The sequence below is a fragment of the Phascolarctos cinereus genome, unplaced genomic scaffold (genome assembly GCF_003287225.1).
Source record: "Phascolarctos cinereus isolate Bilbo 61053 unplaced genomic scaffold, phaCin_HiC Scaffold_5;HRSCAF=322, whole genome shotgun sequence".
In the NCBI taxonomy this organism is placed as follows: domain Eukaryota; kingdom Metazoa; phylum Chordata; class Mammalia; order Diprotodontia; family Phascolarctidae; genus Phascolarctos; species Phascolarctos cinereus.
The window spans coordinates 479,506,674-479,628,569 of record NW_027555958.1 but is presented as its reverse complement, the minus strand read 5'-3'; the positions used below and the strand labels follow the sequence as shown (position 1 = coordinate 479,628,569).

General features: G+C 47.6%; 2 protein-coding genes and 1 long non-coding RNA gene across 6 annotated transcripts in view; 2 read left to right on the top strand and 1 right to left on the bottom strand.

Annotated features, from left to right (window-relative positions):
- Positions 1 to 1,563: 1,563 nt before the first annotated feature.
- On the bottom strand, positions 1,564 to 21,364 carry LOC144457879 (uncharacterized). The gene is made up of 5 exons (XR_013487474.1): positions 21,288 to 21,364; positions 13,710 to 13,793; positions 6,204 to 6,396; positions 2,039 to 5,301; positions 1,564 to 1,880 (listed from the first exon to the last, which is right to left on the bottom strand). It is a non-coding gene; the product is annotated as an uncharacterized LOC144457879 (long non-coding RNA).
- A 277-nt stretch (positions 21,365 to 21,641) lies between these two features.
- Positions 21,642 to 74,410, top strand: USP33 (ubiquitin specific peptidase 33). Its single transcript, XM_078155807.1, is given in 26 exon segments — positions 21,642 to 21,870; positions 36,477 to 36,609; positions 39,003 to 39,056; positions 40,222 to 40,284; positions 43,104 to 43,259; positions 45,359 to 45,458; positions 48,721 to 48,790; positions 50,858 to 50,971; positions 56,296 to 56,374; positions 56,780 to 56,798; positions 57,503 to 57,615; positions 57,617 to 57,941; positions 58,973 to 59,098; positions 59,843 to 59,958; positions 62,667 to 62,839; positions 62,945 to 63,039; positions 63,783 to 63,816; positions 64,215 to 64,260; positions 64,468 to 64,648; positions 66,215 to 66,341; positions 68,083 to 68,255; positions 68,427 to 68,505; positions 69,255 to 69,363; positions 70,840 to 70,942; positions 72,337 to 72,405; positions 73,278 to 74,410. Coding segments are annotated over 25 exon segments (2,778 nt in total). The 5' UTR covers positions 21,642 to 21,870; positions 36,477 to 36,513; the 3' UTR covers positions 73,436 to 74,410.
- Positions 74,411 to 105,772: 31,362 nt separating this feature from the next.
- The window catches only part of ZZZ3 (zinc finger ZZ-type containing 3), a 99,159-nt gene continuing 83,035 nt past the window's right edge, over positions 105,773 to 121,896 (top strand). For 2 of the 4 annotated variants that reach the window (XM_020968528.2, XM_020968526.2), the window contains exon 1: positions 105,773 to 105,900. The gene's annotated coding sequence lies outside the window, so the exon portion shown is untranslated. Of the gene's footprint in view, positions 105,901 to 106,188; positions 106,578 to 107,124; positions 107,345 to 121,896 lie in introns of all 4 variants that reach the window. The other 2 variants (XM_078156724.1, XM_078156723.1) reach the window with 2 other exon arrangements.

The following is a 121,896-nucleotide window of genomic DNA, read 5'->3' as shown; positions in this document are numbered from 1 at the left end:
GCTCCGACTTCTGGGAATGAGGCAATGGCATTGCCAGGACAACTGGAGCTGCAAGCACCAAGTGTCAGCAGCAGCCCACTGGCCAGTGTGGCTGCACCAGAGAGGGCCTGGAAGAGGGCCGTGCCTAAGAAAATGAGAAAGATGAGCTTGAAAAGCCCAACATGGTATGAAAAATAAAACCTCATCCTATGGGAACAAGGAAGCCATTGAGGTGTATCGGATAGGGTCAGACCTGTTCCACTGGGCAGGTGCCATAGATACAGGTACCAGAACCAAAGCTGTCCTTGCCCTCCTGCACCTACATGTGGACCAGAGACAGAGCTGGAAGAGATCTTTTCAGGACCTCAAGTCCATTTTCCTGATGAGGAAACTGAGGGCCAGAGAGATGAATGGGTAAGACAGCTGAGAAGTGCTAGAACCAGGATAGGAGGCCTGGTCTTCTAATTCCACATCTAACATGGTGACCACTGCATCCCAGAGACTCTAATTTAGCATGGTCTATCTCAGAGTCTTTTGTGTCAATGACTTTTACCCCCTACTAGGTTCTGGTTGGGGGATGACGAGGGGACAAGACAGGGGACAAGGAGGGCCACAGCGTTCACTGCCTTGGGCCAAGCTGGCTGGACAACCCACCAACCTCATGACTGGACAAAGCCAGTCAGAAAAGAGATGGGGGGAAAGAGTTGCTGTGAGACACCCCCCCACACACACACTTTTCTGCTGCCTAGGGAGCCAAAACTCAGGGGAAACAAATCCAGTTTTGTAAGTCAGCACAGATGCCAAAGCAATCTTGGTCTGCCCATGGGAGCAGCTGAACCACCTTATCAGCCATCCATCAGCAAATTCTCCAAATTCCCACATTCCAGTGAAATGGAGAAGACCACAGCAAATAATGAGTAAGCTAATGCACCCAGGAGTTCAGGATGGGAAACCTCAAGAAACACCTCAGGCAGACGGACAGAAACTGGGGGTTCTGTCCCCATTGTTGATGCAATCCCTTCTGCCATATCTCACCCCTACACACCCCTTCTCTGCCCCCTTTGGCCACCATAGCCCAATGGGAAGAACACTGTTTAATGGGGCTAAAGCGCTGAGGCCAGCCTGATGTGGTTCTCACACGCGAGCCCATCTGCCTGCCCAGTGGCTAACCAAGTCATCGGCTTGCTGTGGGGCAGGGAGAGGTGGGAGGAGAGGCACCAGAGGTCTTGTGGGGTTAACACGCAGAGCAAAGATGGGAAGGCAGCAGAGGGGAAAGCTGGGCCTTGCCAGGTTCCCTGCTTTCTGTTCTTGCCCCTGGCTTTGCTGGCACGCCAATCAGGAAAAGTTTCTTCCTCCCAGCCCCCCATAGCTCCTGTCCAGTTTCCAATAGGTAGGCCCCCTAAAATGGGTTTGGGGAACACAGAATGACAGACAGGAATTTAACACAGATTAAAAGGAATTTCCTACCCAAGCAGGTAATTGGTTTGGGCTTGGTCTATCATGTTAGCACTGGGAGAAAAGTCATGAATAGAGTTACTCCTTTTTTTTTTTAACTTTTTTTTATTAATTTATTTTGATTTATCGATAATCACTTCCGTATGCTTTTGAGTTTAAAATTTTCTCCCCCTTCCTCCCCACCACCCTTGCCAAGACAGCGCATAATCTGTTATAGGCTCTACATATACATTCCTATTAAACATGTTTTCACATTAGTGATGTTGTAAGTAAAAATTAGAAGCAATAAGAGGAACCACCAGAAAGAGGAAACAAAATTGACAGAAGAGAAAAAAAATAGCAAATAGTATGCTTCGATCTGCGTTCAAATTCCATAGTTCTTTCTTTGGATGTGGATAGTATTTTCCATCATGAGGCCTTTGGAGATGTCTTAGATCCTTGTATTTCTGGGAAGGATTAAGTTTATCAATATTAGTCATCATTTTTTTTTCAGTTTTTTAACATTTTTATTTACAGTTTTGAGTTCCACATTTCATCCTTCCCTCCCCCCCCCACCACAGCCAAGACATTAAGCAATCAGATATAGGTTATACATTAGACTTACTTGCATTGACCTTTGTTGGTGACAATTAGCACACAGCTATTCACTAAAGGAATTTTAACTGTCTGTTCCCCAGGTCAAGCTTATGAGCCCCTGCACCTCCAGCAAACAGTGGCCAAGAGGAACAGAGGGCCCTGGGGAGGTCTGATACCTGCAGGTGGTAGCGGGGAGTGGTTCAGTGACCAAGCGATAAGCAGAGTAGAAATAGAATGCCCAGCAGAGATGATGCAGCCCTGAGAGTGGCGCAATTAAGCAATCAATTAAGAAACATTTATTTATTAAGCATCTACAGTGTGCCAGGCACTGTGCTAAGCACTGGGGACATGAAGAGGCACTAGATAGCCCCTGCCCTCAAGGAGCTGACAGTCTTGTGGGGCAGACAACATGGAAGCAAACACACAAAGCAAGCTACATACAGGACAGACAGGAAGGAGATACTTAGCAGAGGGAAGGCACTCGAATGAAAAGGGTTGGGGAAGGCTGCCAGGAAAAGATGGGATTTTAGGTACAGTGACATCCAGGGTCACCCTGGTCACACATATTCTCATGTCAGCATTTTCTCTGCATTCACATGCTGTCCTATGCTCATGGTCTGGTGACCTGGGGGAAATTATCCCACGTGTACGTGGAATCTTTTCTTGTCACATCATATGTTATACTCTTTGGTTAGAAGGTGGTACCACATGTGGAAAGAGCCCTGACTCTGAAGTCAGGGAACCTGGGTTCAAATCCCACTTCTGGGACCTATGTCACTTAACCTCCTCAGCTGTAAAATGAAAGGAGTAGATGAGATGTCTTCTGAGGTTCCTTCCACCTCCAAGATCCCAATGTAAAATGTTTTATTCTGAGCTGATGGGCGCACTCTTCAGCTTGTAAAATCAACACCATCCATGGCAGTACAACCATTATTATCCCCATTTTACATAAGTCTCATTTCTCTTTTGAACCACTCAGGAACAGCACATGTGGTTTCATGTTCGCCTTCAGTTCCATAGGTCCTCTGTGTTGGATCACTTTCTTTCATTTTGCAGCATTTATTCATCAGTGCCTGAACTTGTTTACTAGGTTTGGAGGCCACATTTCCTTCTGTTATTAATGTTTTTCCTGTTGATTTACCTGCTCATATTCAAGGTCTTTGAGCTTTCTTCTTCCTGAGATCTTATTTCCCCTTCTTTTCCTTATCATTCACTTTCTGACTCCCTCTCCTCTGAGAATGGTTTCCATGGGAGTTGTATCTCAAAGGGTCTCAGGCTCCTGCTGCACCCTCTCTGAGGTGACAAACCTTAAAAGTGAGGCTCTGAGGGAGTCAAATAGGAGAGGCTTCTGTCAAGCCCAGGTACAGAAGCACACCAGCTGAATGAAGAGAGTTCTGAAGTAACACCCAGACGAGTCAATAGTTGAAAGTGGTGGGAAGCCAAAGCTGCTGCTCAAGGAGTGAGGCTGGGGGAAGGACAAACAGCAATGTATGTCTCCAGTGCTTGGCACAGCTCCCAGCAAACAGAAAGCTTTTCATAAATGCTTGCTGCTTTGCCTTGACTCTTGCTCTGCCACTGGACTTTGATGATTTTGGAAGAAAGAACAAGGCTGATGACTCTGCCTCACTTAAATCCAATTCACACATGAGTCAAGACCTCATCCCCAATGCCATCGGTCCTCTTTGAACCAAGGCCGACAGCACTTGGACTATGATCCCAAGCTCCCAATTGGTCCCTTTGCCTCTAGACTTTTTCCTCTCCAGTCCAGCCTCCATATTAGGGCCAAAATAACTTTTATAGGACAAAGATCCTATTACTCCACTGCTCAGAGAATCTGGAGTAGCTCCTCATAGCCCACAGAATAAAAGACAAACTGCTTAGCCCCACATTTCAGGCCTTCCCGCTTTGGCTCCCAACTATGTCCCCAACCCTATTTCATACTATTCCCCTTGGCCTGCCATCTCCTGCTTTTGTTCACACCTTGCCCAGAACACAACCTCCTTAGCTCCAGACCTTAGAATTCTTGTTCAGGTGCTGCCTTCTCTGCAAAGTCTTCCCTGATTTCTTCTCATTGTCTGTTCACAGAATGAAGGTTTGGAGATGGAAGGGACCTTGGAGGCCATATCTGACAGATAAGGAAACTGAGGCCTGAAGAGCAGACATCTCCTTCCCAGCATCACTGGAGTCAGTACAAAACCAGAGTTGGGTCTTTCCCCTGTTCCACACAGGGTTCTCACCCAACTGTTTTCCTTGAATTGCATTGATTTCTGTGTGTGCTGTATCTCCCAGCAGAATGTAAGAAAGAGGGATTCTCTCCATTTTGTCTCTGTCTCCCTACCATCTAGCACAGTCAGTGCCTTATGCATTCTGGGCACCTAAAAAGAGCTGATGGAAAGGACTGGACTGGAATCCTTGGCCATCCTTTCCCATGTTGCCACACATCCTCTCATGCCCCACCCCCACCCCCTCTGCAGCCAGGAAGAGGATTCTGCAGGATCCTCCCGCAGGCCCGCAGCCTCTTCAGATGGGGTGGAGCGCACCACCACCCATTGTCACCTCCATGATTTTCAACTCTGAACTTCCTCCTGTCCTTTTGTCTGTCTGTCTCTGCCTCAAGCCTCCTTACCTCTTCTTCGGTCCTTTATGACCGGAACTGTCCCATCCCTTTGCTCTCCCAGCCTCTGCCTAGAACCAGAGAAGAGGTGCAGTGAATATAGGCTCTTGGGCATGGAGTCAGGAGGACCTGAACTCAAACCCTGATGCATGCGTGACCCTGGGCAAGTCACTTAACCGTTGTTTGTCTCAGTATTCTCATCCGGAAAATGGGGATAATAATTCCACCTACTTCCCGGGGTGGTTGTGGGGATCAAATGAGATAATAATTGTAAGGCACTTCACACAGTGCCCAGCACACAGCAGGCACTTAATAAATGCTCGTTGACCTTGGATATGGTTCAAGGTGACTTGAGCTCATCCACAGCAGCCAGGTACTCCCTTTGGTTATCGGCTCCCTATTGCCTGCTTGTTTTGTCCCGTCAGCCGCAAGATCATTCCTTTTGGCAGAGAAAGGAGAAACACGAATGAGCCCGCGGTGATTGCTGCCTCACTGCTGAGCCTTGTGGATACCCTTCTCTGCCCCGTGGGTTTGGGTCCTCCGTGGCTTTTCTCACTGGCTCGCTATTTGGAGGGGAGAGCGCCAAGCTCCTGCAGCCTGACGCCAGCCTTTGCACAACTCTCTCTTCAGCGTGCGTCTCCTAACTTGGAAGGTTGGAAAGTGGCAGGTGTCGGGCTCTGCAGAAATGCATGAAAACAGATAAAACTTATCAGGGTTTACTCTAAATTAGTGATGGGAAGGAGGGAGTGCTTGCACTTTCATCCCTTCTCTGGGTCAAGCCTAATCACAGTTACGCATTTTTATACTTTTGTGGCTAATCAATAATGATTTATTAGCATAATACCCCGGCGTGCTTCAGAGATTCCCACCCCAGGTTTCCCATTTTCTGCTACACTCCCAGCCCCACCCCTGCAGTTGGCTTCTCCCGAAGTGCTCTCATTTCCCACGCAGGTAGCCGCTGCAGTGATCAGATGTTTACATCTCCCAAGGTTTCATTCTTACAGCCATCGTACGCGGCTGTCGCTCTCCAGGGCAGAGGAAATATGCAATTTCACCTAGTTTATTCGCAGCTTTCAAAGTGGGCCAACGAACCGGAGAGTCCCCGAGACCCTTCCAGCAGGGTCACGAGGGCATCGTTTTCAGTTATACGGCTGTTTTATTTTGATATTACCACGTTTACAGATTATTCCTGTTTCAAGAGAAGTCTCTTGTCACCGGGTAAAACAGTTAAGGGACAGTAAGGAAGCCGCGGCCGTGCCTGATAATGCATGCCACATCCCTCAGCCATGGTACCCCATTTACTATTTTTCCAATGAACAGAAATCAATCTTCTCTCCCTCACATCACCCACTCCCTTGAAAAAAAGGAAAAGAAAAACAAATTTCTTGTAACAAATATGCATAGTCAAGTAAAACAAATTCCCCCAATGACCGTATGCAAAATTGTGCACATATCTCATTCCACCCCACCACCCCACCCTGTCTCCTCTCCCAAAATGGAGGGCATATTTGCTATCCATTGTATACCCAATCGGGATAGCATCATCTGGAACCACGAATGGTCATTGTATGGATCGTACCTGTTACATCTTTCAGTTCTTGGTGTAAGCCCTGGGGTAGGGACTCTCTCTTGATTGCTGGTCATCAGTGCTCTTCTCCCTCCTCACTTGGGGGGTGAAAGAGCTTCAGTCTAATCAGTCTTGGGGTTTGCAGCGAATCCTAGTTTTCAGTTTCTAGAGAGAAGATGGACAAATCCTGCTCCTCCTCAGGTAGCTGAAGGAAAAGAGAAGAGCTAGCTATCTCCATCATGGCCCTATCCCCAGTTGCCACAGTGGAGACTTTGGAGAGCTTCCCCTTGGGCCAGATCTGGGACTCTCTCAGTTGAGCTGAGTTATCTCACTCCCAATGGGAGAAGAGCTCCTTCACTCTGTATTGTCTGATACACTTTCTCTTAGTTATACTTTCTCTGATTTTTGTTTTTCTATCAACTTAAATAAATGGGTTTTCCTTGAAAATTGCTATATATGTTTATTGTGGAACTGGTATTTGAAGGGAAATGGGTCAAGCTTTGGATATAGAGCTTGGGATCCTCCTTCTCCTCAAATATGAAATAGCCTTCAGAAATTAGCTTGAACCTGAAACTCATCCCATAGACCAATAACACTGACAGCATCAGATAGAATTCTAGGCCAGAGCTCTCTTTGTTTGGTCAGAGCGGCCAGGCTTCTGCCCCCCAACCTCCTGCTCCTCCTCTTTTTATTTTTTTAATATAAATTTATTTATTTTTAGTTTTCAACATCTACTTACACAAGATTTTGAATTCCAAATTTTCACCCCATCTTGCCCCTCCCCCCACCCCAAGATGGCATGCATTCTGAATACCCCTTCCCCTAGTCTGCCCTCCCTTCTATCTCTTCCCTCCCCTGGTCTTATCCCCTTCCCTTTCTATTTTCCTGTAAGGCAGGATAGATTTCTGTACCTCATTTCCTGTATTTCTTATTTCCCAGGTGCATGTGGAAACATTTTTTTTAAACATGTGTTTTTAAAACTTTGGATTCCAAATTTTCTCCCTTCTTCCCACCCCACCCACCCTGTTGTGAAAAACTAACTCTATTTCCCTTAATCCTATCCTGCCCTCCCATTTATTCTATTCTTTCTTTTGACCCCGTCCCTCCTCACAAGTACTTCCTTCTGATTACCTTTCCCAATCTGCCCTTCTCTCTATCATCCCCCTGCTCTCTTATCCCCTTCCTCCCCTATTTTCCTTCAGGGTAAGACAGATTTCCATACCCAATTAAGTGTGTATGTTATTCCCTCCTTAAGCCAAATCCTATGAGAATAAGATTCCCTCATTTCCTCTCACCTTGCCCTGTTTCCCCTCCACTGTAAGAACCTTTTCTTGTCTGTTTTGTGCAAGATAATGTACTCCATTCTACCTCTCCCTTTCTCCTTCTCCTAGTATAATCCTCTCTCACTCCTTAATTTTATTCTCCAGATATCACCCCTTCATCTTCAACTCACCCTGTGCCCTCTACCTACCTACCTACCTATCTATCTATCTATCTATCTATCTATCTATCTATCTATCTATCTATTTATACATACATATAATTTTTTCCCCTCCCACTACCCTAATACTGACAAAGGTCTCATGAGTTATAAATATCATCTTTCCATGCAGGAATGTAAACAGTTCAGTCTTAATAAATCTCTTAGGATTTTCCTTTCCTGTTTACCTCTTCATGTTCCACTTGAGTCTTGTATTTGAAAGTCAAATTTTCTATTCAACTCTGGTCTTTTCATCAAGAATGCTTGAAAGTCCTCTATTTCACTGAATAACAATTTTTTCCCTTGAAGGATTATACTCAGTTTTGCTGGGTAGGTGATTCTTGGTTGTAATCCTATCTCCTTTGCCCTCTGGAATATTATATTCCATGCCCTGTGGTCCTTTAATGTAGAAGCTGCCAAATCGTGTTATCCTGATTGTGTTTCCACAGTACTTGAACTGTTTCCTTCTGGCAGCTGGTAATATTTTCTCCTTGACCTGGGAACTCTGGAATTTGGCTACAATATTCCAGGAGTTTTCCTTTGGGGATCTCTTTCAGGAGGAGATCAGTGGATTCTTTCAATTTCTATTTTGCCCTCTGGTTCTAACATAGCAGGGCAGTTTTCCTTGATAATTTCTTGAAAGATGATGTCTAGGCTCTTTTTTTGATCATGGCTTTCAGATAGTCCAATAATTTTTAAATTCTCTCTCCTGGATCTATTTTCCAAGTCAGTTGTTTTTCCAATGAGATATTTCACATAGTTTTCTAATTGTTCATTCTTTTGGATTTGTTTTATAGTGTCTTGATTTCTCATAAAGTAGCTATCTTCCAATTGCTCTATTCTAATTTTTAAGGAAGTATTTTCTTCAGTAATCTTTTGGACTTCCTTTTCCATTTGGCCAATTTTGCTTTTTAGGGCATTCTTCTCCTCACTGGCTTTTTGGACCTCTTTTGTCATTTGGGTTAGGCTATCTTTTATGGTGTTATTTTCTTCAGTATTTTTTTGGGTCTCCTTTAGCAAGCTGTTGACTTGTTTTTCATGATTTTCTTGCATCACTTTCATTTCTCTTCCCAGTTTTTTCTCTACTTCTCTTACTTGCTTCTCAAAATTCCTTTTGGGCTCTTCCAAGGCCTGGACTGATTCATATTTTTCTTGGAGGCTTTGGATGTGGGAGCTTTGACTTTGTTGTCTTCTTCTGGTTGTATGTTTTGATCTTCTTTGTCACCAAAGTAAGATAATATAGTCTGACTCTTTTTGCACTGCTTGCTCATGATCCCGGCCAATTACTTGAGTTTTAAACTCTTTGTTAAGGTAAAAGTCTGCTTCCAAGGTGGAGAATGTACTGTCCCAAGCTTCAGGGGTTTGTATAGCTGCTTTCAGAGATACGTCTAGGGACCTGTAAATTTTCAGTTCTTCCAAGGTGGTATGATAAGGGTCGAGGTGTTTACTCTTTCTTCCTCACCCCAGGACCTCCACCCAGAACTGTGACCCAGATCCAACCATGGGCAAAGCAAGAGATTCCTGCCTCAGCACTGGCAAAGAGATCCCTGCTTTACCCCTCTGATCAGCTGCTTGATTCCCCCTCAGTCAGTGGGCCAGAAGCTCAAGACACAGCCACCCGCTGGCACCCACACTCTGTGCTCTTTGCTCTGGAACTGGCTCTGAGCTAGCTCTTCTCTCACTGCAAAAACAGACTTTTCCCACTGACCTTCTAAGTTGGAACCACACTCCTCTCCCCGCCCAGCGCAATATGCCTTTCTGATCAACCATTCAGGCTATCTTGGGCTGGAAATTTGTTTTACTCTGTCTTTTTGTGGGTTCTGCTGCTTTAGAATTTGTTTAGAGCCATTTTTTTATGGGTATTTGGAGGGGTTAGGGGGAGAGCTCAAGCAAGTCACTGCTTTCACTCTGCCATCTTGGCTCTGCCCCCTCCTGTTCCTCCTCTGGGCAGGAAATTGAGTCTCCCTGGAAAGAAGGGGCTCAAGATGTGTCCTGCCAGCTTTCTGAGCCCCACCCTTGCACTCCCATGCTGCATGTGGGCCATAGCCCCCACTCCATGGGGTTCTCACCCCATTTGTTTTTATGAGCTGTTGGGAGCATATAAAGTGTTGTCTTGGCTCTGCTCCCTTCATCAGTCATCAGTTTGTAAAAGTCCTCAGACACATTTGTTTTTATACTATTGATGTTGTAATATAAATGGTGCTCCTGGTTCTGCTTGCTGTGTTCTGCCTTAGTTTATCAAAGGCTCTCTATCTCTCTGTCTGCATTGCTCATAGCACTCCCAGTTCTCCATCACAGTCACAGACCGTGACTTACTTAGCCCTCTATCAATTGTTGGGCATCCTCTGAGTTCCCTCCTTTTTTTGTTATCACCCACATAAACAAAAGCCCTGTAGGGTCCTCAACAATTGTTAAGAGTGTGAAGGGGTGGTGAGGATAAAAAGGCTGAGAAGCTATCTCAGAAAGATTAAAATGAGAAGGCTGTTTGGCCAGCTCCCTGGCCAGGGGGGCCACCTGGCCTGACCTGAGTTAGAATCTACTATTCACCCCCCCACAGGAAATTTCTCTGGGCCCCTTCCTTCTCTAGAGTCCCTTGCCAGTGATAATCACCCACTTTATGCGCACCAAATAACTAATGCAGTGTAAGGGGATGGGGGTGGGAGGGTTGGGGGAGTCAATCAATCAGTTGCCCCCACCCCACCTAGCCATGATACCTGTATCTGGTGGGAAGGTTGCATTGGGTCAATCCAGCCAGAAGGTGTGAACAAAGCCTAAACACCCCTATCAGATCAATCAATCAACCAATCTATCTAAGGCATTTCAATTAGGTATAAGGGAAGTCTGTTCAGATAGCTAAGGAACTTAGTCACACCCTATGGGTGTTCTATAAAAGCAATGGGCTACTCTCAGAGCAGGAGTCTGAATATCTGCCAGCTTGGAGGAAGCCCCCATCCCTGAGAAAGAATATCCAGAGGGGGCATAAAAGGGCCAGTAGTGGCTTCGGCCTCTTCTATCCCCCCTCAACCGGAGGAGAATCCAATCACTCAGATGAGCAGAAGGTAGCTTCATTGTTGTTGTTGGCATCCTAACAATGGAAAGTGACTGGGTCTGCATTAGGAGCTAGAAGCAAAGTAGACCCACTGAGGATAGGCAGACAAACAGCTACCCCAGGCCTACTGGGAAGCTCACAAGCACCTCCCTACCACCACGAAGGGGAGAAAAGACTTCCAGCAACCAGAAGCCACAAATGACCTCTTGGCCACATGTGGGCTCCTTCCCTAGACTCTGTGGGGAAGTCTGTCTCTCCTTCCCCGCCTCTTTCTGTTTCTCTGTCTCTGTCTTGCTCCCTGTCTCTGTCCCTTCCCCCTCCCCTTTCTCTGTTTCTCTCTCTCTCTCTGTTTCTTCTGTCTATCTCTCTCACTCCTTCTGTCTCTCTCCCTTCCCCCCCTTTGTGTTTCTCTGTCTCTGTCTTGCTCCCTGTCTCTGTCCCTTCCCTCTCTCCTTTCTCTCTGCTTCTCTCTCTGTCTCTCCTGCATCTCTGTCTCTCTCTGTCTCTGTCTCCCTGTCTCTTTCTCTGTCTCTCTCTCTCTCTCTGTCTCTCCCTCACTTGCTCTCTGTCTCTCTCCCTTCACCCACCTTTCTCTCTCTTCATCCCTTTTCTCCCCCTCCCACATTCAGTTCTCTTTCTGACTCCCTCTTTAAAAAATAATCCCCAGCTTCACTGCTAATTAGACTGTGCTCAGGTTGACTTCATTCATTTCATAATGATTGCGCACTCTATCACCAGCACACCCAGGGGCTAACTTTCCTTCAAACCAACACGGATGAACACCAGCCTCAAAGGAACATATTGACCCCCTGGGGGGAGAATTAAGGATTTGACAGCTGCAAAAACACTGCATTTCTGCCATGAAGCTTTCTGTTTTCCCCTTGGGAATTCAACAGTCAGGAGGCTCTGCCGATTAAATACTGTACAATCTTGGCAATATTGTTCAGATGTGTATTTTCTTTTTTACTTGGATTTTTTGATTTATCATAATCAAAATGTTATGATTGTGTTGAAATCTATGCTAATTAATTATATTTCATTATAATTTTATTTTATTATAACATTATAAAATCTTGTGAAGTTTTTACAAATTTACTGAACAAATATTCCAAACTGATAGATTTTCTTAGCCCACTATACTTCTAAGCACAATATACTTGTTTTGTTTATCTCTCTCAATGCTACAGACCTCTCCTGCCCACCTCCTGTTTCCTCAGGTGAGAGAGGTCTCACCCACACCTTTTGTTGGCTCTGCCACTCCAAAATTTGATTTGAAGAGTTATTTTAGAGTTGTTTGGAGTGGAACGTTGGGAGTTCAGCTGGATTGCTGCCTTTAATCTGCCATCTTGGCCAGCACTAGTGATTGTAGACCACTTTAAGGATTGCAGAGTGCTTTACAAATATTATCTCATTTGATGCTCACAACTGCCTTGGGATGGAGCTGCCATCATTATCCCCATTCTACAGCTGAGGAAATGGAGGCAGATAGAGGTGAAGGGACTTGCCTGAGGCTGGATTTAACCTTGGGGTTTCTTGCCTCCCAGTCCCCAGTACTCTGTTGCGCCATGATACAGCTTAGTCAAAGTTTACTATTTAGAGCTAGGCACCTCTTTTGTCCTGACAGAAAATGTTTCCTATATATATAGCATATTCTAGGGTTATAATTTTTAATCCATCCTGCAACCCATTTTATATTTATGGAGGAATGTTGTCCATTTACATTTAACATTTAAATGGTTGGATGGGACTTTGACCAGACCTGGGATTTCATCTATATAGCAAAACTCCCTCTGCCGATGCATATTAATGTATATTTGCAACCACTCTGCAATTTATAGTCTTGGAGAGTTTTCTAAGAGTGATTACAGATTCAGTGACTCACTCAGGGTCACACAGCCATCATGCACCAGAGGCAGCACTTTAACCCAGGTCTTCCTCATCCATACCTTCCTATCCACTACACCAAGCTGCCTCTGTCATTCATTTTGTTGGAAGGGAAACTAAAGTCTTTTATATTATGAAATACGTAAATAACTTGATGTTTACCCAGTTTTCCATTAATACCACCACTCTCCCTGCTCTTTCTGGCTTTTGGGGGTCCACTGCTCATACAAAAGCTGACTGAAATTCTCCAGGTTATATGGCAAGAAGAGTTTATCCCCCAGGATTTCAAGGATGCCTCCATTGTCCATCTCTATAAATGTAAAGGAAATAGGTGTCTTGTGACAATCACAGGGGGAGTCTTTTTCTTAATCATCATTGGCAAGATTCTTTCTTCATCCGGAAGATGGTCATCTGTGGCTTCAGAAAGGGCCTACGAATGGTCAATATGGCGTTTGCTGCCCAACAACTCCAGGAGAAATGCCAGGAGCAGAACAGAGGTCTATACACAACACTCGTTGATCTGACCAAGGGCTTCAATACTGTCAGTCATGAGGGCTTGTGGAAGATCGGGGCAAGATTAGGTGGCCTGAAGAAGTTCACCAGCATTGTACATCAGTTCCATGACAGCATGCTTGCCTGGGTTCTGGATAATGGACAATGTTCTTGTTCTTTCCCAGTCACCAATGGAGTGAAGCAGGGTTGTTTGCTTGCTCCCATGCTTTTTAGTGTGATGTTTTCAGTAATATTGTCAGACACTTTCAAGGAGGACAAAAACAGCATCAAGGTCAGCTACTAACTGACTGTAAATTATTTAATTTGAAAAGGCTACAAGCAAAGACTAAAGTGGAAGAAGAGTTGGAGTGGTGACTTTTTGTTTGCAGATGATTGTGCATTCAGCACAGCCTCTGAAGCTGATGTGCAACACAATATGGATTGCTCTTTGCTGCCTGTGCCTAATTATTAATAACAATTAACACCAAGAAAACATCTCCACTACCCAGTATCACACCATCCATACGTGGAACCATTGGTTACAGCAAATGGAGGATTTGAAATTGAATTGAATTGAATTGAGAAATTGAATGCTGTAGATAAGTTCACTTACCTTGGCAGCATACTTTCCGTGGATGTACACAGAGATGATGAAGTTGATACATGCATTGCTTGAGCTAGCTCAGTGTTTGGGAGGCTCAGAAGGAAAGTGTGAGAGAGAAGAGGTATTAGACTGACTACCAAACTGAGAACCATTGTGCTGACCTCATTGTTGTATACCTGTGAAACCTGGACAGTCTACCAGCTTCATGCCAGGAAACTAAATCACTTCCATTTGAATTGTCTTAGGAAGATTCTGAAGCTCACCTGGCAGGATAAGATGCCAGACACTGAGGTCCCTTCTTGAGCTGAACTGCCAAGCATTCAAACTCTACGGCAGAGGGCACAACTCCAATGGGTTGGCCACATTGTTTGAATGCCAAATGTACACTTGTCTAAAAGACGATTTTGTGGAGACCTCACACAGGGCAAGCGCTCACATTGTGGTCAGAAGAAGTGATACAAGGACACTCTCAAGGTCTCTCTGAAGAACCTTGGAATTGATTGTGAGACATGGGAGACTCTGGCACAAGACCACAGGACTGCCCAGCACAGAGTGCCCTCATCAGAGAAGGTGCTGTGCTCCATGACCAAAGCAGCATTTCAGTAGCTCAAAAGAAACACCAGATGTGCACATTTAGAGATATCTATCTCCACTCCAAATGTTCACGTGGACTATTTGTGCCCAACCTGGGGTAGAGCCTTCCAAGCTCCTATTGGTCTAATCAGACACATGGGACACACTGTACCTTGACCCCAACATAGTGATGTCACTGTGGTCCTCTTTGCAAAGGAAAGACAACAACTTACCAGCCGGCCAACTCTCCTCCCTGTCTCCACGTTTTGTTTTGTTTTTTTGTGTGAAGCCATTGGGATTAAGCGACTTGCCTAGGGTTGCACAGCTATTAAGTACCAAGTGTCAGAGGCCAGCTTGGAACTCAGGTCCTCCTGACTCCAGGGCCAGTGGTCTCTCCACTGTGCCACCAGCTGCCCCCTGCCCCCTACCTTTTATTAAGAAAGCACTTTAAAATTATCCTCTCCCGAAGCCTTGGGAATAATCTGAAAGACAACCCTCCTCCCTCTCCCTCAGCCATCAATTCCATGACCAAAGAAAGGCCAGGACCCCCTGACTGATATAAGAACAGCCCCTCTTTCCCGGTGCCCAGAAGGTGTTAGGATAAGGGCCAAAGCAAAGGATGCCTCTTTGATGACTTCAGTTAATGGATTACTTGAGTTGCTTCAGTTAATTTCACCTTTGGCCAGCTGGCAAGGAGAAACCTTGGAGGGAGTGGTCAAAGAGGGGATGAATGGTTTAAAGAAAAGAATTCTCTCATGGTATTATCCTATGGGATGAAGCCCCTTGTTAACTGACCTGCTACCTAAACTCTGGGCCCTTGCTCAGTTCTGACTGTAGAATGTTCCTCCTTCAAAAATCCCTGCCGAAGTTACTCCCAGCTTTGGGCAATCTACAAAGAAGTTATCCCCACCCAAACCTGAGTAGAGCACAATGGCTTCCCCACCTGAGTGTGGTCAAAACTAGATTGTTAAGAAAGTTAGGACTGAATCTCAAGCAGCTGTGGCAGCTTCCAGACTTCTCAACCCATGAACTCCAAAGACAACTGAGAAGGTCAGTGGGAAAAGTCTGTTTCTACGGTGCTGAGAGAGGAGTGTGGGGTCTCAGATCCAGTTCCCGGAGATCAAGGCCTGGGGGCAGCAGCTGCCTCCTGAGTTTCCAGCACACAGACTGAGGGGGAATCTAGTGGCTGATCAGAGGGAGATTGCAGGGATCTCTTTGCCAGTGCTAAGGCAGGAATCTCTTGCTTTGCCCGTGCTTGGATCTGGGTCACAGTTATGGGTGGCAGTCCTGGGGCAAGAAGGAGCGCTGGTGAGGTGGAGCTTATAGTGGTTGTGAAGAGGAAACCCTTGTCACAGTTCCAGGACAGAAAGGAGTGCTTGTGGTCGCTAATAGACTAGAACACAGGCCAAGAAAAGAATAAACACCTCACCCCTTATCATACCACCCTGGAAGAACTGAAAATTTTCAGGTCCCTACAAATATCTCTGAAAACAGCTGTACAAACCCCTGAAGCTTGGGACAGTACACTCTACACATTGGAAGCAGACTCTTGCCTTAACAAAGAGTTTAAAACTCAAGTAATTGGCCGGGATCATGAGCAAGCAGTGCAAAAAGGGTCAGACTATATTATCTTACTTTGGTGACAAAGAAGATCAAAACATACAACCAGAAGAAGACAACAAAGTCAAAGCTTCTCCATCCCAGAAAAATATGAATCAGTCCAGGCCTTGGAAGAGCCCAAAAGGGATTTTGAGATGCAAGTAAAAGAAGTAGAGGAAAAACTGGGAAGAGAAATGAGAGTCATGCAAGAAAATCATGAAAAACAAGTCAACAGCTTGCTAAAGGAGACCCAAAAAAATACTGAAGAAAATAACACCTTAAAAAAATAGCCTAACCCAAATGACAAAAGAGGTCCAAAAAGCCAGTGAGGAGAAGAATGCCCTAAAAAGCAAAATTGGCCAAATGGAAAAGGAAGTCCAAAAGATTACTGAAGAAAATACTTCCTTAAAAATTAGAATAGAGCAATTGGAAGATAGCGACTTTATGAGAAATCAAGACACTATAAAACAAATCCAAAAGAATGAAAAAAAATAGAAGAGAATGTGAAATATCTCATTGGAAAAACAACTGACCTGGAAAATAGATCCAGGAGAGAGAATTTAAAAATTATTGGACTATCTGAAAGCCATGATCAAAAAAAGAGCCTAGACATCATCTTTCAAGAAATTATCAAGGAAAACTGCCCTGATATTTAGAACCAGAGGGCAAAATAGAAATTGAAAGAATCCACAGATCTCCTCCTGAAAGAGATCCCCAAAGGAAAACTCCTAGGAATATTGTAGCCAAATTCCAGAGTTCCCAGGTCAAGGAGAAAATATTACAAGCTGCCAGAAAGAAACAATTCAAGTATTGTGGAAACACAATCAGGATAACACAAGATTTAGCAGCTTCTACATTAAAGGACCACAGGGCATGGAATATAATATTCCAGAGGGCAAAGGAGATAGGATTACAACCAAGAATCACCTACCCAGCAAAACTGAGTATAATCCTTCAGGGGAAAAAATGGTCATTCAGTGAAATAGAGGACTTTCAAGCATTCTTGATGAAAAGACCAGAGCTGAATAGAAAATTTGACTTTCAAATACAAGACTCAAGTGGAACATGAAGAGGTAAACAGGAAAGAGAAATCATAAGAGACTTATTAAGGTTGAACTGTTTACATTCCTGCATGGAAAGATGATATTTATAACTCATGAGACCTTTGTCAGTATTAGGGTAGTTGGAGGGAAAAAATTATATGTATGTAGATAGATAGATAGATAGATAGATAGATAGATAGATAGATAGATAGATAGATGGATGGATGGATAGAGGTTGAAGTTTAACTGGTGATATCTGGAGAATAAAATTAAGGGATGAGAGAGGATTATACTAGGAGAAGAAGAAAGGGAGAGGTAGAATGGGGTAAATTATCTCACAAAAAAAAACAAAAAGAAAAGGCTCTTACAGTGGAGGGGAAACAGGGGAAGGTGAGAGAGAATGAGTGAATCTTATTCTCATAGGATTTGGCTTAAGGAGGGAATAACATACACATTCAATTGGGTATGGAAATCTGTCTTACCTACAGGAAAATAGGGGGAAGGGACAAGAGAGCAGGGGATGATAGAGAGGAGGCAGATTGGGAAAGGGGTAATCAGAAGCAAATACTTCTGAGGAGGGACAGGGTCAAAAGAAAGAACAGAATAAATGGGAAGGTAGGATAGGATTAAGGGAAATAGAGTTAGTTTTTTACAACATGTCTACTATGGAAGTGTTTTGCATAACTGCACATGTACAACCTATATTGAGTTGCTTGCCTTTTCAATGAGGGTGGGTGGTGAAGAGAGGAAGGGAGAAAATTTGGAACCCAAAGTTTTAAAAACACATGTTTAAAAAAAATGTTTTCACATGCAACTGGGAAATAAGAAATACAGGAAATGGGGTACAGAAGTCTTTCCTGCCTTACAGGAAAATAGAAGGGGAAGGGGATAAGAGAAGGGCGGGGAGAGATATAAGAGAGGGCAGACTAGGGGAAGGGGTATTCAGAATGCATGCCATCTTGGGGTGGGGGGAAGGATGAGATGAGGAGAAAATTTGGAACTCAAAATCTTGTGGAAGTAAATGTTGAAAACTAAAAAGAAATAAATTTATATTAAAAAAAATTTTAAAAGAAAAGAAGAAAAAAAAAAAAGGAAAAATCCCTGCCATCAGGACTTCAAAACAGAAGAGTGATGTGTGCTTGGGGGTGAAAGGACTCCGGCAGTGGGGATGTTTCACTCTCAAAGCAGATCAGTGCTTGCAGTCAGGCTATTTGGGAAGCAACAGAAGTGGTTTCGGCAGTCTTTTGCCTAAACTCACAGTCCAGGAGAATTCTTCAGCGGTGTTTGATTGCTCTGATTGTATTGAATTGTGTCTTCATTTATTTATTTTATTTTACAAGGCCTATTATTATGATTCTTCCCCCCTTCCCCCAGCCCAGGTTCTAGAAGACATGCTCTGTAGGTGGGCATACCAGAGCAGGACACTCACTCTTCAGTCCCATCCACCTAGCTCAAAGAGGTTTCTCTTGCTGCATTTTTGTTTCTTAACAAATGAAGATTCGTCAGCAATATTTTTCAACAGGTAAAGCGTTTTCCCCCAAGTTTGTTTTTTTAGAAGTATGCAGATATGAGTTTTTGCAGGTCATCTTCAACGGCTACAGAACGTTCATTTTTCAATGTGTTACTAACAACGGTAACTTTGGACTCTCCTCGGCTAGGGTCTCCAGACACCTTCCACATCAAGGGTGAGGTTCATTTTTATTGATGGCCTCCATTGATCCCACCTCAAATAGCTTTGATCATTGCCAATTTTTTTTGGTGGACTCATGAGATTAGATAGATCAGGATTGTTTTTCACTGTTGTGCAGCTGATAAAAGAGCTCTTAGCAGGAGTAGAAGAAATGTCAACTCTGCCATTGTCTTTCTGTGAAGGGAACTGGCCTCTCTGGCCTGAGCTGGCTGGAAGCCAGCAGGGCATGGCTGGCCAAGGAGTCCAGTCCTTACAAGTGCATGTGGAGTGCTCAGCTCATGCTGTTCCCATGAAGAATGTGTGGTACACCTAGGGGGGGCCAACCAGAGCCCCTCAGGTTGGCTTCGGCTGCAGCGCAGTCCAAGGGCCCCAGGTGGACTTCATGCTCCTCTCCACCTGGTGGACAGACAATGGCCAAGGTTGAGTCCTGGGCCCTACCCAGCCTCGTGGCCCTGGAAAGCAGACTTGGTGCGTGCTCATTCCTCCTAGGTGAAGAAGACATTACCTGAGCCAGTGAAGGTCCAGGAGTAGAGTCTACGCTGGGGGAGGCAGGTTTGAGGCCCTGACCAGGTTGCTGAGGCCAGAGAAGTGAACACTGGGGACCAATGCAGCGAAGCAACCCCATCATCAATGAACCAGCTCTTCTTGGGATTTGGGACAGTGCGCCCCCTTGAGGTACTGGGGAAACCTGCAACATCCCTTCTTGGGGATCCTTTTGTCAAAGCTAATTGAAGTTAATTGGTTAAATGGACCCCAGGAGCTCATCTCCTGCATGCAATCCCAGTGAATGGGGGCTCCAGCCAACAGATTTAGAACAGAAATACCCCAAGCTTTGGGGTCCTCCTAGGACCCTGAGGGTGAATGTCACAGGCCTAGAAGGCCTGGGAGGCCTCCCTGCATCAGACTTATCTGCAAGGAATCTTGATGATCCCCCAGAAGTCCCTTTTATGAGAGCTCGGTTTTGCTACCAGCTGCGAAATGGTATCTGGAAGGCGTGAGAAGAGAACTTCAGGACACAGCTCAGCACTAGATTTTTTCCCCTCTTTCTTTCTTTTTAATAGTATTTTGTTTTCTTCCAACACGCAAAAACAAGTTTTAACAGTCATTTAAAAAATTTTTTGAGCTCCAAATTTTCTCCTTTCCTCCCTCTTACCCCCTCTCTGAGCGGGTGAGCAGTTTGATATAGGTTGTACATGTGCAATCATGCAAAATGTATTTCCATTTAGTAATATTTCCATTAGTCATTAGAAAACAGAGCAAAGAAAAAACTCAATTAAAAATGACGTGAAAAATAGTCAGCTTCTGTCTGCTTTCAGACTCCAGTTCTTTCTCCGGAGGGCTGAGCTAAGTCAGTCACAGTTGATCTTCACACCATGTTGCCGCTAAAGTGTACAATGCTGTCCTGCTTCTGCTCACTTCACTTTGCATCTTCATGTCTTTCCAGGTTTTTCTGAATTCATCCCAGCAGTACGTATTTTTAAAAGTAAGTTTTCATTGCTACTTTCTCTTTCTTCCTCCCTTCCTCTCCCCACGACACAGGACAAACAGTATTTTGGGAGAGGAAAGGCCAGCAGAGCTCCACCCAGGCAGAGTCTTCTGGTCGCTGCAATTTTGTTCGATCACTTTGGGTTTTTCGGTGCAGATTGCTCTTTGCACGCACATCGTTGTAGCCTCGGACTGCCCCGATTGCCGACTTCGCTGGGCATCAGTCCCCGCACCGACACCTTTCCACGCTCCTCCTCTGTCCATGGCCCCTGGCAGTACTCACTGAAGCACATTCATGGGTCCAGGGCGAGGCCTTTCCCAACTGATGGGCCTTGACTTTGGTCCTAATCCCGAGCCCCACAAAAAGTCCGGCAGCCCATTATTCTCCCTGGGATGAGGATCTATCCAGGGGAATAAGTGCCCATTTGCACAGGGGCGGGGGGACGTGTCTAGGGTTTGTCCTTGCTCTTGGGAGCCAAGGAAACGTTCCTCGGGAAGAGCTCATGGAAGCGCCCCCCAAGACTCACCCCCAACCCGAAGGCACACCCCAAAGTCTGCATCTGCTAGGGTCATCGTTCTTCCAAGGGGAGGCCACAGCAGGGATGGGACACCCCATGTACTGAGGTGATGGACCCTGAGCTGTCCAGCGTCTCCAGCCCCCACCTCAGGACCCAAGGGACTGAGGGCTTGGCACACAGCAGGCGCCTAATAAAAGCCCGTGGACCCAAGGGTGGCCAGGAGCTGACAGGCGCTCCTGAAAGGGTCGAGGCCAAAGCAAAAGGGGGGTGTCCCTGACTGTCTCCCCCCTTGGGGTGGCGAGCGGGCAATCATGGGGACCCAAAGAAAGGGCCAGACTGTCCCGGGCCTCAAAGAACAGAGAAAACGCGCTAACAGAGGAGAACCCACATTAGGAGGAGGCACTAGACACAAGGGAGGTAGCTGAAACTCCGTGCCCCGCCCCCTTCCGAGGCCCTTCCCCTTGGAACTCGGCCCCTGCCGGCCGGGGTGAGGGCCCCTTCTGTCCTCCCCCTCAGGGCATGCGCGCCTGCCCGGTGAGGCTGGACTCTTTCCTTCTTCTGATCCCCCCTCCCTCCCTCCCTCCCTCCTTCCCTCCCGCCGTGTGCACCTGCCCCGGGCGGGGCTCGCTCCCTTCCCCCGTTCCCTTTTCTCCCTTCGGGACTGTGCGCGTTTGCTCACCAGCCTGGGGGCGTGGCTTTCTCCTCTCTCTCCCCCCCTATCCCCCCCAGGGCTGTGCGCCTGCTCGGGGGCGGGGCTCATTCCCTTCTTCCCTCCCCCCTCCTCCCCTCGGGCCTGTGTGCGCCTGCCCACCAGCTCGGGGGCGTGGCTTTCTCCCCTCTCCCCTCCCCCTCCTCCCTCGGAGGCCGTGTGCGCCTGCCCACCAGCCCGGGGGCGGGACTCGCTCCTCTTCCCCTCCCTCCACCCTCCACCCCTCCTTTCTCTTCTTTCCTCCCTCCGCCCCCTCCCCTTCTCCCCGCCCCTCCACTCCCCGCCCCGCCCTTCCCGGCTGGGCCCGCGGCCCCGGAAGGAGGCAGGCGCGGCGGCGGCGGCGGCTGCGGCGAGACGCAACACAACAAGTCGAGACGTGGGCCCCGCCGTGGGCCGTGGGCCGCAGCCGGCGCTGGAGGCGGGGCCTCGGCGGCGGCGGCGGCGGGTCGGAGCGCAGGGGGCCGGGGCCGGGGGTAGGACCAACGCTCGCTGCCGCGGCGCGGATCCCGAGCGGCTGTGACCGTGACCGTGGCCGTGACCGAGACCAGGAGCGGTGAGCAAGACGGGGGGAAGGGCGGGGGCGCCGGCTGGCACCTGCGTGCGGAGGGAGGAGATGACAGCCGCCGCCAGGGCCGCAGACCGGCCTTCCCTCGCTGCTGCCCTGCGCGAGCGCTTAGCCGGTGCCGGCTGTGCGTCCTTGGGGCCGGTGTCTGCAGGGGCAGGCGTCTGGCGGCCCCTCTCTCTCCTTAGCATGCGTGGCCCGAGGGGCGGGGGGAGTGGAGCCAGAGGGTGGGCGCTCCGGCCTTCCCCGAGGTGCGGATGGGAGGCGAGCTCGCACCTGTGCTTGTAGCCTCAAGGTAGGCAGGCGTTCTTCGCCTCCGAGTCACGTTTTGAGAGGCCGATGTATGGGGGTGGAGATGAAATGGAAAGCCAATGACAAGGAAGAGGTGACGCCCTCCTCCCCCCACATCTGCCCGGGGACCCCCGGTTACGACCCCCTGCTCTAGGCGAAGCTCATCCCGGGGTTCCCCAGCTGCCAGCGCCTCCCTCAGCCTTCCTGGGCCTTGCTAGGAGGGGCAGCAGGCACTGTCCGTGGCCTCCAAGCGCTTTCGCTGCACCTGCCGGAGCACGAGGTGGGGAGGGTGGGCTTACTGGCCCCCACTAGGAGCCCGGGTATGAGTACCAAGGGCATGAATAGCGCTGTCACTGCGGAGGAATGTCGGGCCGAGCTCCGAAGGGAATTTGTTTTCTTCCAGGAGGGTGATGGGGCCGTTGCGGCTTACCCAGCAGGGAAGGGAGTGAGGGTCTGATCTCTGCTGGAGAATCCCTGTGACAGCCGGGGAGAAGCAGGGGCTCCAGGAAGGAGGAGGCGAAGGATTCCTCAGTTGTTGGGGCCGGCCTTGGAGGCCAGCTGTGCTCCTGGAGACTGGACAGGCCACAGTGCCGGTGACAGAGTAGAGGGAAGTCAGAGGGTCCAGGCACGAGCCTTAGGTAGGCTGAGAAGGGTCTGCACACAGGTGGGAGGGAGGGGAGAAGGGCAGGTTTCCATCAGGAATGTCCCCCTGGCTTCCAGGCATTGGGGGGGGGCCTCAAGTGCTCACCAGCTGGGCTGGGGGCCAGGCATAGCTGCTCTGAGGCACCTGATAAAGCATTTAGGATGGCTGTGCTGTGCCATCAGGCCACAGATAGAACGGAAGCTGGAGCGTGCCCTTCAAGAGCTATGTGTCTAGTGGGAAAGGTCTCCTGTCCTTCGGGGGCTTCAGCCAAGCCATTGGTCAGGCCTTTTCTTTCACAAGGAAAATGAGAGTGCCTGCCTCCGGACATTGTTAGCTGCTCAGGGCCCTGAATGCCAGGCAGAAACGTGAACCAGGCCCTTAGGTGTCTGTGTGAAAAGCAGGCTTGCCACACTTGGAGGATGGCATGGGGGTGCTAAAGAGGGCCTGCACCCGCCTGGTCTCAGTGGGCTCAGAGAGGAGGGAAGAAGATTGGTAACATCCAGGACAGCTTGGGCCAGGGAGACGCAGAGCTGGGAGTTTGAGTCATGCGTGAGATTTCCGAGGGGCGGGCTGAGGAGCCAGAGCAGGAGTGGGGGGTATGGCCGCCCGCCCCCAGAAGGAAGGGGCTGTCAGCTCGGGACAGTGCTGCTGGGGGGGGGGGGAAGAGGCCCTTGGCTTCAGTGGTTTGTAGGTCCTAGCTGACCTTTCAGAGCTTGGTTGGGGAGGGGTGGGGGTCTATGCGTTAATCATAGACAGCTTTTCCTAGAAGGGGAGGAAGGAGCTGGAGGGTTAACAAGTCATTCTGCTTTCTTTGCTTGATTTCTCGAGCGTGGGTAGGTGCCCTCCGCAGAGCCAGGATATACTATGATGATGATAATAATAATTATATGTGACTGAGTTTGTCATTGGGAAGGGACAAGCTGTGTGTCACAGGTTCCCATCACCTGATAGCCCTGTGGTCATTCATGCGTTGGGATTCTGGGCTGGGTATCAGTGCACCCCCCTCGTCCCCAAGATGGTCCCAGTGCAAGAGAGTGGGAGCCAGTTTACTTTGATGGCTGTAGACAGTACATGCTTAATGAGTGGGGCTCCCTGGAGCCTCATGGGGTGGTTTCTGCTCATTTTATCAATCTCACGTCAGTGGAGGCTGTCTGGGTACCGTCTCTGAACTAGAGACCTTGGTCAATACTGCAACACGGCCAGTCTGGCAGAAGTGATGACTCGGGCCTGGCCTGGCTTTAAGTTGGTCCTGCTGAAAACTGCTGTGGCCAGTGTGGCCGGTCTTAGGTCCAGAAACCGGCACTGCATGCAAGTCATCCTTCCCTGGACAGTCTTTGGCTATCCCAGTTTACAGAAAGGGATTGCTCTGTTGCTTATCTTCTTTAAAGGACTTGGAGGTATTCAGAATGGAGTCCCTCTGGGAGTCCTCCTTTTTAGAACTGGTTTTGGGCAGAGAAGCAGCCTGTGGAGAGGAGAAAAAGCCCAACAGAAAGGGTTGGTTGCTGGGCTAGGGTCCCAGAGGTGCTCGGACAAAAGGAGACATCGCCCATCCCCCCTCAGAAGGCACCAACATTCATTTGGATGGGGAGACATGGGATCCAGCTAAGATAGATACTGAGTAGATGAAAGGGGCAGGGAGGCCCTGGCAGCCCGGTCCTGGGGGACCAGGAAAGAAGGTGGGGCTGAGGGGGAGAAGGGTAACATATCCAGGGGAGACAGAGGATTTCAGGTGAGTGCTGCAGCATCCACCTTCAATGGGTGAGGAAGCAGGCTCTGCCAGGCCGGGTTTGACTGTAGGTCTCTTCAGGGTAAAACCCAGGCTCTTTCCTTCCCTGCCCAGATGGCAGAATTGAGAGAAGTCTCCTCCAGTGGCTTCAGGCCCGAGGGGGACAGGAGGCCAAGTCCTCTGTACTGCAGGTGGAGTTTGGGCTTGGCACTGGAGGAATGATAGAAGTAGATAAGTTTGTATCAGGACAATTGCCTGAATATCTTGGAAGTGATGATCAAATCTAGGGAGCCTGGTGAGGAAGATCCAGTCAGTTGACTTCAGTTGAAAAAGCATTAAGGCCACTCTCAGGCCTTGTCCTCAGAAGTGGCAATAAACACAAAGACAAAAATCAGCCATCCTTGCCTTCAGGGAACTTAGGTCCTGGTTGGGAGAAAAAGCATTGATCTAGAAAATCAAACATAAACTATATAAAGAATAATTTCCTGGGAGGAGGGCACAGGTGGAATATGAAGAACAATTTTGTGGTTAGTTTTTTAAAATTATTTTTATTTATTTTGTCAAATATTTCCCAAATTAGATGTAAAAAATTTTTAAACAATCATTTAAAGAAAATTTGAGTCTCAAATTCTGTGTCCCACCCCTCCTTCCTCCCTGAGAAGGCAAGCAATTTTATTTTGATTATATACTGAGCTCATGCAAGACATTTCCATAGTAGCCATGTTGCAAAAGAAAACGTGAGCACGTGCCCACACGCCCCCCCCCCCCACAAGAAAATAAAGTAAAAAAAAAAGTCCTTTTCAGGACACAGTCAGAGTCCATAGGTTCTTTCCTGGAGGAGGAGAGCATTTTCATCTTGGGTCCTTTGGAACTGTCTGGGGTCGTTGTCATCACAGCAGCCAAGTCTTTCACAATTGAGGAATGTTGCTGTGTTGCTGTTCGTGTGCACAATCTTCTGGTTCTGCTCGCTTCAATTTGCATGTGTTCATATAAGTCTTCCCAGGTTTTTCTGAAGCCATGAAGGACAGTTTTGTTAAATTGGATGGCTTTTCTTGAACAGTTTTTTATTTTTAAGTTTAATAAGAGATCATTTCCATATACAAAGGATAGAAAAAGGGGGGTCGAAAAGGAAGAATGAGAAAGAGTGGAACAGAGAAGGGGAGGAAGTGGGGGGGATGGTCATGGAGGGAACCTCTGTCCTGGTAGCCTGGAGCATGGGGTCTTTGTGATGGCCATGGTCAGATGGATCGAATTATCCATTTCCAGAAAGTCAGGCAGTGGAGGTTGGGGGAGCAGCTGGAAAGGCAGATGGCTGGGGAGGATCCTGGGGCCTGGCTGGTGGTAACCAAGTGAAGCGAGACACAGTCTCTCGTCCTCTGCTCCCCTCTGGGCTCATACCAGTTGTGGAAAAGCAATTTAGACAAATGTTTCCATGAACCTGAGTTTTCCATGTAATGTAAGGGATTATTAGCCGCATTGTTCTGGATTCTGGAAGAGCCAGGGCCAAGCCTCCTGTCTGCTGTGTGCTTCCCGGAGGGCCTCTGGGTGGTTCTCTCCTAATTAAATCACAGGTCTGAGGCCGTAATTCTCCCCCTAACAAACAACTCAGACTCTTTAGGTGATTTTTTTAATAAGTGTGTTGCAGCATTTTATAGCCGATGGAATTACATCTCTCTACAGAGGATTTGGCTCAGTGAAAGAATGAACAAAGTAAGAGGGGCTTGGGACAGCAGCGAGGGGGCGCCATGGTGCTTCGAGTCGGGAAGACTCATCTTGGGGGGTTCAAATGTGGCCCCAGACACTTGCTACCTGGGTGAGCCTGAGCAAGTCACTTCACCCTGTTTGCCTCGGTTTCCTCATCTGTAAAGTGGGGACAATAATAGCACCTACTTTCCAGGGTTGTTGTGAAGATCAAATCTTTGCAAACACAAGTGATAGCCAATGTTGTCGTTGTTATCACTGCTTTTAGAGTCTAGACAGGTCCGTGTTTGCTTCTGCACGGCTAAGGTGCCCCAGAGATCAGCTTTCGTGTTGTCGCTTCCTACTCGAAGGGCTGGCCTGGGCAAAAACTGAGACCACATGGAGTCCTCGAGTTGGAAGGCGAAACCCCAGAGGAGCTGAATTCCCTGGATGACAAGGGGTTGCCCAGCCTCTCCTGGGATACCATTTCACTGCCTTACCGGAATGAAAACAACAATAAAAAACGCGTGGAGGCAGGTGTAAAATCTTACATCAGACACCTGGTGTTTGGCAGAGTACAAATAAGGTTCAGTAAGGAAAAGCCATTCTTTTGCTTTGTGTCCAAAAGGAAACCGTGCTGGCTGTTGGCTGGTTGCTAGTGAGCCCTCCGCAGTCTGCCCTCCCCAGTTCTTCCCCAGCTCCCTGCTCCTTCCCTAGGATGGGGATCCCAGGCAGGTGCTCCCCAGACTGCCCTTGTTCCATACTGTGTAAAGACATGCCCAGTTGGCAGCTCTTGGAAGTCCCCAGTTGGGCTTTTCTCCACCTCTCTTCTCTCTGTGGCCACCATGTTGCTTTCCTCAGAGATTGTACCAATTTCCATCTCTGCCCGTGTTGCCTCAATGGTTGTAAGCGACCTTTGCCAGGTTAGTGGGTGGCAGGCTAGTGGTCAGATTTGTTTTAATTTGCATTTCCCTAATTAGTAGAGAATTCGAACAGTTCCTAGGTGGGATTACCTAGTAATTTAGTGAAACTCTTCCCAGTGTGCACTCTCTTCAAGAAGATAAGAATCTGCTAATTTTTATCAAATTCTTCTCCCATGATTTAAAGGTTTACTCCCTTTGAGCTCACAGATTAGTAGCACTTTGGGGACTGTGTCACCTGTGCAGGGCACCATTTCACAAAGATTCCTTGGTAAAATTGCCTTTTCTGCTTATTGCATGTGCCCTGGGCCCAGTGCAGTGCCAAGCACGGAGCGGGTGCTTTATTATCAAGAGCTTGCTGGTTGGCTGGTGGCTGCGTGGGCCTGTGGCTGAGAGCCCCTTGTCAGTGGGCAGGCTCACCTGTCTCTTGGCTTGATCAGGCAGACAGCCTTCTTTGGTGACTGGTGGCTTTGAGGACCAATCAGGCACTGCGTTTTTTTTGTTCCTCTGAAAATGCGAGTTTTCCTTCCTTCCCTGGGGGTTCTGTGCCTCGTGCCACTGCCCAGGTGGATCCCACTGAGTTTCAGGGTTTATTTTGCTCTGGTCTTTGATGCTTCTTCCCTAAGGAGAAGCAGTAGAGGCAGAAAGGGGAGGCTCCGAGCATTGGGGCCAACCTAAGCCACCCAACTGGTTGCAGAGAGACTCTGCTTTCTTGTATGAGGTCTGCTCCTGGGGTCACAGTTCAGTGGCAGTGTCCACAATGCTCATTTCTGTGCGTGGCTCACTCCATTTCTCTCCCAGTAACCTTTTCACGTCATCTGGACCCAGGATTGCCTAGTTTGGGGGGCTCGGACTTGGAGATCTCAGGCCTGCCCCTTTCCAGTCACCTGGGGGTGGTGGGGATCCTCTTGAAAGGCTGGCTGGGGGAAAAGAGCCCCAGGTTTGGGGGGAGGGCTGGCCATTTTAGGCCTGAAGATGGGGAAAACTAGCTAATGATTAGAACCTTCCGAAAATACCCTTCCACTTTTCAGAATCCTCAGTGGTTCCCTTTTGTCAGTAGGGGAAAGTAAACACGCCTCTGCTTGGCATGTCTGCCCTCTTTTCTGGTCTGCTTTCACATGCATTTTAAAGTTGCAGCCAGAGTTCTGGCCTGTTCACTGTTCCCCAGGGCATAATAATGAGAGCTACCACGGCCACATTAATAACATTATACGGTGCTTAAAGGATAGCAAAGCACCTTACATATTCATTTCCTCATTTCATCCTTACCACAGTACTGTGAGGTGGGGGCTACGTCATCCTCATTTGATAGATAGGAAAACTGAGGCAGACCTAGCGAGGTTAGCCAGCTAGTTAGTGTCTGAGGCTGGATTTGAACTTGGATCTTCCTGCCTCCAGGCCCAGCACTCAGTAGCCTTATGACCCTTCAGCTCCTTCCTTTGCATGGACTGCCCTCCGTGCCTGGCATGCTCTCCTCTTCACCTTCGCCCTTGGGATCTTCAGGCCTTTGCCTCAGTGACCCCTCTTAGGGGAGGCCTTCCCTGATTACCCCCCCACACACACTCTCTGGGTTCTCTCTGCCCACTCTGGGCCTTGGCATTTACGTATTGGTAGGCGTACTTCCTGAAGACTGTGTGCGCGTCTTGTATGTCTTGAGATGGGCTCGGGGTCCTTTGACCCATCTTCTTGGGGAAGGTGGAGACTGCTCTGGTGACAGATTGTGGGAGTGTGTTTTTCCCCATCTTTGCTCTCAGACCAGACTTGGTAGCCTGGTGCTCTCCTGCAGGAGGCAGCCTGAGCTCTGTCTCCTCACCCCTCTCCTTTCAGGGGCATCTTTCTCGATCACCCTTAGGGACTACAAGCTTTGTTTGGGTCACCTAAGGCGAGGCCGGTGGGATGCCTCCACTGTCCGCAGTCAGCACAAATTTATTAAGCCCTTCCTCTGTGCCAAGGAACAGCTCCTGCCCTCAGGAAAGCAAGGGGAAGAATAGAGAAGTCCTTTGATTTCCTGGATACCAGGAGCCCCCATGGTGGGGCTCTGTGACTGAGAGTCAAAGAAAATGGCCTGAAACCTTTCATAAACACACAGACGCATCTGCACGCCATCCACTTTTCACCTGGCTGCTCTGCTTGCCATCCAGGATGCTCATTACTGGGAAAACCTCTTTGTAAAATGCTGCCTGGACGCCCCCTCCTCACCCTGCCCTGCTGCCCTGACTGGGGGATGGCACTTAGCTCACACATCTCCTCATCTGGGCCCCCTAAGCCCCTGCCTTTCTACCCCCTTTTGTGTGTTGTTTTCCACCATCTGATTGTAAGCTCTTTGAGGGCAGGAACTGGCTCTTCTTTTTATTGGTTCCCCAGCACTTAGCAGGTGCCTAGGTTTACTCTTGACTTCTGTATCAAGGAAGTGAATGCTGTAAATTTGGCCTGTGCTGGGCTCCTTGGCTTGTGATTGGTTCCATCCCCGGTGAGGGGAGGGAAGCCGTGAATTTTCATCTTTTACTCTAACTCTATAACAGGTATCGGAGACCCTGTCATCATGGGCTCTGAGGTGTCCAGAATTCTCCTGGGCTCTGTTGTACAAGGGCAGATTTGAAGCAGGGTTAGCCTCGCTCAAGGTGAGCCTGACTGAAAAAGACAGCTTTTGCTTTCCAAAGGCTCACAGTTGGCGCCACTCCAGGATTCGGTTGTTGAGATGTGCAGAGCGGCACTGGAGGAAGGGAGGCTAACCTTGTCTTGAAGGAGCTGTGCGGGAGTCTCGTCAGTGTGGCTCACACTGGCGATTTGATCATTCCCAAGCCTTGTGCTTGAAGTCCAACACGTTGGGCCGAAATCCATCATCCTTTCAAAGTTAAGCTTGTGTTCACGAACTCAGGTTTTCTAAACAATTGTCACCCTGATGTCCCTGTAATATTCCTGCTTCCTCATTGTCCCGTAACCAGGAATGGGGCTTCTCTGCAGGCACTTGGGCTTCCAGGAAGGAGAAAAGTTTCTCCTTCAGAGATGTTACACTCGGTCCCTGTAATTAACTTCACAAGTCCAGGAATGGCAGATGCTGTCGGTACTCCCTGGGAGTCAGCAGGGTGAGAAGGTAGCCTTCCAGAGCCGAGGACATGGTGATAGACCAGCTGTCTATCCTCTGCTTTGGTCAGGCCACATGAGGTCAGTTCTGGGTGCCTCACCCAGGGGAGGTCTTAGAAATCCCCCTGATTCTCAGAGCCCAGCCTGAGCAAGTTCTTGCCCTCCGTGGTGCTGCCCCCTCGAAATGACCCTTTATATATTTTGTATGAAAATTGTTGATGGGCCTGCTTCTGCCTCCCCGCCTCATAGGCAGTTATTTGAGGCCCAAGACCACTTGGTTTTGGTTTTTGTACCCTCAGTGCCTGGTGGCATAGAGTAGATGCTTTGTAAATGCCTACTGAGCTCAGAAGAGGGCAGCCCCTGGCATGGGCAAGAGCCTTGAGTGCCAGGCACAGTCAGTAGAAGGAACTTGGAGGTTGACCCTGCCCAGAGTCTGAATGACCTTCATTGTGGAATAGAGAATGGATTTGTTTTGTTTGTCCTGAGAACCTTGGGTGTTTTCAGGGGCTCCAGAACTTGGATAGAGAAATTATGACTTTATTTTCACCACCCTAACTGAAATTTAGTATTTTCTTTAATTGTGCATTTTGAAAAGTTATGTTTTTGAGGTGTCAGTAACCGTTTATTAAGCACTTGCTGTGTGCCAGGCACTCTGCTATGTACCGAAGATGCAAAAAGAAGCAAAAGCAGCCCTGCTGTCCACAAGCTCTCAGTCTTAACAGGGAAGGGTCTGTCAGCCTGCCTGGGAGGCCCCAGGAGACAGTAAAGTCTAAGACCCCCTGCCTGAGGAGGCAGGATGGGACCTGTGGTCTCAGCTGTCAAGCTTCAGGTTTTGTGTCAGCAGAGACATGCTGACCCCCAGAGCTGGCATGTGCTGGGTTGCAGCCCCCCCCCTCCCCCCGAGATCGAATGACCACTCAGTGAGCATATGCTGGAGGGGAGGATTCCTTTCGGGTATGGCCGGTTCCCCCCCAACCTGGGATCCCATGATCCTGTGACCTCAGCCAGGCCTATTAACATTTATACTATAGTACCTCTGAGGAGAAAGGGATTATGGGAAAGAGCCTGCCTGGGAACACAGCCAGAGGGAGGTCGAATGGTGGTTTGTGTATTGTGGGACCTGATAATGGCCGATAATGGCCTTATTTCAAGGGACTCAGGCAGCCTTCCCTGCAGAGTAGCTCTCACCCCATTTCTACCTTCTCATTAATAATACTGTATGTATGTTTGCCCATGAACCTCACATAGAAAAATCGACCCAGGGTTCTTGGCCTTTTTCTAGGCTTTTCCTGTTTCCTCTCTGTCTTCTGTTAGCTAGCTTTTGCTATGGGACTGACCCACCTCGGATACAACCCATAAAAAAAAGTTTGATTCTCTCTTAGACTTTACTGTCTCCTGGGGCCTCCCTGGCAGGCTGACAGACCCTTCCCTGTTAAGACTGAGAGCTTGTGGACAGCAGGGCTGCTTTTGCTTCTTTTTGCATCTTCGGTACATAGCAGAGTGCCTGGCACACAGCAAGTGCTTAATAAACGGTTACTGACACCTCAAAAACATTCTCTCAAGAAAGGCCCCTGTGGTAGTGATTGGAGGGCCCTGGCTTCTTTGAGAAGCCTGATAGGAGGTTCCTAAGAGTTACCTGTGCCTTTCTAGTATTTAGGGGCAGACAGGATCCCATTTTGTAGTGTTTACCTTGTAAAAAAGGAAGATGCTCCTTAAAATATTTTTCAGGAAACTCCCAGAGGAAGCAGAGTGATTTTTCTCCAGATCCCTGGAAGGCAAATAGAGCTGTCCCAGGACACACTGGATTTGGGGGAGCTGCTTTTTTCCTCTCAACTTTTTATCCCGAGACAGTTCCCGGGGGTGGGGGGGGCCCTTAAGGGCAGAGTCAGGTAAGACAGTGATACAAGGAAGATTTGATTGATTGATTGATTGATTTTTTGGCTAGAAGGTGAATTGAAGTTAGCTCCCAAATTGACATGCATGTCTCTACCTGCCTTCTCATCCTCTTCTTGTCTTCCCTGGGCACTTAGGCTGGGTTTAGGCAGAGGTGAGCCTATTAATGGGGATTGAGAGGGGGCCAGGACCTTAGGGTTTACAGTCCAGTCACCAGAGAGCTGAGCTGGTAAGTGGGCAGAGAGCTGCAGAGGGGTCTTCTCTGCCTCCTCTTTGTCAGTGACTGTAGCAGCACCCAGTGTCCAAAACACCCAAGGCCATCATCTTTTGACCAACAAAGGCTAAGGTAGACTGCCAGGCTAGTTGTTGATGGGCATAAGGACAATAGATACAGTGCTGGGGCTGTATTTCCAGGTTGGTAGAAATTGCCAGGCCTCCACTGGGAATCTAGAGTCACGTCGATGGGCAGACCTTTGGAAAATTCAGTATGTACTAAATGAACAGTAGTGTTTATTAGATTTTATTGCACATATGCAATTTTTGGCCTCCACCATGGGAGACGTGTGTAGTAGCCTGACCAGTTTGGACTTCCCTGTGAGCCATCACCTCTTCCCAGATCACCATGCCCAGCCCTTCCCTCAGGCTGTCAGTAACTGCCTAGTGGACAGTGTTCGAAAAGCATCTGCAGCTCAACATAGCCAGGACCTAACTCGTCATTTTCTCCTCTAAAACTCACTGATCTTCCCACTTTCCCTTTTTATCTGATTCCTGATCTGTATCTGTCTTCTCTCCTCAACAACTGTCACACACACCCCTTCATCTCTGCTCCCTGAATGATCCCTCTAGCCTTGTCTAGGGCTGATAGATTTCTAATTGGCCTTCCTCCTGAAGTCTTTCCTGCTCCCATTCATAGTCCATGGAGCTACCAAAGGCATTTTCCTAAAGTGCAGGTCTAATGATGTCCCCTCCCCTACTCAAACTCCAGTGGCTTTATTAATATTTTTTCTAATTACAGGTAAATTAATTTTTAGCATTCTTTTTTTTTTAATTTGAGTTCCAAATTCTCCCCTTCATCTCCCCCCCCAAGCAAGTAATTTGATATACATTATACATGTGCAGTCAAACCTTTCCATATTAGCCAGGTTGTCAAAGAAAATACAGATCAAAAAACCCACCAAAAAAACCAAGAAAACTTTTTAAAAAGTGCTCCAGTCATCATTCAGACTCTGTCTATTCTTTCTCTGGAAGTAGATAGCATTTTTCATTGAGTCCTTGGGAAATGTGTTGGATCATTGTATTGCTGAGAATTCACAGTTGATTGTACAATGTTGCTGTTACTGTGCAACATTCTCCTGGTTCTGCTCACTTCACTTTGCATCAGTTCTCATAAGTCTTCCCAGGTTTTTCTGAAACCTTCATGTTCAGAATTTCTTACAGCACAGTAGTATTTCAGTATACTCTACAACTTGTTCAGCCATTCCCCAACTGATGGAGATCCATCCCTTCAATTTCCAATTCTTGGCTACCACAAAAAGAGCTGCTATAAATATTTTTGTAAGTGTAGGTCCTTTTCCTTTTTTTTTAAATCTCTTTGGGATATAGACCTAGTAGTAGTATTGTGGGGTCAAAGGGAATGCCGCAGTTTTATAGTCCTTCCCACCAACAGTGCATTAGTGTGTCAATTTTTCCACATCCCCTTGGACATTTATCATTTTCCTGTTTTGTCATGTTAGCCAGTCTGATAGGTTTGAGGTGGTACTTCAGAGTTGTTTTAATTTGCATTTTTCTACTCAATAGTGATTTAGAGTATTTTTTCATATGACTACAGATAGCTTTGATTTCTTCTGAAAACTGTGTGTTCATATTCTTTGATCATTTATTGATTGGGGAATGATTCATATACTTATACATTTGAATCAGTTCTCTATGCATTTTAGAAACGAGATCTTTATCAGAGAAACTTGCTGTAAAAATATCCCCCAGTTTCCTGCTTTTCTTCTAATGTTGGTTGCATTGGTTTTGTTTGTGTGAAACTCTTTTTATTTTTTTAATTTTTAATTAATTAATTTTGAATTATTAACAATCACTTCCATAAGCTTTTGAATTTTGAATTTTTCTCCCCCTCCATTCCCACCTCCCTCCCTAAGATGGCTCGCAATCTGATATAAGCTATGCATATATATTCCTATCTAACATATTTTCACAGTAGTGATGTTGTAGGTCAGAATTAGAACCAATAGGAGGAACCACCAGAAAGAGGAAACAAAAAACGAACAGAAGGAAAAAAAAGCAAATAGTAAGCCTTGATCAGCATTCAAACTCCATAGTTCTTTCTCTGCACATGGATAGCATTTTCCATCATGAGGCCTTTGGAGATGTCTTAGATCCTTGTATTGCTGAGAAGGGTTAAGTCTATCAGTAATAGTCATCGCACAACATGGCTGTTATTGCGTACAATGTTCTCCTGGCTCTGCTCATTTCACTCAGCATCAGACCATACAGGTCTTTCCAGGTTTTTCTGAAGTCTGCCTATTCATCATTTCTTATAGTACAATAGTATTCCATTACATTCATATACCACAACTTGTTCAGCCATTCAATTTCCAATTCTTTGCCACCACAAAAAGAGCTGCTATGAATATTTTTGTACATGTGGATCCTTTTCCCATTTGTATGATCTCTCTGGGATATAGCCCTAGAAAGTGCTATTGCTGGGTCAAAGGGTAATAACCACATTTTTATAGCCCTTTGGGCATAGTTCCAAATTGTTCTCCAAAATGGTTGGATCATGAAACACTTTTTAATTTTTTTCCCCCCAGCTATTCTTTTTTTTTTTTAGGCAATTGGGGTTAAGTAACTTCCCCAGGGTCGCATAGCTAGTAAGTGTCAAGTGTTTGGTCTGAGGTCAAATTTGAACTCAGGTCCTCCTGACTTCAGGGCTGGTGCTCTATCCACTGCGCCACCTAGCATCCCAAACCTTTTTAATCTAATGTAATCAGAATTATTCATTTTACATCCTGTAATGCTCTCTATCTCTTGTTTGGCCATAAACTCTTCCTTTATCCATAGATATGCTAGGTAAACTATCTTATGCTGCTCTAATTTGCTTATGGTATCATCCTTTAAGTTTAAACGATGGCTGTTACTGTGCACGACGTTCTCCTGGTTCTGCTCACTTCACTCAGCAGCAGACCATACAAGGCTTCCCAGGTTTTTCTGAGGTCAGTCTGTTCATCATTTCTTATAGCACAATAGCGTGTGTAAGCTTCTTGAAAGTAAGGGATGGCTCCAGCTGTGTCTCGGTTTCCCTGGTTCCTGGCACAGAGAAGTTGGTGCTTGATAAATGTCGATTGATTGGTTGCTTCTGCAGAAAAACGCGTTCCGAGCGCCAGAAGCTGATTCACAATCAGGCAGCTGAATGGCACAGAATCGCTGGGAAGACCCAAGTTCCCATTGGGCCTCTTAAATATTGCCTGCCTTCGTTTCTTATATGTAAGATGGGAATAATAATAACACCTGCTTCACAGGGAATTGAAATAGATGTACAGTGCTTTGCAAACATTAAAGCATTATGTAATTGCTAGATATTTTTATTATTAATAAGATTTTTAAAAACCACAATAAATCTATACATTGATAGATATGCAGAGGAGGCTTTTTTTTTACCTTTCCTTTTAGTATTTTTAATTGATGTTTTTCATAGAACAGTCTGATTAAAAACCCCAAAACAAAATCTCCTCTAGTGCAGTTCGGCAGCTCCCTCTTTCTAGCTCTGAATTGTGGCCAGTTGCCTGGGACCCTGAGAGGCGAGGCCACTGTCCAAGATCACCTGCTGGGATGTGTCTGAGCAAGGCCTGGGACTCAGGCCTTTCTTGCTAACCAAGTGTCGCTTGCTGAGCTCCACACCAGCTGCCTTTCCGTGTTTTTGAGAACAGGTCCATTTTTGTTCCTTTCTGAGATGAAATCCTTTCAAGAGATGATAACAGGCATCAGCTTCAGAATTCACTGAGTTTTATTTCCTTTTTTGTCTTTTGCAAATCTCTGAAAAGGAGAGAGACTGGAGGAGAGGACAAGGAGGAGGAATGGGGCCAGCCCTGCATCTGGCGCTGATAAATAAATGAGCATGCAGACACTTCACAAGGATTTTGGTTTCCAGTGTTCAGATGAGTCTTACTGGCCAGTTCACCGATTTTGTGGCTAAACATGTGTTTATAGCTTCTTAGTTAAATGCAGCATGAATTTTAGTGAGTTTTCCTTTGGTTTGCCGTCTTCCGTTCGTTTTATTTGTACTATGACCTGCCATGGTCATGAAACAGCTCCCTAATTTGTGTTTTGTGTTTTTTTTTACTCTGTCATATAGATATTATCTTGCCCTGAAAGTTCCAGGACTTAAAGAAATGCCCAGCGTTGAAATGCCGGCCGCCAGCAGTGACTGTCCACATTTGGAGTCCGTGGGCGAAATAACAAAAGAAAACTTGATACAGAAATCTCTTGTAAGCTGTATGTTTTTTTGACTTCAGCATTTGTCTGAAATCAGTTTGCTTCGTGCTTGTGGTGAATGCCCGAGTGGATGAAACTGGACCGTGGACATGGTCATTTAATTATTTTTTCTTCAATAGTCTTCCAAGAGAGCCGTATGTGTGTGAATCTGTAGCCACATGAGTCTTGGAAATGGCTAGTAAGAAAAGTTCCAAGAAAAACCAAGTCTCAAAATCCAGATTGGGAAAAATTCTGATTTCAACAGGATGGGAATAAAGTAAGGGGATTTTTGTTAGTATCAGATACGTATACTTTACTGAACGTCATTTGACTTCAGTATGGGGATGTGTGCTCTGGCTTTGTCCTCACTCTGTGGTTTAAACCATGTCTGACACTGGCGTTGTATGATGCGGGGACAGAGGGGTGGTCCAGAGGCCATGAGGTGGTCTTGGCACTGGCCTGTGGTGGAAAGAGAATTAGTTCGGATTATAGAATTATAATTGATAAGTAAAAGAAAAATGGACTGTTTGTGCATGCACATATGTGTATGCAGATTGGTCTGATTCACTAACATTTTTATAAAGGCGAGGGAAGAGGGGAGGCCCGTTGGAATCCCCTTCGTGCACAAGACTCTGGCCCTCTTAGGAACTGAGAGGTAACAGGGGAGGGGGATGAGGTCTCCCGAGAGATCTCGACCCAAGGCTGCCTCTGTGAGTGAGCTTCCTTAGGAGGAGGCCCTGCAGGGACCCTCAGACCTCAGTGTATGCCGATGGCTCTGGAAGCCAGTGTGGTGGCCTAAGGGGGGTGGCTGGAGACGAGGTAGGTGGTCATTCTGTCCACCTCACAGGGGGTCACGGAGACAGTGGGGGAGGGGTGAAGGGCAGCTCAGATGTCTCCTGAGCGTATCCACCACGGGATGCTCTGGGGGCGCCTTGGAGGGGCTGCGGATGCTCTTGGAGTACGGGGCCCTGAGTTTAGTGAGTGGCAGGATGAGGTGGGAACCAGCAGGCCTGAGGGTGGCATCATGGAAGGAACCCATGACCGAGGGGCCTGTCAGACCGAGCTCTGACGCCTGAACTGCATGAAGCGCTTTGAGACACTGTGTCCTCCTCTGTTGAGTGGGAGCAGCCTCCAGGGAGTCTGCCAGTGCCAGGCTGCATTACCCTAGGGACTATTGCCAGGAAAGCATTTTGAAAACTTTAACTTATGACGTGACCTCATCGGCAGCTAGGGGCCGTAGCTTCCTCAGCTGTAGAATGGGCATCATGATGGTGCCTCCCTCCCAGCATGATTGTGGGGATTGAATGAGATGAGAATCGTGCCTGACACACAGTAGGTGCTTACTAAGTGCTAGCGATCGTTGTTACACCTCAGGGTACCAGAAGAGGTAGGTTAAAGAAAACCGATCATGAACGTGGGCTATTGGTGACTCCAGTAGGTGCTAAAAATGGAAACCGAGGCAGAGGAAGGGCCTGATTTTCGCTGTCGCTTGACTTGGAGAATTTGAGTTTAATCCATCCCTGTCCTGACGTTGGAAGGGCATCTCCCCTGGCTGCTGGCCCACAGTGGGATTAGAAGATGGGCCCTTCCATGGCACTGTGTCCCCACAAGAGGGCACAGAGCAGGCTGGGTGGGAGGCCTGAGGCTGAGAAACGATGGAAATCACTACAGATGCAGTGTGTCTGTGACCAAGCCTTGTACATTTGTTGGTCTGAAAGGATTTTAGAAATTATTTAATCCAAAGATTGTAGCAGAGGTGATTTAGTCTAGCCGTCGGGTTGAAAGAGGAAGAAATAGGCCAGGATTTTCACTTGGATCCTCTGACTCTGAACGTAACTCCCTTTTTTTCCTCTTCTGGCTTAGTCAGTGCTTTTATTTTGTGAGCCAGAGAACTGGGCCTGTGAGCCAGACTGCAGTAGCCTCTAACCCGTGGGTGGCCAGGGCCTGGCCTGAGGCAGTGCAGGAACATCTTGATGCTTATACCAAGGGCTGCACAGGGAGCCGGAGCCACAATGACACAAGTTCGATTCATGGCAGAGCTTCATGACCAGAACGTGTCTAAGCTCAGAGAACTCCTGGTGCCGGTCAGAGCAATACAGCAGTTCTGTGATTTAGCCAGAGGGGGAGCATAGAGGATGGCTGTTCTGCCAAGCTCTGGGCATGGCCTGATTGCTGGGCCTAGCCCTGGCAAACAGGGCATCTCCTAATACCTTGACAGGCCCAAAGGAGGACGAATCCCCTGCTCAGGGCTGTGTGCCTGGCAGCTGGGGCTCACGCTCAGATCTCCTGGCACTGCCTGCATCTTCTGGTCCTGTTTGGCTTAACTGGATCTGTTTACTCTTAGGAAATTTTGTTAGGAACAAAGGTGGCTGTGAAATGTTTCCTAAAAGGCTGTCTCTGTTCACAGGGCACTTGTCAGGACTGTAAAGTCAGAGGACCGAATCTCTGGGCCTGTCTAGAGGTATGTGGACGACCCCGTCTGAGTGTTTTCTTGAGAAGCCTAACTAAGTTTGTAATTACTCATCTGTTCAAGTGTTTATATGTTCGTGTAAGATATTTTGGACAGAATTTTATAAAGATGATTCTAGCTCAAAAATTAACTTGTAAAGGCAAATGTATGTGTAGTAATTTAAATGTTTGCTTTAAATATATTGTGCATGTATTCTTTCTTTCCTGTTTCCCTTTGATGCTCCTCATTGACTGTGTCGCAGCCTGCTCCCCCCGACCAGGCAAAACGAAACGGTTCCTGCAGTCAAGGAGTTTACATCTTGTGGGGGGAGGGGGGGAAGAAGGGAAGAACATGTACACAGATAGATAAATATAAAATGTATGCCCCTACGTATATGCGTGTGTGTGTGTGTGTACGTACATGTATATGTATATACCTCTGACTCTAACCTTATATATCTGTATGTCTGTGTGTATGTATGTGTGTCCATATATATGTACATGTATATGTATGTACCTCTGACTCTAACCTTATATATCTGTATGTATGTGTGTATGTATGTGTGTGTATATACACACATATATGTAAACACATATATATGTATATACCTCTGACTCTAACCTTATATATCTGTATGTATGTGTGTGTGTATATATATATACATATATATATACACACACACGTATATGTATATTCCTCTGACTCTAACCTTATATATCTGTGTGTATGTGTGTGTATATATACACACATATATGTAAACACATGTATATGTATATACCTCTGACTCTAACCTTATATATCTGTATGTATGTGTGTATGTATGTGTGTGTGTGTGTAGATAGATAGATAGATAGATATCTACACACACACACATGTATATGTATATACCTCTGACTCTAACCTTATATATCTGTATGTATGTGTGTATGTATGTATGTGTGTCTAGAAAGAGTTTGGAATGAATGTGTGGGAGGGTGCTCTGTGGCTTTTATCCATTTGTCTTAATAGTGAAACACTCATCAGCGTGCTTTGCTGATTTGGAGACTGGATACTTTTTAGCTAGAATCTCTGACATTTTTCTTTATCTGAAGACCACCTTTCAGTGAAGAGCTGGGGGGATCCGATGTGGGGAGAGTTTGGCTATAAAGTGACTTGTGTGCTTTCTGTTTCTCTACAGAACCGATGTGCGTACGTTGGCTGTGGCGAATCCTACGTAGACCATAGCACTATTCACTCTCAGGTACGTGCAACCCCCTTTACAGATGAACATTTCTTATTAAAGCGTGAGCATGGGTGTGAAAGCCACTGTCATCATCAGCTGTGAGTTCGAGAATGTTTGGATTTTCAGTTGAGCGATGGATGTTTGCAGGGTTATCATCCCATTAGTGTGGGAAACAGATGAATCATGAGGTAAGGATTTAAGAAGGTTCTGAGGGCAAGCTGACTTGTGTGAGGCTCCTTCATGTACGGGCATCCCATCTGTCTGCCACATCTTGGCAGAGAGATGCCTATTGATGGGAAACCAGCTGCATCCTAGAGCTCCCTGGTGGAGTAGAAGCAGACTGGTGTCTCTGGGATCCAGAGCAAGTCAGATAGCTGCGAAGGCTTGGGGGTGCAGGCTGGTTTTTTTGATGCCGAGGCCCATGCTCTCCCCAGTCCTCCCCCATTCTGCTCTAGCGGGCAGGGTCACTCATGTCATCTTCACACTAGACACCTAGGTGTGACCACATTTCTACTCCGGCCTCTTTCTTGGGGTCCGTGTGCTCAGTTCTTTATGCTTCTGTGACCCCCTCCCTCCTCCATGCCTCATCCTGGCCTGAGGGGGCAGAGGTGCCTCCTTGTCAGAAGACCTCGGCCCCATGCCTTGGCCTGAATGACCACGCACTGGTACTCGCCTCAGACGGCTCAGGGCGACTCTTCCCTGAGAGATTTCTCTTGGGGCAGGTGCTGTGCCCAGTGCCTCCGATTTGCCCCAAGGCCAGGACAGAGGGTTAGCGGTTTATAGACTGCCTGCTTTTTCAGCGATTGTTCACGTGGCAGGGATTTGGGGTCACGGATTAGTCCCCAGGAATTACAGAAGACCTTTGGTCAGTGCTTTGTTGCCCCCAAAGAGCTTAAGTGATCAGGGAATTCCTGTGAGGCCCCAAAGAAGAAGGGCATTGTTGGGGGCTGGTGGGGGGAGCTCACAGATTTGGATTTCATGGCTTTGAGTTGGCAGCAGAAGCTGTTGCTGTAAATGAGATTTTCCTAAGTTTCCCAAGAGAAGCTTAATTTTTTCATAGACTTTGTCTAATCTGTGTAATGTTCCATCTTTACGTTGGAACTTTGGCCTTTTTGTGTTCATTTTAAGGGGAGCTTTTATGACTTAACTAGAACTTACATTGTCAGGAGCCCTGAGGGGCAACCAAGGAAGGACCTCTCAGTAGCCCTGGCCTCCAGCCGTGGGCATCAGCTCGTGTCTGGGAAGGGACAGAACCAGGGAGGCCTCCAGAGTCTGGGTGCGGTGTTTCTCCCAGGGGGCCCTACCAGAGGTCCGTTCCTAGTCTTAGGGCATTGTTCCTCCAAGCTTTCACCACTCCTGCCCGATTCCTAGACCCTGTGGTTCATCCTCACTCCCTTCACATGTAGGCAGCAGGCTACGGTGAGGTCCCTGATTCCTCCCTCTGTCCCCTCCCTTGCTCTCTCCTGCTCTGTTTCCAGCCCAGGCCCTCCTTGGGCTGCTTGGTGGCCTCTCACCGCTAGGCCTCACCACCTTGGGGCTGGGCTTAGTGCAGAGGCAGGACCGTCTGAACCTCCAGCAGCTCAGGACACCCGAGCCCAAGCAAGCCGGAAGCCCCCCTCCCCTCTGGTCACTACACCCCACATATGGCCAGTCTGCAACCTTGATGAGTCAAGGCTTCTCTGCTTCTGTTCCTACTGGGTCAGAAGGTACCGGATGCTTCATGTGTGCCAGGCCCCTTGCAAAGTGCCGGGGTACAAGCAAAGAGCAAGCAGGCCCTGCTGTCCTTGAGTTTGCCTCCACCAGCCAGGAAGGCCCTCGCTCCTGGGTGGCCAGTGCAGAAGGTGCCATGGGAGCTCTCTGACAAAAGTCAGGAATGCTTGGGGTGGGACGTCAGGAGAGAGCATTCCTAGCTGCACGGAGAGAGATGTGAATAGGCTAGCACGTGTGCATGTGCACGTGACGAGTTTTCAGGGCTCGGCAGAGGAATTTCTCTCTGATCCTTGGTGGGGATCTCAGATTGCTAAGCTTGGCATCACAATGACCTGAGGTCAGTTCGCATCATTCCCTCGGTAACATGGGAATGACGATCACACTGCTGTCTGCGGGTTGTTGGGAGGATCTAGTGAGAGGTGAACATGTGAAGGGTCACTCTTGCTAATAATGTGTGCTCTTGCTAATAATTCTCTTAGAGGCATTTGGCAGCCCTGGAATGTGTGAGTGAGCAGGGTTGGGAAAGGGGAAGGTAGGGGGAGGCCTGTTCTGTGCCAGGCCCTACATGAAACTTGTTTTGCAAATGCCTCCTTCCATCCTCATGACAACACTGCAAGGTGAGGGCTGTTGTTATCCCCATTTTACAGTTGGGGAAACTGAGGCAGACAGGGGCGCCTAGCTAGTCAGTCTGAGGCTAGGTTTGAACTCGAGTCTTGCTGACTCCAGGCTGGCCTTCTATCCACTGAGCCACCTGGAGAGGAAAGGGCCAATGTCCACCTACTCCTGGTTGGCTTAGCCTTTCTGGTACCACGCTGTGATCCTTGGCCTCCCCCTCTCTGCCTTGGTATCCCTCCACCTGCTTAAATTTCTGGGAGTGCCTGCGAGGTCCCTCCATACCTCGTGGTCCCCAGGGAGGTCCTAGCCAAGGTAGCTGGGGGGACGGCCTTTTGTCTCCCCTGGATGATCCCCGATGCCCCCCAAGTTACCCCCAGTGACTGGTTAGGAGGTTCGGTCCGTGATGTGAGGCCTGGAAGGGGCTGACGAGTTTCTAGTACGTGATGGGACCCCAGAGGCGGGGCGCCGATGCTTTGCCGTCCCTAATCGCGTTTCTGCCCTGAATTCTGCAGAAGACGAAGCACTACCTCACCGTGAACCTCACCACCCTGCGGGTTTGGTGTTATGCCTGCACCAAAGAAGTCTTCCTGGAGAGGAAGTTTGGGGCGCCCGTGTCCCTGCCGCAGACGACGAGGCCACAGCCTGCGGCCCCAGAAAGCAGCGTCCAGGTGGGCCCAAGAAATAGTCCTTGTAGGTGTGGTCGCTTAGAGAAACATGGGAGGTGAAGGCAGGATGCTGCCTGCTCTGTGGCCACGGAGGGGCTGTGCCCGGAGTGGGGCAGAGGCCCCCTGCGAATGCCTGGGTCATGTGTGCGGACAGCGCCACCGTGTGGTGGTGGGGGTGTGTGTGCCAGCTTGTCTTCGTTTAACTTCATGGGACCAGGAGCTCACCCTCTGATGGGGGAAGGGAAGGCAAGGAACAAGCCTTTGTAGAAGGCCTGCTATGCATCGGTCACTGGGCCAGCCGGGATCCTGAGGGGGCTGGGAAGTGGTGGAGGCCGGATTTGGACTTGGGTCTTCCCTGCTGTGGGCCTGGTAGCACCTCTTGGACAGTGTCAGAGGGTCAAGGAGAATGAGGACTGAGAAACTGGGGGGGCTCCATACCCTAAGGGTGGGCAGGCAGACTCTCCCTTGGCATAGGGCACTTCATCCTGGCCTCATTGTGGTGCCCACCTCCCGAGGCTGCATGAGCTCAAAGGTTCTTTGTTTTTCCCCCACAGAAATAACTGGCAGGTGCTTCTAAGAACATGTTATCATTAGACCCCCACATCTAGGAGAAAAAGGCTTTTTAATTCGAGTCCTTCCTATGTTTCCTCTGGTAGCTGAGCCCCAGCCGTCTCATGGGCTAGAGAGGGCACAGAGATTCTGCCCACAACGGCTGCGGGATGGGGAAATGTGGCCGCCCACCAACCAGCCTTGTGTCTCAGAGTTCTGTTGTAGCCAGAAAGGCAGGAGGCGTTTTGGGAGGGTTTCATTAACTCAGTCAGACTGCATGGTTGGTGTTGTGCAGAGCCCTGGTGCTATGCAGAGTGCTCGCACACAGTAAGAGCTTTTTCACTCCTTCCCTTTGCCCTGGATGTGGAGTCATGGGACCTGGTTTTTCCTCCCAGCTCTGCTGCTGACGGGCCTCATGCTCGGTTCCTAGATGTAGTCTATCAGATGATGAGGGGAAGGTCGGTTTCTGAGAGTCCTTGGCGACGTGGCCCCCAGATGAGCGCTCTCAGACGTCTGGGTCACTCGGTTATGAAAGAGCACTTGGGTGTCCCCACAGTCTTCACCTCCGTGTCTGGCCCAGGAGTCAGCACATACTGTCTGTCTGGAGAACCACGGACAGGGCTCACGTTTCATGCACTAGGAAGCTTTTTGGAATGACCTCAAGGTCACACTTGGTATGCATTCTCCCTTAGTCCTCACACCCCCTCTGTGAGATGAGTACTTCAGATAGTGTCTCCATTTTACAGAGGAGGAAACTGAGGCCCAGAGTGATCGGCTAGGGCACTGCAGTTAGTAAGAATTCATGGAGGCTGGATTGGAACCCATGCCTCCCTTTGCTCTAGCCCTGGCCCAGTACTCATCTGAAGCGTCACCAACCATTGAAATCCTGCTTTTTGGGCCATGAGCCCCCTCCTGGAGAGCAGGGCCTGCTGGATAGTCAGTGCTCCACAGATGCTTGTTGGCGTGCCTGAACAGGAGGACTGCCAAGTAGGGTTCTCGTGGTTTTGGGGTCTCCTCTGAGTATGAAGGTGCCCCATATGTATTACCGTGGGAGAGAGCAAGGCCTGGTGACGTTCGTGGGGTCTCACAGCATTGAGGGTCAAGTTCTCTAGTTGTTGGAGTCCTTCCCAGGTGTCCTGGAGCCCACTACCTCTTCCCCTTCCCCTCCCCCTCCCTTTGTTCCAAGGCAGTCCCCAGGGGTTTTGCCTGTCTCACCAGGGCATCTTCCTACTACGATCAGGTTTGCATCTCAGGAGTCCGTGGATTTGTTAGTGTGACCCCTCTGTCCTACCCCAATTACTCTGGGACTTAGCAGGTGGTCTCTGGGAGTTGCCTGGCTACGACCCTCTGTGACCTTGGGCAGCAGTCACGCAGCCCATCCCCTTTGACCTCATCCCCATTGGGTCGAGCTTCCTTTGCGCTGTCGTCTCATCGGATGAGGCCCTTCCGGAATATCGGGGGACCCCTGCTGGGCTTGGGGTGTGCGGTCTGTCATGGCCGCTGACGTCAGGTAAGATCTAATGTGTGTTTCTTCTTGGTTTTCTCGGAGCAAGGACTTCAAGGTGCCTCACCCCACCCTCAAGACTCCTCTGGCCACAGTCTTGGATGATCTGGACAGAGACGTGGAGGAAGAGGATGAGCTAAAGGCAAGAGGTAATTCAGAACGCGCTGGCACAGCTCCTCTCCTGTCTCTGAGGGAGTTCTGGCCGTTTTTGAAAGGGAAAAGAGCTGTTCACCGCTCTGTGGTGGAGTGGCTGGGTGGGAGGGGCCCAGCTGGCAAAAAACTGGGCCGTCACGCGAATGCTGCACGGCCCTCGGCAGAGGAGTCAAGCACGGAGCCAGAGGAAAAGGTCATCTGGGAAATAGTTAACAAATAAATAAAAATACATTAGTGTCTAGATGCCATTAGTGTGTGGCCCCGTTTCCTTTAACCGATCCCACTGGCCCACAGCTTAGGTTCCCGCCCTGGGGTTTGCTGGCTTCTGTAGCTGTCTGCATAGACAAGTCCCTGCTCGATCAGGACTGTACCAAGAGCCATGGGCAATGAGCTGGGCTTGCTGCAGGAGGCTGGCAGAGCTGACGTCCTGCAAAGAGAGCCCCTGGGCGGGGGGGGGAGGCATCAGGGACCAGCGTGGCCTAGAATACAGGTGTTGGGGTGCTGGAATCCTTGACATGAAGCATGATTCATCTGCCAACAGGCAGAAGTGGATTTTTAATGAAATAGAGGACTTCCAAACATTTCTGATGAAGACACTGGAGCTAAGTAGGGATTTTGAGATGCAGACACGAGACAAAAGAAACCTGAAGAGGGAAATGTGTTTGAGCAATTTTAGAAGGGGTTATAGAGGGATGGAGCGCTAGCTTTCTAACAGAGGAGAACCTTAATGTCTTCTGAGGGTATAAGAAAAACTGAGGCCCTAGGGCTGGGCTGGTTCTGTTCTGAGGGTCTGAAGAGGGAGAAGAGAAGGTAAAAGGAGACAGTGACAGCAGAGTTCACAAACATGGAAGAAGAGATGGGGTGAGTGGGCATCTGGTGAAGTTCCCTCTGATCCAGAACAGACCAAGGAGGAGTGAAGAAAGACATCAGATTGGGATTAGTGGAGTGTAATGGAGAAGGGAGGAGGGGCACCATGGGCAGACAGTCTTCCTGATGCTGATGGTGGAGATTAAAGGGAAGAGAGAAGAAGGAGAGGGTGTTCAGATCCTGAATGGGATGGAAGACTGTTGTGCCCCCCAGAAATAACCATGGGGACTTGAGAGCGTCCTGGGTGGCATGGCCTGCCGCGGATGGAGTGAGGACGCTTGATGCGGTATCGGCGACTCTGTTGAGACAAAGGACTCCCAAAGGTGGAAGAACTCCATGAAGGAAACGGCCAGTCATTCCCACGTCCTGATGGAGGTGTAGGATATGGGGCGCAGGAGGAGACACAGCCTCTTCACTAAGCGTGTACGTTGCAAGGGAGAAGAGAAACGGGTGTGGGAGGGAGCCTGTGGAGGCAGAAACTAGGACCTTTCAGGGGCTGTGGTTGGTTACTTTGTATCTGCTCCCTGTGTCCCCAGGTGACTTAGGGCTCCCCCACCACAATGTAGCAGTGTAGCCACTGGGGCAGGGCTGGGCATCTGTCTTGGGCCCAGCAAGAGCTCTGTCAGGCTGCTGTCGGCCATTCTGTTGTCCAGGAGACATGAGAGAAGGGCTTTGTGGCCTCGGGCCTTTGCCCATGGCTGCCCAGGTCCCTCAGCAGATGCAGCCACCTGGGCTCCTCACAGATGGTGGCTGCCCAAGGTCCTTGTGGATGCAGCCTCCTGAGCTCCTCATGGACATGGCCTCCTGAGCTCCTTGCAGACATGGCTGTCCAGAGTTCTTGTGAATGTGTGGACTCAGCCACCTGGGCTCCTCACAGATGGTAGCTGCCCAAGCTCCTTGCAGATGTGGCCACCCAGGTTCCTTGTGGGTGGCTGCCTAGGTTCATCGTGGACGCAGCCACCCAGGGTCGTTGTGGACACAGCCACCCGGGTCCCTCAGTGGACGCAGCTGCCTGGGCTTCTCACAGATGGTGGCCGCCCGGGCTCCATGGCTAATGTGTGGTGGATTCTCTCCCATTTACACGCTGACCAGCTTGGCTGGGCTTGAGATGGCCAGTTGCTGAGGGCTTGACCCCGATGGGGCTGCTCTGATGAGGAATGCGCCTGGTCACACAGCCATTTTTTGGGCCTCTGAGTTTGTTGTTGCTGAAATTGGAGATTTCCCCAGCCTTGGGTAGCGGGGCAGCATGGAGCTGTGCCGGCCACATCTGGGCAGCACTTCTGGTATCCTTCCATTTCCCGTCCTCTGCAGTGTTTTTGATTGTGTTTTCCTCGGCTTCCTTATGACATCGCTCAGGGCTTCAGTTCGCCTGTAAATTGAACTGTTTTCCCCAAATGCGGCTGAAGAGCTTTGTTGGAGATGAGGTGGAGGAAGCTGGGTGCACGCAACGGACATTCACAGGAGCACCCAGAGGAAGACAATGGCCAGGAGTCAGGGAGCCCAGAGAGCGCCGGGCGATCTAGGTCAGCCACATCCAGAGCGTGTCTGGAGCGTGCTGGGCATTGGCCAGGGCAGAGGCCCTGAGGTTTAGCTTCAGCTCCTCACAACCAATAATTCTTTTACTTTTCTCCTGTTCACCTTTGTCAAATATCCTGGACTTCTGAGGACTGCCAGGCCTCCTGTGCTTGGCAGTCAGTGGGGCTGTAGATGGAGCGCTGGGCCTGGTGTCAGGAAGGCCCGAGTTCAAATCCTGCTGTAGACCCTGCCTCCGTTTTCTCCTCTGTATGTAAAAGAAGGGGCTTAGACTTGATGGTATCTCAGGACTTTCATTTTTAGTCTCCCCTTTCCAGTCCAAGGGTCACTTTCCTTGGCAGGAAAACAGGCCCAGAAGACACAGAGCTGCAGCTCTCTCCCTCTGTGTTCTCCCAGCCCCTGTGCCCTGTGGGGGCTTTCTCACGTGCCCCCTCACTCCTAGGCCACTTCCCCAAAGAGCGTTGGCTTGTCAGCTCTTCCCTCCAGGGAGTGACCAGCTCCCCATGAAGGTCTCCCACTCCTTGCCACCCATTTCTCCAGAGAATTTCTCCGCATCTTTGGGGTGTAGCCACCGATGAGTTCCTCTGAGCCCTCACCGTTGTCACACCGGGCTTGGTGACCTCTGTCCAGCTCAGCATTCAGGTGCCGTCTGACGGTTCATCTCAGTTCCCACCTGGGGTCCCTGACCACCCCCTTCCTTCTCTCCTCAGCCTGTGGGTCCCCGTTTTCCAGAGCCCTCTTGGGGTGCTACTCCTCATTCTGCCTGCTCTGTGGTGTGGGGCCCCGTGCTTTCAGAGGGCAGCATAGGAGACTGCCTTGTTGCTGTTTGAATCTGAGATGTTTCTTTTTTCTTGACAGGTCTCACGGGTCTGAAAAACATCGGCAATACTTGCTATATGAACGCTGCTTTGCAGGCTCTTTCTAATTGGTGAGTGGAGTGTGTGCGTCTGGGACTCCCTTCTTCCCTCCCCACACCCCATCTGCAATAGTGAGAGGAAAGGAAGCGTCACAGGGCTGGGGCTTGAAGCAGGGTTGAAGTGGGAGGAGAGCCCTCATCGGGACGAGGGGCCATGCACTGGGAATGTGAGTGGAGATATGAACGTGTCATGTCCTCCACAGACTTGCTGAATTCTCCCTCTGTTCTCATCTGCCCAGCAGAATAAGAGAGACTCTGTGTCTTCCTCTGTCTGTATTTCTGAGTCTTTGTAGGCCTGGGCTTCCCCTTCTCATGCCTTAGAGAATGCCCAGGGGACAACCCTAACCCACCCTCCCCCCCTTCGCCTTTCTGCCACGGGGGTCCCATGCGATCGAGCATCTGCTCTGTGACTGTCCCTGCCCTCAAGGAGCTGGGGTGGGGGGGTTTTCACTTTTGGAGTGTCCTGGACCCCCTCTCTGAATGCTGACTTTAAATGCACAGGATTATGAAGGAAGCACCCCAGATTAAGAACTCAGGGTGGACACTTTGTGAACAGGGCCATGGGGGTGGCAGCAATGGTTGCTCCCTGTCCAGGGTCTGCGAGAGAGATGGTCCTGGCGTCCTCACGCCTGGTCAGCAGTCGGCCAGGCAGAGTGGGCCTCACTCCTTGGTGCCGTCTCCTAGGGAGCCACCTCCCTCAGACCCTCAGCTCACTCTCTGCCTTCTGCAGAGATGGGGGGATCCCCTCTTGGGCCAGGTCACACTCCCTAAGGTTCGAGGCTAAGCTCCCTCTCCTTGGATTGGCCGGCACATCACCCCACATTGGCTTCAGTGTGATGTGAACCAGTTGGGAAGCATTGTCCCCAGAACGGGAGCCCAGCTCTCCCCTTCCAGGCCCTGCTCAGCCAATTACAGGCTGTGCCCCCTTCCTCAGACACACCCACCTTCCTCCATGCTGCTCCCTCCCACCACAGTCTTCCTGGGGCTCTGCAGACTCTGCTGCTCTCCCCTCTCCACCAGGGCCAGTGAATGCCCGAGGCAGCCAGCAGCCCCCCTTCCATATACACGTTTGCACACATACTCACAGACACATACATTCTCACACTCACACATTCACTCACACACATATTCATACACACTTTCATATGTATTCACTTGCATTCACACACTCACACTCTGTCACACACACATACTTGCACTCACCCACACACACTTACACCCTCTCTTACCCTGTGGCAGGCAAGAGCCCAGCCCCTGCACCCTCTGTTCTTTTCGGTGAGACTGAGTCCTTTGTGTAGTATGGGGAGGCACAGAGGAGCCTGCATCATCAGTCTCATTATCTTCTCCCCCAGACCCACCGTTCCTTCAGGCACCCAGGTGTGAAGCCAGCCCGTGCTCTTGCCGTTCACTGCCCCCACAGCATCCCTCACATGTGACCCCTTTTCTCTGCTCCCGTGGCCCAGGTTCAGGCCCCCATGGTGATGGGCTCTGTTCAGTCTCCCCCATCTCATGTCTACACAGATGCCAAGGTCTGCCCAGTAAACTCTGGCTGCTGTTGGCTGCACAGTCTAGTGGGATTTCAGCTTTATCTTAGTTCCTTTTTTACTTCTGTTTTTAAGTCTGTCAGTTTTACAGCATGAGATAATCATTAGAGTCAGTCTCATTGCTTGGGTTTTTGTGTCCTTAGGGCCTAGCACTCAGTAGGTGCTTCATAAGTGCTTGTGGATTGCTAGCACCTGTATATAAATCTGTGAGTATCTGCACATTGCCTGCAGCGTCATGGGGGGCTTGATTTTAAAAGTCTGGAGGCCCCTGGTTTAGGGGGCGGCAGCAGCACCTTTGGCATCAGCTTGTACTCAGACAGGAGCACCTACTGTGTGCCAAGCACCGTGCTAAGTGCTGGAGACCCAGAAAGAGGCGGAAGGCAGCCCATGCTGTCCAGGAGCTGGCAGCCAACCGGCTGGATGTGGAGGTGGTGTTGGAGAGTGAGGAGCCTGCGGGGCCTCTTGGTCAGCCAGGTGCAGAGGCCAAGATCAGGTTCTTGTTCCATTCTCTCCATTCTGTTTTCTTTTAAATTAGCCCGCCTCTGACCCAGTTCTTTCTTGATTGCGGAGGACTGGCCCGAACAGAGAAGAAGCCAGCCATCTGTAAAAGCTATCTCAAGCTGATGACAGAGCTATGGCACAAGAGCAGGTACGTGCTTGGCTTCTGCGTCTCCTGGGTTAGGTTAAGTGTGCAAGGATGGCCTTTGAGGCAAGTTTGCGATCAGGCTGGGAGGTGTCTTGTGGTCAGTGCGACTATCTGGGACGGGATAGCCTGCACTCATTCGTCAGTGTGACCTTTGGGGGAGTAACTCTCACTCATGGTCAGTGTGACCTTTGGGGGAGTAACTCTCACTCGTGGTCAGTGTGACCTTTGGGGGAGTAACTCTCACTCGTGGTCAGTGTGACCTTTGGTGGGGGTAACCCGCGCTCGTGGTCAGTGTGAACGGCGGGGGAGGGGAGAGCTGCACCAAGCATTGGGTTTCCCACGTCCAGTTTCTCTGCCGCTTGAACTCAAGCCGTAGGTCTCCTGACGGCCACTGGAGGCTTGTTTTGCCTCTCTCTGGGCCAAGGAGACCACCTTCTGGCTGCCTGGAGCATGGGCTCCAGCCGAGTTTACGCGGGCCTCCCGTCCTCCTCCGGCTGTCACAGGGTGAGGCAGCGGCATGCATGGCAATGGAAGGGAGGCCAGCTGGCAGCACAAGCGCTTTGCCTCCCTCTGCTGGTCACCGACCCCCTGGGCCTGCGTCGTCATCCGGAGGGATCTGGTCCCACTCCCCAAGGTGTCTTCTCTCTGGCAGCAGGTTGCTGCCCCTGGGCCCGTTGGTCAGGCTTCACAGAGGACCGCGGCAATGGTGCAGAGCCCTTCCGAGGCGTGTGTGCTCACGGGCAATGGCTCCAGGAGGCTTCCGGGGCAGTCACTGTTGGCCATGGCTCATGCTGGGCCCCTGCATGTGGGGCAGTAGGAGCACAGATTTGGAGGCTACTTAAAGCTCTGGGTTGGAGCAGGTTGCTCACCTCCCTGGCCTCAGTTTCCCCCTTTGTAAAGTTGGAGGCCTTTGCCCTCTCTCTCTCCAGGTCTGTGGTCCCTGGGTTTCCCTGACATGCAATATGGTGGATTCAGTAAGTGGGCTGGAAGCACAGGGGATTCCTCCGTTCCACCCAGGCACATCTTCTGCCTTGACTGTGTGTGATTCACCTATGTGGTTTTTGCAGAGTCAGCGGTTAAATTGTCTGCCAGTCGCAGAGAAGCCTTTGGTGGCCTTGCTGGCACCTCCCTTACAGCAGCACCTAGGGTGAGCACATGCCCCCGGCTGGGCCTCAGTTGGGGTTAGCGACTTCCAGCGAGTCCTCCAGACAGCGGCCAGCTATGTGGCATTGTGGTCTCGTGTACTTGATGCGAGGTGCAGAAGGCCAAAGGACCGTGCACAAATGCCTGAGCTTGGATTGGGTTGGGAGAGCCCGTGTGACCTGAGGGCGCATCATCAGAGGGTGGCCCAGGAGGGGAGTTCTCTGGGACAGCTTTTCTCCAGATGGTCCTGTTTGTAGGGGACTTTGCGCCAGTTATCCACGGTCGTTCCCAGGAGAATGAGCTTGGAGCACCCCATGATGAGCAAGGCCATGGATGTGTGAATTGAGCTGGAGGCGAGCAGGCTGGGTCCCAGTGGGGAGCTGCAGGGCTCAAGGTTGCCGGACAGCCATCTGTGGTCTCCTGATGGCCCACATGGCTGTCAATCATGGAACAGGTGCAAGTATTCCCATTTTGCTTGACCCAAGAGGCAGAGAAATGATGTGGTATTGGGGATTGGGCCCTGCTATGCTATTAACCTTGACCGTCAAGACTGTGTGGGCCTGGAAAGCTGGTGAAGTCAGATGGGGAGAGGGAGCAGGTGGACCTCATTCCATTGACAGATATTGAGGACCAGAGATGGCCCATCTTCTGCAAGACTTACAGAAAGCCAGGGATGAGAGGGGTGGCTGGATCGCAGATCAGCCAGGGAGAGATCCCTCGCTCATGGAAAGCTGAGGTCTTCAAAGGAGGAGTTCCCAAGCTCTTTCAGCCTCTGTACCCTTCGTACCCATGCCCTCAATTCTCAGAAAGCAAATGCACGTAAGACACATTTCTCATAAAGAAAACTTGATTGAGTCCCCAGCGTTTTTAGCACAAAGATGTTAAGTGTATTGTGGAGGCCCCTGGTTTTGTTGCATGGCAGCCTGCACGTTTTATTCTCAGGACAGTCTTTGAGACAGGTGGGCACTCCTAGAGAAGGCCTAGGGGAGTGGGCCAGGCTGCTGAATGAGTTGTGTTACTCTGTGTTCCTCACACACACTCCCTTCTCTGGGAGATGGTCCTGCTCACTCTGGGCAGATGGACCTAGGCTCAGGCCCGCACTCCTGCTTGAAGAACTAATGGTCTGACCTTTGTTAGAGCACACCGTCTTAGGTCTTTGTTAATGAGTTAGGAGGGCCTTCTTTAAAAGACACAGATCTCTGACTCACCAATTCTGTTGTTCTTCATTCCCTTCCCTATGGATTCAGAAACATAAAGGGGACTTGTAGACCGAGGGCCCATTTGAGTTTTGACTGTCTCATGGCTTGTGAGGGAAAGAAGAGGGGGTTGTGTGGGGGCCAAGGAGCCCTCTTTGTTGAGTAAAGAGCGTAGAGAGAGACATAATGACTGTGGTATCCACCACAAAGCTGTTGAGGGTCATTCCCCTTCAATCTGTGGCCTTGGCATGGAATCCAAAAATAATGATGGCATGGTCTTGCTCAGGGGACAGAGTATGGAATCAGAACGATTGGACCATGGGCCCCAAGGGACAAACATGCACACCTGGGAGGAGCTGGAATTTTGTCAAGCACACATGCCCTTAGGGGAAGCTCCTAATTCAGGGCAAATCTCATCAAAAATGATGCTTCTGTGGTAGAGAAGATGTGGGAAAATTGGGACACTGATGCATTGTTGGTGGAGTGGTGAACTGACCCAGCTATTCTGGATGTAGGAGCTTTGACTTTGTTGTCTTCTTCTGGTTGTGTGTTTTGATCTTTTTTGTCACCAAAGAAAGATTCTATGGTCTGACTATTTTTGTACTGTTTGCTCATGTTCCCAGCCAATTATTTGAGTTTTAAACTCTTTGTTAAGGTAGGGGTCTGCTTCCAGTGTAGAGAATATACTGTCCCAAGCTTCAGGGGTTTTGTGTAGCTGTTTTCAGAGATACATCTAGGGACCTGTAAATTTTCCATTCTTCCAAGGTGCTATGATCAAGGGCAAGGTGTTTACTCTTTTCCTGGCCTGTGCACTGGTCTATGAGTGACCACAAGCACTCTTTTCTGCCTTGGAACTGTGAGGAGGATTCTCTGTGCACTTCTGCTACAAGCTCCACCATGCCAGCGCTCCTTCTCACCCCAGGACCGCCACCTAGAACTGTGACCCAGATCCAGGCACGAGTAAAGCAAGAGAATCCTGCCTCAGCTCCAGCAAAGAGATCCCTGTAATCCCCCTCTGATCAGCTGCTTGACCCCCACACCGTCTATGGGCCAAGAACTCCAGGAAGCAGCTGCCGCCCCAGGGCTACGTCAGCACTGGGGCTGGGAACAAGCTTCCCTCTCACCACGGTCATGGACCTTTCCTACTGACCTTCTAAGCTGTCTTTGGCATTTGTGGGTTGAGAAGTCTGGAAACTGCCACAGCTGACCATGATTCAGTCCCCTGAAGCCTGGTCTTTGCCTGCATGTCCACACTGAACTGCACTCCTCTCTCAGTCCAGCGCAACAGACCTTTCCAGTCAACCATCCAGGTTGTCTTGGGCTGGGAATTTGTTTCACTCTGTCTTTTTGTGGGTTCTGCTGCTCTAGAATTTGTTTAGAGCCATTTTTTATAGGTATTTGGAGGGGTTGGGGGGAGAGCTCAAGCAAGTCACTGCTTTAACTCTGCCATCTTGGCTCCTAACCCAGCTATTCTGGAGATCAGTTTGGAACTATGCCCAAAGAGTTATATATGAATGTAATGGAATGCTATTGTTCTGCAAGAAATGACAAGCAGGCAGATTTTAGAAAAACCTGGAAAGGCTTACATGAACTGATGCTGAGTGAAGTGAGCAGAAACTGCAGAACCTTGTACACAGTAGTGCAATGATCAACTATGATTGATTTAGCTCTTCTCAGCAATGCAAGGATCTAAGACAACTCCAAAAGACTCGTGATTGAAAATACTGTCCACATCCAGAGAAAGATCTGTGGAGTCTGAATGCAGATGGAAGCATATTATTTGTGCACTCTCTCTTTTGTTTCTTCTTTCTCATGGTTTTTTCCCTTTTATCCTGATTCTTCTTTCACAACATGACTAATGTGGAAATATGTTTAACATGATTGCACGTGTATAAGCTATATCAGATTGCATGCCATTTTGGGGAGGAGGAGGGAGAAGAATTTGGAACTCTAAAAAAAATGAAAATTAATAGTGTGTTTAAGAAAAAATTGATTCCACTGCAATGAATATAGAGAATGCCCCAGACACCATGTCTGCAGTGATTTCAGAAGGGAATATGACCATGAGCTCTCTCTCCCCTCCGCCTGAGCAGGCCTGCAGACTGCCCGACTCCCAGGGGAGAAGATCTTCTGCTAGAGCAGGCCAATTCTAAGGTCTTTGCCAAAGGAAACCTGCTTCCTGCTGGAAACTGTCACAGGCAGAGCTTAAAGCTTAATGCCTGCAGGATCATCCTGGATGTGGCAGAGGGACACTGCCCCGAGACAGCATGGTGACCTAGCCCTGCAAAGAGTGCTGGCCACCAGTCCTTAGGTTGTGTGCGTCAGCCATAGGGCCACAGACGGCCGCCGTGAAGCAGGGCAGCAAAGGCCGTCCCTTTCAGCCCTGTCACACGTTTCACTCGCAGATAGGAAATAGGGTTCCATTCACATCTTGCTATTCAAAAGTATATGTTCTTATTTTTTTTCTCTAGTGGTGTGAGGAAAAAGAAGGCTCAGGGAGCAAGACCATCCTTCCTTGCCCTGCGGCCAGTGACTCAGAAAACCACAAATTAACATTCTCTGTGGTGTTTGGGGGTGCTTCTGCAGTTTTTAGCATGGAGACAGTGGGTCCTAGGGGGCCCCAGCACAGGATGGATGTCTTGGTTGTTGGGTGCCCAGGTACACTTTGGTGTCTGTGTCTAGGGAGGTCTGGTGTGTGAGAGGTTGGAGTTTGGCCTGGGCTAAAGTCCTTTTGAAGGACTTTTAAAGGAGGGTTATCCCAGACCTCCTGTTCTATGCAAGAAGAGATTTCCCTGCTTCATCCAAGACCCACCCAGGAGCCTTCTCAGCCTTAGACAAAGAGAGAATGAGGGTCAATGTTGGGCACATCCCGGGAGCTCTTATAAATTTATATGTTCTTCTTCACTTCTCCGTTTTATAAATTACTAAGATAGAAACTGGCAGTCTTCACCATATTCCCACTTCTGAATGTCTTCCTTCCCTCCCCAGGCCTGGGTCTGTTGTTCCAACTAATTTGTTTCAAGGAATTAAAACTGTCAACCCAGCATTTCGAGGTTACTCCCAACAGGTAAGTCCATTGTCACTGAATTTTATCTGGTAATAGGAGAAGCTTGGGCTAACTTCCTCCTAGAACAGCCTACTTGGCAGTATTCTCGTGGGAAAAGAGTGTAAACAGTGAGTCTCTGCAGTTAATCCTTTGGTTTTCAAGGTCACTGAAACAATTCTTTGGGTTTACTGAGGTTTAGATCCAGGGTGTTATGTATACAAAGTGGTCCTGAAGCAGAAACAGCCCAAGGCTTCAGGACCAAGTGGACGGGCGCTTAGTAGGCAGCTTGATGTTTTCCCCCAAGTCAGTAAGTGTCAGAAGACAGGGCAGTAGAAGCATGGAGGGCTCATGAGACCCCTTGGGTGGGCGTGGAGCCAAGCCAAGGGGGAGTTTCTTGACTAATTAAGACATTTTTCAACCTGTCAGTTTTTCCAGGCAAGAAGAGGTGTACGATCCCACCTTCCTGTATCATTCCAGAAGTGACCTTTTCTCCCTTTGGAAAAATAGGGCAGAAATACACGTGATAACCTGTACACATCCATGTGTGTTCAGAGATCTTCCAGATGCACTGAGGAGCATCCACTTTGTCTCTAGTGTTTGAAATTCTGGTTTTATTTATTGCATAAGTGGTGGTCTCAGTTAGTCAGCATTTATTAAGCACCTACTATGTGCCAGGCACTGTATCAGCATGGTTGGAGTACAGCCATTCTTTGGACAGGGATGTTACATCAGGCACCATTAAGTAAGGCTGGCCCCAGGAGCGCCTTGTACTCCAGGGCAGCCAGAGCTAAATTAGCCATCAGGAGCCCCAGATACCCCCCCCCGGCCATCATGAGGAACAAGAGTGGGGCTTTGTGGAAGTCCGCGTTTTGCTTTAGTGCTTACAGATTGTGACACAGGGGCAGAGATTTTAGAGCAGGCCCCACAGAAGCTGCTGCTGCTGGGCATTTCTACAGAGCTGTGAGGTCTGCTCAGTGGGTCCTCACAACAGTCTGGGGTGGGGAAGCTGCTAGGGGCATGATCTCCATTTTACAGATGAAGAAACTGAGGCAGGTGGCTTAAAGTGACTTACAGGTAGTAAGTGGAAAAGTCCAGTTCCCCCGAAACCTGACCCTGCATTCTCTCCACCAGGCTGTCTCTCTACTTGAGTCTTTCTGTCTTTGTCCAGGACGCCCAGGGAATTCCTCCGATGTTTAATGGACCTGCTTCATGAGGAGCTCAAAGAGCAGGTCATGGAGACTGAGGACGGGGGCCACTCCTGGGACAGGCGAGGAGAGCCTGGAAGAGGACAAGAGCCCGTCAGAGATGGACTTCCAGTCATGTGAGTCATGCGGGAGCAGCGAGAAAGCCGAGAACGAGACAGGCTCCCGCGGTCTGATGGAGGACCACATGGAAACAGCCATGTTAATCCAGGAGGATGAGAACAACATTAGCCCCGGGGTGGTGAAAGAAAAAGCTCTGTGGAACAAGGCAAGCCCCAAGAGTCCTGAGGACGACGTGGAGAAAGATGTAGACACTTTGTCAGAGATGGTGGACGTTTTAAACAGCCAGGAAACCGTCAAAGTGCAGATTCACAGCCGGCTTTCAGGTGAGAGGCCTGAAGGGATGAAGGGAGTGGCGCAGTGACTTGGTGGCTGGAGCAGGAGGTGCTGCAGGGGTAGCACGGTACAGTGACAGAGATATATGCATGCAGAGTTACCGCTTTGAGTGAATTTGGGAGGGGGTAGAATGTTCAGTGGGGAGCCATTGTGTGGTTACAAGAAATCTGAGGTCTGTAGGCAGATTCAGGGACCCCCACGTCCCTTGGGGCAGCTATCCCCGTGAGCTTTCAGCTCTGCATTTGCCTGTCCATCTGCATCCTTGTGCTCACCAAGGCTCATGAACAGACACTGGAGAAGGTTCCAGCCTTGCCCCCTGGCCAGATCTAGGCTCAGTGACTCGCCTTGGAGCAGCTTTGAGCAGGGACTGGGCTTCTGTGGGTCTTGCTCACCTGGGTGTGGTGTGTCATGGTGCCCCCTGAGCCTCTGGCCCCTTCGGGTGCTGTTGCCTGCTTGACTCAGCTCCCTGGGCCCAGCAAGAGATCACGGTGTACAGGCCCCTCAGCTACCCACTCATGTCACGTCCCTCCTCCCAGCGGCCTTGGAATGCTTCACGACGTGTGTGATGCCATCCAGGAACGGGCCTGGACACCTGTGCTGACGGCAGGCACTCAGACGTGGCTGGAGCTGTCCTCAGAGCCTTTTCTGCCTGGCATCTCCCTCTCTTCCTCCTCCCCTCCTCCCCCTTCCCCTCTTTCTTCCTTCTTCCCCCCTTCCTCCTTCCCCCCCATTTCTTCCTCCTTCCTCCCCTCCCTCCACCCCATCATATCTCTCTTGGATGCAGGAGGCAGGACACATCTGGCCCATGGCCCAGTGAGTCATTAATTGGCCAGGTTTGACTTGAGCCCTCTTAGTGAGTGACCACTACCAGGTTTGCCTGACCTTCAGAGCAGACTGCTTTCTGAGGGGCTTTGTCACGATTTCCTCCTTGTCATCTTGTGGTTCTTCCCTGGACCAGTCCCCAAAGTCCTTCCTCCTTTTCTGGAGATTCGCTTCTAATGCCAGCATTTACTGTTTCCAGAACATGCCCCTGATGGTCACTCAAACGACCATCTCCCATCGAGTGAAGGAGGCAATCCACGCTTGTCTGCGAGCCCTCCCAAATCAAGCTCCCTGTGGCCAGGTGCAGTCTCTGGCCACAAAAGAGGTAAACATTTCATCGGCCAAGTCACCCTATTCAAGGTCTGCAGAAATGTGACTTGTAGCACATCACACTGTCCACTAGGGGCGCAATGGGGCGCAGAGCGCGGGCCCTGGCATCAGGAGACCCCATCTGCTGTGTGTCCCTGGGCAGACCACTTACACTCTGTCTGCCTCAGTGCCTTCATCTGTAAAATGGAGGTGGCGTGAGCATCCGCCGAGATCGCATTTATCCAGCGCCTGGCACATAGTAAATGCTGAATAAATGCACATTCCCTGCCACCTCTCTGATGACCTCAGCCGCCGTCCAGTCCATCCAGCCCCTGTCAGAGTCTGCGCTATCTCGTCATGAGGGGACTCAGACACAGAGAGCTGAGTGAAGGGAGGTGTCCCAGGTGCACCCTGATCCTCAGAGCCGCCCTGTCGTTAAGCCCCATTTTACAGGTGGGGAAACTGAAGCAGGCAGCTGGTTGGGGCCTTGCCCCAAGTCTCACAGCTAGTGAGCGGGTGAGGCCAGGCCCCATGCTCTGTGCAGTGGCGCCCCCTCGTGACCGAGCCAGTAGCAGAGCAGAGACCAGAGCCTATGTCTCTACACTTCTTTGGCAGCCTGTTTGTCACCTCTCTCGTAGATGGTGCCTGCCGTGTGCCCACGGCCGTAATTCAGCCTTTTCACAAAAGGAGGCTCTTGGTTTGAGGTGGGTTGTGTGCGAGGTGCTGACGTGGATGGTCACCGCTCTGCTCTGCCCCCTAGCCCTGCCGGCCCCATCTCCCAAGAGGAGAAAGCAGCAGAAGAGATACCGGAGTGTCATTTCGGACATCTTCGATGGGACGATCGTGAGCTCCGTGCAGTGTCTGACTTGTGACCGGGTGAGTGCCATGGGTGGCCCCTCCTCCAGGAACATCGATGGGATGGGGCTGTCCAGGAGCCCGGGGCTGGCACTGCCAGGGGGTGGTAAGAAGGGGGGGGTCAGGCCCAGTGGCCACTTAGAGAAGGGGTGGTCCTCCCATGCCCCCCACAGATCTCCAAGGGAGATGCCCCCACAGCAGGGGTGGTGGGTTGGGCCTGGCGGTGGCTCAGGAGATGAGGGCTGCCTCCCCTCCCTCCCTACAGACCTCCTAGGGAGATGTCCCCGCAGGGCAGAGGAAGCCCCCACGGCTAGAGTGGGGGTCGGGCCTGGTGGGTGGCTCAGAGGTGGGAACCTCCAGGGGCCCCTGCAGGGTGGGCTTCCTCCTGCTCCCCCAGAGGAGTTTGGGGTTTAGCTCTGCAAAGAAGGGTGCTCATTGTGGGCTATTGATAGTACCAGTTGCTGCATTTAAGTCAGACATTCATATTTTAATGGACAACTTATGAATTTGTAAGTTCCCTGTCTGAGCTGAGGCGGGTAGTGTTTGACTCTCTCGCAATTGGATTCATTTTTACACTTGGCCTGAGTCCTTAAAAATCATCCAGCCTAATGATAACAGCCAACATTTATCTAGTGCCTACTGTGTGCTGTGCTAACCTGTACAGTTATTATTTCATTTGAGCCTCATAACAACCCTAGGAAGCAGGAGCTATTACTGTCCCCATTTTACAGATGAGGAAACTGAGGCAGGCTAAATGGCTTGACCAGGGTCACAAAGCTGGTGACTGTCTGGGGCTGGATTTGAACCCAGGTCTTCCTGACTCTGGCCCAGTGCTCTGTGCACTTTGACACCCCCTTATTTTTAAAGACAAGTCACCTGAGGCCCCAAGAGGTGGTTGGTGCCTTTCCCACCATCCCATAGAGAGTGAGGAGAGTGCTAAGGTTTGCACCCATGTCTTCAAAGTTTGGTGCTTTTTTCATAGGGTACCCCACCCCCTTCATCATTGCAGCCAGTGACATTCCTCGCCCAGCCAGCAGGTCCCTTTTCCCATCTGCCGTATTGTTGACTCTTGTGACTGGTTACTCAGTAACATCAGGAAATGGAAGAGGAGCTGGGCACATGTATAGAATTGTCCGAGTTTCTCAGCTCCAGGCTTGAGCCCCCAGGAAACCTAGCAAGGAAACCCCTCTTATTTTTATAGGAAAACTTTCCCCCTCAAAGAAGAAGTGCATTGAATTCCCCTCTGACCAGAGAGAGTGATACTGAATGGACCAATCCAACAGCATGTCCTTTAGGGAACATTTGTAAGGCTAAGACATGAGAATTTAAAGTGAAAAGATGGCTCAAAGTTACTGTTCTTGTGTAGACTCTAGGAATGAGAAAGTTTTCATAATGTTAGTCAAAGTACAAGCCCAGTTACAAAGTGCTGAGGGTGGTTCGTGGAGTTATATCGTGCTCAAGGGGACCACTAACAATGGGGGGGGGCGTGTTTATGTGTGCTCGCGCGCGTGCATGCGTGAACCCCAGGGCATAGCACCTGAATTCTAAAAATAAATGTTAACCTAATGGCAATAAGATTTAAGCAGAAAAATGGTAGCCAGAATCTTTAAAACAAGCCTGATTTGAGTGGAATGGCAAAAAATCCTACATTCTACAGCCTCAGAGGTTGTTCAGGTGAATTCCAAGCCAATCCAGATATGGAAAACATGTTCTCTGTATCATGCAAACTTCTTTCAAAAACAAAGATTACCTTCTGTCCATCTCTTTTTGGAAAACTGAGTCCTCATCTCTAAACCAGGTAAGGATAAACAGAGGAAGAGAACTGTGGGCCACTGCAGGGAATAGCGTGATGGAGAAGCATTACATGAGAGGGCAGCAGATGAGGAATGTATTTGTGATTGATCCTGAGGGTTGTTTGGTATTAGGGAAAAGTCACATGATGAGCCACGACAACCACAAAAACTCGTGGTTTTAGTGTGTGCCCTATCTCTGCTCACGATGCCCCCTTGGCCAAAGATGGAGGGCGGCTGCTCTTTTTCTATGGCTCTTGGAGTGACCGGATAGCCCAAAAGAGCATCAGGATGGGCACTGACTCTTAGCCAAAGCTAGGCAGATGACGGCTCTGCTGGAGGAGCTGTAAAGCCTTCATGGCAGCCTTTGGGGGAGGAGAGGAAGAGCACGCAGGCTGTGGCACAGAAGGTGTGAGCTGTTTGGGCATGAAGTCGCTCAGCTTGCATAGTCAGCAATGAGAGCGAGGGGTTGCGCCCAGGTGCCCAGGCCTCCTTCGCAGGGAAGTCCCAGGGTGGGAGCCCTCAGCACCCAGCCAGACTGGCACCCTCCATGGCTGAGGCAGTGATGTATTGCTGGAACTCAGACCGGCTGACCCCGAGGCCAGCCTGGTCACTAGGCTAGGATGGTCGAGATGCTCCATGCAGGGTCAGTCAGGGATTTCCTCGGTGCTGGAGTCTCTGCCTGCCTTTGGAGAGCTTGTCCTCTGCTGGAGTGGGCCAGGTGTGGCGTGGTAGCTCCCCTCCACCTGCTGACCGGGCTTCTCAGAGGCCAGGCAGAGCCGCAGCTCCCGGTGTCTAGGAAATGGGGCTGCATGCGGGATCTCACAGGGCCTGGCCCCAAGGAGGAAGTCCATTGGCACTCCCCACCCTGGCTCGCTCCAGGGGAGCTCGCTGGTGAGGGAAGCCAGTGGGATCCTGTGCCACATTCTGCTGCTGCAGGTGTCGGTGACGCTCGAGACCTTCCAGGACCTGTCCCTGCCCATCCCTGGCAAAGAGGACCTGGCGCGGCTACACTCTGCAAGTCACCCCACCGCCATGGTCAAGGCGGGCTCCTGCGGGGAGGCGTACGCGCCCCAAGGCTGGATCGCCCTGCTCATGGAGTACTTACGCAGGTATGCTGGACCTTGCTGGCCGCAGGCTTTGTTCGGGGCCCCTGTTGTTTCTGCGTGACTAGCACCACACTGGCCGGCCCTTCTTTTTCCGTGATGACTTTTCAGGTTTGTTGTCTCCTGCGTCCCTAGCTGGTTTTGGGGTCCAGTAGTGACCTTGCAAGACTGTCTCGCTGCCTTTTTCGCCAGAGATGAGCTCAAAGGTAAGGCAACTCGCTCTGGTGCGTGATGGGGAAGACAGTGTGGGCAGCATTGGCCCGGGGGCAGACGAATCCTTTCCTTTTAGGTGGGGGACACAGAGACTTCTCTTTGTCCTCGGTGTCCAGCTTGCATTGGTTGCTTTGCTGACTTAGATCAAACAGGCTATGCTGAGTCATGCCTGGAGGGGCCCCAGCCTGACCGAGGCTCGCCCCGTCTGTGCTGCTTCTGCCCGGGCAGAGACTGGAGCGCCTTTCTGTCGCTCTGGGTTACTTAAACCCCAAAGGCTTCGCTGAAATTTGGAAAAACGAAGCAGCCTCTTGTTTAGGGAAGTTGTGAGCGTTTCTCAGATCTCAGCCTTAGTACTAACACGTTCCTGGTCCCCTCATACTTGGGTCAGCTGTCCCCTTCTGTGGCCCACCCCTCTGATTTGAGCCTCGTGCACCTGTCTCTGTCCCCAACAGCCGAGGCCAGCACGGCGATGTGTTTCTAGGCATTTAGACAGTAGGGGTACTAACCCCCCCAGCCCCCCAGGCAGAGGGCTTTGGCTCTTCCCGGCACACAGACCGAGACGGGTTGTTGGGCTACATGGCCTCCCCTAGGTTGTCTCTGCTCTGGCCTCAGTGGCTGCACAGGCTTTGTCCACAAGAGGGCACGGGAGATGTAGGAAGAACTTGTCATTTACCCTGTGTTACAAATGGAATAGATTGGCTTCTGCAGTGACATTCAAGGCTTTTTCTGTCTACAGGTGACAACATGTACAGTTGTGAAAGATGCAGAAAGTAAGTAGAAGAAGCCCTTTCTTGCCCTCAGAAAAGGCCCTAGCTTTAGAGGCGGGTGGGTAGGTCTCCTTTGGGAGACCAAGGAGCTTTGGTGTGAGCTCAAGGGCAAAGTGGGCCAGGCCAGGTGCGGGGCCCCAGGGAGGAGTCTGAGTGACTCTGCAGGAACAGAGACCTCAGATAGTCTTGGCCCTGAGCCCCCGGGAGCCTGGCGGCGAGGTAGGGCAGCCCAGCAGTTAGAGGATGCCCCCAGTCCAGCCCTGCCACCCGAATTGCGCGGTGGGCGGGTCCCCCTCGGGGCTCCAGGCCACCCCCTCCCCTGACCTGAACAGCAAAGCCTTGGACCTCGCTGCATGCCGTGCTGTAGCCTTTCCTCACCCACTTTCCCCTTCTCTACTCAGATTGAGAAACGGCGTGAAGTTCTGTAAGGTGCAGAAGTTTCCTGAGGTGGGTGATACCTTTCTGACTTGGTTCCTCAGGCGGTGCCCGTGGGCGTGCAGTGGGGCGGGGAGAGAAGTGCCAGGAGGGCTGCCAGGCCCACTGTGGCCCTTGTGGTTGCCTGGCAGATTCTCCCCACCCCATCCCTTGCCCCCCGACTAGCACCTGTGGGTCTGGAACCATACAGTGATGCAGCACTTGGCTTCTTCCTTGCAGATTTTGTGCATCCACCTGAAGAGGTTCAGGCACGAGCTCATGTTTTCCACCAAAATCAGCACCCACGTGTCTTTTCCTCTTGAGGGCCTTGATCTTCAGCCCTTCCTCGCCAAGGACAGCCCCACCCAGATCGTGACCTATGACCTGTTGTCAGTCATCTGTCACCACGGAACCGCGAGCAGTGAGTACATCAGCTTTGCAGCTGGCTTCCATGTTTTTGACGAGGGCATGATGGGCGCCAACGGGAATCTAGTCATTAGGGCTTCACTGCGTGTGGTGTGTGAGCACATGTCTGGGCGTGGTATAGAATGGCAGCCGGGCTCTGCTCCAACTAGCCTTCTGCTGTTGTTTGTCAATGTTCCAACCCCTTGGTGGGGGGAGGGGAGACCTTCTTTAAAAAGGGTCGTGCAGTGCCCTGGGGCACATTTGTTCACAACAAACTGGAAACAAAGCAGTGACTGCCCATGGATACCCAGTTTTAGCGGTGTTATCAGGAACCATCAGAAATGAAAGAAGAACCTGAGAGGAGTCATCAGGGTCGCTGCTGAATTTGCTCGTTTTGGGTGAAGGAAGCCGTTTTCATCGGGTGGTCTCCAGGAGCAGAGACAATGCCCAGGGGGCCTTCCCTGAGACGGTGTGCCCGGGTCCTGGGGGGTGATCAGAGACGCGCCCCCCCCACCAGCCCTGTCTCCAGTGCTTCTGAAACCCTTCTTGGCTGCTCGTAGAGAGGGCTGGGGTCATGACCTCCTGGCCCTGCTCTGTCCCAGGTCTGTCAGGGGCAGGAGCTTCCAGAATCTCACGGACACTGGCCCCGGGAGCTGCTTCTCCCCACCACAGAGGGAGACCCAACACTTGGGTGCGGTCGAGGGAGTCCCGGCCCTGCCCCAAATGCCTGGGACATGTCAGGAAGAGCAAGGCAGTCCTGGAAAGGGAAGGAGGGCACCCGAAGTACCCAGCGTGGGGCAGCAGCCGTGCCGGGGAGAGCGGCTGGAGATCTGAGTGGGAGCCTTGGGAGGCGTTGGGCACTACAAGCAGAGGGGAGGGGTTTGGGGAGAAAACCAAAGCAGGAGTGATGACAAGGTGGGGTCAGGACTGCCACGCTCCCTTCCAGCGTACAGACGTTCGGTCATCCCACAGATGGAAAGCAGGCTCACTGTGGACATCTCCCTCCTTTAGTCAGGCACAAGACCAGCTTTATCCCTCTGCCCGCAGATGAACTGAGGCGCTCCTATGCCCTACCTGTTCTGTGTTCACACACAGACCTGGAAGCGGCCTGTGGCTTCTTCAGCCCCAGGGAGAAGGGGTGGGGGAAGAGAGAGTGACTGGAGGCCGAGTAGCCACCAGTGTTTTCCCGCCTAGAGAGGAGCTCTGACTGGCCAAGCGCCTGATACCCCACGTCCCTGCCCAGCATCGGCAGGTGTTCAGCGGCTGTCTGTGAGAGGGAGCCCCCGTGCCCTGCAACTGCGCCCGGCCCACCATGGGTCATTCTAGCAGTGGGCACCAAGTGAATGCCAGGCAGGGAGCAGGCGCCACCGCCCGTTCACCGGCCTTTGTTATCTGTCCAGCTAGACTGGGAGCTCTAGTCTGAGGGGCCAATGGGCAGCCTGCTTTTGACTTTCAGAGCCTCGTGAGGGACCAGGCAGATGCGTGAAGGAGCTGGGTCGTGGAGGGAGGGGTGTGTCCACACATGCCCCCACTCGCTCTCACGCTTGTGCGTGCTAACCTGCTTCTCCTGCGACCCTTTCAGGCGGACACTACATCGCCTACTGCCGCAACAATCTCAACACCCTGTGGTACGAGTTCGATGACCAGAGCGTCACTGAAGTCTCGGAAGCGACTGTGCAGAATGCAGAGGCTTACGTGCTTTTCTACAGGTGAGAAGATGGTGCCCTCAGGAGGGGTCCCTGACATGCCCGCCTTTCCCAGACAACTTTGTGGCGGCCTGAGAAAACCTAGTGAGGGGGAAGGCAGCTTCATCCAAGAAGCTTGGGGGGTTACGCTGTCATAGCGTGTGGACGGTGGCTGCCTCCCAAGCAACAGCCAGGGCGAGGAGAGAGACTCGCCCACGCTGACCCCGGCCAGCCGCCATCAAGAGCCTCGTTTGGGCTGGGCTCCTTATTGTGGGGGAAGCGGGTCCAGCCCTTGAGGGCTGCCCTGGCGTGGGGAGCAGGGGTTCGGGAGACTGGAAGTGGGCCAAGCTGGCGGCTCTCCTGTGTCGGGTCCGTGTCCTTACAGACAGCTCTAGTGTGTCCATCTGAGTGTCCTCAGGGTAGGCAAGCCAGTTGAGGGCCACGGCTGCAGGGAAACCACCCAGGCCTGAGTTACAGGCACACTGCCACGACTGTCACCCATGGGAGGGAGAAGCTGGCTAAGAATGAAGGAGAAAGTGCACTGCCTGAAGCATTTATCAAGTGCCTGCTGTGTGCCAGGCCCTGAGCTAAGGGCTTTGCTGCCTCATGGCCGCCTTAGGAGGGAGGTGCGGCACAACCCCCATTTGACAGAGGAGGAAACTGAGGCAGACAGCGGAGAAGGGACTTACCTAGGGTTGGTGTCTGGGGCTGGATTCGAACTCAGGACTTCTGACTCCAGGCCCAACCTGGCTCCGCCACCTGCCTTTCCCTCACCATTCAGTGGTACCCTCCCACTCTTGGTCTGTTTTGTTTGTGGGATGTGGGTCTGAAATGTCACCAAAGGCCCTTCAATGGTGAAAGCGGACGGTCGGCCCAAGGACACGATGGCCTTGGGCCGCCAGTGTGAGAGGCCCCGTGGGCTCCTAGGTAGCCCTGGTGGGACGGGCCTCTTCCACGGTCTGGCGTCAAGTGGGGGCTGCTGAAGCCTGATGCAAGTGGCCTCTGTCTCCCCTCCAGGATGGAGAGACACACAAAAGGCTATGGGATATGTGTGTACACATGTACATGTGCACATGCATGTGTGTGCGCTGTGAAGTGCATGTGTGTTGCATGCATGTACACGCCTGCATTGCATGAGCTGCATGCACATAGGAAGACATGTCTTTCCTGAACTTGATGGGCAGAGCACATGCACACTCCCTCCCACGCCCCCTCCTCTTCAGTGGGCAGGCCTCCCTCTGAACCCACACGTGTTGGCCAGGGTCCGTGGGTGTCCTGGCTGCTCCTCAGGGGGTAGTTCTCCAGCCTCTTTAGGCCACATTCGGGTTCTGCCAGGTCTGACATGGGCTGCTGGGAATTCTCTCAGCGGGGGTCCTCTCCCTTTTGTTTCTTTGGGGGGCCCGCCCACCCAAAGGGTGAAAGGGGGAGGTGCAGAGGGCAGGGCGGGTGAAGAGCACTTTTGCAGGAGTGCCTGGTGCACTTTGCCATGCACTTAATTTTTGCCAAGCATGTCAGAACAACCCTGTGAGGTCAGTGCTCTTGTTACAGATGAGGAAACTGAGGCAGGCAATATGCAGCTGCTGCAAGTCTGAGGTTGCATTTGAACACAGGCCCAGCATGCAGTGCTCTCTGGCACCGCCTGGTGGCCCACAAACGAGGCTGCAAGTCAGATCTTAAGAAAGACTGTGGCTAGGGTGTGTCATTCCCCAGAGGAGGAGACCAAGGGTCCAGGCAGGAGGTCAAGAAGCGCGTCTGTCTTTCACAGGAAGAGCAGTGACGACGCGCAGAAGGAGCGGCGGCGCGTGTCCAACTTGCTGAACATGATGGAGCCGAGTCTCCTGCAGTTCTACGTCTCTCGCCAGTGGCTGAACAAGTTCAAGACCTTCGCGGAGCCTGGGCCCATCTCCAATCGTGATTTCCTCTGCGTTCACGGAGGTGAGAGGTTGGGGCGGGGCTCTCTGGGAGCCTCGGAGAAGGCCCAGCAAGCGCCCCAGACTCCCCGAGTGTCAAGGCCCTTCCCTCCTTTCCGGGGCTGCCAGGATGACCCTCCGACATTCATGCAGGCCTTCCGGTGACCGAGACTTCTCCATCCCTCTTCCTCCCAGGCGTCCCCCCCACGCAAAGCCGGCTACATCGAGGACCTCGTGGTGATGCTACCTCAGAACATCTGGGACAATTTATACAGCAGGTACCCACCCTCCCTCCCCTTGTAGTCTGAGTGTTAGTCTGTGATGATGGAGGGAGAGGAGTGAGGGGCGACTGACCATGGACAGGCGGGGAGGGGGGTGAGGGCCAGGGGGGAAGGCAGAGAAAGTGGGAGAGGAGAGAAAAGGAGAGAGGGAGAAAGGAGGGGGGGGAGGAGCTGGCGAGCACAAAGTCAGCTTCTTGTCTTCTTCAGCCCCCCTGTCAGGCCCAAGCTTAGGTTCCTTGATTCAGAGCAGACCCAAAGAAAGATCAGTACAGCGACCAGACAACATCCTCTTTTGTCTTACGAAGTAGAACAATTGTTTTTGGAATGTTTACTTGTATATTTTCCATATTGAAGCTAATTTCATATTTTTGGGAATTTTCATCAAAATCGTTATGCAGAATGAAAACGAGGCAGTTCCTGAAGCAGAGAATCTGACTTTTTCGTGTGTCTCAGACACCACCTCCTCCGGTCACTCTAGTGTGGCATCCCACGTCAGCGGTGTTTGGGTTTCAGACAATTGCCCAGGCCTTAAGCCTGTCCTCGTGTGCTCTCTAGTGGGAGAGGGGGCACTTTTAGACCTAGGGAGAATCCATTGCAGACACCAGAACTGTGGGGTGGAGGTGAGCCAGAGGCCCCACCCCCACCCCTCAGTGGGGCTCCTTGGGGGGCCGGCATCCCCCCACTAGGCCCGAAGGGGGGTTGGGGGGTGTTTCATAGGCGTTAATGGTGCCCGTCCCTCGGTGCAGGTACGGGGGAGGACCGGCCGTCAACCACCTGTACGTGTGTCACACCTGCCAGATAGAAGCAGAGAAAGTGGAAAAAAGAAGAAAAATGGAGCTGGAAATGTTTGTGCGGGTAAAGATCTTTCCTCTTTCTGATTCTGTGGTTAAGTTGCAGATGAATGGTTGCTATTTGCTCGGAAGGCTAAAACATGGAAATGAGCGGAGGAGAGCACAGGGGCCCCAGCCCTGCTGGCTGGTCACTTTCTTCACATCTTCCTCCCTGACCTTTCCAGCATCCAGCAGCCCCCACGCCCAGCCACCACCCTCCCTCCCCGGCACACTCCCCCTTTCCCGCTCTGGCATCTGCATTGGCCTTTCCATCCATGAGATCAGAGCTGTTGCATCACTGTGAAAAAGCCATAAAGTTGGGGCTTCCTCCACACACATCCTGTCACTAGGAAACGACTCAGAGAGCGCAGAGCCGCCATCCAGCAGCTTATGTTCTAAACTAGACCGTCCTCTGATCCCCTGCTGGGTCATGTCCTGTGTAGAGAGCGGAGCCAAACCAGGGGTGCATGTGGGCACTGCCTCCCCTCCCATCCTGCTGTCCACGCGCACGGAGGCCTTTGGACAAGAGGGAAGGGAAGGCCCTCATGAAGAGCCACCTTCGGGACACGCCTACCATGGCACTGTGCCGCCATCCCGCGGCAGACCTCTAACCTCCCGTCTAGATGTAGTTGGCGAAGCATGCCTGTATCCTTCAGCTTGGTTGTGGTTCAGCGGCATTGTCCATCTCATTCTAAGACCCTGTGATAGGATGCGCCGTGGCCTTCTTTGAGAAACATAGATTTCCAGCACCCTGGAGGCCCCAGGGCACGTCCAGAGGAGCTTACTAAATGCTCCTTATAGTGAACCAGATTTAATCTGGCCTTTGGGGGATGACTTTTGGTGATACTTCAGCTCTTGCAGTTTGCAGAGTGTTACGTGAATTGCCAAGGGAGATTCTAGGGCCTTGAGAAGTCTGGCGTAGCCTGGCCTTTTCACCACCAAAGAGGGGGTTCAGAGTGGAAGAGGCTGGACCATCACAAAGCAACAGAGCTGGGGAGGGGAGAGACGCTTAGACCTGCCGAGTGGGGGACAGACTGGAGGCGGGCAGACACCTCCCAGCAGCGATCAATCTATGGTCTAGGCACGAGGAGAGGAGGGGCTACCGGGGAGATGTTGAAAGGCAGAAATGGCGATTCTTGGCGATGGATAGGATTTGTGGGGTGAGTGGGAGGCAGAGGGCTGTGAATCTGGGTGATGCAGAGGGGTGGGGATGGAGGCCCTCAATGGCAGAAGGGAGTCAGAATGAGAGAAGGATTTGGGGGAAAGGGGGACCAGGACAGAGCCTCGGCGGCGCCCCGAGACTGGGAAAGGGTGGCCGGCGTCCAGGCGATGGGTACAAGCAGTGCCGTGGGTCAGAGGCCAGGAGGGGAGGGAGAGGAGACCGAGGACCAGAGCTGGGACGTGGAGGAGGAAGAGGCTGGAGGGGCCAGGAGGGCGGCAGAGACTTGGGGGGAGGGGCCGGGGGGCAGCCTCTGGAGCCTCTGTGTTTCTTCTTTTCCAGCTGAACCGGGCCTTCCAAGAGGAGGAGTCGCCGGCTGCGTTTTTCTGCATCAGCATGCAGTGGTTCAGAGAGTGGGAAGGGTTTGTGAAAGGGAAAGATGGAGGTGAGTGGCTGGGGAGATGGCGGGTCATTGATTTCCCTCAGAATCTCCTTTGGTCTTCCGAGCTTCATTATCCAGAAGTCTGGGAACCAGAGGGCCTCATCCCAGAATATCATGAGCCTGCTCTGTGAGGTGGCAGATGGGAAACCGCAGACTAATAAGTCCCCAAACCAAAGGTCCAACTTTCCTACCCCCTGGAGAGGACCTCTGGGCAGTCTGGGTCATTGAAGCTTTCAGAGTCCCGGCCTGTCAGTGCTGGACAAGCAGAAAGTAACCCAGCTGTCCAGATGTGAACTTGACCAGGAGCTCCCTGGAGCAGGTGCCCATCGACAGGGGAAAGGCTGGGAAAATTGGGGGACATGAGTGTGATCATGCTGAAGGATGGCTGCCCAAGGGGGATTCAGGAAAAGACCCTGGAAGCCCAGGATGGTCCTGAGGAAAGGACAAGGAAACTGTGCCGGGGACAGGCAGCAGGCAGAGCCCCTCTGCAACAAGATGTGTCTGGGTCCCCCAGCCAGGAGGAAACCCCCAACGTGAGGGTTTCCAGGACTCTCGGTCTTACTGGAAGTTCAGAGTTAGTCCAGTCAGGAGCCGAGCTCCTCCAGCCTCCCCAAGTGGGGATTTGGGATCCCCAGGATTCTTCTCTGCTCTATCTAGTGTCCGTGCTTGTCCGGCAGACTGATTTTTTTAGTAATTTAGGATTTTAAAACTGACCGGTATCTTTGGCAAGCCCTTGGGGACCGCTGGCTAGATCCTAAACGAAGGCCCCGTCCCCCTTCAGGCTGTCCCTGGCCCTTTGCTTCCCTCATTTCTTGTTTTGCAATAACGATCGCTGGAGTTTAGCAGAAGGTCTCCCGCCAGGTAATCCTGCCAAGCTCTCAGGGGGTTTCAGGTGTCTATCCAGTCCCACATTGAGCTTTCGTAGCCCCTGTTCAAGCCATGGAACATGAGTCAGGTGAAAGAACGCAGCTCCCGTCTTAGCTCTGAGCCCTAGTCCCTGACACACGCTGGACTTGCCTGCCAGCCCTGGGTCCACCATCCATGCTCCCATTAATGATAGTAGTAAGATACCTGCTTCCTTAGCCTTAGAACCAGGTGTGTTCCCAGTGACATGATAGTGGGACACAGACCCTCGACACAGGGAGGCTGCTGCTTTTTGGCTCTTGGACCCTTGGATTCAGAGCCGCCATCCCGCAGCTCACAGAGCTGGTCCGTGAACACACGGCAGTACTCGTCGCTCCCCAACCACAATCCTGCACTCACTGCGGCATGGGGTGACCAGGGAGGTCACAAGGGAGGCCATGTTGACCTCAGCCCCACGCTTACAGTTCATCTAGTACAAATCTGCCCTGTTCCTTCTGACTATTGCATTTGACCTTTTCCTTCTGCTCTACTAGATCCCCCCGGTCCCATTGATAACACTAAGATTGCCATCAGCAAGGGTGGTAGCGTCGTCCTCAAACAAGGTAAGTGGAGCACTGCACACATATCTGCCTGTGTCAGGCTCCGTATTCACATGTGGCTTTTGTCAGGGTTATGGGTGTCATTTATTGGAGAGCTGTGACATTCTAGTAAGGAGAAAGGCTGCTCCAGAATGGGAGGGTCGAAGGGGTGGATCCCTCCCTCTCACCTCTCACTTGGCTCCCTTATCCCAGGCTGATAGGCTATACCTCATGGGGTGGGTGGGTGGGTGGGAGGACGGACAGATGGATGGACGGTTGGACAGACGGAAGGTTGGATGGAGGGATGGATGGACAGACAGAAGATTGGATGGATGGAGGAAAGGTTGGGTGGAAGGTTGGATAGACAGATAGATGGATGGAGGAAAAGTTGGGTGGGAGGTTGGATAGACGGATGGATGGATGGATGGATGGACAGGTGGAAGATTGGATGGATAGAGGAAGGGTTGGGTGGAAGGTTGAATGGATGGATGGACAGATGGATGGAAGGTTGGATGGACAGACAGGTGGGTGGACACTGTCTTCAAGGGTCTGGGCTTCTGTTAGCCTCTGTTCTCTAACCCTTCTTCAGAGTGGACTGAGGAGTAATAGATGATAAGTACTACAAAGCAATTTCATCTCCATTCTGTAGGGGATTGGACACTTTTGGACAGGAACAGGGCCAGAATGCGGGTGGAAAGTGTTGTGTCTGTGATTTTTTTTTCTGTTTTAAGTAGATGTGGGTTTTAGATTTGTTGGACAGGCCTGCCCTCCCCCACCTCCATTTTTCTGGCTGAATAGGGTTGCTGTGATGTCCCAGGTTAGCACCTGTCTGTAGAGCCCAGGGCAGGGCTAGACGATGCCAGACACTGTGACCTATGTGTGTGCTCCTCCCCCAGGGGCAGACTCGGGGCAGATTTCTGAAGAAACGTGGAATTTCCTTCAGTCCATCTATGGCGGAGGGCCAGAGGTTATTTTGCGCCCACCCGTCGCCCCTGTCGACCCTGACGTGCTGCAAACAGAGGAGAAGATTGAAGTGGAGACTCGGGCCCTCTGACCATGACGTCCACGGGAAATCCTTCCCGCTTGCACAAAGAAAAAACCATTCCTGAAAGCATGTTTATTTTCTTGCTTTTCGACCTTTCCCCCCTTTCTTCCTCCTCACTGGGCATTACAGTTGTGGATGAGTATGTCGTGACTCGGCACCCCCTGTAGGTGGAGCGTTTAATGCTAAACAATTTACTGTGAAGTTTTTCCAAGGCCACGTTTTGAAAGGGATGAGCTCCGTGTCTCAAGGTTGTTCAATCAGCGGACAGTAGGTCATTGATCTTTTTTACCACATGTATCCTTTGTAGACTTGTACAATAAAATGGCTTTTAGAATGTTTCTCCAACCCTCATCCCGTGATTCTGACCCCACGTCAAGGGCCCCCCAAGGGTGCCTGTTGGGAGTGGACTCTGCGGGGCCCTTCACGTCAATCCGAAGGCCGGACCTGCAGGATGCGTCTGAATTTCCCACAACTCAGGAAAAGTATCCCCTCCCCCTTCTTCTGGCACTGCAGTGCATACAGGGGGGCCTGTGAAAACCTCAGCCACACGTTCTCATTTGGATGTATCAAGTGTGCAATTGGTTGGGATGAATTTGTCGGCAGATGTAATTTATCGCTTGTGCATTGTCGGTGTTAATGTGTTGGTCCTCACGAGCCCAGAGGACATTTCATTGTGTCGGTGGCTGTACAATCTCTAGCGAGTTTTAGGGTCCTTTTCTTTTGAGAGCATGCAGTAAGTAATGTGCATCCATAGCCCTGGCCACCCTGAAGAGCACTTGGACAAGTGCATCGACATTCCTTCCGAATAACATTCTGTCTGCACCAGTCTCCGCAGCATGATTATGTGACATCCAAAGCTGGGTCGATCGCGAGATTGCAAACGTTGGATGGCGCTGGTCGGGGCTGCTGGGGGAGGGACCACTTGTTGCTGCTACAGCTCAAGCAATGTTCTGAACCAGCTCAATAAAGCAATTTTTAAAAACAGTCTTCTGAAGATTTGTGGATGTTCTTGGCCGGGTTCATGCTTGGCCCAAGGCCCTTGGGTATGAGGAGAGGAGAAAATGGAAGGCTGACTGCCCGTGTGAGGCTTGTGGACTCAGCGCTCAGGCGGGCCGTAGCGCTAGAAGGCACTGTGCAGAAAAGGCGAGGGGAGCAGGGGTACGGGACGCTGACCAGTTTTCCCTAAAGGGAGCCTCACTGTGAGAGAGGCCTTCCCACCTCCACGGGAAGACCTCTGGGAAGGGAGCGAAGATGGCTTTTGGCTTCTTGGGGTGAGGCCTGCTCTCGAATGCCCCAAGTGCCCTCCAAATGAAATCTCCCCAGTTCCATCAGCCAGTCTCTACACAGCGTAAGCATGGACTCTTCACCATCTCTGATAGCACCTTCCTAAATAGGGGCTTCCCCTCAAAAACAGCATTTGAGAGGGGATCGATGAGGGCAAAAGTCAGCTCCCTGTTCCTGGAAGCTGTTCTCAGGGCCCCTTGGTGCTGACCTCACTCATTCTGTGGACTGTTAGGCCTGCTACCCAAGCAACCCTCGATTCTTTCCAGTCAGGTCTGTCACAAAGACGGTGGTCTCTGTGAAGACCCTGTTGAGTTTCCCTTTGATAGATCCATCAGGGTGTCTGTCTGCCGTTGGCTTTGCCTCCCAGTAAATGGGCGAAGGCAGTGGGCTGTGCCTTTGTCGGGTCATTGGTAGAAATGTGTGTCCACGTTGTCTCGGAGCAATTGATGCCTGCCCTCTCACGACTGCCATTTGACTGTTCAGAATCCATCTCACTGAGGGGTCCTCCAGGCCACGTTCTTCCATCCTTTTCACAGGGAAAGCATGAAGTGTTTGCCAGGTATTTTCTGCCAATTTTGTGGCCCCATCCGAAAGGTTAGCATGGCGTGGCCTTCAATTGCTGAAGCCATGTTGGCTCTGTGATGGTTCTTCCTTTTCTTTCTATCCCCTCCAAGTACACGCCCTCTCCCCTGGCTTGTAACAAGATAGCATCCTGTGCAGAAACCTTGCCTGACAAGACCCGGGTTTTCTCCTTGTCTGTTCTCCAGAATCTTTGGTTTTTTCCTGTTCCTCAGTTCACTGTAACAATCTGCCCATATTATTGTCTCTAATGTGCAAGAAGCTTTTCTATTTGCTTTAGGGTTGCTCACTTATTCTCTAAACTGACTGCTCACTCACTAATTGATCCTCTCTCTTTCTGTTTTGTGGCCCATGCTCAGATGTAAGTTTTTCTGAGGACGAAGGACCTGATGTGTTCCACTTATCATTTTCTGCATCATTTTGCTGGTTTTCCAAATGTCCACCCAGCAGTTCTCTCAGGACATACCTGAGGACATAGTTCATCTGGCCCAAGTGACTCGCCCGCACAGCCAGCATGGGCAGAGGCTGGCAGGACGTGAATTCAAGTCTTCTTGACCACATCCAGCTCTCTGTCCATGACCCCGTGCTGCCTCTGTAGCACCCACACCAAAGTTCTCCAGCATGCCTCCCTCTTCCAAGTCATGGATTTCCTCACACAAGTGTATCTTCTGACAACCCAGTGTTATCCACCTCCCACCCCCAACTTCCTTTGAAAATGACCACCCTTGGGGGCAGCTAGGTGGCACAGTGGATAGAGCACCATCCCTGAAGCCAAGAGGACCTGAGTTCAAATCTGGTCTCAGACCAAACACTTGACACTTACTAGCTGTGTGACTCTGGACAAGTCACTTAACCCCAATTGTCTAAAAAAAAATTTAAATAGCCACCCTTTTGTTGGCACTGCAGTACATAAGCCATGTGCTTGACTACAGCTGTTCTCTCAAAGGCCTTCATAAAGCCCCTGGCCTTTTCTCCATCCTCATCCCCGTTGGCCACGGCAGTTTCTCATACCATTCACCCTCCTTCCTTGGTTTTGTGGACATTGGCCTCCCTTGGCCCCCAGGACACTGCTCTGCAGCCTCATCTGACCTTCCTTCTCATTGGCCTTTGGTATTCATCTGCATCCCCACGCCTCTCAGCCCCTAAGAATGGTTGTCCCCTTAAGACCTTCTGTCTCGACAGTCAGGCGTTCTTGGTGATCTCTTCTCTCATGGGTTCCATGAGCAACTCTATGCAAACAACTCCCAAGTTTATATGTTCAGATCTGGCTCTCCTGCGCTCATCCTATAGCCCAAATAATAATAATAATAAGCAATAATAATAGCTAACATTTAGATTGCTTTAAGGCTTGCAAAGCAATTCACGAATATTCCTTTGGATACTCACAACAAGCTGGGAGGTGGGAGCTGTCATTACCATCATCCTACTTATGAGTAAGCAGAGGCTAAGTGACTTGCCCGGGGTCTCACAGCTAGCAAGTGTCTGAGGCTGGATTTGAACTTGGGTCTTCCTGGCTCCAGGCCTGGCTTCACAACCAGCTAGCTGCCTTAGACGTCACCCATGAGACATCTCCACATAGATGACTCATCTGCATCTCAAACTCACTATGTCCCAAGCAGAATGAACTGTTTTCCCGTTCTCCTCCTCCTAAACTGTCCGACCCTGAATTTCCATTTTTGTGGAGGGCGAGCCCCACAGGTGCCCAGGTCTGTAGTTTCAGCCATGCTTCATTTGACCTTCTCCCGTCCCTCCTTGTCAGCTTTTGAATCCATAGCTAAATCCTGCCAATCCTGCCTGCAAAACATCTTCACTCCATCTCTTTCTCCTCACTGATATGGCCAGTAATCACCCTTGTTCAGACTGTGGCCATCTCTTGGCCAGTATATTAGCCACTGAGCTGCTCTCCCTCCAATCCGTCCTCTACACAACTGCCAAAATAGTCTTCCCTGGCCTGGCCAGACCGGATCTTAAATTGTATTATAAAGCAACAATCATCAAAACTGTTTGGTACTGGCCAAGAAACAGAGTGGTGGATCAGTACAATAGGTGGTGCCTCAGAGTTGTTTTGATTTGCATTTCTCTAATCAATAGTGATTTAGAGCATTTTTTCATATGACTATAAATAGCTTTAATTTCTTCATCTGAAAACTGCCTGTTCATATACTTTGACCATTTATCAATTGGGGAATGGGACCTATGATTTTACCAGTGTAGAAAGCTCCAGATGAAGGGCTTCCTGTGCCAAAGCCAGTGAGCCACTCACTGCTGCATTGTATGGCCCGGAGGGTGACCTGAAGTGACTTCCTCAGGGACATGCACAGCCAGGATTGTTTGTGGCCAGTGAGACTTGAAACTGGGTCATCCTGACTCCAAGGCTGGCCCTCTCTCCATGAGTCCAGACTGCCTCAGGCCGAATTCATGATTGTTTATAAAATAATGTAGAAAGAAACATATTGAGTGTAGATCTACAGTAGGAGCTTTTTGGCCACCCAAATAAGAGTGAAGCTGTGCAAATAATAACAAAAACTGGCTACCTTATGTTTGTAGGTTCTCAAGGATCCATGGACAAAAGTGTCTTTTATACTGATTTTAAAAGAATTGAAAATTAGTGTTTACAGGGACTAGGTGCTTTTTCCACCTAGTCTCTGCTGCCCTCGCTACCAGGAGTACATCACCAAGAAAGCTCTAAGCAGCTGCAGATCAGAAGCCAAATATTTCTGAGATTCTGTAGCCAAGGGGCAATTCCTTTCATTCAGTTGCCACAGCCCTGATCTGACCATGGCACCCCCTTAACTCAATAAATCCTAGCATCACCCCCAGGAGCAAATACCAAAGGCTCTGTTTGGGGTTCAGAGCCCTCCCTAACCCAGACCCTCCTCCCTTTCCAGTCTTCTCACACCTCTCTCCTTGCCACCGACTCTCTGATCCAGGACCTTGGCCTCCAGGCTGTTCCACAAACAAGACCCTTCACCCCTCAGCTCTCCACATTCTCTCTGGTTGGCTCCCAAAGTCCAAAGAATGAGAGGATGGCTGATCTTAGGCTGTCCTCAGGCCTCCTAGGCCCCAGGGTGGGAGGGGAAGGCAATTGAGGAGAGCATGATGTCAAGGACTCAGAGGGATCTGTCGTGGCGTTGATTGGGTTGTGCCTTCCAACAAGGCAGCCTGCCTTGGCCTGTGTGTTCTGTGTGACTCCTGCCCAGACCTCCATTTTCAACTTCAGTTGGGGGTAGGGACCATGCTTATACCTAAGAATGGACCACAAGTCTCCATATGGAAATGATGAACAAGGTGGAGATAGAAAAGTCGGGGAAAACTTGGATGAATGAATGGAAATAATGGGGTAAGCAGGAAAACAACATGGCTTATGACCACAGCAATGGAAATGGAAAAAAACCAAGACAATCAGTTCTGAATGCTGCGAAATGACACCCAAAACTAGATCCCAAGAAGACATCCTCTTTGCAGAGCTTGGGGGCTATGGGTGTGGATTGTACTAGACTATTTCAATGTGTTGGTTGGTTTTGTCAAATCCTTTTCCCCCTCTTTGTTTTTCTTTTTTGTTTGTTTTGTTTTTTAATTCTTTGTTTAAGACAGCATCACTCTCTGGAAAGAGGCAAAGGGCACACTGGAAATGTAGGGGATGGCAAGGACAAAAGATAGCAATAAAATTAATTTAAATGTCAAATTCATTGTTTTGTTGGACACTCAAATGGATGAGTCATCTCATCTCCTGAGGGGGCAGGGGGTGGCTCTCCCATCAATGCCTGTCCTTCTTGTGAGAGACTCTGGCACATGTTCTCCCAAAAGTTTGCTACGGGCGGGTCACTCAATGGACTGGAGGCCTGGCTCCATCTTTCCCTGACTTTGCAAGGGGCCATCCTTCAGTCTTACTAGGAGACCAAGCGCTCTTCTCTTCCTGTCAAGCCTTTCTTGATGAAATCCTTTGCTCCATCTTCTTTGGAGTTCATCTCTGTATTCACATCATCATCATCACCTCCTTCTTCTAACACATATCATAGTACTGGCAACCACTGATCTGGCTGTATGAACATATGTGTCTGACTCAGTTTAAATTCCACCTCTCTGTTAAAATAGATTTCATTTTTACACATTATTTGGTGCTCACCATGTGCGGGACTTGACAGGAGGCTTCTATCTTCTCTATCTTTGGCTTGTCACTTCTCAGCTTACCCGTCCCTTTAGATTTCTCACCTCAAGCTCCAGTCTTCTTGCTCTCTGGGCTTCCTTTATGAGTCATTCACACCTGATCTGGCACCCTCATTCTCCCTGAAGTGGTCTCTTCAACCCTGGTCTTTTCCTTTGGTACCAGTTCCTGGATTATGTTCTATGCATCTTCCTTATTGAATGTAAACTTGGCCCCCCTTTTACTTCCCTCTCTCATCTGCCCACCTTTCCCCTGAACCATCTCGTCTTTATTTCTAGTCATAGACAAGCAGGAATTTGTTTCGCTTTATTATGGATATTTGTGACAAGGTTTTTCTTTTTCTTCCCTTTTTTCTTTTGTAGCATAAAATCCTGGCCCATTCTGCCAGAGCCAGGCTTCTGTCATATCAGCTTGGTCTGTGTAGGCTCAACACTTAGCTTGGTTCCAACACAGCACCCATTCAATAAATCCCAGAGGCTCCCTATGGCCTCCAGGAGCAAATACAAAATGCTTTGTTTGGCATTCCAAGCTCTTGATAACCCAGTCCCTCCTACTTTTCAGTCTTCTCACTCCTCACTCCTGAAGATCTACTCTTTGATTCAGTGAAGTTGACCTCCTCTCTCAGCTTTGGGCATTGTCTCTGGCCGTCTTCCATGCCTCCACACTCTCCCTCTCGCTCTGACCACTGACCTCCCTGGCTTCCTTAAGATCCACCTAAAACTCCCCTTCCTACAGGAAGTCTTCCCCAAGCCCTCTTAGTCCCAGTGCCTTTCCTCTGCTAATTACGTCCTATTTATCCTGCACAGAGCTTGTTTGTACATGTTTGCTTGCACGTTGTCTCACCCGTTAGATTGTAAGTTCCTTGAAGGCAGGGACTGTCTTTTGTCTCTTTTAGAATCCCTGGCACTTAGCACAATCCCTGGCACATAGTAGGTGCTTAATAAAGGTTCATGATTGATTAAAATGAAACAATGACCCAAAGAAAGGTCCTCTCCTCACTTCCTTGGCCAGCTTTCCCTCAGCTGTCCCTAGCTGTGAAGACAGCTGTGAATGACTCTACCATATTACCTGTATATATTTTGCATGTACATACTCACATATGTAAATCAGGTAAGAGACCCTCTCACATAAGTTCTGTGGGATTGCTGGTGATCCATACCTCGGCACAAGACTTCCCCATGTAACAAATATATTTGACCCACCTCATTAGCTTATCCCACAGGACTCCAACCTTCCCTCTCTCCAGTAGAGACCCCTTCCTATATCTAGCTCTGGGAACAGCAATCACATAAACACTCCCATTTCTGCAAAGGATTTGACTGCACTTTCCATCTCTGTGACTTCCCTGTCCAAAACATCCCTCCCTGGTCACCACCCTCTCAAGTATTCTGTCTTCCCCTGTTGGGATGGAAGCTCCTGGAGAGCAGGGACTGACCTGGTTTTTGTATTTGTTCTCTCCAGTGCTCATCATGCCTGGCACACAGTAAACTCTTACTAAATGTCTGTGCCTTCATTTATGAACACTGTCTCCTGTAACAGAATGGAAGCTCCTGGAGGGCAGGGACTATTTCTTTTGCACTTGTGTATTCCCCAGTACCTAACGCAGGGCCTAGAGCATTGTGGGTGCTTCATAAAGAAATGATACCACAATGTCTCTCTTAGACTGCCATTTTTTGTTACTCTTCTGATACTACAAAATAGGAAATATGGGTATTCATTCAGTGTTCTATTTTTGCTCCTCTCTAGAATTTTAAACCACTTTCCTGGCATTTTGTCCAGGCTATCAATTGAGGACACATCTAAAATGAATGCTGGATTCAAGCCACTTAGAGTAAAAGATAGAGTCAGGGATTAGTCAGTGGGTCAGTGAGCATTTGTAAGTGTTTACTCTGTGTCAGACTTCGGCAGCTATGTGGTGCAGTGGATAGAATGTTGGGCCGGGAGTCAGGAAGACCCATCAGTTTGGGTTCAAATCCAGCCTCAGACACTTCTCAGCTGTGTGACCCCAGGTGAGTCACCTCACCTGGTTTTGCTCGTTTCCTCACCTTCAAAATGAGTTGGAGAAGAAGGAGATGGAAAACCGCTCCAGTGTCTTTGTCAGGAAAACCCCCAATGAGGTCACAGAGAGGCAGACACAAGTGAAAACAACTGAAGAATAAAAATGTGTCAGTCATTGTGATAAAAGAGAAAAGGAAAGCCAAAAAAAAATGGTTCCTGCCTTCAGTGCTGCTGAGGAGCGGGGGAAGAGGGAGGATCAGGAAAGGCATTCTGCAGGTGGGATTGGATCTGAGTTTGAAGGAAGCAAGATCAACTCAGAAGTGGAAGGGAGAAGGGAGAGGATGCTAGGCCTGGGGCCAGCCAGGGCAAAAGGCAGCATTGTGGGGAGATGGAGTGTCAGGAGAGGAACGTCAAATTGGAATGACTAGATGGAAAGGTGCCCAGAGTTCCCACAGGGGAATCCAATCTAAGAAGCCTAGAAAAGAAGGGGGCTTTACATTTGACCCTGGAGGTAACCAGGGCCACTTGAATTTGTTGAGTAGGGGAGTGATGTGGCTGCCTGTGCTCTTGAAGAATCGTTTTGGTAGTGGAACGGAGGACTGATCAGAGTGGAGAGAGCCAAGGCAGGAAGATCAATGAAAGGTCTCTTAAAATGGTTTGGGCGAGAAGTGCTGCGTGGCTGTGGAAGTGGAGAACAGTGGGGAGGCAGAAAAGACAAGACTCAGCAGTGGACCGTCAGACATGCTGAGTGCGAATGAGAAGTCAAGCATAACAAAGAGCGAGCTTGCGTGTGCCCTCCTCAGTGCTGGGGAAGTTAGGGAAAGGGCAGGGTTTGAGGGAAAAGATAACAAGTTATATTTTGGACATGCTGAGTTTGAGATGCAGATGGCAGGGGGTTCTCGCATGTCCTGGGGGCTCACCTGGCATTCCCAGATGCTGACGTTGAGGTGCCCTGCCCCCCTAACCATGTGGGTGGATGCAACATCCTCTGAATTGCTGCAATGCTCCCCTCTTGGTTCAGGCTCTTTGCTGCCATGTCCAGAGGGTGAAGATCCCTGTTTTCCTACAGCATGGGCACTGTGAACTGAACCAGGGACAGGGGAAGGACTTTCTTCCCCTGTTCTCCCTCTCTTTTACCCCACTCCAAGAAAGGGGCCTGGGCACATTGGTGCCAGGGGTGATCCTCACCAGACCCACCAGACCTGGGAGTTTGAGCAATGGTGACCTTGGAGCCAGGATTCCAGGAAGGATGTTGAGGCTGGCCAGCTTGGCAAGGAAGCCCTGAGAAGCCAGGTGCCTGGAACTCAAGCCTGAAGGAGGTCTGAACTGGAAACTGGGACTATATAGGAACTGAGGCACATTATAACCTAAGCCTCCTTCCTCCTCCAGAGACTAAGGCGGTGCAAGGGGGAGGAAGATGCTGCTTCCCTTGTGTTGGGGACTCAGTTGATATCTTTTTGATTATGTCTTTTGAAATAAATATTTCTTTGTAAAAGCTAGCATGATTATTATTGGTTAAAAGGAACTGGGGAAAAAAATTTTTAAAAAAGGAATTGGGCAGAGGGGACCACCCCCTACACTTGAGAAGCACTGTCCCTGGGGGCTGCAGCCATCAGCAGAGGGCCTAGACATCCTCCAATCCCTATGGGGGGAGCCCAAAAGGCCTGGGGGATGCAGGGAAATGTAAGCGGCCTGAACTGACAGGTAGTGTGGGCCACGGTAGTCGGTATTACAGGGACTGTAGCTCGGAAGAGGGACATGCAGCCCCACAGAGATGCTATTTGAACCCATAGTGGCTCATGAGATCACCAAATGAGAGAACAGAGTTCAGAGAGAAGGCAGCCCAGGACAGAACCTTGGTGGACACCCATGGTTAGTCAGTGCGATGTGGAAGAATAAGCAGAGGAAGAACTATCAGATGGATAAACAAAGACCCGGGGGGACAGTTCCAGGGCAGCCCCAAGAGAAGGCAGCATTAGTAAGGAGAGGTGTCAAATGCTGCAGAGAGGACCTTTTCTGCATCCAGACTGACATGGTATTCACTGGCCCTTCCAAGATCCAAGATCCAAGAAAGAAAGCAAAAGTGGAAAAATGAAAAAGAAAACCCTTCTAGCAAATGCGCATAGTCAAGTATAATGGGGCTTTGAGCCCTGCCCAGAATGCTGAGGATGGAAGCCTTCACAGTGACTCTGAGAAATGGATTTGGTGCCCTGGTCTTGTTCTTTTCAGTTCTAGCTGCAGTCAGTGGGGTTCTGGGTTTGGGAGCTTGAGGCGAGGAGGCTTTGGAGCCAGGATGCTTAGGCATTGTTGCCAGCCGGGCAGAAAAGCCCAGAAAGGTTAGAGGGTCAGCACACAAGCCCAGGGGCGTTGGACAAGGCTTTTAGGAGCTGCTTCCCCTTCTCTCCCCAGAGACAAGAGGCATAAGGGGGATTGTGCCCCAGAAGCAGGGGAATGTTTGTGTGCTTGTTCTCGTGGTATAATCAGAAGTAAACCTTCCTTTGTAAAATACAATCTGATTCCTACGTGGTTAAGTGCAAATGGGGTGCTTGGACCTCTAAAATGGAAGGAATGTGCAGGGGCTTAAGCCAATGGCAGAAAGTAGACAGTCCCCAAGTCCCTTAAGAATACTGGAGAATCCTGGGAGAAGGAGGAAGGGAACAGCAGGCTCTCAGGAGCCAGGTCAGTCAGTTACACAAGCAAAACAAATTCCTACATTGGCCAAATTAAAAAACACATGTCCCATTCTGCATACCTTTCTTAAGGAGTGCTATCTGTGAACGGAAAGAGACTTTGGGTCAATGACTAGCTAGCAGGTATGGCAGGAACAAGTGAGTCTTTTTTTTAAGGGGGGGGCACATGAACATTTTGTAGACCCCAGCAAAGAAGCCAGTAGACAGGGGAGACCCAAGAGAAAGGAGAGGGGGTAAGAGTGGGAGCAATCTGGTGGAGAAGATGGCGGTGGAGGGTTCATGGAGTCAGAACTCTTTTGACTTTAAAGCTCTTTTGATGAGCTTTGCAAGATAACCAGACAAACACATTCATGCTGGCCTTGGTTAAGTGTCCTCCCTTCCTGACTAGGAATCTTTCATTCTTATATTTCAAGTTGTGGTTTAAAAATCCAAATCCCATTTTCAGATACCGTCACATTAACAACCTATTAACGTCCCAAATCAAACTATCTCTTCTGTACCTCTTATTTTCAAGGAGAGGAAGACACAATGTGGGCCCTGACAATATTTGTCTTCTTGCCCCACACTTCACAATCTTTGGCAATATGTTTTAGGTTCTTTTTAGCAGTATCCTTTGCCTACATAAATAGCCAGAAGTGAGTAGTAGCCATCTTTTTGGATAAGCCTGGGGCGTCTGTCTGTTATGTCTTGTTGGGATAGGTCTTGGATTCTTAGAAAGTACTTAAAAGATTTTTCATTCATTTGTTCATTCATATCCCAGGAAAACAATGGACTTCCCTGTAGTTGTTATCAGATCAACAAATAGCTGCCTCAGTATGTCTGAGCAGGGGGTTCCACCATCATTCTTCTTCCTTTGGCCCTCATGAGATAGTTTCTTGCTTCATGGTTTCTGCAGCTATAAGTGATCATTCCTTGGAGGATAGTAGCTGCTTTGTATTCAGAGTAGCTAGCTTACTCCTCTACAGGAAGAATCTCATACATTGGGTTATTTTCATCCCAAGTACACAGCACTCTTTTTTCTTCCCTTCCTTGTTTGTGTGACATCTTTCTTCTCTTATGCCTTCTGACAAGAATCAAACCTCCCCCTGCCTTCAGATCCTTTGCCTTCCCCCCCATCAGGACCCTCCACTCCCTGGTCCCTTGCAGGCAGTAGCGGGAGAAGCTTCCTCCAGCTTCATCACCCTCCGCTCTGGGAGGGAAACCCGTCTGCACTTAGCGCTTGGAAAGTAGTCACTTGGCTGGAGCAGTCAACAAAGACCACATTGTTGAGGCGAATCACTGCAAAATGATGCCTGTTCTCCAATGCTGACTTGGATTCTCAGCCTTGCAATTTCAGCTACATGTGGTTTGCCTCTCACCTTTAAGCTCCTCATTATGACTTTCATCCTTTACGTACCCTCCATATACCCCTTTATTATGACATTTGACCCTTCTTAGGAACATGCCAGCTACACCCAGCTTTCTTCTTAGTCTCAATAGCAACCTTAGAACCAAACCACAAATCCTTTCCCTTTTCCAGTTAACCTCATATTCACTTCACTAATTTGTTTTACTTGCCAGTTTCTTTAACTTGTCAATTATTTTGTCTAGAGTGAAATTTAACAAAAAGGCAAACCAAGGCATGCTGCTCCAAGCAAGATAACCATTTTTTAGTAGAGTGTCATACCAATTAATAAAGAGGTCAATGGCTACCTCAGGTTCCATCCAAAGACCAAGAATTGGAGATGCAACTCCTTTTCATAATCATAGAACAAAGAACGGCACAGAGTAGGTAAGGAGATTATAGTATTGGTTATAACACTGGCAGCATCATGAGGGTAAGGGATCATGCTTAGTTACATTAAGGAAAGTGGCCTTACATAGCATGTGGGGTTAAGGTCACCCCCCTGTCTCTAAGGAATACTTTTGTGAATTTATGAGAGCTGCATCCTGAGGTCATTGATACAGAACCAGGGATGTAGGCTCACTGGAGCCTGAGAATGAGATAAGAGCACCTTTTTAATTGGCAAGGATGAGGCTAAAGATGGGACAAGGTCAGCTATTCCACTGCTCAAGGGTCACATACAAATGCCGTAAAGTTTCTGAGACTGAATTTATGCGGGTGTGCCTTGGCAGGAGCTATTTGCAGTTGGTGTTGCTGCGACAACAATTCCCATAGAGTGTTTTGTGAGAGAATTGTACCTCTAAAGTCTAGCTCAGAATTTCTCTTTTAATTAACAGTGATTGTGGGAAAGTCTAAGCCTTTGGCATCTAACTCTGAGACAGAAAGATTGAACTTTTGGACTCGTGAGCTTCTTCATTTGGAGACAGAGAAAAGGCTTGGGTTTATTTTTAACATCAAATGCAGAACAGAGTTACAAAGTCAATATTTGAATTTCTTAATTTACTTTTTTAAAAATTCATATTGTCTGGCCAGTTAACTGCCTCCTTCAGTTCCTGACCTCTGAGCCCCCTCTGTCTTCTGCTCTCACTTATGCAGGCAGGAAATAGCATCTAGCCCTCTTGTGATTTTTCATGGTTGCAAAATGGTCTAATTGGAATTTTCTTTCCTTTATATTTAAAGGTCTTTCTCCTGGCTGCTTGCAGAGTTTTTGGTTCATCTTTGGAGTTATTAAATTGAACTGTTCCATACTAGAGTTTTCAATATCCGATTTTGTCTGGAGGTGATCTCTGGATTCTTTCAATTGTCACTTTATTTTCTGCGTTCAGAAGTCACAGGCAGTTTTCTTGTATTATTTCTTGCATAACTATCTTCGGGTTTTTTGATTTGTTGTGTTCTGGAAGGACCACAATTCTTAAATTGTCTCTATATCCTGTCATTGAGATCGACATGTTTTACTTGCATAGAGATCATGTTTTCTTTGGATGTGATTGTTTGTGCTTCTGTTACAGGTTGTGTCTTTCATTTTTGTGTATTTCCAGTCAGTTCTTCCCTTTTTCATTTGTTGGTTTTGGTGAGGTTTGCTACTAGGAATTCAAGTTTTCTATTCTTCTGATTACTTCTGCTGTGCAGGTCACAAATTCTGCTTTCACAATTCTCTTATACCATTCAGGAATATCCTGCTGCAATGTTTATTCATCGATATTTTGACTCATTTAGATAATGTGAAGGCCATTTTCCCTTCTGTTAATAATGTCTTCCCTGTTGCCTTATCTGCTTGTGCTCAAGGTCTTTAAGTGAGTTTCTTTCCTCCTGAAATCTTCAGTGATTCCGATCTTTTTTTCCTTTACATTCTTCTAATGCTCACTTTCTCATTCCTTCTATTTTTTCATTTTTCATTTTTAATATATTTAGTTTTTCTCTTATACATCAAAACAATTTTTAAAATTTGTTTTGAAGTTTTGAGTTCCAAATTCTGTCCCTCTTTCTCCCCCTTTCCTTACCCCTCCCCGAGATGGTAAGCAATCAGATATAGGTTATACACACACAATCATGTAAATCATTTCCATATTAATTATTTTATACAAGAAAACTTGAATAAAAGAAATAGAATGAAAAAAGTGAAAAATAGCATGCTTCAATCTGTATTCAGATACTATCACTCTATTCTTTAATGGGATCTTTTCCTTTTGTCTTCAGAATTTCCTTTTTCTCACCATCATCATTATTAATTTTTTTTTTCAAATTACAAGTACTTTTCCTACCTATGCAACACTCCCCTTAGGGGAAAAAAACCACCAAAAAACCTTTGTAACAAATATGAATAATAAAGCAAACCAAATTCTCACATTAACCAAATCAAAAAAACGTGTCTAACTCTGCATCTTGAATCTATCACCTCTCTTGTTAGGGTTGGGTATTTTGCCACTGATCCTCTGGAATCATGATTGGTCATTTTGTTGATCAGAGTTCTTAATTTTTTCAGAGTTATTGGTCTTTACAATGGTTTTATTGTCCAAATTGTTTTCCTGGTTCTGCCTACTTCTCTTTATATTGGTTCACTTAAGTCTTCCTCAGTTTCTCTAAACTCATTCTTCATAAGCACAATAGGAATCCATTAATTCATGTACTGTAATTTGTTTTGCTAATTGATGTTTAGCTCTATTTCTTTACTACTATAAAAAAAAAAGGACAGCGGCAATTTTTTTTTTTTGTCCTTTAGCTCTTTCTTTGATTTCTTGGTGATGGTCATTGTGGGGCAGGTATTGGCCTAGTAGTGCTACTACTTAGTCAAAGGATATGGGCATTTTAGTGACTTTTTGGGCATAGTTCCAAATTGTTTTCTGGAAGGGCTGTACCAATTCACAGCTTCACCAACAGTGTCAATGTGCTCATTTCCTACACTCCCTCCAACATTTGTCATCTTTCTTTTTGTCACCTCTGCTAAACTGATGGGTATGAGTCATTTCAATTTTCATTTTTCTAAGTATTAATAGAGGACTAGTATTTTTTTAAATATGGCTTTTGATAGCTTGAATTTCTTCCATTGAACCTTGTCAGTTTATATTCTTTGACCATTTATCAGTTGAAGAATGATTTTCATTCTTTCAAGTTTTAACATATTTAGCATATCTTGGAAATTAAAATTCACCTTTATCAGCAAATCTTTCCACGAAGATTTTCCCCAGCTGTAGTTTCCCTTTTAATTCTGATTACATTGTGGTTTTTCTTTGTGTGTGCAAAAATTTTTAAATTTTGTGTAATCAAAACTGTCTGTTTTCCAACCATTTTGGAGAACAATTTGGAACGATGCCCAAAGGGCTACAAAAATGTGCATACCCTTTGATCCAGCAATAGTACTTCTAGGGCTATATCCCAAAGAGATCAAACAAATGGGAAAAGGACCCACAGGTACAAAAATATTCATAGCAGCTCTTTTTGTGGTGGCAAAGAATTGGAAATTGAGAGGATGCCCATCAATTGGGGAATGGCTGAGCAAGTTGTGGTATATGAATGTAATGGAATACTACTGTGCTATAAGAAATGCTGAACAGGCTGACTTCAGAAAAACCTGGAAAGACTTATATGGTCTGATGCTGAGTGAAGTGAGCAGAACCAAGAAGACTTTGTACACAATAACAGCCACGTTATGCGATGACTAATATTGTTAAACTGAACCCTTGTCAGCATAACAGGGATCTAAGACATCTCCAGAAGCCTCAGGATGGAAAATGCTGTCCACATCCAAAGAAAGAACTATGGAAGTCAAATTGCTATCACTTATTTTTACCTTCTGTTGAGTTTTGTTTCATCTTTCTGATGGTTCCTCCTATTGGTTTTAATTTTTACTTACAACTTCACTAATGTGAAAATATGCTTAATAGGAATGTAAATGTAAAGCTTATATCAGATTGTGTGCCGTCTTGGGGAGGGTGGTGGGGTGTAGAGGGCCAGCTTTGGGGAGTTGGAGGGCTTAGGCCAGCCCAGGTCTTACCTGTAGCTTGTACTAAGCCTGACAGCTGTGAAACTCAGCTCACCGCCCCCCTGTTCCATCTCTTGAGAACAGGATGCAGGAAGGGAGGAAATGGAAAGGGTCCAGGACAGGACGCAGGAAAGAAAGTAACAGACAAGGTACAAGGAAGTAAGGAAATCACTAATTAGGTTTGTGCTTTTCATGGAAAATAATGTTACTATTGCTTGATCCAGTACTATATAAGCCTGAGCCCTCAGATCAATAAATGAAGTTTGTCCTTCACATCTTCCACCTGGCCCGTGATTCTTTCTCTCTTCACACTCTGCTGGCATCAGACCACGGCTGCAGACGCAGGTGCTCGCAGCAGTGGGGAGGAAGGGGGAGAAAAATTTTCAACTCAAAAGCATATGGAAGTGATCATTGATAAATCAAAATAAATTAATAAGATTTTTTAAAATTGTCTGTTTTATGTTCTGTGTTCCTCACTATCTGTTTGGTCATGAACTTTCCTGTCCTAGATCCAAAAAGAAATGTTTTTTCTTCTTCTAATTTGTTTATGATGACCATTTATATTTAAGTTATGTATTCATCTGGAACTAACCTTGGTATATGGTACGAAGTGTTAATCTAAACCAAATTTTGCTAGATTGCTTTCTGGTTTTCCCAGCAGTTTTTGTCAGTGAGTCTTTACACCAAGAGTTGGGGTCTTTGCATTTACTGAACAATAGCCTACTAGGTTCATATGTTTTGGCCTTAATCTATGCCACAGATGGACCTCTCTACTTTTTAACCAGCATCAAATCATTTGGATAATTACTACTTTATAGAATAGTTTGAGATCTGGTACTAGGAGGCCCTTTTCCTTCTCACTTTTTTCCCATGATTTCTTTTGAAATTTTGATCTTTTGTTCTTTTAGGTGAATTTTGTTATTTTTTTTAAAAGTTCTACAAAGTAATACTTCAGTAGTTTGGTGTAGTGCTGAATAAATAAATTTAGGTAGAATTGTCATTTTTGTATGACTTTTTTTTTTTGGTTAGGCAATGGGGTTAAGTGACTTGCCCAGGGTCACATAGCTGGTAAGTGTTATGTGTCTGAGGCCGGATTTGAACTCAGGTTCTCCTGAATCCAGAGCTGGTGCTCTATCCACTGTGCCACCTAGCTGCCCCTAAAATTGTCATTTTTATTATGTCAGCTAGGCCTACTCATGAATAATTAGCACTTCTTCACTTTAGGTCTATATTTCTATAATGTATGTTTTTGTAATTGTATTCATATGGTCCTTTTGTGTGACTTGTTAGGTAGATTCCCAAGTATTTTATATATTTTATTATTTTAATTGGAATTTCTCTATTTTTTCCCATTGCATTTTGCTTGCAATATATTTAAATGCTCATGATTTGTATGGATTCATTTTATAGTCTACATTCCTGTTGAATTCTTTCAATTAAGTTTTCAGTCAACTCTCTGTGTTTCTCTAAGTAAACTTCATATCATCTGCAAAATGCAATAATTTTGATTTTTTTCTTGCCTATACTTATTCCTTCAATTTCTTTTTCCTGATGTATTATTATATCTATATAGCTATAGCAATAAAACTATATAGTTAAATGCTATATAGCTAGCATTTCTAGCACTACATTAAATAGTGTGGTAATAATGGATATCTTTGCTTTACTCCTGATATTACTGGAAAGGTCTCTAGGTTATCCTCATTATATATAATATTTCCTCTTGGTTTCAGACAGATACTACTTGCCATATTAAGGAAAGTCTATATCTTTATTATATTTTCTAGAGAGTTTTATTTTTATTTTTACAGAAATAAGTGTTAAATTCTTTCAAAAGCATTTTCTGCATCTTTTGAGCCCATCAGGCAACAAGTGTTATCAAGTACGGACTATGTCCTAGGCATTGTGTCAAGGGCTAGGTATACAAAGAAAGGCACAAACATGGTCCCTGCCCTCAAAGTAGCTCACATTCTAATGCCTCAAGGAGAGACTGCACAACCGTGTACATACAAGATGGGAACAGTGTCAGTCAAAGGTAATGTCAGACGGAAAGGTATAGCAGGAATGGGGTGCTGGGGCCTGCCATTAGAACTGAGTTAGGCAGGAAGCCAGGGAAGCATGAAGGATACCCAGGGAAAGAGGGAAGACAGAGTGTTGCACAGCAGAACAAGCAAGGCTGTTGTGTACCCAGGGAGCAAGGTATAGGGAGACCAGAAAGGCAGGAGGGGCCAGAGAGAGAGAGAGAGAGAGAGAGAGAGAGAGAGAGAAGAGAGAGGTGCCAGGCTTCCCCGAGCAGAGGCAGACATGCATGCTCAGACCTGCTCGGGGGCCACACAAAGGGCACGTTCTGGACCAGGTCCCACCTGAAGTGGAAGAGCGGGTTTCCAAGGCTCCTTCTGTGCTTCCCGAGTCCCCTCACTCTTCTAGGCCTATTTCTGCCATCATCTGTCTGTGGGGCTAGGCATCTGGTGTGTCTCTGGAGCTTAAGGACTGATTACCTCTTTCTGTCCAGGTGTTCTGTAGTATATTCTGATGACACTATTGCCTCTGTTTCTCTGTTAATTTATTGTTTGTCACATGGTAAGTTCCAAGCTGTTTCCCTCCCTCTTCACATCACATGAGAGAAAGACACTTTCACACACACAACCATAGTCTCTGTACTTCTATTTTTCAGTTCTTTCTCTGGAGGTGGACAGCATCTTCCTTCATAGATCCTTTGTAGCTGATCTGAATATGTATAATGTTATAAAGATGACCCCAGACTCAGTTCCGAAGATTGGTGTCTCAAAGACTTTTTCTTAAAGAGGTTAAAGTATGCCATTTCGATTCTCCCGAGAGGTGGGTGCACTTCCTTGGGAGGAGAGAAAAGGCACATGGTAAAAGAAGCCAGGGCAAACTTTATAGTTAGTAATTGCCTAACTCCTCCCTTCTGGATCAGGGTTGGTCCTAATCTTCCTTATATGCCCTACCCCTAACACACATTATGTGTCTAGATTTGTGTTATCACTCCCTGCCCTGGACAGAGAAGTTAGCCTGTCTGTGCTGATTTTCTTATCTACTTACTTGGAAACTTAACTCTTTCATTTCTTACATATAATACTCAGAATAGCTTAGTCATCCAGTTATTCTTCAAACAATATTACTGTTATTATATACAGTATTCTCTTGGTTCTGCTCATTTCACTCTTCATTATTTTATGTGAGTCTTGCCAGGTTTTTCTGAAATCAGTCTGCTCATTATTTCTTAGAGCACAGTAGTATTCCATCACTATCATATACCACAACTTGTTCAGCTATTCCCCAGTGGATGGGCATCCCTGCAATTTCCAGTTCTTTGCCACCACAAAGAGAGATGCTATAGATATTTTAGAACATTAAGATCCTTTTCCTTTTTTTCCCTGATCACTTTGGGAAACAGATCTGATTGATAGGGGTATTGCTGGGTCAGAGGTGATACACAGTTTAATAGCTCTTTGGGCATAGTTCCAGATTGCTCTCCAAAATGGCTGAATCAGTTCACAGTTCCACCAACAGTGTATTAGTGTCCCAATTTTTCTACATCCCCCTAACATTTCTCATTTCCCCTTTCTATCATTTTAGCCTACCTGATAAGTGAGATGATATCTCAAAGTTGTTTTAATTTGCATTTCCCTAATCAACAATAATTTAGATTCAAACTATATTACAAGGCAGTAATTATCAAAACTATCTGGTACTTGCTAAGAAATAGAAATTAGATCAATGGAATAGAGTAGACATACAATACACAACAAATGCTTATAGTAACCCTGTGTTTGACAAATGTAAAGATTTGAGATTTGGGGATAAGAATTCATTATTTGGCAAAAAAGAAACTGGACATGTACCAATATCTTATACCATTTGCCAAGATAAGGTCGAAATGGATACACGACCTAGATATAAAGGGAGATGTCATAAGAAAATTAGAATAACATGGAACATATTACCTATCAGACTTATGGATAGGAAATCAGTCTATGAATACACAAGAGATAGAGAACATTGTGAGGCGTAAAAAGTTTTTGTACAAATGAAACCAATGTAGCCAAGATTAGAAGGAAAACAAAATTGAGAGAAAATTTTTATAGATAGATTCTCAGATAAAGGTCTCATATTTCAAATACATAAAGAACTTTGTCAAATTTATAAGAATGCGAGTCATTCTCCAATTGATAAATAGCAGTTTTTTGATGAAGATACCAAAAAATGTACATAGTCAGATGAAAAAAATGCTCTAAATGACAAATGATTAGAGAAATGCAAATTAAAACAACTTTGAGATATTTTATAACTATAAGATTGGCTAAAATGATAGAAAAGTAAAGTGACAAATGTTTCAGGGGATGTGGAAAAATTGGGACACTAATTCATTGTTGGTAGAATTGTGAAATGATCCAACCATTTTGGAGGGCAATCTGGAATTATGCTCAAAGAGTTGCATTCTGGGCCATCTTCAGTCATCCTGATCAATATCTGGCCACTGGACCCAGATGACTCTCGAGGAAAAAGTGAAGCTAGTGACTTTCCACAGCCTTTCCTCACTCAAATCAAATTCAATTGCAAGTCATATCATCTCCCTGATGTTATGCTCTCTGTGCCCTTTGACCCAGCAATACTACTACTAGGTCTATTTCCTAAGCTAATCAGGGAGAAAGGAAAAGAACAGCAACATTGTGTGAAGAACCGCTTTGAACAACTAAATCATTTTGAGTGACATAAATACTCAGATTGATTACAAAGGGCTTATAAAGGAAGATGCTGTTTGCATCCAGAATATATATACACATACATATATAAATAATACACACACATATACATATATACACACAAACATATATACATAGATACATCTAATAGTAGCCTTCTTTAGGGCAGAGTGGGGAGGGAGAGAGAAAAAAATTAAAAAGTGCACAGCAGAGAACAAAAGTAAACTTAGAAGGAAGCAGAGAAAAAAGCAAGGCAGCTTTGAAAATACTGTGTAGTATTTATTACATAGGGTTTGTTTTAAAAAATAAACTGTGAAATAGAAATTCATGGTTTTATATTGAATCTTCTTATGTTGTGCTGTGTCCACGGAAATGTTCTTTTTCTTTTGTCTTTTTGCATTTAAGTTGAAAATGAATAAAAAGAAAAAAAGAATAGAAAAGAAAAACTTTTAAAGAGTATTTATATAGGACTATATATAGTTCAGATTTATTCACCCAAAAACTACTTGTTTGTATCCTTTGACCATTTATCAATTGGGGAATGACTCATATTCTGACAAATTGGACAAAGTTGTCTATGTATTTGAGAAATGAGACCTTTCTCTGAGAAACTGTTTATAATAATTTCTCTCCAATTTTCTACTTTCCTTCTAATCTTGACTACATTGGTTTTATTTGTATGCTTTTTAATTGAATGCAATAAAAATTATCCATTTTACCTCTCACAATGCTGTCTTTCTCTTGTTTATTCATAATTCTTCTATCCATAAGTCTTAGAGATAATATGTTCCATGTTCTTCTAATTTACTTATGATATCTCCCTTTATGTCATGTATCTATTTTAACTTTATCTTGGTAAATGATGTGAGAGATTGGTCTATACCTATTTTGTGCCAGACTGCTTTCCAGTTTTCCCAACAATTTTTACCAAATAGTGAATTCTTATCCCAAAGTTTAAATCTTTACATTTGTCAAACAAAAAGTTACTATAATAATTTACTACTGTGTACTGTATTCTGTTCCACTGGTCTGCCTTTCTATTTTTTGGGGGGGCCAGCATCAGATTTCTCAAATTATTATAATTATATATTATAATTTCTCCAATGATTGAAATTTGACTTTATTTATATAAAAAGTATTTTTTAAAATTATGTTGATATATTTCCTGGGTTTGTCTCGGCAGGTACACTCCCAGGTAATTTATGCTGTCTACAGTTATTTTAAATGGGCTATCACTCACTATCTCTTCTTGCAGGGTTTTGTTGGTGATACATAGAAATGCTGATGATTTATATGGGTTGATTTTCTTTGCAAAAATTATTGTTTTCACTAGCTTTTTAGTTAAGAATTTCTAGGGCAGAGATGGGAAAACCTGTGGCCTCAAGGCCCCATGTGGTCCTCTAGGTCTTCAAGTAAGGCCCTTTGACAGGATCCAAACTTCACAGAACAAATCCCCTTACTAAAAAGACCCCGTTCTGTAAAACTTGGACTCAGTCAAAAGGCCACACCCAAGGACCCAGAAGGCCACATTTGGCATCAAGGCCACACCCCTGCTCCAGGATTTTCCAAGTATATCATCATATCATTTGCAAAAAGAGATAGTTTTATTACTTCACTGCCCATTCTGAGTCCTTCAGCTTCTTTTTCTTCTCATTGCTATTGCTAGAATTTTAATACAATACTGAATAATATTGGTGATAATGGGCATCCTTGTTTCACTCAATCCTTCTGGGAAGGCTTCTAGCTTATTTCTGTTATGAATACTGCTTGCTGATGGTTTTAGGTAGATGCCTCATCATTTTAAGAAAAAACCCATTTATATCTCTGCCTTCAACTGTTTTTTTTAAATATAAGAATGAGTGTTGCATTTTGTCAAAAGCTTTTTTTTGCATCTATCGATATGATCATATGATTTTTGTTACTTTTTTATTGATATAATCAATTGTGTTAATAGTTTTCCTTATATTAAACCATTCCTGCATTCTTGTTATAAATCCCAGTTGGTCAAAGTATAAACTTTATGATGTATTGTATTTTCCTAGCTCAGGGGTGGGGAACCTGTAGCCTTTAGGCCACATGTGGTCTTGAGGCCACAGGTTCCCCACCCCTGTCCTAGCTGGTGTTTTATTTAGGATTTTTGTATCCATATTTATTAGCAAAATTGGTCCATAATTTTCTTCCTCTGTTTTTGTTCTTCCTGGTTTAGGTTATCAATGCCATATTTATTTCATAAAGGGAGTTTTGTAGGACTCCCTCTTTACCTATTATTCCAAATAAAATATTGGAGTTAGTTGATCTCTAAATGTTTGGTAGAATTCACTTGTAAATACATCTGGTCCTGATGTTTTTTCCTTAGGTAGCTCATTTATGGCCTATTCAGTTTCTTTTTCTAAAATAGGTTTATTTGATATTCTGTTTCCTCTTCTGTTAATCTAGACAGTTCATATTTTTGCAAGTATTCTTCCATGTCACTTAAATTCATAATAAATCCACTTAATTCACAATTACATTTACTTAAATTCACAATAAATTTATTGTCATATAATTGGGCAAAATAACTCCTAATAATTGTTTTGATTTTATCTTCATTTGTGGTATATTCACTTCTTCCATTTTTGATACTAGTGATTTGATTTTCTTCTCTCTTTTAAAAATGATATTAACCAATGGTTTATATATTTTATTGTTCTTTTTTATAAAACCAACTCCTAGCCTTATTTATTAATTCAATGATCTTCTTACATTCACTTCTTTATATCTCACCTTTAAGTTTTAGAATTTCCAATTTGGTGTTTAATTGGGGATTTTTAATTTGTTCTTTTTCTAGTTTTTAAAATTGCATACCCAATTCATTGATCTGCTCTATTTTATTCATGTAAGCATTTAGAGATACACATTTTCTTCTGATTACTGCTTTTGTGGCATCCCACAGATTTTGGTATATTATCTCATTACTATCATCCTCTTTAATAACATTATTTATTATTTTTATAACTTGTTCTTTAACTGACTCATTCTTAAAGATTAGGTAATTTAGTCTCCAATTAATTTTTATACTCAATTTTTTTGGGGGGGATTAGGCAATTGGCGTTCAGTGACTTGCCCAGGGTCACACAGCTTGTGAGTGTTATGTATGTGAGGTTAGATTTGAACTCAGGTCCTCCTGACTTCAGGGCTGGTGCTCTATCCACTGTGCCATCTAGCTGCCCCTCCAATTAATTTTTAATATGTGCTTCCATAGCCCCTTATGAAATATGATTCTTATTTCATTCTGATCTGAAAAGTTTGTATTTAATATTTCTGCTTTTCTGAATTCAGCTATAACATCTTTGTGCCCTAATATATGGTCAACTTTTGTAAAGGTACCATATACCACTCAGAAAAAGGTATATTTCTTTCTATTTCCATTCAATTGTCTCCAGGTATCTATCATATCTAGCTTATCTAAGATTCTATTTATCTCCTTGACTTCTTTCTTTTTTATTTTTGGTTAGATTTATCTAATTCTGAGAGAAGGTTGAAGTCCCCCATTATTTTATTTTTGTTATCTATTTCCACCTGTAATATATTTAGCTTTTCCTTTAAAAATGTGGATGCTATAGCATTTTGTGTATATGGGTTTAGTATTGATATTACTTCATTATCTGTGGTACCTTTTAACATAATGTAGTTTCCTCATTTGTTTCTTTTAATTAAATCAATTTTAGCTTTAACTTTGAGGTCATGCTTGCTATCTCTGCTTTTTTTTTTTGCATTAGCTGAAGCATAATAAATTCTACTGTAACCCTTTATTTTTACTCCATGTATACCTCTCATTTTAAAATGTTTCCTGTAAACAACATATTGTTGGGTTTTTGATTCATTCCACTATCCATTTTCATTATATGGGAGAGTTCATCCCATTCACATTCAAAGTTATAATTACTAGTTTGTATTTCCCTCCATCCTATTTTTCCTCATTGTTTATCCTTCTCTCCCTCTTTTTACCCTATCCCTCCTCAGACATTTAACCTAATCTAAGTGTTTCTGACTACTGTCTCCCTAATACACATCCCTAAGAGTCCTTCCCTTACGCTATTCCCTCACCCTCCTATTTCTCTGTAAGTTAAGACTTTTATACCCTTCCAGATGTATGTTATTCCCTCTTTAACCCAGTTCTGATGAGAAGAAGGTCCTAGCACTACCAGCCCTCCACCCATTCCTGCCCCTATTGTAACAGTTCTTCCATTCATGCCTCATTTGTATAACTGCTCCATTTTATTCTCCCTAAACACTTTTATTTTTTAGGCTCATACCATCATAATCAAGTTAACTTCAAGCCTTCTATCTATGTGTGTTCTTCCAAATTACCCTAGTAATGATAACATTCTTAAGAGTTACAGATAACATTTTCCTGTATAAGAAGTAAACAGTTTGACTTTATTAAATTCCTTATAATTGGTCTTTCATGTTTTTTACCTTGTTATGCTTCTCCGTTCAGTTCTGGTCTTTCCTCAAGAATATTTGAAAGTCTTCTAATTCATTAAATATCATTTTTTTTCTCTATGCAAGATTACACTCAGCATTGCTGGCTAAGTTATTCTTGGTTGCAAACCCAGTTCTTTGCTCTGCAGAAGATCATGTTCCATTGCCCTTTGGTCTTTTAATGTAGAAGCTGCTGAATCTTGTGTTATCCTCACTGTAGCTCCACAGTATTTAAATAGTTTCTTTCTAGTAGCCTGTAGTATATTCTCCTTGACCCTGGAGCTTTGACACCTAGCTATAATGTTTCTTTTTAGTGGCCTATTTCTTGGCTGCTAAGTTTATGTTAGAGTTGGGCTGTAGTTCCAAGTTGTGAGGGACGATGTCTCAGGCGCCAGGTTTTTCACGCTGCTGTTTTCTGAGTTCTACTGGGGGTGTTTGACCTCTCGCTTCTTCCAGTGTTCTATGATCCAAGGCCAAGTGTGGTTAATACTCCTCAGGGACCTCAGGACCCTCAGCAATGCTGCCCCTACAAATGTTCCAGTGGCCAGATGCTTCAGCTCACCCCTGTGCTTTGGAATTGAAACTGGAGACTCCACTCTCCTGTGAGGGCCTACAGTCAGCAGCCTGCTCCCTCACTGTAACCACATTCACCAGCACATGCTTGTTTTTCCTCACCCACAGCCACAGCCGAGGACTGTCTGGTCAGTGGACTTAGACCCCTTGACCAAAACCAGGGTGGGGCCCTGTAATCTTTCCCTTGTCAGTCATCTGACCCCTACACTGTCTATAGGGAGAAAGTTCTTGAAGCTAAGGCTGCCACCAACACAGCTTCTCCCAGGGCTTGTTTGTTGGTTCCAAAGTATCTGCACTTCAATTAGGCCAGATCACCACCCTGGGAGATCAGGTCTTTCCTAATGTCCTTCCAAATTGTCTTAGGCTGGACAACTGCTTTACCTTGACTTTTAATTATTTCTGCTACTCTAAAGTTCTCTTTGAGGCATTATTTAAAATTATTTGTGGGGCACTTTGGGAGACCCAGGTAATTTCCTGCTTTATTCTACTATCTTCCCAGAACTCCTCTCCATAGTTCCTACTATGCTTCTCTCTCCCTTTGAAAAATAAATTTCTTCACCGAATATATACCCTAATATAATGCTACTCAGGATCTTAGGTATTTGTACTCAGGTTTGTATATCACTGGTAAATTGCTGGTAGCATTATTCTCAACTATTTGAAGCATTTCATATTATTAATGCCTTTATGAGATGCTGAAGGAGCATAACTCATTTTTATTCTCTTATTGAGCAACTCATAAGAGCTGAATCAGTATATTTGATCACAAAGACAACTTTGTCATAGGATTGAAAATTGTCAAAGGAGCCTGTTTGACAAAATGGTTTGCCTCAATTTTTATAGCTGAAATAGTAGCATTTATGTAGTGTTTCAAATTTTGCAAATAAATTTACATTATGTTATCTATAACTATTATCTCTACAGACCAGGAAACTGAGATTTTAAGTAAATTGCTAACTATCACAGAGCTATTAAATGTTGGGGGGTGGGGAGGAATCTGGCACTCTTGTGCCATGAGTTTTTTTTTTTTGGTTAGGCAATGGGGTTAAGTGACTCGCCTAGGGTCACATAGCTAGTAAGTGTTAGGTGTCTGAAGCCAGATTTGAACTCAGGTACTCCTGAATCCAGGGCAGGTGCTCTACCCACTGCACCACCCAGCTGCCACTGTGCAAGGAGTTTTTAAAATATAACAACTGATTGGCACAAATCAGGTCTTTGTGTAGTAAGATGAGTTGGAGGCAAGAGTTACATTGTATGGCTGACATCAAGCACAAGGTATAAAGGAGCCAAAGTATTAAATGACCTCTCTGTAACTCTCTACAGAAACTTTGCTACTTCTGTTAACAAGGAGGATGCATCACAGTTTATCTTTGTCAGCCACCTCACCAGAGGTAGGATGATAGGGCTACATGCTTCATTATTTTAACATCCTTGAGCTGCAACATGGAAGGAGACAACCACATTGGAGGCTGGGCTCCAGGACTCACGCTTTTGTCCCAGTTTGGTTCACACCTTGACCTCTGAGAGGCCTTCACCTCATGCCATTACTAAATCAACTTGAATATCTTCTTGAATATTATAATCACCTACTATGTGCCAGGCACTGTGCTAAGTGCTCTACAACAACCCTGAAACGTAGGCGCTGTCACGGTCTCCATTTTTGTTGTGGGTCCATTGTTTCAGTCATGTCTAACTCTCTGTGACACCATTTGGGGTTTTCTTGGCAAAGATCAGAATGGTTTGCAATGTCCTTTTCTAGTTCATTTTACACATAAGGAAACTAAGGCAATACGGTTAAGTGACTCACCAAGGGTCACCCAGCTAGAAAGTGTCTAAGTTGCTTTTGAATTCAGGTCTTTCTGACTCTAGGTCCAGTGCTCTGTGCCTGTGGCACTGCTTAGGGGCCTCATAAGGAATTAGCCCTTTCTGACTCCAGGCCCCAGGTCCTGTGTACTGCTGTGTCCCCTAGAGGCCTCATAAGGAATTAATCCTTTCTGGCTCCAGGCACCATACTGTGTGTACCATGGCTCTCCCTTAAGGCCTCAAAAGGAATTAGTCTTTCCTGACTCTGGGTCCAGCACCCTGTGCATCATGGTACCCCAGGCACCTCAAGTCCCTGGAACTGAGGGATTGGTGTACAAGACTATCCTCTGTATGCGAATGGGACCACATTTGCTCCTCTATGTTCTTCCCTAATATTTTATTTTTATACCATAGTCACTCCCAATAGCCCTTCCCTCTGCCCAATCATATAATTCTCTCTTATTAAGAAGCACAAGCTAAGCAGAATTGACAATGACTGTGACTGATACTTGGTGCAATAACCCATATCCGCCATCTACCTTAGAGAAAAGCAGGGTTTTTCACCAGTGGTTTTCAGGAGTCAATAGTAGATACTGAAATCTGAAGCCTGACAGTGTTGCCTTCATTTATGTTCCTGCAGTCATTGTGAATATGGCGGTCCTAGCTCTGCTTTATTGACTCTGCTTCTTTTCATGTCATTCTTCCCATGGTTGTTTCTCCAAATTCCTCATATCCACAATGTCTTACAGTGAACATTTTGCTACATTAGTATAGTATTACCCATTTACTGGAAGTAGTTAGGTAGAGCTGTGGATGGAGCGCTGAGCGTAGATTCTGGTATCCAAGTTAAAATCCCAGCGATAATCATACAGTGCTTATGGAAGTGTCTGGCACACAGTAGGCGTGATATGTTAGCTACCATCATCATTATCGTTATTATTATTTCCCCCCCAGTCAACTTGCACCTTCTTTTCAATGCCTTGATGCTATTAATGAGCACTACTGTGACTGTTTGAGTATCTACACATTCTTTATTTCTATCACCTGCTTCCTTGGGGTATATGGAATGACGGCCCCAACTTTACAAATAGTTGAATCATTTTTCTCTAGACTGGTTGGACCAGATCACAACTCTACCCAGCAGTGGATTAGTTCACTTGTACTGTGAACTCTACTTCTGTGATTTTTCATCCTTCCCAAGTGGATGGGTATAAAGTGACCATGTAGAGTTGTTTTACTTTGTGGCTTCTTTTTATTAGTGATTCGTAGTATTTTCCATCTCTTTTTGGTCACTATTGATTTAGGAATTCAAGATTCATTGAGCCTGAACTGAGGTTAGGTTCTGTGCTAGGGTCTGGGGCTATAGAGACAAAAAAGAAACAATTCTTGTCACCAAGGAGTTTGCATTCTGCTGGAGAAAACTGTAGCCAGAAGAGTAAATGCCGCACACGTACACTGGAAATACAAACTGCTATTTTTTTGGGGGGAGGGGAGGGAGCAGCAACACTTAGGAAACAAATCAATAAAGTTCTCACATATGGAACAGCACGCAGGGGAGTGGAGCTCGAAGGCAAGAACTGAGAGCATTCCAGACACAATGGGCAAGCCAGCCAGTCAGACCATAAACAGCTAGGAGGCACCTTCTATGCCTCAGGCAAAAAGAGGCAGATGATAGTCCCTGCCCTCAAGGAGTTTACAATCCAATCCTGGGTAAATGCCAAAAGCTGGGCCTCGAGGACTACACCAGGGAAACAGCAGTAACATAAGGGGGGAGAATTATGGAACGCCTCTGGAATGGCAGCCTGGAGCCAGACTGTTGAGGGCCTTTGGTTATAATATAGAAGATGGGTGGATTTTTAGCACAGCGCCTGGTACATTCAAATGTAATTCTTAATAAATAAAACATTCTAAGCACTTGGTAGTTCTAAGCACTGTGATGACTGTGGTCAAACTCTACATATCTAGGACGCCAGACTGTTACTGAAGATGTTTGCAGTGTCTCTGATGAAGGCCTCATTTCTAAAATACATAGAAAACCAGGTCAAATTTATAAGAATACAAGTCATTCCCCAATTGATAAATGGTCAAAGGATATGAACAGACAGTTCTCAGATGAAGGAATTAAAGAAATCTATTGTCATATGAAAAAATGCTCTAAATCACTATTGATTAGAGAAATGCAAATCAACATGACTTTGAGGTACCACATCACACCTATCAGATTGGCTAACATGATAAAACAGGACAATGATAAATGTTGGAGATGTAGGAAAATTGGAACACTTAATACATTGTTGGTGGAATTGTGAACTGATCCAATCATTTTGAAGAGCAATTTGGAACTATGTCTGAAGACCCATAAAATTGTGCATATCCTTTGACTCAGCATTACCACTTCTAAGTCTGTATCCTAAAGAGATCACAAAAACTGGAAAAGGACCCACATGCACAAAAATATTTATAGCAGCTCTTTTTGTGGTGGCAAACAATTGGAAATTGAGGGGATGCCCATCAATTGGGGAATGGGTGAACAAGTTGTGGTATATGAATGTAATGGAACACTACTGTGCCATAAGAAACGATGAGCTGGCAGACTTCAAAAAAACCTGGAAAGACTTAACATGAACTGATACAGAGTGAAATGAGCAGAACCAGGTGAACATTGTACACAGTAATGGCCACATTAGGGTATGACTGACTTTGATAGACTTGGCTCTTCTCAGCAATGCAAGAATGTAAGACAACTCCAAAAGATTCATGATGGAAATTGCTATCCACACTCAGAGAAAGAACTATGGTGTCTGAATGCAGATGGAAGCAGACTATTTGCTCTCCTTTTCCTCTGTTGTTTTGTTTTATTGCTTCATTCTTGTGGTTCTTCTCATTAGTTCAAATTGTTCTTTACATCATGACTAAGGGGAAAATATGCTCAATATGAATGTATATGTACAGCCTATATTGGAGTGTATACTGTTGGGGTCGGGGGAGATTAATGGGAAGGGGAGAAAATTTAAAACTCAAAATCTTATGGAAGTGAATTGAAAGCTAAAAATAAATAAATTTAAAAAGGTGTTTTATTCCCCCCCCCAAGTCCCCATTTTCCCCACCAGACGACGATTAAAATTCTAGCTGCAGTGATTTTGTTGGTGGCAAAAACTTTTTAATTTTATGCACCTCGAATTCACATTTTTTTCTTTTTTGATGGCTTCCCTCCCTTTCCAGTTTTCCCAGTTCTGTTGAATAGAGAACTCTTCCTATGGGCTTCCAGTAACTCTCGCAACTAAGATAAATATGAGAAAACATTTCAAGGTGACAGTAATTTTTTTTTAGGACACCTACCCACATCTCTACTTACCCACATGCCTAAAAAAACCTTTCCCAAACATTCAATACAAATACCAGAGACACACTGCTTGGCTGCTTTCGGAAGGCTCCATTTCTGGAATCCTTGACTGGGTTTGGGGAGTGTGTTCGAATTTGTTCCCAGCGTGAGGCACTGCTCTTAGGCTTTAGTGAAGGGGTTCTCAAGCTGGGGGATACGAATTTGTTTTAAAAATTTTGATAACTGTTCCTTACTGCCTTTGGTTTCCTTTGTAATCCTGTATATTTTATTCTATGCATTGAGATAACATTCTGAAGACAGGACCAGGGGCTTCACCAGACTGCTAAGGGGCACGTGGGCCCAGAACGATTACAAGGCCCTGCTCTAGGTTCTGGGCACTACCCTCCGCCTTTGCACAGTGATTTGAGCTCCTCTTATCGAAACTGCTGTCGCAGTCCAGACCCCAGTAAAACAGACCCATTTGTGCGTGTTTGGGCCAACTTCTTCACCTAAAAGCTCAGTTAGGAGGCTCTTCTGGGTCCTAAGGAGAGCTGTGTTGGTGCTGGGCTTGGGCGAGGGAAGAGCACCTCCCTTGCCCTCTCTTCCAGCAGCAGGGCTGGAGCTGTCCACAGAGGAAGCTGCTGCTCCCGCTCTCCGAGCAGTTACAATGTAGCAGACACTTGAGGAAGCCCGAGGAGGAAATGACCGACCCTTGGAAGTTACTTTGTATCTATTTTCCGGGGCCTTCCCTGTGCCTGGGGTGCTTCCTAAGCGCTTCACGAGGGTGATCTTCTGTGATGGGAGGGGGGGCTGCTACGGTCCTGGGCAGGCAGAGGTGAGGTAATCTTCATTTGAGTCCAGATCTTCTGGACCCCAGGCCCAGTGCTCTGTGGCAACCCCTAGGTGCTCATCGGTAAAATGTGAGCTTCTTGAAGCAAGGGGCTTCTTTTTTTCTTTTGCATCCCCATGGCTTTAATCACTTAATTTATGGATAGGACAGGATCTACCCCCTGTGATTTTAATGGTCTTGGAACTCCTAAATGAAGAAGCTTCAGCTTCTTTTGTGTGCCGGGCACACAGCAGGCGCTTACCAAGATCAAGCCGACTGGACTCACAACGGCAGCTGCTTCCCGTTATTATCATTATTATAAATTATTGTGACCTGCATTATTAATTGGGCGGGGCTGGCCGGGAGGGCCAGGATTCGAACACGCGGAGCCGGGCGGGGGGGGGGGTGGGGGGAGAAGGGAAGAGGGTAGAGAAGGAGGAGAGGAACGAGAAGAGGGAGAAGGGAGGGGCCGGAAGGAGGCGCGGGGGCGGTCGCGGGAAGTGGCAGGAGCGGGAGGCGGGCCCACCTGGAAGCGCCGCCGGGCGGGCGGGTGGGCTGGCGCGCAGGGCCCGCGGTGGGGCGGCCGGCCGAGCTTCCGGGGACGGCGGGGGCGGCCTCCCTCTCGGCCACGGGCCGCCCGCCGGCCGCTCTCTCCCGTCAGCTGCGCGGCACCCGAGGTGAGGAGCGGGGCCGCTGGGAGCACGTGGCGGGCGGGGGAGTGCGATGGAGGGAGGGGGAGGGGCCGCGGGACTCGGATTCTGCGGCGTGTCGTGTCCCGAGAGGGGAGGGGAGGTAAGGAAAAGGGAGAGGAAAGAGGAGAGGAGGGGAGGGGGCGACGGCTGAGTGGCGCTGCCCCACGTTGTGCGGGGTGCGCGCGCGCAAGCTTTCGCCGTCGCCGCCTACGTTTGGGAGCGGGGCGCTGGGCGCGCGCTCGCCGGGCTGTGACTCACGTGATGTGCATGCAGGCTGCTGACGGCCACGTGACACATCGGGAGCTCAGCTGGTTTGAGTTGAAACGGGTGTTGAAGTTCTTAAAAGCCTCCGTCGCGCGCATTGTGCTCCCCCCCTCCTTCCCTCGTCACCCTCCTCGGGAGAGAGCCCCGACGGCCCAGCACCTGCCGCGGCTCCTTGGAGTTTAGTCCCGGCTGCTGCCGCCCCCGTGACAGGCAGTTCCCATTCGGAAGTCGCGCTGCAGCCGCCATGTTGGCTCCGGTCCGCCCTCGCGAGATTCCACGGGACTAGGCGGCTTCGCGAGACTGCCCGGCTCTCGCGAGGGGCTGGCCGAAAGCGGGGCCCTGGACGGCGGCGCTGTTTGGGTTCCCGGGGCCCCGGGGGCCGCAACTCTCTGGACCAGGCAAGTGGCGGGGGCCCGGGGCCCGAACCTCGGACAGGCGGCGGCGGCGCGGGAGGGGGGGCCCTCGGGCATGGCGACCTCTCCCCCTCCTACTCGGGGCTCCCCGCCCCCGCGGCGTCCCCTCACCTGCGGGGGGAGGGGCCTTGACTCCTCTCACGTGCCCGGCAGGGCGGTGAGAGCCCGGGGGCTCGGGTCCGAGGGGCAGCCGGCATTTGGTTGGCGGCTGTCAGGTGCTGAGGGAAGGCGCGGGCGGGCTTCGGAGGCCGAGGCTACTCGGTGCCTCACGTGTCACGTCCTCTGCGTGTTGTCGCCGTGTACAGACGAGGAAACTGAGGCAGGCAGTCTGCCAGGGTCGAGGCTGGGAGCGCGTTCCGGCGCCTTCTCCACGGGCGGGCTGGCAGGGCTGTCACACGTTGGAGAAGGAACTTTTCTAAATCAGGGAGCCAGGATTGGGAGCTTTTAGCACCCAGTTTTTAAACACAAAAACATTTTGAATTTTGGGGTCACACAGGGGCTAATGGGTTTTTTTTTCTTTTTTCACCAAAAGAGATTTAGGATGAGACCTGCAACTTTCCATCGAGTACCTTCGGTCCTGAAATCTGACAAGTGGCTTGGATCAATTATAGCAGTGAATCGATATTCTATAACTTACAAAATTCCATGGTGGCCGAGTCCATTCCGTGTCCCTGTTTATTGGGGGCTGGTGGTTACAAGGGCAGAAGTTTGAGCAGCTCCTGCTTTTGGGAGCTGACATGTCCATAGAAAAGGTACAAACGTTAAGTAAGAGGTAATTGGGGGGAGGTGTGGGTCTTCACAAGGGACCTGTGGGCTCCCCTGGGAAGGAAACCAAGAGATTTTAGGAGGTGGAATCTGAAAGAGGCAAGAGGATGCTTCCTATGGGCCGAGATCCTCAGTGATGATAACCTTTTACTTTATCGTGCTAGTTGATTCACAACTTTCAGTTTGGTAATTACCGATCATTTCTAGAAATAAGAACCATTTAAAATGGTAAAATTGAGTATGGCTATTTGGGGATTTTAGGGAGTCTTAAGCTAGCCCATCCTCCCTTCCCTCTCCTCCCTCTTTCTTCTCCTTTTGACTTTATGGGTATCTGAAGAAATAAAAGTATTTTGTGGCTTAAGCTTCATTATTTTGAAACCTGTCCATCACAAGGGGAGTGTAAGAGTCTGTCTAGAAGCTTTTAAGTTCATTGGATTATTTAAGTTGTTGGAAATATGGTAAAGTGTTGGCTAACTATGTATGTTCATCTGTATAGGCACATACAAACTCAATAGTTCTTACTCAGTTACCATTCCCTGACCACTCTTTCTTCTTCCAGTTGATATACTTTTCTGAGACTTCATAATGCAAACTCAAATCTAGGAAAGGTATAAAAGTGGGAGACACTGTAGAAACTTTTGCCCAGGGTCACAGGGTAATATTGGGTAGGAGGGTCTGTTGTGGGGACTTAGAGGTGTGTTGCAGACAGGGCTTCAGAAGGGTACACGAGGGCCTCAAATGGCTCAGGCCTTACAGGAAAAGGGATGCAGGTTCAGAGGAAGAAATTAGAATATGCATGAGGTGATTTTTCTCCTTTTTTTCTAATATTTTAGAGATTTGTATGCAAAAGCTATCCCAGCACTTTAGCCACAAAAATTACTTACTTGAGTGTTGTGTAAGTTTCATGTAGGCTATGTCCTTTATATGGTAGGACTAGTATCTTTTGAAATAAAACTAAACTTTTTCTTTTTTCTTTTTAAGAGACAATGCTGAATGTGGTTAGTTTGAAACTTAGTTACAGGTTTGCTTCTGGGAATCCCATTTAACCTTAATAGGATTCTTCTGGTCTAGAGGGACATACTTCACCCCTTTCTGAATTACTTCAAGAAACTTGCTCCTTTCCTTTAGAACCCTTGCTTATGTATAATGTGTTATTGGCTCAGGAGGAAGGATTGTCTCCTCAGAGTAGACTGCTAAAGTTACTGACTTTTTAGCAGATTTGTTTAAAAAGGGTGGGGGTTTTTTTTTTTGAGTGTACTGTTGGAAACCCAAGGGAGGAGGAGCTGTGTGGTTGGTATAGATTGAATTTCCATCACTGTGTACGATTAAAGGGACACTTGGGTGACTTGAAAATATGCTTGTGAGGCTAGACATTTGTCTTATTGGCTTCTCCTGTGTCATTCCTAGAGGACTTTTAAATCTCTTGGACTATAAGACAGAGTTGTGTAAAAGTGCATGATTTGTATGGACTCGGTCCTGTTGTGGTTGTTCTCTTAATCATTGAGCTGCTCAGCCAGCAGGTGGGCTCCCTGGTGTTCCTGGCTTCAAGCAGTTTTCTCTAGGGCAAAGGTACAGGGGTTACAGTAGCCTAGAATTTAGAAGTAGAAGCAACCTTCGATATTACTCCATTTATTCCAACCATGCATTTTTTGTTGGAAGAAACCGAGGTCTGGTGACTTATCCAAGGTCATAAAGTAACTGAGCCAGATTCTAGCCAAGCTTCCTTGACTTGAGTGCTGTTCTTGTTATGGGAAGAAAGGAGATTTCTTCGTTTGTGAGCTCAGAGGAATGGTTGTGTGCAGACAGTGGTCTCTTCTTACCTCTAAACTTTGGAGGTGGCTGCCTGTGGATGGCTCACTGCCACTCTCGGGCTCTGGAAGTTACCTTTGTAGGAGGAGTAAAAAATAGCAGTGCTGGCCCAGCGCAGGTGCTGGGCTCGAATTTAATCCAGCTGCCTTAATGGGTCAGAAATTGTGCCACTTATGAAAATGTTTTCCAAAGAAGTTGAAAGAAGTGGGTCTCAGCAGAATTAAAATTAATGTATTACTTCCTCAACCTTGAAGTCAGAGCCAGCCGGTTTACTTATGAAGTGTTTTACCACCAGTGTGTTTGTTCTTTGGTCACAAGTATCACAGAAGTGATGGGTGAGATAATGAGCTATGATAGCTGGCACACACATCCCTGTGCCATGATTCTCTTGTAAAAGATGTGTACTTATCTTGAGTTTTATTTCCTATTGTAAGTGCTTACCTATTCATAGGCTTTTTTGTACTTTTTAAAGAGAATTAAAAAAATTTTTTAACCTCATTTTTTTCTTGAAATCAAATCAGTCAGCTTTTATTAAGTACCTGCTATGTGCAAGGGACTGTCCTTAAGTGCTTGAGATACAAGAAAGACAAAAAAAGTCTGTTTTCAAGGAGTTCACGGTCTGGTGGGGAAGATAATGAGCAAACAACTACTTAGAAACAGCCGCACACACCATAAATTGGAGATTGTCTCAGGGGGAAGGCCCAGAGATTGAGCAGGACTGGCAGTGGCCTCTCGGAGGAGGCAGACATGTGAAGGAAGCCAGGACAGGATATTAGGAGAGAGAGCATGGCAGGCGTGGGGGACAGCCAGTGAAAAGTGGCTAGACTTGGCAGATAGAGGGTTTTGCTGGAGACCCAGCCGGGAGGTCGGGGGCATAGGATGCAGGGTATGTGGAAGGGGCCAAGCAGAGACTTTTGTCTTAGATCTTGGAGGTGATGGGAGCTATGGGAGTTTATTGAGTGCAGGGAGGAAGGATGACAGGGTCAGGCCTGTCCTTTGTGGAGAGTGAGCTGGAGCGGGGAGAGCCCTGCCAGCAGGCTTTCTGCCTTCTCGAGGCAGCTGTATGGCCCAGTGGATAGAGCCCTGGGCCAGAGTCAGGAAGACCTGAGCTCAGATCTGTCCTCTAACCCTGCACGAGTCACCTCAGCTCTGCGTGCCTTAGTTTCCTCATCTGTAAAATGAGGATAGTGAAAAGCACCTATGACCCAGGATTGTTTTGAGGAGCAAATGAGATGCTGTTTGTCAAGCACTTGGCACAGTACCTGGCATGTAGTAGGTACTTAATACATGTTTGTTTCTTTCCCCTTCCCAACTGAAGGAACTCCAGATGTGGGGTGACAGCAGTGTCAGAGGAGAGAAAGGGGGTATATAAGAGTTGTTAGGAAGGTGGAATCAGCAGGGTTTGACAGCTGGTGACTATGGGAGATGAATCAATGAATAAAGCATTTCTTAAATGCTTTTGTGCAAAGAATTGTGCCAAGGCTATAAATAGAAAAGTCAGACCCTGCTCTCCAGGCACTTACATTTGAATGGGGGAGACAGCATAGAGGGAAGGTTTTAGCTGCAAGTCAGGTGGGTTCTCAGAGGGCAGTGGCAAAGTGGGTGTTTGTGCCATGTCTTTAATGCCATTTCCGTTGCTAGAAATCATAGATGTTTCTGATGGCAAGCTGTTTGGCAGGGCCAAGAACTTTATTTTGTGGGTCTGCAGATCTGTGGCCTTAGCACCTGCAGGAGCAGTTTGAGTCTTTACGGGAGGTGGCTTTCTTCCCGAGGGCTGTGGGTGCTGGGCTGGAAGCCTTGCTCTTCCACAGGGTTCAAGGTCCTGGGGTGTCTCCATGAAGGTCTTGGGGGAGATGATGGTCAGAGTGATGAGAGTGGTGTGGCTTGCCTGCCACAGTCTGTCTCCTGTCTCCCTCAGGGTACCTTGCCGCTTCCTCTGGGCTGGTTTGCCTGCTCTGTGTGTAGCAGTTGGGAATGATGACTGTCAGGGCTGAGAGGAGCTTCCACTCCCAGGGTTCCCCTGCCTTTTCGAGTGCTGGGTAATAGTAACAGTGAAGCAGCTGGCTGGGCCAAGGGGACTGGGGTGATGGTGGTACTCTCCACAGTTAGGGAAGTTAGGAAGGGGGAAGGTCTTGGGGGAAAGAGAATGAGTTCACTTTGGAGATGCTGAGTTTGAGGTGTCGGAGGCGTCCGGTTTAAGATGTCTAAAAGGCTTTTGGAGGTGAGGAGGGAAGTTCAGGCCCACTGAGTACACCTGAGAATCATCAGCAGAGAAATGATAATTGAATCCTGGGGAGCTGTTGAGATTGCCAAAAGGGAGAAGTGTAGAGAAGAGGGCCCAGGACAGAGTGATGGGGGCCCCTCAGGGCTACCTTTTGAGTGTTGTGTGCACAGGAGCAGAAGTGCTCGAGAGAGCTCAGGAAAACCAGAGGGAAGTGGAGTGTTGGGAGCCAAATTGAAGTGCTGCAAGAAGAGGGGATGAAGAATGTCGATGCAGGAGGGTAAATGGGCCCTAAAACACAGGAGCTGGTGTCCGGATGTCACACAGATCTGTACTTTGTCCCCCTTTGCATTGTAGCGCCCTGTGGTGTTTGAAGAGGGAGTTCACTGGGGAGTCCAGAAGGGGAAACGTGCACGTGTCAGGACTGGTATTTACCTTTCCCCTTCTTCACCAGTGTGTAGTCACGTATTCCTGGGGGCCTCTGTTTCCCCCAGTAGAATGGAGACTATTTGAGCACAGGGACTATTTTTATTTTTTGTTTTTACTTTTGGTGCTGTGTACTTTTTTTTTTTTAGTAGCTGCATGAATTTATAAAAGCATCAGTAGTCAGGGACATACCTTGGCACTGTAGCAGAGTACAACAGTTAATGTATAAATACCTGTCATACCTTGGTTAATCACGTAATCTAGCAATCTCGGCTTGCTCCTCTCTGAAGTAAGCTCTCTCTGCCATATTACGGTCATCGTAACCCAGAACTAAGAATAGGTTATTTTCAGGGAAGTCTGGGAAGCATGTAATAACATTTTAGACCTTTATTAAAGAAAAAAATTCTTGAGTTTCTACTGATGAAAGATAACTTTCCATAGTCATCTGGAAAATTCGTTTCTGTGTAATCACTTCATTGAATGATGCCAGAGAATAAGATATAGCTGAAATATATGGGAAGTCGTTGTTTTATTCTGCTATTTACCTGCTATACACAAAGAATAAATGAGTCTATTCAGCATTTGAAATTTGGGGTCTCAGATTCTTGTCTTTCCTCCTCCTACTTTGGGTAGGAATTCTCCCTCCCCTCAAGAGACCCTTTCAATAGCTAGCGACTGTACTCAGTTCATTTTGGAACCACTTGAAGAGTTTAGGAAGTTTTTTTCTTCTAGTGACTCCACAACTAGCCCTGTTATTTCCATCTCTTCCTCTTAGTTTTGCTTTCTGGATTCAGACCCAGGTTTGAATAATCCCTCTTTGGTATGAGAACTCATCAGCTCTTTGAAGAGTCTGTTCCAGCTTTTCTCTTGTATTCTACTTGGGGAAAATGAATTGTACACAGATAAATCATTTCTCGGTGTGAAGAGTGCTAACCTTGGTGGTATCAGGGAAGGCCTCTTGAAGGAGGGGCTGCTTGAGTTGGGCCTGGAAAGGAGCCAGGGATTCCAAGAGGTGGAAGTGAATGAAGAGGGAGCTCATTCCAGGCCTGTGTGATGGCCTGGCCAAAGGTGAGAAGGCAGGAGACAGAGTGTCAGGTGTAGGGAATGGCAGTCAGTTGGGCTGGAACGTAGAGTGTGGCAGTTAGTTTGGGAATATAAAGAGCAGAGCCAGCCAGGTGGTGAAGGGGTACTTTATGGGCTTCTAGGATCCCTGGCCAGTGAGGTCAGTTACACAAAGTGCTTAGCACAGTGCCTGGCGCTGAGTAGGTGCTGTAAATGCTGATTCCCTTCCCCTTCCCCAGAGCATTCTCAGAACTGCTGGAGAGGGGAGTGACAGACTTTTGCTTGTTAAGCAGCTCGAGTGAGCTTGGACCAGAGAGAGGAGTGATTAGAAGCCAGAAGCATGGCAGCAGCCAGAGGTGAGGGAGAGATCAGTGGAGAAAAGGGGAGAGAATTCCCACTTCTTTTTGCGTGGTTTGACTGAGCTCATCAAGTTGTCTCCTCTGCCTCTCAAGTTTAGTTAAATCCATTTAATTTTTGACCACAAATAGTGAATTAGGTGCTTATTCAGGGTCAAGCCCTATGCCAAGCCCTGCAGATGCAAATTCAGGGCTGAGAGATTTTCCCTGCCTTCAGGAAGTTTGAGTTCCAGTGGGGGAAGGCTCATGTAAAGGGAGAGCTTGCCTCTCAGGCAGAGTCTGGAGGTCTGGTGTGGGACATGAGAAGGGTGGCCGGAGGTGAGGAGGGTAGCGTTGGGGGAACCCATGGATGGGCTCTGGGGGCCTGGTCGGCAGCTCTCTTCCCTCATGGGGGGCACTGCTGTGGGGAACATTTGGGGGCTGTAGTGAAATGAGGCTGGGGATGGCTTGACTTTTGAGTTGATTTCCAGCCTTGCTTCTTAAAAAATACTTAATCGTGGAGAACTGTGTCCAGAAAAGCTTGAGTTTTTCTGTTACTCTAAGCCTGATTGGTTTCCTCCCTGCTGAATTTAAGGTAAGGCCTTTCCTTTCTTGGAAGTCGACAAATTACAATATATAAATGCGGGTTTGACCATGTCACTCTCCTGTGCAGTAAGCTTCAGTGGCTCCCTATCACATCCAGGGTCAAATACAAAAATCTTTATTTGGCATTCAGAGCCAACACCTCTGCCAGCTTTCCAGTCTTCCTTTGAGAACTTTATGACCAAGTGACACTGGTCTCCTTGCTGGTCCTGAAGACTGGCTCCCATGCGTAGAATGCTGCCCCTCCTCATCGCCTCCTCTTGGCTTCCATCCTGAGTCCCAGCTAAAATCACACCTTGTATAAGCAAGCCTTACTCGATGCTTGGAATGCCAAGCCTTCCTTGTTCATCCAACTTCATAGCGTTAATTTTGACGAAAGGCCGTGTCCTGAGAAGAGTCAGTCTGACTCAGAAGGGACCTTGGCAGCCATTTTTATTTTTCTAGGTGAAGCCTCCTGCTCCCTGGTTCCTTCAGCACATCCTCATCAGGCATGTTCTTGAGGCCATTCCTCATTCTGGTTGCCTTTCTGCTCACGTGCTTCACCTGAGAAAGATATTACCCAAGATGTGGGGCTTAGAGTTGAACTCTCTACTCCAGAGAAGATCTGAACAGGACAGTTACCCATCCCTTGACTTGGATTCTTCCTCAGTGTTTCTGTAACTGCTACATCGTTGGAGCGTAATTGATCTTGCAGAGGGTTCGTTGGAGCGTAATTGATCTTGCAGAGGGTTCCGCAAACCCCCACATCAATTTCAGATGGACTTCTTTGCATCTAGACCTCTCACAAGCTTGTTCTTGTAATCCAAGTTAGAACTTTTAGCCCGTTGAATTTCCTTTGATTAGATTGGGTCTGATAGTCCAGCCTGTCAGGATCTTTTTGGAACTTGACTCTAGTTCAATATGTTAGCCATCCCTCTCAGCTTTGAGTTTTCTGCAAATTCATTCAACATGCTTTCTGTACCTTTATCCAAGTCAGTAGTAAAAATGTTATTAATGGCACGGTGGAGGTGAGAGGCTCCAAAGGCAGATTTCTGAAGCACTCCACCAAAGTCTTGCTGTAGATTCCATTTAATTCTGCCCCTGTCTAGACCCAGTTTCTCTGTATTTCCTGTGACTGGAGCATGAAGAAGTTTTTCAAATGCTGGGCTAACATCTAGCTAACAGATCACTAGAGCCCCATCACTGCTCTCATCTGCCACTCTGGAAATCCGGTTGGAAAAGGAAACCAGTTGCACGTGCATGGCTCGTTTTTGAAGACGCTTTGCTGGCTTTCAGTGACATGACCCCTTTAATAATCAGCTTTGGGATCCCTTTTTCCCCAGTCTCACTGAGGAGGTTCTGCTGTCTGCCGGGGCTGAATAAGATGAGCGCAGCGCCCTCTACAGACAAGCTTCTGGGCAGCCTTGCCATTTCTAGGTGGCAGAGATTGGTGTCTCCTTGAAGTCAGGACTGTCTTCTAGTTTTGTCCTTGTGTCTTTATTCTAGAATGGGCTTAATACATTTATACATTTAGGACGTACTCTGGGCTGAATTAAATCATGATTTGTGTGTTCCTGGGCAGATGTGAGATTGTGAGCACCTTGAGGGAAGGGACTATCATTTGCCTCTTTTTGCATCTCCAGTGTTTAGCCCAGTGCCTGGTACATAGTAGGAGCTTAATAAATGTTGATTGATTGAAATGACTTAATCTCTCAGCCTCAGTTTCCTCATTTGTAAAATGGGAAAAGTACTACCTATAGACCCTGCCTTACAAAGTAACTTGAAGATTAAAAGAGATAGTGCATGTAAAGGGCTTAACGAACCTTAAAGATTATAGAGGTGTATTGTTGGTTCAGTCATTTCAGTTATGTCTGACTCTTTGGAACCCTGTTTGGGGATTTCTTTGCAAAAATACTAGAGTGGTTTATTTCCTTCTCCAGCTCATTTTGCAGGGGTCAGACAGCTAGTAAGTATCTGAGGCTGGATTTGAACTTATGTATTCCTGACTCTAGGCCCAGTGCTCTATCCACTGCACTACCTAGCTGCCCCGTGGACTTATTAGAATTGATTTTAAATGCATTAAATAAAGTACAGTCAGTAAACATTTATTAAGCACCTACTATGTGCCAGGCACTGGGCTAGGTGCTAGGAATACAAAGAAAGGCATAATAAGGTTGTCCCTGCCCTCAAGGGGCTCACGGGGGTTGGGGGAGAATAAAAACAGGGAAAAAGAAACTGAAGGCTTAGGATACCCTTAGCCAGAAGGGCAGGAGGATCTGAGGAAGGGTAAGTTACAGAGTCTGTTTCATCTTGCAGAATGATATTTCTGGAGTTGATGTACTCCATGCAGTCAGCCAGTGGGAAATGATGACGTGAATTCCCTGCTTGCCCTCCTTAAATGGTAGAGGATGAGAGAGGAGCTCTCCACTCATTGCAGTCAGAGGGATGGGAAAAAAAGGAATCCAGTTGTAGTGAAATGCAGTTATCAAGATGTCTAAAATAACAGGTTCGTGAGTTAAGAACCACCAATCCTAGACTTGTGTACAGAAAAGAGAAGCAGGTTGAAGACGACGCCCGTGTCCCCAGGCTTAGGGAGCAGGATGCTGTGGAGATCCTGCAGAGGGGGTGGAGGAGAAGCAGGTGAACATCTGTCTGTTTGCTTTTGTCATCTTGCCAGTTCGCAGGGTGTGCAGTTGTTTGGATTTGCATTTCTCTTGATATTAGTGATTTGGAGCACTCTTCCACGTGGTTGATTATGAGAGCATTTAATGGGGGACATGGTTGCGGAAAGGTCATTATTGAGGTCTAAGAAAAGGCCACTGCATTTAGTAACCACGAGATCTTTGGTAACCTTGGGGAGGGGTTAGAGTCTTGGTTATCAGAGTAAAGGATGGTTTTATTTAGGCTGTGAAAGGGAGGAGACGTTATTGAATGATAATTTAAGGGAATGTCTGGGTTAAATGGAACCTTTTTAATTAAAAAAAAAATTAAAAAAATTTTTAGGGTTCAGGAGATCAGAGGATATTTGTAGGCCACCGACCAGGAGCCAGGATGTAGGGAAGAATTGAAGATTAAAGAGGGGATTTTCAAAGGGCCACAGCCCCTAAGGAGTTAAAGGAAGAATCAAAGATACAAGTAGAGGGGCTGTTGTTAGTTTTGACCTTTCAGAAGAGGTTAGGGAAAAAATGAGAGGTGATATTGAAGGGTTTCAAGGTGTAGAGTTGCCCAAGAGGGTGATTTTTTTCCTCTTTAAGGTAGGAATGAGTTCTTCTGTTGTGCTGAGGGTGAGGTGGAAGTTAATGTAGTTTGTGTGGCCCAGAGAGTCAGTCAGGGAAGAAAACAAGATTTGTGGCGCTTTTGTGATGAGGGGCCAGTCAAGATTAGACCACGTACCTTTATAGAGTGTGTTAACATACAGCTGGCCATACTGTTGTGTTACCTCCTCCAGCAGATCTGAAGTAGGAACAGACGGGTGGAAGGATGGACAATGAGGGCAGTGTAGGCTTGTGTTTTGGTCAGTCTGATCAAAGGTTTTGTGGGTAGAAGATGGCATAAAGTTAAAACTGGTTAACAACTTTAGAGGCAAGATTTGGTATGGAGGAAAATAAGGGGAGAACAGGGGACATTCATCGTCATCATCTTTTCTACCACCTCCAGTTTCTCTAACAAATGTTGATTATTTTCATGTACTAGGAAAAAAAAATGAAATCTCCTGCCTCTGCCTCCTCTTCTGATTTCCTTTACTGAAACTTCTCTCACAGGTCACCAGGGACCTCCTGCTTGCCAAATCCAGTGGCCTTTTTGTTTTTCATCCTCCTTGACATCTGTGTAGCCGTCTCGACCACCCCTTGCTTCTAATTTTTTTTTTCATGGCATTAGGCACACTATGATCCTCTAGTGGTTTCCTTTTTTGACCCTTCTTTCTGACCCTGTAAAGTGGATATATCTCAGTGCTTTGTCCAAAATTGAGTTTCTATCTTTACTTGAGCCTTCTTGGAATTTAATTCATGTACTGTCATTTGCCTAATCTCTCAATTTTGAAACGTTGGCATTATTTGGACTTTGATTCTTATGCATTATGCAATCCATTACCAAGCCCATTTAATTCTTTCTTCAGTTTTTAGACTTTAATCCCAAATTAACCCTAAATAGTTAAATTCTCATTTGGGAATTACTGGATTTGGAGGGAAGTATTAAAATGGGAAATCTTATTTCCAATATTTTACATATTCAGATATGTAAATGCTATACATTTAAGATTAATTCTGCCCTAGAATTTTTTTCTAGTTTGTGCCTCAGCCCTCCCAAACTTTAAACTTGTTTGAAATAGCATTTTATAAATTACTTTCTTGTCTCCGAGTCTTCTTTCTTACCCCAGAAATACAATATTCCACCTCCCAAATTTTTGAGGAACAACAAAGGTAGTTTTTATTTTAGAAAGTCGATGAAGTAATTTTCAAAAGCAGTTGAGACTGGTTATAAAGAAAAAGGATTAATAGTGAGGCTTTTTGTGGAATGGATAAAAATTTATAATTGATTAATGTATTTAGGTTTTATTTTTTTGGGTTTCCTCCTGGACTCAAATATTTAATTTGACATTATGCTTATGCTGTATTACATTTAGTGAAGAACAAGGTCTAATTAACAATGCTAGGGGTTAACTAAGCAGTGATATTTTGTCCTTTAAATGTTAACATCATTGCAGTATTTTTATTTTGTTTATTTTTTTGCTTTTTTTTTTTAGGCAATTGGGGTTAAGTGACTTGCCCAGGATCACACAGCTAGTAAGTGTCAAGTGTTTAGTCTGAGGCTGGATTTGAACTCAGGTCCTCCTGACTTCAGGGCCGGTGCTCTATCTACTGTGCCACTTAGCTGCCCCCATTGCAGTATTTTTAATGCATCCTTAGTTTCTGTTTTGAAAGTATTGTATGAAATACAGTCATGACTTTTTGATTGGTGAGGGTATCTACCCATAGACGATAGTCCTTAAAAGGACTTTGATTGTTCATCACTATTCTAGTGTAATTGTGGACCCTCGGGTCACCAGTGACCTTCCTATTGCCTGATTCTCTGGCCTTTTTCTTGGAGACTTTATCCTCTCTGACTTCCTTGTCGCTTTTGAACACTGTTGACCACCCTCTCCTGTTTGATCATTTTTCACTCTCTGTTTCAGAGATGCCCCACTCACTGATGGTTTTCTTTCTGTTTTTCTTCCTTTTTTCTGTCTTTGGCTGACTTTGCAGCTTCTTGCTTACCCGTTAGTATGCCTCTGCCCCCAACGATTGTCTTTGGTCTTTTTCTCTCTCTTTACTCTTTCGGCAAGTTCATGTATTCCAGTGACTTTAACTGCCTTCTCCGCTTTCTCCCTTGACTTCTCTTCTAAAGATCCTTAAAGCTTTCTCTCTTGACCTCTCTTTTAAGCCCCAGACTAAGCATTCCTTGCACGAAAGAAATCACCACGTGGATTTACTGATCGGCCTCTTAAATGCAGCACGCCTGAGACAGCTGAAACTGGTTGTCTGCTGTTTTCTCCTGGACATGCTCTCCTCTGGTTTTTATGACACTAGTCTATTTAGGCTCTCTATGCTGTTCCCTCTCAGTCTCTTTTTGCTGAATCGCCTTATGTGTTATGCCCATTAACTGTGGGTGTACCCCAAGAGCTCTGTCCTGGGCCCTTTTCTTTCTTCTTTCTGTACTCTCATTGGTGCAGTTATCACCCTTGTGCAGATGACTTCTGGATCTATTTAGTTCTAGTGCTGAATGTGGAATTACAAGCCCTGAGTTCAGATACTGGGAGCTGAGTGATTAGGTTGACACCCAGATTGAAAAGGATTGCGGAGAATGAATGAAAAGAGGGGGCGTGGAGGCAGCAAATGTAGATAGCTTTTTAAAGGAGTTTGGCTGAGAGAGGGAGGAGAGATATGGGACATTGATTTAAGGGAATGGTAAGGTCTAGTGAAAATTTTATGAGGATGGGGGAATGTCTTGGACATGTTTGAAGAGAAACTAGTTGACAAAAAGGGGTTGAAGTTGAGGGAATGAAAGGTGATGATTGAGCGTGCAGTCTGTTGGAGAAGATGGGAGGGAATGGGAGGGGATAGCATGAAGTATGCATGTAGAGAGGGTTGGTCTTATCAAGGAAGTCATCTCTCTGTGAAAGACTGGGGGAAAGGAGACAGACAATTTTGAGGATTTTGAGATAAAAATGGGAGAGGGAGGTGTATCCTCAGTTAAATAAGAGGCAAGGTCCTCAACTGAGAGAAAAGGGGAGAAGGTGGTGTGGGAGACTAGAAGATGGAGAAGGATGTTCAGAGTAACTTCTCTGGGGTATTAGATAATCAGTTAGGAATACGACTACTGCTTTTCTTAGTGAGGGCCTATGAATTCATAATATACCTACTCAGTGCATTTGAGACTTCTTCTAGCAGTTGATGAGTGAGTAGGAGTAGCATAATCCAGAACTGAGGTTTGACAAGAGAAGATAGCAACAGGATGAGGGAGCAAGGGATTGGAGAGCAGAAGACATTGTAGAATTGCAGTGGCTAACTATCAGGTTGAGGGAGGGAGGAAAATGAAGTCAGCATAGGTCATGGTCTGAGAAATTACTGAGCACTAGAGCGATTAGAGGTCTTGATGAGGCTGAAAGACTAGGGTTTGAAGAGTGAGGCATAGAGAGAGGTGGAGTGATAGGTTATGGGTATAAAAGAAGGCTTCTAATGAGGAAAGTGGAACGTTGGTTAATAATCTTGAAATCGAGTGTGTAACTTATCCCTCTGTGGGGCCGAGATAGAGTGGAGGAATAGGTCATGAGATTGAAGGAGGTTAAGAAATTGGGAGGTGAAGCAGTTTGAGGAAACATGTCTATGAAGATTAAAGTCCCCTAGTTGAAGGGCAGGAGTTGGAGGGGAGAGGGAGATGGTGAACTAGGCGCTGAATTCCTTCTTAAGGAGGAAACGTGATCGGGGGGGGGTGCACTTACAGCCACAGTAATTTAGATCAGGTTGATGGTGTGGACCTCAAAAGAAAGGTTCCCGAATGAAGGAGGTAACAGGAAAGTCTGGAAGTCAGACTTTCTCCCAGGCCCGTGTTTGGATGTACACAAAAGTTTGTCTTTCCTGCTTCTTAAGAACATTGCTTCTCTGTCAAGAAGTAGGCGGTAAAATTCTTTGGTCCCCTGTGTCTTGGTTGGTCATTACATTGATCACAGTTCTTAAGTCTTTCAAAGTACCTTTTGGTGGTGGTTGTTGTTACAGTGTTATTATATAACATTTTCCAGGGTTACCTCTTCACTCTGCAACAGTTAATTTTAAAATTTGAGTTTTAATTTTATTTTTTTATTTTGAACTTAGAACACCTAAACCTCCTGTCTTCCACCCCATTCTAGCCTCCCACCCCACTCCAAGTAAAATTTGAGAGATTGAGGCAGAAAAAAATGACCTGACAAGCGGTCAGTCAAGGTAAATTGCCATGGTTGCCATATCCAGAAATGTCTCTTTCTGCACTTTGGGTTCATCCCTTCTTTTTCAGGACACGGGAAGCATGTTTCGCTATAAGTTCTCTGGAGACACAGTTGTTTATTGTGTTGATTTCTGAAGTCTTTCAGAAGTTGTTTTTCTTTAATGCTTTTGTGTAAATTGTTTTTATATATTGTTCTGGTTCTGCTTGCTTCACTTTGCATCATCCAGTTCATACTACCCAGGATCCTTATTTCTTATGCTGCATTAATATTCTGTTATATTCATATACCATAGTTTATTCAGCCATTCCTCAATTGATGAACACCGCCTTACAGATTATTGTTTTTTATTTTCAGGACCAGGAAGTTTATTTTGCTTGTTGCTGTTCCCTCCCAGTTATTATCTTCCCTTTTATTTCCCTACTCCCGGTTGAGTTTGAGGTGTTTCCCCACCAATTTGTGTGTGTGTTTGGGATTTCTGTCTCTTTCAGTTAAGAGTGAGATTTGTCTGATGCCCTCTTCCCCTATCCCTTCCTCATCTGTGTTTGTACTCTTTTCTTCACATGTCTCTCCTTCTTCTTCCTTTCTGTATTAATATTTTATAGTTTCCAATTAGAAAATTAGTCCACCCCCAACTTTCTTTAATTC